Source organism: Paroedura picta, chromosome 3 (assembly GCF_049243985.1).
Source record: "Paroedura picta isolate Pp20150507F chromosome 3, Ppicta_v3.0, whole genome shotgun sequence".
NCBI classification, from domain to species: Eukaryota; Metazoa; Chordata; class Lepidosauria; order Squamata; family Gekkonidae; genus Paroedura; species Paroedura picta.
Genome location: NC_135371.1, coordinates 132,881,491 through 133,025,669, shown reverse-complemented (window position 1 = coordinate 133,025,669; position 144,179 = coordinate 132,881,491). Strand labels below are relative to the sequence as shown.

Sequence of the window (144,179 nt, the reverse complement as noted above, 5' to 3'; positions counted from 1 at the left end):
CACAGACCATACACACGGTGAGGTTTCATCACAAACTGTTTGAAAGCTGGGACCCCAACAGAGAAGTGAAAGCCTTTATATATATATATATATATATATATATATATATATATATATATATATATATATATATATATATATATATATATATATATATATATATATATATATATATATATATATATATTTTGTTGTTGTTATGTGCGAAGTCGTGTCCGACCAATCGCGACCCCATGGACAATGATCCTCCAGGCCTTCCTGTCCTCTACCATTCCCTGGAGTCCATTTAAGTTTGCACCTACTGCTTCAGTGACTCCATCCAGCCACCTCATTCTCTGTCGTCCCCTTCTTCTTTTGCCCTCGATCGCTCCCAGCATTAGGCTCTTCTCCAGGGAGTCCTTCCTTCTCATGAGGTGGCCAAAATATTTGAGTTTCATCTTCAGGATCTGGCCTTCTAAAGAGCAGTCAGGGCTGATCTCCTCTAGGACTGACCGGTTTGTTCGCCTTGCAGTCCAAGGGACTCGCAAGAGTCTTCTCCAGCACCAGAGTTCAAAAGCCTCAATTCTTCGACGCTCGGCCTTCCTTATGGTCCAACTTTCGCAGCCATACATTGCAACTGGGAAGACCATAGCCTTGACTAAACGCACTTTTGTTGGCAGGGTGATGTCTCTGCTTTTTAGGATGCTGTCTAGATTTGCCATAGCTTTCCTCCCCAGGAGCAAGCGTCTTTTAATTTCTTTGCTGCAGTCCCCATCTGCAGTGATCTTGGAGCCCAGGAAAATAAAATCTGTCACTATCTCCATTTCTTCCCCATCTATTTGCCAGGAATTGAGCGGGCCGGATGCCATGATCTTTGTTTTCTTGATGTTGAGTTTCAAGCCAACTTTTGCACTCTCCTCCTTCACCCGCGTCAACAGGCTCTTTAGTTCCTCTTCACTTTCTGCCATTAGAGTGGTATCATCTGCATATCTGAGGTTGTTGATATTTCTCCCTGCAATCTTGATCCCAATTTGTGACTCCTCTAATCCCGCATTTCTCATGATGTGCTCTGCATACAAGTTAAATAGGCAAGGCGACAGTATACAGCCTTGCCGAACTCCTTTCTCAATTTTGAACCAGTCAGTGATTCCATGTTCAGTTCTCACTGTTGCTTCTTGACCTGAATATAAATTTCTCAAGAGACAAATAAGATGCTCTGGTATTCCCATCTCTTTAAGAACTTGCCACAATTTGTTGTGTTCCACACAATCAAAGGCTTTAGCATAGTCAATGAAGCAGAAGTAGACGTTCTTCTGGTACTCCCTAGCTTTCTCCATGATCCAGCGTATGTTGGCAATTTGATCTCTAGTTCCTCTGCCTCTTCGAAATCCTGCCTGTACTTCTGGAAGTTCTCGGTCCACATACTGCTGGAGCCTAGCTTGTAGGATTTTGAGCATAACTTTGCTAGCATGAGAAATTAGTGCAATGGTGCGGTAGTTTGAACATTCTTTGGCATTGCCCTTCTTTGGGATTGGAATGTAAACTGACCTTTTCCAATCCTGTGGCCATTGTTGAGTTTTCCAAATTTGCTGGCATATTGAGTGTAGCACTTTTACTGCATCGTCCTTTAAGATTTTGAATAGTTCAACTGGAATGCTGTCACCACCACTAGCTTTATTGTTACTCAGACTTCCTAAGGCCCATTTGACTTCACATTCCAGGATATCTGGCTCCAGGTCAGTAACTACCCCATTGTGGTCATCAGGGATGTTAAGCTCGCTCTTGTATAGTTCTTCTGTATAATTTTGCCACCTTTGTTTAATCTCTTCTGCTTCTGTGAGGTCCCTACCATTTTGGTCCCTTATCATACCCATCTTTGCATGAAACGTTCTCTTCATATCTCCAATTTTCTTGAAAAGATCTCTGGTCCTCCCGATTCTATTGTTTTCTTCTATTTGTTTGCACTGTTCATTTAAGAAGGCATTCTTATCTCTTCTAGCTTTTCTCTGGAATTCTGCATTCAGTTGGGTGTATCTTTCTCTTTCTCCCTTGCCTTTCACTTCCCTTCTCTCCTTAGCTATTTGTAAAGCTTCCTCAGACAGCCATTTTGATTTCTTGCATTTCTTTTTCTTTGGGATGGTTTTAGTTGCTACCTCTTGTACAATGTTGCGAACCTCCATCCATAGTTCTTCAGGCACTCTGTCTATCAGATCTAATTCCTTAAATCTATTTGTCACCTCCACTGTGTATTCGTCGGGGATATGATTTAGTTCATACCTGAGTGGCCTAGTGCTTTTCCCTACTTTCTTCAATTTAAGCCTAAATTTTGCAACAAGAAGCTCATGATCTGAACCACAATCAGCTCCTGGTCTTGTTTTTATTGACTGGATAGAACTTTTCCATCTTTGGCTGCAGAGCACATAGTCAATCTGATTTCTGTGTTGACCGTCTGGTGATGTCCATGTGTAGAGTCGTCTCTTGGGTTGCTGGAAAAGAGTGTTTGCTATGACCATTGTATTCTCTTGACAAAATTCTACCAGCCTGTGCCCTGCTTCATTTTGTACTCCAAGGCCAAACTTGCCTGTTATCCCGGTTATCTTTTGGCTTCCTACTTTAGCATTCCAATCCCCCATGATGATAAGCACATCATTTTTGGGCGTTGCTTCTAGAAGGTGTTGTAGGGCTTCATAGAACTGATCAACTTCATCCTCTTCAGCAGCAGTGGTTGGGGCGTAGACCTGGATCACTGTGATGTTGAATGGTTTGCCTTGGATTCGCACTGAGATCATTCTGTCATTTTGGGGATTGTATCCCAAGACTGTTTTTCCTACTCTCTTATTGATTATGAAGGCTACTCCATTTCTTCTGCGAGATTCTTGTCCACAGTAGTATACCTGATGGTCATCTGAATTAAATTCACCCATTCCTGTCCATTTTAGTTCACTGATTCCTAAAATGTCGATGTTCAGTTTTGTCATTTCTTGTTTAACCACGTCCAGCTTGCCTTGATTCATGGATCTGACGTTCCAGGTTCCTATGGAATAAAAATCTTTACAGCATCGGACTGTCTTTTCGCCACCAGTTACTTCCACAACTGAGCGTCCTTTCGGCTTTGGCCCAGCCGCTTCATTCATTCTGGCGCTACTCGTACTAGCCGTCTGCTCATCCCCAGTAGCATATTGGACACCTTCCGACCTGAGGGGCTCATCTTCCAGCGTCATATCGTTATGCCTATTGGAACTGTCCATAGAGTTTTCATGGCAAAGATACTGGAGTGGTTTGCCATTTCCTTCTCCAGTGGATCACCTTTTGTCAGAGCTCTCAGCTATGACCTGTCCGTCTTGGGTGGCCCTGCACGGCATAGCTCATAGCTTCACTGAACTACGCAAGCCCCCTTGCCACAACAAGGCAGCGATCCTTGAAGGGGGATATATATATATATATATATATATATATATATATATATATATATATATATATATATATATATATATATATATATATATATATATATATATATATATATATATATATATATATATATATATATATATATATATATATATATATATACACACACACACTAGAAATAGGGTGCTACCTGCCCTCCTAGCAGGGCCGGGGCACCTCCTGCCCCTTCCCCCCACTGCACTCAAGGCTGGCTATCTCCCGGCCTTGAAGGCTTCCCCAAGCCCGCTCACAGTGGCCCTCCTGGCTTCAGGGCCGGGAAAGAGGCAGGGCCGGAGCGTCACTGATGCGCCGGCCCTGGCTGTTTCCCGGCCCCGAAGCCTGGTGGGCAGGTCCTCCCACCCCAGGAGCCGGCTTTGGGGCTGGCGCCTCCCACCCAATGAGGCGGCTTTGGGGGCGGGAAAGAGGCAGGGCTCTGCCTCTTTCCTGGCCCCAAAGGCTCTGTCCACCCGAGGAGGCAGCTTCTGAGCCGGGATAGAGTCGGGGCCGTCGCTCCCCCCCCCCCGCTGCCTCTCTCCCCCCGCATCCCTGCCGAGGCCCACCGCCTAGCTGGTGTGTTGGCAGGCAGGTGGGTAATGGCGGCCGTGGGGCGAAGGCTGGCAACGTTGTGGGGGTGGGCAGGTAAGCAGGCACTTCGCGCCTCCCAGTTCATCAGACTGGGGCCAAGGGACCAATTGCGAGCCGTGCTGCGCCGGACTGCGCTGTGCCACTTCGCGCCTGCCGATTGGGCCCTCCAATTGTCAGTCCTGGGGAAGGGGCCAATGGGCACCCTTCCTCATCCCAGACAGGGCCCACCCTAAGGGCCCTTACTGTTTTATTTTTACCGCTCCCGTGTGATGAGACGGGGTGCAACCTGCTCTTCAACCATATGTAGAGAGCAAGGTATGAAACTAGTGCTGTTCAGGTGTACAGCCTGAGACCCTCCTCCCACTGTGACATGCAGTGTCCAAGCCCCACACCCTATACATGGCAATTCTGTTGCTCCCTGTGGCCTGGTTCCTTTGTTCATTCGTCAGCTGAAGAGGTGGAAGGGCAGCTCTGCACCTGAACAACTTTCATGTAGGATAAGGGACAGAAGGATATATGCTGAGCCAGCTTTCTCTTCCCTGCGTAACCTGTCCTTTTGCCATACGAAGCTGCCAGCCCAGTGGCAGTGACACAGATGGAATGGGGCCAAGGCAGTAGCAGTGAAGGACATACCTGTTGCTTTCCCCAAGGTGTTGTTGTCTGCTAGGAGGCACCCCAAAAACTGAAACCGCTTTGCCTGCTCATATATGGGATGGCTGGCAATCATACAGCTGAAAAGGCCAGAGTAAATACCTGCATTTCTGTTTCAGTCTTGGCTCAGTGCTGTCCCAGGGGATCCAGGAAGTGGCAGTAGAAAACAGCTCAAGTACCCCTGTAAAACTGCATTCCCTATCCATCATGATCTCCATGACTAATTCTGTATTGTAATGCCCATTTTTAATATTCCTCCATAAATATTCATAAACTGTCAGCTATGAAAAAGGATCCAGGCTCTGGTTGCAATTCCCTTTCTGGAAATGAAGGCAAGAGGGATGGGGATAAGGAGAGAGAAGCTCTACTAACCGCAAAAGGAATTAAAGATGTTCTCTAATCAAATCAGTGTCCTTTTGTCCATTTAGATGAGCGGGAGAGAAGGTCACAGTGGTCTAAACCCAGGAAGCCCACCATTCACTGTCTGACCCTAAGCTCTGCATTATATGTGCCTGCCCTCGGAATAGAAAACATCATTCTCTGCTACTAGCCAAGCTACGTGTTGCTCGGAACGAAGAGGTAGGTTACTGGACAAAGCTGTTTGAGGCTGTAGGTGGAGGGATGTATCTGTGAATGCCATCCCAAATACAGCTGTCCGTACATGCAGGAAACTTGGTGGAATTGGTGCAGATGAGATTAGCACAGTTTAACAGGCCTGTCAGGTCAAATGCAAGACTTCCTTTTTTCTACAAGGACAGACTGGTTTTTATGGCCTTTTTTACATTATAGTTTTTTATGTAAATTGTAATGTAAATTTGTTATGTTTTAAATTAGATCTGTTAGCCACCTTGCTGGTACAGAACACCACAGCTTTTTTACTGTCATGAGCTAGGCTGAGTATGCATATTATACCTGTAATCACTCCACTGGTTACAAATTAGTTTCTGGGTTCTGTTAATATTGCCCTCAAAGCCCTTCACGGCTTAGGGCCCACACATCTACAGGATTTCACCAATCAATATACTCTGCAGCAATTGCATGGCACATCTGAGCAAAGTCTTCTGAAGGTTTCGGTATTCAAATGGATGAAATCAACAGTTGCAAATATCCAGCTGCAGCAACTGGGGCAGCGGCTGTGGGGCAGTGGAGGTTCCCAGCACAAGGACCCCCAGTATGGAGATTCCCAGCACAAGGCCCCCCAGCACAAGCTCCCCCCAGTTTCCCCATGGCTAAGGTTGTCGCTGCCCAAGTAATCTCTGTTGTGGCTTCCAGCTAGAACGTGCTGCCTAAGAGAGAAGAACATGACCTGGTTTTTAATACCCTGCATTTCACTACCCAAAGAAGTCCCAAAGTGACTTGCAAACACCTTTCCCTTCCTCTCCCCACAAGCAACATCCTGTGAGGTAGGTGGGGCTGAGAGAGCTCTAAAAGAACACTTCCACAAGAATAGTTCCATAAGAACAGTGACTAGCCCAAGGTCACCCCATGCTGGCTCTCACACCATCTTGGCTCTTACACTATGCTGGAGGTCAGAAATTCTCCCATTCTCTATTGTTCTAAAAATATATATGAAAGGGAAAAGTTAGTATTTTTATAAAGATTAAATGAGTTATGGTTTTTATGTCTGTGGATAGTTTACAAGGTTTTCATTCTATTGTTAATTGTTTCATGCTGTTCTTATTTTATTGGCCTCCAGGTTTGTAATGCAGCTTTACTGTATAGCGTGTGATATATATTGGACTAGTTTTTATTCCCTAATTTTGTAGATGTGCCTTGAGACTCAGCAAGAACAGTAGGCTATAAGTGAAGTAAGTAAGTAAATAAATGAGATTTGTATGGATGAAAAAAGTTGGCTTATAAGATTCCCAAATAAATGACTACGCATGTCAGAGAGACAGCTTTGTTGAACCCTTCTCTGACATACCAGTTTACTATTGGCAGGGTCCAACAACAAGAAATCGGACACCTTCCCACTGGCATTCTGAAGTGATCCAGAAAACAACCCGCTCTTTAACTTGTAGATCAGCTATAACACATCATCAAATACTGCTTTATCCTTTACTGTATTAAACGCAGTTTATATATTTCTGCTTTTTGATGAAAGAATTTAAAAATACCCAAGTGCATTTCTTCTTCCAATTGCTCAGGACAGGTTTCTGTAAAGTGTTGGCTGGATATCAGTCACTGTGTCAATTTACCTTGCCACTCCTCAGCACATCTATATAATAACTAGCTTCATAATGCTATTATGGAGGACTAGCTTCAAAGCCCGTTCCTAAGAACGGGCCTTGAAAGGGTCCCCTCCCCTGGCCCCCGGCCAGGCAGCTTAAAGTGGCTTTAGGCTGCAGCTCGCAGCCGGATCAAGTGGGGCAGGCAGGGCTGGTCAGCTCGTTAGCAGGCCTGGGACAGAGCTCCTTAGCAGGCAGTCAGCAGGCCTAGAGGCCCTCGTGAGCAGGCCCAGCCTAGCAAGCCAAGAGGCCCTCGGCACTGAGGTGCATCTGAGAACTAGGAGGCTACAGTCCAGGGACAGAGGGCAGGAGCTGCAGGGGCAATCAGGGGCAGGACCAATCAGGGTGCAGCCAGCTTTGCTGGCTGCGCCCTGATTGCCCCTATTCCAACTTGGACAGCTGGACACGTGCCACCCTCCAGGCTTTCACAAATATATAGAGGAACCATGGATAAGGATACTAACAAGAAAGCCCATTGCAACCAGGAATGCAATGGGCGCTAGGACCCAGGGGACACCAGCAGGCGCAGATCTCTCTCTCTCTCTCTCTCTCTCTCTCTCTCTCTCTCTCTCTCTCTCTCTCTCTCTCTCCCCCCCCCCTTCGCAACAGGAGCCATAGCAGGTAATCAGGGCTGGTTCATGGTTTGGCAGGGCTCTCTGTGTCTCTGTGTGTTTCTCTCACACTTTGCTGGCCGCACCTTGATTGGCCCTATTCCGTCTCGGACAGCCAGGACACTCTCCACTCCCAGGGCTGTTTCACAAATATTAAGTGGTACAATAGATAAGGATATGTACAGCTTCAGTATACATTTATGCTGAAGGCAAGCATAATCACCTCTCTTTCATGTCCACCAAATGCTAGAGGGCCTGTTATATGCATGCTCCAAGGGCACTCCAATTATTCGTGGAACCCCCAACCAAAAACAAATATATGTAAAGAGAGAATTTTAGTGGTTGTGTTTCAGGGCACTACTGCTTTAAAATTTTCTTAGGCAGGCATTCCCATTTTGGGACAGTTTTCCTGTAACTGCCATTTTCTAAGATGGCAGATATGGTTACTGTGATATTTAAAATTCAAATTGGAAGCTCATCAGTATTTCTGATCCATTTCTGATATAATAGACCAGTTTACATGGGATCCTAGTAAACAATCAGGTGCAAGAAGGCTGGCCTGTATGTCCACCTCATCCATTTGGAGAGACTGCCTTAAGGGTTCTCAGGGTGGAACCAGCCAGCATCATACATAGCTCAGGATCTATCACCCTGCTCCATTCCCAGATAGCATGGGTACCACATAGAGCAGGGGTGGCCAACTATGGCTCTCCAGATGTCCATGGACTACAATTACCATGAGCCCCTGGTAGCATAATGCTGGCAGGGGATCATGGTAACTGTAGTCCATGGACATCTGGAGAGCTACAGTTTGTCCACCGCTGATATAGAGGCTTCTTCCCAGGTGGAATCACAGGACTTGCCACCCCAGATTCCCCAAAGTAAAGAGGCTGGGATAGGGGTTCCATTGGTTGACAGGTAGGTTGCCCCATACCTGGATTCTTGTCCCATGCTGCACCAATGCCCCATTGGCTGTAGCATGGGCTTCCCTCTCCCACTTATAGCTCCCCTTTCCCACCCATAGGACCTCAAATTAGTAGCAGTCCTGAGGAGGGTTATTCTTGCACAGTACCCCATGGAAACTGTACCAATGAGCGTGGCACCAAGTGTGCAGTGACACTATCAGCTATTCAGATGTGGGGGTACTATTACTTCAGTACAAGTCTACCTTGTGTAGCAAAGGTCTGGATGAGGTTTAGGTCAGATTCAAATCTGGAGAAAAATGACGTTTTACTCCTTTAGTTTTACTCCATCAGTTCCTCTCTAACCTTGGGCTAAAAGTAGGCAGCACTATTGCAAAGTTACACTATTACAATTGATCTCCAGACCATAGAGATCAATTCCGTTGGAGACAATGGCAATTTTGGAGAGTGGACTCTATGGCATTATATGTGCTGAGGTCCCTCCCTTCCCTAAACCTTGCCCTTCACAGACTCCACTCCTCCCCCCAGTCTCCAGATAATTCCCAACCAAGAGCTGGCAGCCCTGTCCTCTGATGATGCCTCATCTTTCCACCCTTATCCAGGGCTGCTCATGGCAGAGGGTCATTTAAACTCCTCTCTCCTAACTATTCAATGCTGAACTATGTGAACAATAGCTGGGAGGAGGGAGAAGGACATTTGATACCAATGAAGTATCTCGGTCCCTTACTGGAGGAACTGCTGTCCTTGTGTGGCTCTAAAACTTTCAAATCTAATTCATGCAGATGTAAGAAGACTGGACTACTCTTTCTGCAACAGTCAAACGGACCATAAAAATGTTGCATACCTAATCATTTTTTGTATTAGAATTGTAATTTTTGTTTAGGAATGAGAGTTTAATCAACATATAAGCATGATAAATATTTTTTAAAAGCATTCTAAAAAATTCTGTTATTTAAGGCAGTGGTCCCCAACCTTTTTATCACCGGGGACCGCTCAACGCTTGACAATTTTATTGAGGCCCAGGGGAGGGGGTAGTCTTTTGCCGAGGGACGTTGCTGCCGCCTGAGCCCCTGCTCCGCTTGCTTTCCCGCTGGCACTCCTGTCTTCCCGCCACCCACTTGGGGGCGCTGCCAGCAGCAGCTGTGCAGTGCCATACTGAGGGGGAGCCGCAGCCATGGCGGCCGCTGGAGAGCACCAAAGGTGAGCCAGCAGCAGAGTGGCAGGGCAGCCTCCAAGGCAGCAGCCAGGGAGGAGGACGAGGAGGAGCCACGGCCCAGTACCAACTGATCCACGGACCCGAACCGGTCTCCGGCCCGGGGGTTGGGGACAGCTGATTTAAGGCAATAGAATAATTTTCTGAACTTTTAGAAGCTGTCACCTTAACACTTCTCTTTTCTTCAAAGGGATTAAGCTGTACATCCCTGCCATCTCGCCCCCTGAGGTATTGAAACTGTGCCATGATTCTTGAATGGCAAGGCATTTTGATTTCGTGAAAACCCTCCACCTGGTCCACAAGAACAACTCGTGGCCCTCCCTACACAAAGATGTGGAGAGTTACATCCAGGGCGGTCTCACTAGCCTCTTCATCAAAGGGGAAGGGGGGAAGTCACAGGGTCTCCTGCCGCTGCTAGAGTCCTAGGCTACACCATGGCAAGACATTTCCATGGACTTTATCACAGACCTACCATCCAGCCGGGAGGAAATGGTGCTTTGGGCGGTGGTTGACCTATTTTCCAAGCAAGGCCATTTTGCACCTTGCCCGTCTCTCCCCACAGCCCAGAAGCTCGCCTCCTCCTTCATCCAACATGTATACAGATTGTACAGCCTGCTCCACAAAGCCATGTCTGACAGAGGGACACAATTTGTTTCCAAATTCTAGAGAGAGCTCTTTAAACTGTTGGGGTGGAACAAACTCTGGGCTCAGGCTAGCACTCTGAGTCAAACTGAAAGGGTGAAAAAAGGTTGAGGAGTATGGGGAGGGGAGAGATACTGACATACTTTATATATTTAGTTTCCTTCTTCTGAAAGGCAGGGGACAGTGGCAAGGAGAGCCAGAGCACAGCTGTTCGCCTAATCCCCACACACACACACACACACACCTTCAGTGGCCCATCGATGGCCAGGCACAGGCAGATCAGGAGGAGGCGGCAGTTGGAGGAGAAAGCCGTTGCGGGGTCCAGCCACCTGCTGCCTGTCTAAGGGTCATCTCACTGCCTCTCCTATCACTGCTTGTACTAGCCTGGGCAGGGCCCGTTTTTTTGGGGAGGGGGAGCCATCACAGGGTCTACTCAACTCCTCCTCTGCTGCTGCTTACCTGCTGCAACAGCAGGCACCTAACCAATGCCTCAGAGCAAGGCCCAACTTTGCATGGGAAGTAGTCTTCTTTTCCTTGGTCTTCTGCTTATGTGCGGGGGGGGGGGGAAGCATGGGGCAAGACAACATCACTTCCATCAACTTCCATTGTAGTTCCTCCTCCACCAGGCTGCAGCTATAAATGTTTCCCACATCAATAAATAAAATGATTAATGGATGTGAAATTTTAAAGAACAGATATCTATGCAACAATGGGAATAACTATGGGGCAAGAATACCAAATTTACTGCCAGCCATTAAGAGAAATCTGGATATTGAGAAAGCATGGAAAACCACACACAAAAAATTGCTGGAAATGTCAAGACATGCATGGAATCTTTTTTATATGTGGTGGAGTTGTGAAAAAGCAAAAATATATTGAAAGGAAATATATGGAAAATACAGAACATATTAAAGTTTAAATTCCTCAGGGAAGCTAAGAACATGCTGCTAGGTGCACTGCCTAACAAATTACGAAAATATTTAAAAGAGATATTCAAATACATGGTAACAGCAGTGACAGCAGCTAGAATTAGTCACACAGCAAAATGGAAACTTGACATCTATCCACACTTAGAAGAATGAGCACACACATGCTGATTGGGCGGCTGCAGCCAGGTTTGTAGGGGCCAGGGGTGAGCGGGCCCAGGACCAAGCAGGACCGGGCCAATCAGGATGTACACAGCAAAGCTCACAGGACCAGAAGCAGAGGCCAGACAGGCTCCACCCAGGAGGCCTCTGCACTAATATTAACAGAGCTAAGTGTTAAATATATTTGTCTAATTCCCCCTTGAAGCTCTCTGTGCTTTCAGCTGTCACCACTTCCTGCAGCAGTGAATTCCACTGGCTAACTACTCTTTGGATGAAGAAGTAATTGGAAGGGAGACCATTATTATTGCACACAAATGTTTTATAAGACTGTTCCATGTATTGTTCTTGTGTTATTATGTAAACCGCCCTGAGCCCCCGAGGAGGGCGGTATATAAATAAATAAATAAATAAATAAATAAATAAATAAATAAATAAATAAATAAATAAATAAATAAATAAATAAATAAAATTAAATAAATAAATAAAATTAAATAAATAAATAAAATTAAATAGATAAATAAATAAAATTAAATAAATAAATAAATAAGAGAGAAACCCTGAAAACTTCCCTGCCCATTTCTCACCACCATCAGAACACTTTCCACAGCCCTCTTCCTGAGACTAGAGGGAAAAATCCCTGAAAAAAAGCCAACTGGGGAGGGAAGAGTTCAGCACATACACACATCCTTTGTTCATGCTACACTTTAAAAGGTTCTGTACCCCCTACTTTCCAGGAAACCAGCATGTTCAAGGTCATCTTGTCACCATAGCATCTCCCTTGGCTCTTAATGCACTAAGCAACAAAAGGGAAAAGAATGCATTATATTTGTTGAAGAAAGGTTTGGGTACCATTTCTATACAAAACATATAGCAGACTAGGCAATCTGTTCAACTGAAGTTCCATTAACTATTGAGGGCCCCAGCATCAATAAGCATGGATGTTAAATGGAACCACCGTTTAGAGACCATTTGCTTTTGTATACTGAACACTCAACAATGTCTTATAGTGACCCACCTTTTCCATCTAAAATCCCTCCAGTATATTCTGCAGAATATCCTGCAGAATGATAATTCTCTTAAATAAGCCCTAGGGGCAGACTCGTACAATAAAGCTATGCACATGCATAACATCTATTTAGATGATATTATTCCATTATAGACTTGATACATTATTTTTCATAATTTTCAGAGATCTAATAGCTCACGGCTGAAGAAGTACATTAAAATGGAGAGCAAACATATTTCAGGGTGGGTAGCTCAGCTTGCCAGTAAAGGAGATAACTTTAAGCATTGAGTTGTGGGGGGAGGGTCATCATGATTACTTGTCTCTTCTGATTTGTGTTAAAACTTCTCGTTTGTTGCCACAGTTGAGAATTAATGGGAGGGGGAACCTGGTTGGGGAAGTGTCTCTATCTGTTTTATGAGACCAAGTGTCAGTAGAGAGGTGAAAAATTAGCTTGGAATCTCAACTTGGTCATATGATCAGCTAGACCCAGGTACAGTAAAACTTTAGCGGTGAGAATCTATATGTATTAATCCTAAGTTATTTGTTAGGAACAATAAATATTTGCTGGCTGAGGAGTCTGCTAATATAAACACCTTGCAGAACCAGAACTAGCCATGACAGACAAAAGAAGTAAGGAAATAATAAAAGAATCTATACAACTGAACAGAGATAATGATAGTAATAATTTCATATTATTTCTGTTACCCACAGGTTTTTTCACACACACCCCTGTTGAAAATTGTAAACGTTTGTTAATAATATCTGTGTGCATCTGTACAATTGACCTCTGATGAAGATCTATTAGATCAAAACATCTTAGGTCAAGATCAAACATTTTTGGCACTATTGGTGTATGCACTTAGATGTTTCATGTGTGCCAAATAGATATTATTTGATGGTTTTTAATCATTTGAGCTCCTATAATAAACTGTTTATATTTTTCTAAAATGATTTTATCCTTAACCTTTTTGGTTCTCACCTATATTTCAGGTTGGGTTTTTGTTTCCCTTTATGTTACGTTGAAACTTTAGAGGTGAACAAGGCTTTCTGAGTATGAGCTTTCAAGAATCAAAGTTTCCTTTGTCAGATATAAGTTGTGACATTCCAACTCGTATCTGATGAAGAGACTATAGACAGCTCATACCTGGAAACCTTGTTGGCCACTAAGGTGCTACTGGAGTTCCATCTCATTGTTCTACTGCAGACCAACACGCCTACCCACTGAAGCACCTAAGACAGAATTCCTAACAAGCTCAGAATGTTTCCTCGTATAACCCAGGGACTGTGTCAGACAGCAATCAAGGGCCACATATTTTCCATTTCAATTAGTTGTTTAGAAGGGAAGCAATGGCATCTGCCTATTGATTTGCATCCAGGGTTGGGCTGTCATCAACATGATTATGTGAATCACACAGAGCAAGGATGCAGAGATCCAGACTTATCTGGCACATCTTGAATTGCTGAGATGATTGAAGAAAAGAAAAGTCACAAACTGTTGTCATTGTCTATTTAAGTGAATGAAAATTTCAGTTACGCTTGCTAAGTAGCTCTTTCCTTTCATCCGGCTGTACCTGCTTTCTTTCCCCAAGGGAAGAAATGTCCTGCAGAGCTCATAAGACAGAGCTGTTCCCCCAGATGTTAGCATCTATTGGCCACCTGGCCTGAACCCACCCAGCTACACCATCGATACTACATCACCGTTCACCATCCCTAGAAATAGGAAAAATTTCAGAACAGGCACTGTTTAATTACATTTATTTTATTAGAACTGCTATCTTATTGAAATTCTATATTATTATATGCATATGTATATTGTAAACCCTATGAGCCACCCTCAGATATAGAGGATAGCATATAAATGAAATAAATAAATAATAAGGTAGTATCTGCACTAGCAATGTCATTATTATTATTATTTCTTAAATTTCTAGTCCACCTTCCTCCTTGGACTCAAGGCAAATGACATGGTAAAAAGGTAAAGGTATCCCCAGTGCAAGCACCAGGTCATGTCTGACCCTTGGGGTGATGCCCTCAGACTCAATACAGGGTGGCCTTGCCAGAGCCTTCCCCAGTCATTACCGTTTACCCCCCAGAAAGCTGGGTACTCATTTTACTGACCTCGGAAGGATGGAAGGATGATTCAACCTTGAGCAGGCTGCTGGGATTGAACTCCCAGCCTCATGGGCAGAGATTTCAGACTGCATGTCTGCTGCCTTACCACTCTGCGCCACAAGAGGCCAACAACATGGTAGGCCCCTATAAAACCCCATAAAACTCTCAATCTTAAAACCAAGAACCTCAGATAGTCCAGCATCTCCCAAAAAGAAAAAAAAGGGGGGGCATCTGGGAGATAATCAACCTCTTCCACTCAACTGGAGAATTCCCAGAGGGACTGAAGGAGAGGTGAGGCCTCTGCTGAAGAAACCATCCCTGGATCTGCAGGAGCCCGCGAACTACTGCCCTGTCTCGCACCTAGTGTTTCTAGTGTTTCTAGGGAAGGTAGTGGAAAGAGTTGCCACGGACCAGCTGCCAGCATTCCTGGAAGAAGCTTCAGTGCTAGACCTAGCTCAGTCAGGTTTCTGGCCTGACCATGGGGTTGAGACAGCATTGGTTGCCCTGATGGATGACCTCTGCTGCCAGCTGGATCGAAGCGGGTCAGTGCTGCTAATACTACTCGACCTTTTAGCAGCATTTCACACAGTAGATCACAAGCTACTTAGCTAGCTGCCTCACCAACACTGGGACATGAGGGACAGCCTGAAGGTGGCTGATCTCTTTTCTTCGGGGTCATGGACAGAGGATAGCAATAGAGGAGAACCAATCCAGTTGCTGGCAACTCCCATGTGGGGTGCTGCTAGCAGCAGTTCTCTCCCCAATTCTATTCAATATCTTTATGCACTCTCTTGCCCAGCTAATAGGGAGATTCAGACTAGGTTGCCATCAATATGCTGACAACACTCAGCTTTTCCTCATGATGAACAGCCCCCTTGATGCACCCCCAGACTCATTTGCCCGATGTCTAGAAGCTGGCTCAAGAAGAGCCGTCTGATGGTGAATCGTTCAAAGACAGAGGTCCTGTGGTTTGGTAGGAAAGGTCCAGGTGATGAAGTGCGACTGCCCTACCTGGACTCAGACAAGAACTTGGGCATGATCTTTGACATCTCCCTCTCCATAGAGGGACAAGAGTAGCTCAGTTAGCGTTCTTCCATCTACACCAAGCTAAGCTACTAGCACCTTATCTTGCTACAGAACACCTAACCACAATGATCCAGGTGACGGTCACCTCTAGGATGAATTTTTGCATCTCGCTCTCCATAGGCCTATCCTTAACTCTAATCCAGAAACTTCAACTGGTGCAGAATGCAGCAACCAGGAGGGTCCACATACGATCCATGCCCCAACAGCTGCACTGGCTACCAGATCAACTACAGAATCAGGCTTAAGGTTATGATAATCTCCTTTAAGGCCATATGCATTCTGGGCCCCAAGTACCTGAGAAACCACCTCTCTACCTATGCCCCCAGAGAACACTGAGCTCTGGAAACATCAACAAATCCATGGTCCCTAGTACCAGGGAAGCTCAACTGTCCTCAACAAGGGTCAGAGCTTTCTCAGTCCTGGCCCACACTTGGTGGAACAAGGCCCAGATGACACCAGGGCCCTGCCAGAGCAAAAAAATTCTGCAGGGACTGCAAACTAGAGCTCTTCCACCAGGCTTTCAGTCGAGACAAATGAACAGTTCCACCAACAAGAGCCCAGAGTCCCTCCCATCATCAAACAGCACTCACGGGAAAGAACAGAACCACAGTGCAGAAAAACTGAAGTAAACTGTTCTATTGTTGAATATTCTTTACATAAATAATTTCTATTTTGACAAAAGTTCCTAGTGCTTAAAAGTGTTATACATTTTCAAACCAATACATCTATTATACTCTGCTGTTTTTTAATGAAATTACCTATCTAAACAGCCCTGAGCTGCAAGGGAGAGCGGTATATAAATATAACAAAATGAATGAATGAATGAATGAATGAATGAATGAATGAATGAATGAATGAATGAATGAATGAATGAATGAATGACATAAGTGTAATAAGAATCCTGCTGGATCAGTCCAGTGGTCAGGGCCATAGCTACGAGTGGGCAGACCAGGGCAATGACCATCTAAAAATTTGTCCCACCCACCCTCCAGGACCCTGGAGCCAGTCCACACTTTCAGCATCCTCGCTGCCAAGGATGAGAAAGATAAAGGAAATTGGCAAGGCAGAAGCACCGGAAATAAAGGTGGCTGTGCTGTGCAGGCATAGCCTAAAAAGGTAGAGCCTACAGACCCAACAGGAGCAGGAGTTAGGAAGAGTGCACAAGGACATGCTCTCTGTGCTGTGTTCAGAAGATGTCCTTCCTCCTTGCCTGCTAATACAGTGTGATGCCTTGCTGTTTGCTACTGCTGTTCCTGCCGTCCTTTAATAAGCCCCAACGCTTGACACCCAGCATGAGTTGGACGGACTGTTGTGTTGGTTCCTGGTGCTGCCTGGCATGTGGCCGAAGGCTGCCAGTGGATGACCATGTCGTCTTTATTCCTTGTCTCCTCACCCTGCTTATCCAGCAACCGTGCCATCAAGGCAGATTCTGGAGGCTGCCAGTGCCCCGGAAGAATCAAGATACAAAAAGCACTTGCAGAAACCATGTAAGCCAAAGAATTTAAATCAAGAAATGACAAGAATATTTTTTCAAAACAACAACTGGTTTCAGAGTAATTGGCTTATGATACAAAACTGAATAACGATTCAATACGCCACCGGTTTTAAGCTTGCTTTCAGCTGAAAGCCCTCTTCCAAGAATCATTTAGATGCACAAACCAGGTTGGAGCTCACACTGGCTGCAAATGCTCAAATAGGGCTCCCAAATATAACAAGGAGACAAGTAAGGTGGCTGTTTTCAAAAAATATTCTTGTCACCTCTTGATTTAAATTGTTTGTCTTACACGATTTCTGCAAGTGCTTTTTGTATCTTGATTATTCATTAACTGTGGCTCTGTGTTCACTTTGTATTATTGCCCTAGACGAGGCATCAGAGACATGGGAGGAGCATGGCGTGGTATCAGGGGAGGAAGATGAGCAAGAGATGCCACATGCGTCAATCACACCTGACTCAGGTAGCAAGCATTTACCTGTTGTCACAAGCTAGAAAATATGTTTTGTGCATACCTGTGTCTTAATACATTCACCCATGCACAGCAGCAGGATCCTGCCCACCTCAGGAAGCCCCGGAGGAAACAGAGGAACAGCCTGAGTTGCGGGGCATCACCTTGGACAAGGTACTCCATGCAATAAATGCGCTCCAGGAGCACAGTATGCATGCCCACGAGTTCACGTGCATTATGGCATGCAACATGGAGTGTGGGTTCTAATGGGGGGAGGAATAATGATGCAAAGCTCAGTGGCTGTTTGTAACCTGGATTTCCCCCCACAGTCAACAGACTGAATGAGTGGGTGATGTCCATTGGGCAGCGGCACAGGAAGCTAGAGTGGCAACACCGTGACCTGTCCTCCAGGGTTGTGTCCCTCCAGGAGACCCTGCAGAAGATTTTATTTATTTATTTATTTATATGTTTGTTTATTATATTTATATACCGCCCTCCCCAGAGGCTCAGGGTGGTTTATATAAGAACATAAGAACAGTACATGAAACAGTCTATAACATGTGAATAACCATGAAATAATAACTAATAGTTGTAACCATATAACAATATAACAGTATAAACAATATAAACAATGGAGGAGCAATGAGTGGGGGATGCGGGGAATGTAAATAGGGAATGTAAATAGTTTCTTGTTTTTTGCTGTTTGACTGTTTTCTCAATGAGTTTGTTGTCTTTTCTCAATGAGTTTGTTGTGTTTTCTAAGTGAAGCTGCTGCGTTTACTGGATCAGAAATCCCTCCTCTTCCAGGTAGAGGAAATTCATGCCCTTGTCCTTCCAAATGGTTCTTGCACCACTTCTTACACCCCTCCCCCTGCATGCTTGCAGCCATCAGACCTGGCAACATGGTTCTAATCACGTATGATTTGAAAACTGGAAAAGATAACAGGTGAACAGTTAAAGATGGACATATGAACAACAGACAAAAAGTTGAACAGGAACATTAGGTGCAGCTTATTGTTCAAAATGCTATAAAGACAGTAGGTGAGCCACAAAACATTTCAACTGGGTGTTTAAATGACAGAAAAATTAAAGGAAGCTACCTCATGGCTCAAAGAACTGCCTTGGTTTCCCTTAGCAGGATCATTTTATGGGACTGTCCATCCGCCCTCACCCTTTCCTGCCTTGGTACCAGTGCCCCTTCCCTTTGCTTTCCCCACTGCAGGAAGAACCCCAGATGGGGACAAGGTTCACCTCCCCTGATGCAGCTGGCGGTGTTGTGCCAGTATCTGGCTGTGTGCCCTGTGCTCTGATGTCCTTGAGGACATCCAGCATTTCTCTGAGTGTTTGCACAGCACTCAGCAGTGCCGTGGCGTTCCTCTCCATTGACTTCTGGAAAGCTTCCCTGTCTCTCTGAGCTCATTTGAGAGTGCTCACAATCCATGTGCATCGTAGCTTCCACAAGATTTCTGGACTCCTGCTGGTCTTCTCTTCCCTGCTTCATCAGCCTTTCCCCCACCATGTTGAGGACTGAGACACACTTGAACCTGGTCCTCTCTCTTTGCAGGTGTCCACCCAGGGACACGACTATGTTTGGCTCCTCCTCCCCCTCTTCAGGTTCAGGGACCCCTAGTCAGGGAACAAGTAGAGGCACAATATGGGAGGGTGGAGAAGGCAAGTTTCTGTTCATGGGCTGTGCTACAGAGGCTGTGGCACACTTCTCCAACCAGGTCTTTAGAAGCCGAGTCTGGCTGCAAAGCACGAGATGTGCCAGAGGACAGCATGACCCAATATTACTCCCACCTCTCCTGTGTCCCAGCACCACGCAAACTGCATCATCCACAGGTCAAGAGGAGCCATTCCAGGAGAGATCTGACCCCAGAATCAACGTTTCCCACCAAGATTCATGTCAGCATCAACTGACCTTTCTCACCACCACACTATGTCAAGCATGGCAATTTCAACATACCCCTCGGAGCCTGCTCCACATCCCCCTCATCCTGCTGTTCTTGCAGTGGAGCCGGGTCATCATAGAGATCTGGAGGCATGTCAATACCTGTGTATCAAAGGACACCATGTGTGGTAGCGCCTATTGGAACTTCCTTTTACAGAGAAAGGTGGGTGACATTTTGTTGCCTCTCAGCAGCTGGTCTTGAAGTTTCAGTCTCTGGGCAACCTTCCAACAGGAAAGATGGGTAGAAAGGTTTTGGTTGTATCACTTATACGTGTTCAAAGATGTTCTGGATTACTGAAGTGGAGTGAGAGTAATATTCAAGGTTTTAAGCCTGTTAATATGCAGAAACACCGTTGTCCATGTTTCTATTGCATTGCTCAGTACAAAACACACACAAAGCACACAGGCCAAAATTGGACACTTTTCCTGTACACGGTACAATTTTAGGTTGTATAGTGGGCATGAGAAGTGCTTGGTTCTGGCCTGTGACCTTTGTGGGTTTTTTAACCTCAGAGATGTCTTATAAAAGTTGCACACCATGACTGTTCACATGTTTCTGTCAAATGTGCTCGCGGTCCAGATTCTGGGTCCCAAATATTTTCAGTGGGGCTTCTGGTTTCTTGTTCCACTTAACATTCCTCCCCTCCTTGTTCTTTGCCTAGCCAGGTGAACCTGGAGACAGCCCCCCGGGCATCCACAAGACATATGCACGCTTACCCATATTGATCTGGGTGGACAAAGAATCTGGATCCCCCTGTTGGAGGCGGCCAATAGAGCTGCCAATAGAGAGCAGAAATTGTTCCCTCCACAGCCACTCATCCAAGTTACCTGCAGTGTCTCTTTGCACTGTCCATGGCTCCCACTGCAGGGATTATTCGTCCCAGACAGTGAAAGCCATGCTCAAAACACCCCACAACATGCTTGATCAAAGGGTGTTGTGAGTCACGGAATGCCTCCTGGCACCACATTGCATTGCAAAGATGCAATGCTGACACAGCAAAGGTCAAACTGGAATAGTCTCACCATTCCGCGCGTACATGGCCTCCCTTCCCAATCCCTGTCCCTCCCCAGCCTCAATCACAATGCAGTGTCTTACCACAAACATCAGATGGTATGGAGCACCTCTGAGGATGAATGTCCTCTTCTCTAATGGTTCCAAGGCTGTGACTAAAGAGCTCCTCAGTGAGATCCATCTCCATCACATCATGCTGTGGAGGCAGAGCTGGCCGTGGCTGTTGTGGCTGCTGTTGTGGCTGTGCCTCTCCTCGCTTGACATGCATGACCTTCAAGCTTCGAGCCACATGCCTTGGACAAACGCTGGTGGTGCTTTTTATGATCTAGTCCAGCTCCCAGTGGTAAAGGCAGGTCACCAGTGAAACGCCAGTCCTCTTATTGTGCATCACCACCCTGAAGTACTCCTGGCACAAGCCCTTGGTCTTGGTGTGGCACTCTGTGGCTGAGCATCTGTGGCTGGGAGCCTGCATCTGCCTGGCCATGTCCTCAAAGACATTGATTTTCCTGTGGGAGGCATTTAGTGCCCCCTGGACCCTCTCCTCACCCCAGAGGGTCAGCAGGGCTCAGATTTCATGGTCCTTCCAAGAGGGCCCACTAATTCCAGAGATGGATGCCCCTACCAAAGTGCCTGAGGTGGAAGCCATCACGAGTCTCTTTATTTAGCTGGGAATTACACACCTAAAACTCCACACACAAAATGACCATGCCACCAGCCCAGCACGTTTTAGGCTTCTGGGGTTGCTGTACTCGGCCCACACAGATCTAGGCTTGTGATTGGTAGGGCACCTTGGCTGGCAACGGTGATTGGAAGGTGCCGCTGACATTGGCTGTTTTGGTTCCCCACCACCAACATGTGGCAGCTGCCATTATTGGTGATCTCAAACTCCAATCAATGCAACTCCATGATAAAGCTGCAATCATGTTACTATGTTACAACATGATTTCACACACACACACACACACACACATCATGCAGGAGATGAGTGTAGGCTATGGAGCCCCCCCCCGAAACTGTGCGTGAAAACTGCACTAAACTTTAATGAAGATGTTCTTGTGAAAGAAGTGGTTGCTTAAGCATGTATACTGTCCTCATTCCCACCCCCAGGAAATGTGAGCAAAAGCTGCACTCAACTGCAATAAAGATGTCCTTCTGAAAGCTGTGGTTGATTAACCACACAGACTGTCCCCGTTCTCAGTAAACCCAAGTATAAATTAGAATCCTAAAGAAAAAAGAGAAAGAAGAAAAGGTGCCAGCCAAACATGGTGGTAGGTATGGGGGGGGTGCTATTTCATTCTACGGGAATGGTGTTGCAATGCAATCAGCCATGTTTTTTTTTAATGGCTGGGGAAGGTGGCAAAGATCAATGGTGGGAGTGACACTCAAGGATGGGAGAGTGTAAGGGTTGGGAAAGTACGACTGGGGATGACTCAGTTTTTCCACTTCCACCCAGGCCCAACATACACCCCATTGTAGCCCATGGCCTGTGGGGCAGCTGAGGGCCTGAGTCAGGTCAGGCCTGAGAGTGCTCTGGACCGGGCCTGACTCCATGCTAAAGTGGGAATTAGAACCATGCACAAACAGGCAATGATTGCAACCTAATACATTGTGTGGAAGCCATCAAAGAGAGGCATTCTATTCAAGAAGATAACACCTATACATCCTTAGAATGATGTAGCACCCCCCCACACACACACACACACACCAAGTCTCCAGTCATGCTGAGTTGCTCACTCACACCCTAACAATAGTGATTACAGGGGGCGGGGGGAAAGGAAGGCAAAAGAATGGGGTGGGGGAAGTGAGAGGCAGTCTTATGGATCTAGCTAAGCAAGGAGTGGAGAAGGTGAGGCATCACTGCTCAAAGAGATACAGGGAGTATTACCAGATGGAAGTCAAGTTCTCAGAAGCTTTTCTCCACTATAAAGAGACCTAACATTTCATTGGGCCAGTCATCTAAAGAAGGAGCAATACATTCCATTGCTGCAAGGGAACTAAGGCTGGGAACCAAGGCTGTCCTTGAAATCCATAACATTTGTGTTTGGCAAGTACCCATAGAGATGGTGTATAGTCTAGGATTAGTTTATTAGCTGTCAGGCATAGGCAACTCCTACTGCAGGTTTTTTGACAAGTCAGGTCTCAAGTTTGACTTTGGATCTTATGCTGGCACTCCGTGAGTTTAGTTTCACTCCATTTTTTAAATGAATTCTGTTGTATTTACTGAGCACACACAAAAAAGAAGCCTTTTTTGGGAGGGGGGGGGAGGTTGTCACTTGTAATATTGGTGGGAGGTATCCAATTTTTTTTTCCAAAGTGAACTTGGCAAGTAGGCATGGATTGAACCATTGCACCCAGCTTTCTTTGGGTGTCTGAACACATACACTGAGACTAATTCATTTCTCTGTGTGTATCTGGTATTTGTCTCCAGTAAGTACTGCTTACTTCTGAATAGGCCATACCCGACGGCTGTGCCTGGGCTATAGGGACATCCATCTGCAAGCCCGGGCTCTCCCCCATCCCCCACAAATATGTTAACTCTCCTCCCTACTGCATTGGCCAAAATGGTAGTTTACACTCAAGTAAGCATCCCCTGGGATGGCTCAATGTCACGTTATGGTGAAGCAATGACTTATAGGCATGTAGCTCCAAGGAAGCCTCCACTCCCCAGGCAAATATGTTTGGGCTTGGACTGCTTCACTTTCTCAGAGAGGAAGCTTTTGCTTCTGAGTAGACACCACAGATGTAGAAACTGCTGAGAAGACCACTTTTGGGATTGAAATACCGATAGCATTTTATCTCCAATTTTATACCACTTATTTTTTAAAAAAAACATAGGGAGAAAGGGCACTGACGGGGGGGGGGTGCCCTGGTAGAAGGTAGTTAGGTGGGCAGGATGAGCTTGGGGTAGAGGTGTTGGGATGGGAATAGGTGTCAGGAAGGGAAAGGGAATGGGGGGAAAGAACCAAAGGAATCATTACACTTTTGAAATCACTTTGACTTGGAAGCAGCAGGGGGAAATTCATGGGGAAGGTGCTCTTGGAAACCTTGGGGGAATGGAATGGAATGCGCAGTGAGCCCAAAAGGGAGGACAATCTGTGCATAACAGGGAAATAACCCTGACAGAAATGTCCGCTGAAAGCTCAGGAAACCACCCTTGCATAAATGGCCATAATTTAGTAGATAACACAAGATTAATCTGAAATATAGCATCTTGCCAGAAATGTGCAATTTTGAGATACCACCAGAACATGTGAACCAGATTGGCTCTAGGAGTTTGGTAGCACCAAAAGGCATCATTGTCAGCATGATCATGTTGGCTAAATCTAGCAGGATACTCAAAAATTAGTTTTTTGTTTTGTTTTTGTTTTGGTGAATAAGCCTTAGATGCAGCTCTTTAATGAATTTAAATGCATTTTGCCATTGGTACAGGAGAACGGGAAGATATTTTCCAAGTTCCTCTGGGAATGGGTGAATTCTAGATTATGCTTTCTTTGGCTTCTTTAAAAGTTCTATATAGTGATAATACGAGAGTAAGTTAAAAAGTATTGCTACTAGGGTCCCAGTTCATGTATGCATGGGTTTATTCAACCATCCATGTGAAGAATGATTAGGAAATTGAATTCTTTAGATAGTTACGCTCTAGTTTAATCCCCAGCGGGGGCCCAAAGTGATTTGCAATATTTTTCTCCCCCTCTTCTATTTTATTCTCACCACCACAACCTTGGGCTGACAGGCAGTAGCAGGCCCAAGGTCAGCCAGTGAGCTGCCAGGTTCCAGTGGGAATTCAAACCTGGGTCTCCTAGTTCAACATTCTATAACAGGGGTAGGCAAACTGTGGCCCTCTAGATGTCCATGTACTACAAGTCCCATGAGCCCCTGGAGGGCCACGGTTTGCCCACCCCTGCTCTAGACATTCAGTCTAAGATGTGGAATATCCACGTTCACACCACTACTCTGTCAAATATTGCTGGGTGATCTTGGGCCAATTACTCTCTCACAGCCTAACCTACTTCACAGGGTTGCCATGGCAATAAAACAGAGATGAGATTTGTGTAAACCACTTTGGGCCACCATTGGTGAGAAAGGCAGGGTATAAATGATGCAAATAAAATTAAAATTAAAAATAACCACTTCACCACACTGTCTAATAAAGCATCCCATTAATTACAGATCATATGCAGGAACAAGGCGACAAAACTGAGAACCACACATTATAATGACAATGCTGCAGTAGCAGTTTGAAAATATAACATTATGAGTACTCTGCGTGGGTGTGCCTTAAAATGATTTTGGGGGCTGTGTTTTCCCACAAGCTTATCTATATTTCCAGGCAAGGCATCCCCAGCTGAAGCACTTTCACCCACTGTTGTTCTTTAGCCAGAAATGGAAGCCAATTTATGTATAAATATCTGTCTTTTCTTACTTACAGAAGAAATGCTGAGTGGCAAATGAGCAGGTAACCTAACTCCAGCTTTCCTGAACACCAGGAATATGAATCATATGCTCATGCTAGATGGTCCATGAATGCTCTGGAAACACACAAAAAGTTTCTCATGCCAAAGTGAGTCCCTGAGCAACCCTGGAAAAGAGCTCTTTTGGGGTCCATACTTCACTCACTCACCATTTCTCATTCCAAAATGACAGTTCAACTATTGTTATCACTCATCAGCAGCAACAGTTCTTCAAGGGCACGTCTAGCTAACCGGAGTCAATGGAATAAGCTGATTTTGAGCATCTGGCCATAACCCTCTGCATTTCCACTGGCAACTTTTCTTCAGGATCTAGGTGTCTATTTTGGTCAGTCCTCTGCATTTCGTGATGGCTTTCATCCCTGAACAGGTCTTCATCACTGAAAGGAATTATTTTTCAGAAGAAATTATTCTCTCTATGCTACCATGGGGGTGGGGGTGGGGGTAGGGGTGGCAGACAGTGCATATTTGATCATACAAAAAGGTGGCCAATGTTTACCCTATTTCACCTCTCTGTGGGTGAATTAGGATGGGCTGAAAGATAGCAGAGGATGTATGGAAGGTAGAACAGCTTGCTATTCAAGAAATTAGCCCCTTGACTGGTCTCTCCCTCCACAGGCACCCTTACCTATCACACTAGGTGCAAAGTAGGGCTGCTATTGTCCAGCTGTTACCTGGACCAAGTGCCATCCAGTCTAGCCTCCTACCTTCTCAGGGACTCAAAAATCACACACTCCTGACAGGTGCTCATCCAATCTCCTCAGTTGATTTCCAGATGACCAAGATAAATTCCCCTGAAGAAGATGGCTATGTTGCAGGGTGAACGCTATAGTTATTACACTCTTCTAAAGTCCTTCCCTTCCCCAAACCTTGCTCAGGTCTCCACTCCCGAAGTCCCCAGGTATTTCCCAGCCGAGACCTAGGAACTCTAGTGCAGAGCATTTAGGAAAATGATTTATTTCAGAGGGCATTGGGTGGAGAGTAAACTATTTTGGCAGATTTGGTTGTATATTTAACCCGTGCACTGTCTTTATCTTATTAAAGAAGAATAATTGGTTTTTAAATGCCGCTTTTCTGTATCCTCAGGAGTCTCAAAGTAGCTTATACTTGCCTTCCCTTTCCTCTCCCCACAACAGACAGCCTGTGAGGTGGGTGAGGCTGAGAGAGCCCTGATATTACTGCTCGGTCAGAACAGCTCTATCAGTGCTGTGGGGAGCCCAAGAACACCCAGCTGGCTGCATGTGGGGAGTGCAGCATCGAACACAGCTCGCCTGTCAGCACTCCTAAGCACTATGCCAACATAAGGAACTGTTATGTCGTTTGCTGTTCTTGTAGCTTATTGTTGTGCTGTTAGTTGCCTTGTGTCTAAGGAGATAAGGTGAAATATAAAAATATTTAAAATAAATATGGTAAGTGCCTTGCCCTTCTTTTTCAGTGAAGGCATTGCCAGCTACATAACTCCAATATGGGAATAGCCTCACAGTGACTCCACTCATGATAGTTTTCCCCATGCCAATCATCAGTAACATCACCACAAATTCAGAAGAATTTGAGAGATTATGTGCTCTGTTCCCACAGCAACAAGTGCCAAACTCCTTAATGCCACAAATCCTAAATCAGCCCCATGGGTTTCAAATTGTTATTTACTACTCCACAGAGCTGCTAGTGTATGCCAGCCTCTTCTGCTCTTATGCAGACAACTAAACATTTGTTATCCTCCTCTCTTAGCGGTGAGCGAACATTGGCCTTTATCACACATTCATTGCACAATATGTCTTTTCAAAGCCATTGATTTTGGTCTTATTATTTCACGCCATCCTATTGATCTGATTAACCTCTGTAATTCAAACTAAATTAGCTGTCATTTAGTAGAGGTAATTTGTTACAAGTCACCTTCTGGGTGGCCTACAATTATTAATATGCCTTAATACTGACCATAGGCATTCATAGTCAGCAAGGGAAGGGAAAGAACTGGACCTGCAGTCCTGGCTAGACAGCCAAGTTTCTAGCAAAAACAAACCAAGAATCCCTAAGGCTTGTGCATTCTCTGGGTTCACTGTTGTTGGGAAGTGAGGGTTTTGTCCTGCTTCCCCACAGCATCGTGGTGCATTTGTGCACTTCCTGGGTTTGCCCTGGTGTTTCTCCTGTCTCTTTCCCAAACCTGCTTTGCCGTGAAGTGTTGGAAAGAATTACAGGAATGCCTGGTTGGCTTCCCATGGGCAAGTGTGGATTTCCTTGGTTCTGTATTGACAGCCATAGCAGCAGCAGGGAGACTACACAAGTCTATGCCCACATGGAAAGCACTCTACCTCTTACAGAGCATGGTGCAGAGACTGAAGACTTCCCACTTGGAAATAAACAACAGTTTATCTTGACATCTGGATTGGATGAAATTATCCAGATGGATTCTGGTTTAGAACTGCAGTACAGGGGCAAGAACCCGGTTGCCTTGTCTGATTTTGATGTCTCAACCAACGGTCTTATTCCGAAGAGGGAATTTCAACAGATGCAGCTGGTCATGCAGGGACAAGAACAGTTGCACAACTTCTCAAGATACAGGAAAAGCCCCATTGTTTACATCTGTCTGCCTTGGTTTCCCAAATGAAACTTGCTTCATACGCTATTCTCTCCTCACTAGCTGCCTCTGCCATGGTGAGAATTGGTGGCTCAGGTGGATGGGGAGCACTCTTGTGCACTCAGCATTAATTGCATCAAGGGAGACTGACAAAGCTCAAAACGGTCTAGAGAATTAAAATGTCAGCATCACATCTTGAAAAGAACCGCTTTGTCTCCCACCCCCACTGCCCAAAAGGGTTTTTAGTCAGCCTTTACCTCACATCCATTTTGGGCTTTTGAAAAACACCCATCCATTACCAAACTTGTAGAGCTACAATATAAACCTGAATTTACATTGATCTCTCTCGCTGCTGCACAGCTGCTTTGAAACAGTCACGTGGAAGTTGCTCATCTCAAAGTACTGCGCCCTCAGAAAGTTCTGCACAAAGAACTTGAAAAACACAGCACATCAAACAGGACTCTTCAAGGAAAGAAAGCTGGCCCAGATTCTCTTACTGTAGCTCGCCTGTGCCTTTATGTCAGTTTGATACACCTCTCGTGCTGCCACCCCCAAGGACCTGCTGGGCTGTCTCCCCCCACCCCCTTAATGCTTGGGCACTGCAGGGAAACACAATGCGCTGATATGCAGTATCCGCAGCAGCATTCAGGGGTGTGAGCCAATGTCAAAGGGGTTAAGCCCTCTCCTTTCAGAAGGACAAAAGGCATCCAAAGCAGCAGGTCTTTGGGCTAGATATACGGTAAAGCATTCCCCTCCTCCTCGTGTATTCTTGGCAGCCTCAACACACTCAGAAGCCTTTCAGGTCCTTAAATGAAAAAGAAGGAGCCTTTTCTGTTTTGATTAACAACAGAGTCTTCCTGGGAGACTTTAGTGCCTGCTTCTTCCTGGCGACAAGCTTGTTTAATTTAGCCCCATCATAATAGCCACTAAGATAAAGAAGTCTCCTCCGGCAGCTCAGTCTCCTCCACCCCCCTCTGCACACACCTGAGCACCAGACAATACCAGCAGTTATAGCAAAGGTGGTTTATTGAATTCTCCAGGTTGTGACACCTTGGAATATTGGGCTGTCGGAGGCATTTGTGAAAAACCCCATTCTCTGCTGCTGTTGTCACAGGTAGGGAAAGAATTGGCCTTCAGAGCAATAAGGGACACACCTGCTAGTCCCTTCGTTCGTGGCTTCTTTTTTATCCCTGGCTCCAGGGGAAATGGATTGTGCTGTTCATTGTTACGGACAAAAATACAGACAGCACTGTTCACTGCCTCGGTCTCATACGCCCACGCATGGCTTGACTGACGTATCTCCCTCTGGGGCTGTGAGGGCAGAGGCAGGCGTATAGGATGTTTTGGATCCCACAGGCTTGTTCTCATGAAGCACATCATTTATGTGATGACACTTTTAAGCATCGGGGGTTTAAATATCTGAAATGCAAGTTTACAGCACAGCCGTACGTATGGGTTGCAACTACACATATCCTTCAAAGGCTGGTGATGTACTTTCATGTATTCTGCAAGCTGCAAAACAGTTGAGACTGTGCTGTGGGGAATTCCGTATGGCAGAAGGGTCTGGCTGAGGGTGCAATGGTTAAAATTACAATTTTATCAATGTCATGTCCGTAAGAATGAACAGCTGTGAAAAAATCATGACTCAGCCAGCTGCCTGGTCAATACAGATGTTGGGGACTCCTCAAATGATGTGGATTCAAAAAAAAATCCCCATTATCTCAAGAGGAGTCAGAGGACCCCCAGCTCAAGGACAAAACGTGGAGCATCTCCAGATATCCATCCCATTCAGTTTCTGCCTTGAATTAGAGTAGTGATCACCAACCTGTGGGCCGCAGACCACATGTAGTCCTTCGACTAATTGGAGGTGGGCCCCGAAGGATGCCTTCTCCCCCCCCCGGCCCTTTACTTCATCCCCCCGGCTCTTTACAACACACTTCGGGTGTCATTGTCTCCCATCACTCCCAGATGGGACTATCTTGTTGCAGAGAAACTAACTGAGGGTTCCCATTGATTTGTCATTGTCATGAGTAAAAATTTCCATGAAAATAAAATGTTCCTTATGTTCCTTGTTGTGGCGTGTCTGTATCTTATTTTGAAGGGATGTTTAAACATTACCATAGCGATCAGAGAGCGTTAGGGCAGTGGTTGAGAGTAGAGGAGTAAACTACCCCCCCACTGGGCCTCAGTAAAAGGCGTTGAGTAGTCCCTGGTGAGTGGTCCCCAGCGTTGAGTGGTCCTCAGTGATAAAAAGGTTGGGGACCACTGAATTAGAGGATAGCCACTAAGAGGGCAAACCATGACTGCAGTCAGAGAGAAGAATGGACCCCATCAGAACCTCAAAGGTCTCTCAGTAGAATCTCCAACCCCATCACCTGACAACCCAAACCACTAGGTAACCCTAATCCCTGCTCTGTTCAGAGCTTCTTTCCCATGCCCTTCTAGTTTGTGCTGCTTTAAAATGGAAGGGGTGGGGGAGACCTGGAAAGTATACTTAAAATAATCCTAAAGAGAACAGAAGATTTCTGTTTTCTTCTCTTTCCTCAGTAGGCAGGAAATCATGAGTTGCCAACAGAAGCTGTGTGTTATATATGGAATTGTATTTAGCACATGTTAACATATTGTTAACATTTAACATATTGTAATGTATTTTAATAATTATAATATTTTAATAGCTGTATTTAGCATGTTTTAACATATTGCTTATATGTAACATGTATTTTAATGTATTTTAATAGTTACAATAATAATGGACCTGTTGAAGACAAGAATGTATACCCATATAATCTGACCTCCGTTTCTGAAAAACAATTGATTGGAATCAAGCAAACTAGAATTTAGCAAGTAAAAGTCTGCTTTTGGTTTTAATGCTTCTGGAGTAAAAAAAACTGTAGGAGAAAGACAAAACTCAGGCAAGTCAAAGGAGATATGTATGTATATGTATATGCCAGCCTTTCTCAACTTTTTTTACCATTGAGAACCCCCTGAAACATTCTTGGAGAAACCCCAGAAGTGGCATAATCATACAGAACATGGTCTGATATATGCACACACACATATATAAAATGTTTAGAATCTCAGTTCCTGTGATTGAAAGAAAGACTCTTAAGTTAATTGAAAACTTTCAATTGTTGGGGCTTGGTCCAACTTCCCCCTTTTGTTCTAAAGAGACCCGAGTATAGCCATCAGCCTGAACATGAAACATCCCACCCCACCCCCAAGTTCTATCCACAACACATATCCTTTATGGAGGAAGGCATATAAACATTCTTCATTTTTCCTCTTCTTTTCTCTTCCTAGGTACACTGCCTCCTTGCCACTCTGGCATTCTTTTCACCCATCATTTCTTCTTGCCTTGTTATTTTTCCTCTGCCTGATTATCACCTTGCTAGATGTTGGGCAGACCCTTTGGGCACCTGCTTGTGAATGAATCCTTCCCTGGTCCCAACTTTGCAGCTCTGGGCCTTGGGAAATGTTCTGACTTTGCCTTCTCTAATCTGAGCATTCCTAACCCCTCCTGGTCAGTGCTCAAGCGGAGCCTTCAGAATGCGCATTTAATATGACAGTAAGTCATAATTTCATAAATTTCAGAATTCCTACCATTGTATTACTGCTAGGGTGCCAACTCCAGGTTAGGAAATTCCTCAACATTTGGGAGTAGAGCCTGGAGAGGACATGTTTTGGGATGAGAAGGGCATTTATTGGAGCATAAGGACCATCCTCCAAAGCAGCCATTTTTCCAGGGAAGTTGATCTCTGTGATCTGGAGATCAGTTGTAATTCTGAGAGTTCTCCAGCACTCCCCTGGAGGTCAGCAAGTGGTTGTACCTTTGGTTGAGCCTCCAGAGATGGGGTTAGGGTTCTGAAATGAGGCAGCTAAGTCAAATGGCATGGATTTTGCTCTCCCCTTCAGCTGTTATTACTAAGAACCCCCTCTCTCCCTCTCCCAGCAATAAGATCTGCACAAATCCTACTATCACAAAACTTTGATCTAAGGAATTAATGGTTGCTAGCATGGTTTGGCAACCTGAGCTGGGTTGTGGAAGCTTAGGGAGCTGCATAACTCCAGCCATGCCCCAGGTTCACCCCTTTCTCTGCTGGCACAGCAGCTTGTACCAGTGTTGCTCTGGGCCATCCCCATGCTGGCACCCAGCTGAGGCTCAGCACTGCTGGGATACCTTACCAGCATATCTTGGCATTCCACTGGCAGACTGCCTCACTGGCTCCCTATACACTTTCAGCCCCCTCCTCTGACTAGGGTTAGTAGGTATGTAGTGGCTGAGTGCCTTGTGTATAATCCCGAGTACATGCCTCCATCCTTCTGGGCATCAGTAGCACCCTGCTTTGAGCTTCTGCTATTTTTCCAGCCCTCTGAAACTGGGTTGTCTCTCCCCCCCTCCACTCCCCCTGCTTCCATTCTATGACACAGTTGTTGCATTAGCAGCTTTTCAGATATCATTTTTGTTTCTCCTGAGTCATGGCCAAGGCCAACAGTGCCATAATAAATTCATGAGACCTCTGTGGCGCTTCCCAGTCAGAAGGTACGGGTTATAAAGTTATTAAAAGCATCAACTTCCATTTGAACAACAACCAGCAGCAAAATAACTCTTTTAAAAGGACGGAAGTACGCATGGACTGCTGAAATCCATATTTTGCAGGGGTTGTATTTTTTGTTCCTGCCACCAGCATCAGGTTAGCAATAGAATAATGAGCTCGGCGGGATATTCCTTGCCAACTAACTCCTAGAAAGTCCGTCTTCCCAGAACAGAACATTCTTTGCCACTCAAGCCTTTATGTTGTTTAGCAGCAGTAAAATTTCCTACTGGTTGGAGGCTTGTGCTATTTCTCTAGTCTACAGAAAGAAGGGGGCAGGAGAGAGAGAGAGAGAGAGAGAGAGAGATGTAAGAACAAAAATGAAAAGGAATGGAGAATCTGAGGTAGATAAAAACCTTGATACTCTTAATGTTGTTATTTTGGATGATGATATTCCTGTTATATCTTCCTTGGAAAAATGAAAACGAGCAAGCTGAGAATGTGACAGCTCCCATGGGACAGTCCTTTAATTTGGTCTAGCAGTTATCTCGGTAAATGGGAAAGAAATTGGAAGAGTACTTGGATAGACACTGAAGGAATTTGAAGGTACAAGGAGGAAGGTGTTTGCTAGCAAGAAGGGAGACCTAAAACCATGGAACAGCATGCTTTTAAGTCAATCAAAAATGAATGGCCGTAGAGAGTTTGAGCTTAGGGAAGTTGAAGAGTGAGGTAAGAACGAATTTTAGCAAGGCTGCCTTAATATAAGCAGCTGATTAGGAACATTTGTTTTTGTTCTGGTCTTTCTCCCACAAAATCCCATACATAGATTTGGCTGTTACATGATTTCAGTTTTTAAGTTGAATCATAGAGTTGGAAGGGATCTCCAGGTCATCTAGTCCAACCCCCTGTACAATGCAGAAAACTCACAACTACCTGCCCACCCACAATGACTCCAATTCCATCCCCAGATCATGCTCTCTCTCTATAAGGAATCCCTGGCCAGTCTGGCCAGGAGGAAATTTGTCTCCTGACCCATATTTCCCTGGGAATGCAAGAAAGGGCCACAAGAGCCAAGCACTGACACAACCCTTCCAGCCCTTCCACTCACAGTCTGCCTGAGTTCAAAGAATCAGCATTTCTGTCAAATGACTATTCAGCCTCTGTTTACAAATTTCCAAAGATGGAGAACTCACCACCTCCTGAGGAAGCCTGTTCCACTGAGGGACTGTTCAAACTATCAGGAACTTCTTCTGGATGTTTAGCGAGGAATTATTTTGAATTAATTTCAACTCATTGGGCAATAGAAAGCCACTCTACTCCATCCCATATGACATCCTTTCATGTACTTGAAGATGGCTATCATATCACCTCTTAGTCATCTTCTCTCCAGGTTAAACAGACCAAACTCCCTCAACATGTCCTCATATATCTTGGGTGGGTTATGTATGTAAAGGTTTTCATCGAAGCCAGCACGCTGACCCTTTTAAATCATTTTTTTAAACAGTTGGGTTTTTTTCTAAAAGATTATGCCCTGAAAGGAAAACTTACCATGGCAAATAGTGGAGGGGGGGGGGGAATTCCTCCATTGTGCTAGATGATCATTGGCTGGCCATGGTCATCTGCAATGTCACATGACTGCCACTCTGGCACATACTACTGGCAGGGCTTTAGGTTAATTGTAGTTCATGGACATGGAGATCTCAACAAGAAATTTCCATTGGGGCACACAGCCTTTTGAAAACACTACAACTTTTCCCCCTCAGAGGTATGTTGTTCCTCGTAGAGAGTGAATTGAAATGCTTGCAAATATCTCTGAGGGGATAAATCAGTTAATTTTCTGCTGGTGTAATATCACAGCAGAGGTGGGAGGAAATGAAGAAGCCTCCATTGCTGGACAAGGGAATAGAGGCTGAGCGGTTCCCTCAGTGGTATATGGTGGAACAAGGGAGAAGATCAAAAACATGCTAGCATTTATGCATGCAAAAACAAGCATTTTCATTACCATAGTAAACAAATGATCGTTTTAAAGCTAGTTTTAAATACTGCAATGAAAAGACACAGCAGCTGCTATGAGGGGGGGATGATGTGCATAATCAAAAATACAATGGTGACTTTTCTGTGACAAAACCAGCTCCACATGCAGAAATAAAAACACCATCTTTTGGGGGAGACTTTTTATGAGGTTTTTTGCCATGCATAATACGTCTTGGTCTCCAAGTCCCTCACCATCTTCATTGTCCTTCTCTGGGCTTGCTCCAGTTTGTCTACATCCTTCTTCACTTGTGCCCGAAACTGAACATAGTACTCTAAGTGGAGTCTAACAAGAGAGGAATAAAGCAGTAGCATCGCTTCTCACAATCTGGACACTGCACTTCTTTTGATACATCCCAAAATTCCATTTTCCATTTTAGCCACCAAATCATACTGCTGACTGATGTTCAGTGTATGCTCTACTGAGATGGAGATAAACTATGTCCACAGCATTCCCTGATCCAGCAAGGTAGTAACTTCCTCAAAAAAAAAAGAGATAAGTTTTAGTCTGACATGATGTGTTTTTGAAAACCCATGCTTACTCTTGGTAATCAGCCATCTGCTCTAGCTGCTCAAGGACCAGCTTGATTTACTCTAAAAAAAATTCCAGCTATAGACATCAAGCTGACAGCTCAATAGTTATCAAGAACCTGTCACACCCCCCCCCCCCGAAGATGGAAACAACATTTTCCCACCTCCAATCTTCAGGCACTTCACCTGTTCTCCAAGAATTGTCAAAAATAATGGACAGAGGTTCAGAAATTACATCCCCCCTAAAAAAGAAAAGAAATTACATCCCCAAGTTCTTTTAGTACTCTTGGATGCAATTCATCTGGCCCAGAGGACTTACTTCCATTTAAAGAAACTAGGTGTTTATGGACTACCCCCACAGTGATCCTATAAAGCAGTTCCCATCCCTCATCACATGATATGATTTTGCAACATTAATCACAATTTCCCTTGCAAGAGAAAACTGAGAAGTAGGAACTGAGTAGTTCAGCCATCTCTTCATCACCTGTTATAATTTCACTTACTTGTCCCCACAATTGTCTACCATGTCCTTACTCTTTTTCTCAGCTGGAACATATGTAAAAAACCCTTTTGTGTTGTGTTTAGCATTTCTTGCTAGCCTAAGCTTTAACACTCTAAGCTTTAACACAGTGGTTATTTGCTTATATTCATCCTTGGTTAGAAGGCCCTCTTTCAATTTCCTAAATGAGTCTTTTTTATTACTCAAATCTTTTGAAAGCTGTTTATGAAGCCACCCATTTTTCTTTCTCAAGGGAACTGTTTGTGATTGTGCCTCCAGTATTTCACTTTTAAGAAACTGCCATCCCCTTAAGTTATTCTGACCATGGGATTCTACCCAGCATAACTTCAAGTTTGTTAAAATTCGCTTTCCTAAAGGCCAGCCTACATGTCCGACTACGTACAGCTTTTCTCTTCCCCATGACTGTAAATTCCAAAATCATTACCACCAAGTGTGCCCACTTCTTTCACCTCATCTACCAGTTCTTCCCTATTGGTGAGAATCAAGTCTAAAATTGAGAACTGTCTAGTTGCCCACTCCACTTTCTGGGAAATAAAGTTGTAAGCAAGATAAGTCAATGATTTATTGGACGTTGGTCTTCTAACAGATATCGGGGTAACTGAAATCACCCATGACCACTATGTCCCACCTGTTTGAGTACTTTGTAATCTGGTCTAGGAGGATCTCATCCAAGTCCTCTGCCTGGGCTGGTGGTCTAGAGCAGACCCCCACAATAATACCAGTATTGTTTCTTACTCATTTTGTTTTTACCCAAAGACTCTCAACTGAACATTCATGCTCAGATACATGTATTTCCTCAAAAGTATACACATTCTTAACATATAATGCCACTCCTCCCCCTTCTTTATTTGTCTGTCCCTTTTAAATAAGTTGTACTCCTCATTCCTAATATTCCAGTTGTTAGTGAACCAGTTCTGCGTGAACCCACCAAAGTCTATTAAGTCATAGGTCCCTTCCTCTATTAGGACTTCTTCCTGCTTGCTTCCCGTCCTCTGTGCATTAGTGTAATCTGTTATTTGTGTGTCCCACAGGGCTTTAGTTTCTGCATTTGCCTGTAAGTTAATTGTTTCCTGCATATGTGCCATTCCCTGTAAATCTGCTATATTCCTATCTACAGTTATTGTCCTCAAACTAGATTCTGAATTTATACTCACCCCTCCATTTGTTTTAATTTAAAAACCTCTTTACCAGGCATGTACAGTTCTTTGCAAACACATTTTTTCCTTTCTTTGTTAGGTGCAAACCATCTCCTGATAAAAGAGCCTCATCACAATAGCATAAGCCATGGTACAAAAATCCAAACCTTTCCCAATGACACCAATAATGTAGCCAGTCATTTATTTGCATTTTCTTTTCCTTCCTAAGCCACAGGAAGAACTGGTGAAAACACAACATGTGCTCCCAGGTCCTTCCCCCTTTCCCCCCAGAGCCACATAGTCTCTTTTAATATGCTCCATGATGCACCAGGCAGTATCGTTTGTTCCCACATGAATGAGCAGGAAGGTTTTACAAGCTGTGGTCTTCACAAGCCTTTCCATGACAACATTGATGCATGCACCAGGTAGACAGCATACCTCTGAAGACAAGAAGTCCGGCACCTTGTCCTCTACCCCCCTTAGTAGGGAATCCCCAATTACCAGCACCCTCCTCCTACTACACTGGGGAGGAGAAAAGTTAGTCCTCTCATCCACAGGGACCTGTGGGGGGGGGGAATTTAAGCTTGGGGAGGGGTAGCTCTTACTCCTATAATCCTGAATCAATATCTACACACAAATCCTGGAACCAATTACTGAGCATCAAAGGGGCAGAATACCTCTTTATTTTTCTACACCTACGAGTAACATCCTTCCATATGTTGTCCTTCTGTATTGGGTGCTCGTCTATTTGGTGAAATACTTTTCCTCTCCCCCAGATTGCCCTTCCAATAATGCTTTATGAGTTCTGTCCAAGAACTTTTCACCCTCCTTTATAGAATGCAGTGTGGGCAGTTGTGCCTCTAGCCATGCTTGACATCTGTCTACTGAACCCAGTGACTGGCTCCAAATGGAACTTCTTTATCCCACCATGCCCATGCTCCATGATCTCCAACATCCATTACTGACAGGCCAGTAATGCACCCTCAAAGGCTTTATACACATGGTGTGCTTTGACCCATTTTTGAGGTTGCTGGCCTACAAAGAGTCTGACATGTTTCCCAACATCAAAGGGGATATTGAGTTAAGGTTTTCTTGGGGTGATGGGTTAACAGTAACTTGCCTTATTCAGTGTTTGAAACATTAACCAAATCTGTGATGTCACACTTTGAACATTTTGGTATCAGTTCCCCAGCTGTGCTTTGGGGAGAACAATACTTCTTCTCACCAGGAGTGTGCCTGCTGAAGAAATCTACAGTACGCCTATCTGGAAAGATATAACTCCTAACCTTCTAAAAGATCCTTAGATCTTATCCTCACATATTGGAGAAACAGGTTCCAACAGAGCAAAGTTTTGTAATATCTTCTTACTGTTTAGCCTTTAAAAACGGTGCAATCTCCCATAGGAAGGCAAGTCTCTTCCATCAGGAATACCAGCAAGGGAAAGATCAGCCTGGGCCCACCCAACCATCATAGGCTGAGGGTTCCCATATCCAGGTTTCCCTGCATCTGACCTCTGCTTGCTTAATAATGGCCTAGCCCCAAACAACTTCTCAACAACAGCATTCGAACATTGCCAGGACATATCACTATATAGAGTATAAGCAATTTATACTATTTATTTATTTTAATTTATAGCAATCTATTTTAAGAATCTTAGAGCCCTGAAAATAAAATTAGCTTTATCTCATGTGTGGTTTAGGGCAATTCCACACTTGATAAATATAGTGTAATGCTTACCTTAGGTAGTCATTATATTCTGGATGCTCTGCATCAGTGGTCCCCAACCTTTTTATCACCGGGGACCACTCAACGCCTTTTACTGAGGCCCGGTGGGGGGGGGGTAGTTTACTCCTCTACTCTCAACCACTGCCCTAGCACTCTCTGATCGCTATGGTAATGTTTAAACATCCCTTCAAAATAAGATACAGACACGCCAGAACAATGAAGTGTGTTGTAAAGGGCTGGGGGGGATGAAGTAAAGGGCCGGGGGGGGGGGGGAGAAGGCATCCTTCGGGGCCTACCTCCAATTAGTCGAAGGACCACATGTGGTCCGCAGCCCACAGGTTGGGGATCGCTACTCTGCATGACATTTCCAATATCTAGCGGCCAAGCAGCAAACTGCTTGCTACATCTGCCTTTTTAAAGTGGTAGTTGGGGTATCCTATAATGTTGGGGAATCCCCAGCCTATATACCACAAACTACATAACAGCAACCAGCAGGCCACCAGCCAAAGAAATGTATGGAAGTGAAGAAGCATTATCTCTGCCTCCAATGTCCCAGCCTCACACCCGCTTCCCTCTCCCTTTTCCTGGGGACAGGAGTTTGTTTGTTTTATAAGTGAATTCCCTGGATCAACAAATAGGTGTACAAGGGTACAGGCAAAACCAAAAATAATTTTTTCCCAAAGTTGTCACACAGAACATGCCTCTCTAAAGAAACCCCCCACTCTCACAATAACTAATGAGATTATTTTTCTTAAGTTTCAAGACTGGTAATTCCATAAGGGGTGGCTTTCAAAAAGCACTATGCTTCTATGATTAGATGCATAGGTGTTTCAATGGAGAAGAATTGCATTTTTTAAAAATTACCAGGCATCACAGGCCCTTTAAAACATTGAGAAAGGGGATTGGTTGCCTGGTTTGATTGACAGGCGGAAAAACGTTGCATGTAAAGCGTGTTGCTCTCTCCTGCCATTTCAAGCAGGCATGTGAAGTGTAAGAAGTGCAAAAAGGTAGCATACGAAAGCAAAACAGGAAGAACATGAAGAATGGGTGGAGGTATGATAATTTTTAGCACTATGTTTTTACTCTGGCATAACACTATTTTTTTAGATGTGCGGAAATGCCCTTAATGTTCTCTCTTCTGAATTGTTAATAGGGTTGCCTGCTCTGCGTTGGGAAATACCTAGAGACTTAGGGGAGCCATGAGTGGTATGGGGAGGGACCTCAGTGGAGTATATTACTATGGAGTCTACCTTCCAAAGCAGCCACTATCTCCTGTGGAACTGATCTCTTTAGTTTGGAGATGAGCTGTAATTCCCTAACTATTAAATGATAATTATTAAGAACAGAATTGCCCCTGCAGCTGAAACGATAAAGCATGTTCTTCTAGACTGACCTCTTTATAAAAATATTTGAAATGAGCTGCTTTTTCTTACTGTACAAAAATTCCCAGAAAAATCTCACCTCATTGTCCTCCTAGCAGATAAATGCCATCAAATTATTATGGCTGCTAAATAGCAAAATCTATCTGTGCTTTGTTGTAGAAATAGTCATGTTGTTGTATTTTATTAACCCATATTAATTTTATACGAAGGATTTTTAATATGTATTTACATGTTTTGCTTTTTGCTTTTATTGATTTTTATGGCATCATAATTGATTGTAAAATGGAAATGTGTTAATTGTTTGTTGCTTAACCAAGCAGGTTGCTGAACATAAGAATAAATAAACAAACTCAGGAACTGAACCCTGCAACAAATTTAGTTTTATTATTTATTTAATCATGGATTTGTAAACCGCCACTCCCAGCAAGCTGGCTCATGGTGGTTCACAATAAACATAACATAAAACAATATATCCAATCCATAAAACCACATACAATATATACAACAACAGTCCTAAAACAATTCTCCACAATCTATAACATGGCAGTAAAATACTAAAAAAAACTTCTCTCCTTGCCTCGGAGCTATTAGAGTCGGTCCAGATTACAACATATGATTGATGATGGTGAAAAATCAGGTGGTAGATCATCCAGTAGCTCTGGGCAAGGTCTAACACTGTGCCCAGGAAACCAAGGTGGGGGGACCTGATCTCATACCCTGGGATCACCATCCGGCCTCAACCAAAAACCTGGCAGAAGAGCTCTGTCTTGCAGGTCCTGTGGAACTCAGAGAGTTCCGTCAGTGCTCACAGCTCTTCTGGGAACTCTTTCCACCAGGTAGAGGCCAGGACAGAAAAATCCCTGGCCCTGGTCAAGGCCAAGTGTGTTTCCTGGGCCCCAGGACCATCAGCAAATACTCCTCGCAGAGAGGAGTGCCCTGAAGGGGGCATAAAGAGGTAAGCAGTCCCTGAAGTAAGTAGGGCTGTGTTGCATATAGCCTTAAAGGTCAAAACCTTGAACCTAATCCAGAAGCAAACTGGTAACCCATGTAGCTGCCCCAGCAAAGGCTGAACATGGGCCCTCCAAGATGACTTAGTGTGGACACACACAGCTGTGTTCTGTATCAGCTGCAATTTCTGGGTCAAGGACAAGGGAAGGCCCACATAGAGCCAGTTACAGAAGTCTAACCTGGAAGTGACCATTGCATGGATCACAGTGGCCAGGTGATCTGGGGACAGGTAGGGCTCTAGTAGCCGTGCCTTGCATAGATGGAAAAACACCATTCGCACTACCTTAGTGACCTGAGCCTCCATAGAAAGCCAAGCATCGAAGATCACTCCCAAATCCCTGGCTAGAGGCGCTGATGTCAATTGCACTCCCATGCAGGCAGGGAAGGCACACTTCCTGCTCCTGCCCCTTTTGACCCAACCACCTCTGTTTGACCCAAGACCTCTGTTTTGGAGGGGTCGAGTTTCAGGTGACTATTCCTGATTCATCCAGCTAATGCTTCCAAACAACTGGCAAATGTTTCTGGGCCAACTGTCCATTAGGAAATAAAGCTGGGTGTCATCTGCATACTGATGACATCCCAGCCCATAACTCTGGACCAACTGGGCAAGAGGGCACATGTAGATGTTAAACAAAGTAGGAGAGTGTACTGCCCCCTGTGGCACCCCGCTTGGTAGTGCAAAGGGTTCAGATAACTCATCTCCTACTGCAACCCTGTGCGACCTGTTCTCAAGAAAGGAGGCCAGCCAATTAAGTGCTGTTCCCCCTACCCCTATGTCAGAGAGGCGGTGGACCAAGAGTTCGTGATCAACCACATCAAATGCAACCAACAGATCTAACAGAACGAGAATGGCCAACCCACCTCGATCCAGGTGGCCCACAATCCCCTTCTGCTTTCTATAATGGACAAATTTGTCTCTATGGGAAAACATAAATGGAGTCAAATCTGACATTATCAGTGCGGCCCTTCTAAGCTCACTGATTTCAACTGAGCTAGCAACTTGTTTTATGACTGTACTGTACAAATCACCACGTTTAGCAATCAATGAGTGATTATTTTTACCTTCTGTGGCACATTTTTACCTTCTGCTGATCCAAAAGGCACTTCTCGAACATGGGAACTTCAGACAAAAAATCCAGTGTGAATTGTTGAATCAGAGCTAAGTAACAAGTTTAGGGCCATTTACTCTAGAGTTTCCATAAGCCTGTTGTGGGCAGAGAAACTCCTTGGTCCCTTGCTGCTGCCACTTATCTGGGCAGTATGGGAAAATGTGGTGGAGGGAGGCTGTATTAGAAAATGGAGAGAGAAATGGTGGGTTGATACCAGCATCCCAATGCACTGAGGTCACTTCTGGTGCACCCATCAAGCATCACAGCACTGGGCATGTGCTCTAAGGCCTCAGAGCTCTGACTGTGTTAGTCTAAAAGGCCACAGGACCCTTGTTTAATAGTGCTAGTACAGATTAACTTGGATACCCATCAGGAATTAAGATAATTATGATGACCATTCACACTAGATGGTGGTAACAAGTTAACAGAACTATGTTAAGCGCTTTAAGAGCTGTAGTGTTTAAAGAAGGTGTCTGCTGTGTTTAACCCTTTTTTGGTAAATCAATCCTGTTTAACGCTTTTAATTCATTTTCTCAGGAATCTCCCTTTGAGGGTTTTTCTTTTCTTTTTTTTGCAGAATGCTAATTATCAGGTCACCAGAAGGATACCCTGAGAGGCTGAAATGTTCATCCACAGATAATCTAATGTTGCCAATTGCTATATTAGAACAGAAGAAGAAGAGTTGGTTCTTATATGCCACTATTCTCTACCTGAATGAGGCTCAAAGTGCCTTACAGTCGCCTTCCCTTTCCTCTCCCCACAACAGACACCCTGTGAGGAAGGTGAGGCTGAGAGAGCCCTGATAGTACTGCTCAGGCAGAACAGCTCTATCAGTGCTGTGGCGAGCCCAAGTTCACCCAGGTGCTGCTGGGGGCTTTGGGTGTCTGTGGGTCAGGATTCTGATTCCAAAACCCCTCCACTCAGGCTGGGCAGTGGGACATAGCTGGTGGATGCCTGAACTGAAGGTTCACACATTTACACCCCCCTCCCATGCACCCCATCCCTCTTTTTTGGATCTTCTGACTTTTTCTCTGCTGGGGATTTTTGTCTCTATGGGTCAGGGCTCTGATTCCACCCAACCTTCCTGCTCACACCAAGCAGAGGATCATAGCTGGTAGGCACCTCAGCTGAGGGCTCACACTTGTGCATCTCACCCTTTCTTTTTTGCTCTTCTGTCTCTTTCTCAGGGGTGGGGAGTGGGGAGAATTTGAGTGTATGTGGGGGAGAGCAGGTGGAAGGGGTGGTCATTATGGGGGGAAGAAGCTGTCGTCCTACCATGTGTCAGAGGGCCCTGTCCCTGGCCATCAAACTCACCCCCCCCCCCAGTCCCATGTCATCAGCAGGGGTCCTGAAGCCTCCTTCCTCTGCTCCATCCATGAGTTTCTTCCAGGGCACTTCTAAACAGTCACAGCAGCCTCAGGAGCTCATCATTATACTATTATACAGGTATTCTCAGCCTCATCTACTTCACAGGATGTTTTTAGTAACCTAGTAGCCTATTGCACAACTTGAAATCTGTTTGGCATCATACCATTTAATCGTCTGCATCGCCTGTTTGATTTTACAAATCTTAGTGAGTCAAGTAAAATATAAATAAATTAAACTACATTTCCTACACAGTGAGTCTGTGATTAACTGTGAGGGAGTTTCTCAGTTTCTGCTGGGTTGGCCTTGAAAAAATGCCCCCCCCCCGCCCCCGCAATATCTGGTAATATTATCCACTTTACCACCTCAGGATTGTACCCCCTTAAAATGCTACGTGGGGAGGCGAGACCATTTAGGGTAGTATAGGAAATGACTGGTGGGGAATGGTTTTAGTAGCTTCGTCTGTTTTGGCTGCCTCACTCAAAAGACTCTAAGACCTGGCAGTCTTCATATAGTCCAGGCATCTGTCTCAGTCAAAAGTAACTTCAAGATGCCAATCTTGAAGCACCTTCTTTCTCACTGACAGAGGATAACAGCAGGGCGTTCAGTCTCTTCTTGCCTGCTCTTGTCTCCTGCACGCTGTAGGACAAAATTATGAGCAGAGAAAGCAATCGGCAGAGAAACAATACATGAAGAGGAGTAACTGTTCTTTGCCTGAGAACATTTTAAAGAACAGGGACCATTTCCAGGTGAGGGCCTGGCAATCCTCTCAGCTAAACCCAAAGCAGTGTTTCAAGCTGCTCTAGAATCGATTGGCTTTTGTATGACAGGCTACATCTCCGACTGAATGTGATGCTTGAGTCCCTGCAGGGGCCACAAATACTGTTTGGTTTGTTAACCTTCTCTTCCTCACACCCTGTGCTCGGCTGAGCTGGGAATCTTGTGTGAAATAGGTACGAGAAAAGGCAGCTTGACAATTTGCCAGCTTCAGATTTGCATTTTCCAGCTTTGTCTGCATTTTATCTCTGCCTGGCTGATAATGTTTGCTGCTCTTTCATGTGGCGCATTAGAGAGACAAACCCCCTGTGTCTGTTACTTTCTGCACAGCTGGGCAATTTGATGCAGCGCATGTAAGAAAGGAAGAGCATCCTTGCTTGTCTGTTAATGGTTCCCTTGCTGCTCCGGACCTGAGAGAACTGCCTCCAAATTTGTTACCTTAAGTACGCTGCAGCCTTTTCAGATCTGGAAAGGCTCCTTGAATCCGGAGGAACCAGTTTGAACCAAGACAAAAAGAAGGTTATAAATGTATTAATAAATAAACTGTTCCTTCTAATGAATTTGGGCACCTATATTGTTGCTGCACACCACAGACAATGTTAGGCTGGGTCATACCCTGGCAGGGGCTCATGGGAATTGTAGTCCATGTATATCTGGAGGGCCGCAGTTTGACTACCCCTGCTTTAATTAGTTTAAATGCATTGATTGTTTATTGTGTGCATGCGTATTCCCCAGAAGTACATGAAAAGTACAGAATGCAATATGAGGCACAGAATCTCACCACTTGAGAAAGGTATGCTTGGGAAGACCATCTTTGCCAGTAGTAACCTTTTTGCTGAAAGTTTGGTTTTCCTTGCAAATATATACACTTGGGCATGACCAGAGGGACAAACTAGAGGATTTCTCCTGGCCCAAGCCAGCCACTGAATCCAGAACTGGCCCAAGAGATGGACTGATGTTTTGCTTGTGGGTTTATTTATACTGGGAAGAGGTGTTTTTTTTTTTTACTGCTCTGGGTCCGGTGGAGGGAAATAGTGGGGTACAAGTATTTGAATAACTTCAGTGTGAGGACACTCACGACTGAAATCACTGAAGACGGATGAGTAAGTTTTCCAGTGTTTGGGGTCGTGGGTTCAGTAGTTACATGCGTAGCTCACTACCCTTCTTCATGACCAATGGCATTAGAATACACTGTGCAAAGTAGGGCAAAATGCAATTCACATTTGAATCATTTTAGACTAGTTGTGAAATGTTGTTTTGGCTGAAATGAGCTGAAGCAAAATATTGTTTCCCTAAGCACAGAATTTTGACTTTTGTAATGTCAAGTATGGGCAGCCCTTTCTGATGATGAAGATGATGATGATGATGATTGTGTATCGTGCTTCTCAAGGGCTGACAGGGTGAATGCTGGCATAATAATTCACATGACTAGCTTTGATTATTATTCTTTCTGGTACAGAATAAGCACAACCGCATCACTGTTCTGGCATCTCATGAACAAAAACCACTGTCCTGTTCCAGGGAACACACATCTTCATGCACATTTCAATGTATAATTCAAAGTTCTGGAAAACCCATTAGGTTAAAGGCCCTAATTATACTCTGGAGACGGCACGAGGCATAATATTTTCAATGAACAGAATTATTGAAGGGACTTAACCTCATCTCGTGGCTGAGTGAGTTATTTAACCTTGCCAGTCATTCTCCCCAAAGCAGCCTAGGAGAATAGATTTAAACGGCATGCACAGGGGAAGGATAACAGCTGAGCACCATCCTGACTTGCTTCTAATTTCAGGATTCTCTTCCCTCCTACCATCCAGCAGCCTCCCCTTGCAAATGTGCCCTGGAGAACTAGCCTGGTTAAGTTATGGAATAAACTCAGCAGTACACCTCTGTTCCTTGTGCAGAATTACCATGCCATGTCCCCCAAGGCAGGCAGTTAACCATCCTCTGACGTCTGTCAATTGCTGAAGTCACTCCTGCTTCTTTTTGCTCATTTGGTGAATGAACAAGGGGCAAGAAGATAGCACAGCCCTGAAGGAACTGATCTAAGTACCCTATGTGCGGTCACCACCCTGGAACGTTTCTTGAAGATGCTTTGACTGCTCCCAGCAGTTGGGACCAAGTGACAGCTTACTTTGGATAAAGCTTGCTCCCCCTAGATTGTAACTCAGGCTTCCAGCCATAAATGGAGCCTTCAGCTTGTCACGTGGATCTTCCTTTGAAGACAAAATATACACTGGGTCAAAAGAAAGAGTATGAGGGTGGGGAAAAGGTTCAGGCATACAATGCTGGCAAACCAGGCCAAAGCAACTCTGCCCAAAAGTCCTTTTTTATGTAAACCTGTCTTTTCAAATTCAAATATACAAAACTGAAAGGACATTCAAGCAGTTTAGAGGATAAGATTACAAATTCAAGGTAATCTTGGTAATGAGAATACAAGGGCAAATCAAAAAGCTTTACTACTAGGGTTCCAGTTCATACATTCTAAACAAAATGATTTTCTTGAAGGACAAAGGGTGATCATGAGTGTTTATTATGAAGACATTTTAAGAAAACTGAAACCTTTTTAAGAAGAGTGCTCAAAGAATGTTCCGGTGTAATTGCACAACCCTTGTCCATCATCTTCGGGACCTCTTTAAGGACTGGAGATGCCCCGGAGGACTGGAAGAGAGAAAACGTTATTCCGATCTTCAAAAGGGGAGGAAAGATGACCCGGGAAACTACAGACCAGTGAGTCTGACCTCTGTTGTGGGTAAGAGAATGGAGCAGATATTAAAGGGAGTGATCTGCAAACATCTGGAGGACAATTTGGTGGTCCAAGGAAGTCAGCATGGATTTGTCTCCAACAGGTCCTGTCAGACCAACCTGGTTTCCTTTTTTGACCAAGTAACAGGTGTGCTGGATCGTGGAAATTCGGTTGATGTCGTTTACTTGGATTTTAGTAAAGCTTTTGATAAGGTTCCCCATGATGTTCTGATGGATAAACTGAAGGACTGCAATCTGGATTTTCAGATAGTTAGGTGGATAGGGAATTGGTTAGAGAACCGCACTCAAAGAGTTGTTGTCAATGGTGTTTCATCAGACTGGAGAGAGGTGAGTAGCGGGGTACCTCAGGGCTCGGTGCTCGGTCCAGTACTTTTTAACATATTTATTAATGATCTAGATGAGGAGGTGGAGGGACTACTCATCAAGTTTGCAGATGACACCAAATTGGGAGGACTGGCAAATACTCCGGAAGATAGGGACAGAGTTCAACGAGATTTGAACACAATGGAAAAATGGGCAAATGAGAACAAGATGCAATTTAATAAAGATAAGTGAAAAGTTCTGCATCTGGGTCAGAAAAATGAAAAGCATGCCTACTGGATGGGGGATATGCTTCTAGGTAACACTGTGTGTGAACAAGACCTTGGGGTACTTGTGGATTGTAAACTAAACATGAGCAGGCAGTGTGATGCAGTGGTAAAAAAGGCAAATGCCATTTTGGGCTGTATCAACAGAGGCATCACATCAAAATCAAAAGATATCATAGTCCCATTGTATACGGCACTGGTCTGACCACACCTGGAGTACTGTGTGCAGTTCTTGAGGCCTCACTTCAAGAAGGACGTAGATAAAATAGAAAGGGTTCAGAGGAGAGTGACGAGGATGATCTGGGGCCAAGGGACCAAGCCCTATGAAGATAGGTTGAGGGACTTGGGAATGTTCAGCCTGGAGAAAAGGAGGTTGAGAGGGGACATGATAGCCCTCTTTAAGTATTTGAAAGGTTGTCATTTGGAGGAGGGCAGGATGCTGTTCCCGTTGGCAGCGGGGGAAAGGGCACGCAGTAATGGGTTTAAACTACAAGCACAACGATATAGGGTAGATATCAGGAAAAAAATTTTCACAGTCAGAGTAGTTCAGGAGTGGAATAGGCTGCCTAAGGAGGTGGTGAGCGCCCCCTCACTGGCAGTCTTCAAGCAAAGGTTGGGTACACACTTTTCTTGGATGCTTTAGGATGCTTAGGGCTGATCCTGCGTTGAGCAGGGGGTTGGACTAGATGGCCTGTATGGCCCCTTCCAACTCTATGGGGCTTTACGCACCGGGATCTTTGTTGCAAATTGGTCACTGAATGAAAAATCGCCATTTAAAGTAGTGGAATTCGTCGTTATGCATACCTGCCTTTGTAGTGGAATCCAGTTGCGTTTTGTAGCGTTTCCCACAAGCTTCCGGTCTCGGCAGAAATTGCTAGAAAGGAAGCGCTATTGCCAAGCTCGTCCCACCCCTGGCCGTCAAGCAGCCAATGGGCAGCCGTTAGCATGCTCCCAAACAGCCCCTTTCCCTTTAAGAAAGGTTTTTTTAAAATAAAAAACACACCCATAGCAACGAATCTGGGTAGATTCGTTGCAACGGAGAGACCCATCCAGCTGCCTGGTGTGTTTGAGCTGTCGTTTGATCGTTTGATCGTTGCCACGCTTCCTCCGAGTGAACCCCCCCCCCCTCGCGGGCCCGATTTTCGGCTGAATTAATGTGTAAAAAATAAAGGGACTTTATTTCATCAAACGGGCTTTTCTGTGGTTTGTGCTTAGTGACTAAAGGGGAAGGACTGAAGCCAGGGAAGCCTCTAAACAGAAGAGGCTCGCTGGTGCGTTTATCCCCGCTCGCTCGGAGAAAAAAAATGGCGATCGCTTCGCCAGAAGATCAGAGAAGACAGCCAGGGGGAGGGACTTTGTAGAAACCGCAACAATGTTAACACACAGGTCTTTTTCGCTACTGTTGCAGATTGGTTGCAGGAGTGTATCGCTTTCCGGAGGGTGAATCCACTTTTGGGGATTTCCCTGAAAGTGCTACAAGGAAGCGCTTTTTGCAGATTGGTTTCAGGTGTGTGGCAGATTGTCGGCGATGTCGTGCGTTATGGCAAATCAATAGCGTTTTCAATTAATAACCATTGTGCGATTTTGAAGGCGTGCAAAAAGCCCCTATGATTCTATGATTCTATAAGACAGGAAAAGGCCAGGAAAGTTGTGCTGAGGAATTTTTCCCCCATCAGAACAATGCCCCTGCTCATTCTTTGAGAATAACAAGGATAGTACTACGAGAATTTCATTGGGAAACCTTATTCCATCCATCTACAGGCCTGATCTGCCATTCTAATGTGGTTTAAATTGAAGAGCACAGGAAAGACCAGCCTTTCTCAACTTTTTTACAATTGAGAAACCCCTGAAACATTCTTCAGACTTTGAGAAACCCTAAAAGTGGGACAATCGTGGTGAATATGGTTGGGAATCATAGCTGTGCACACACCTACTATGGGCCCCTCCCATTCCCTTCAGGCTCATCATTGGCCATGGACGGGAGGGTCAGCATGACCATATATGGTCATATCACCTGATAAATGTTTAACACATTTAAAAAACTAATTAACTCCCTCCAATTCATGAAATCCTTCCTGGACCATCAATAAACCCCAGGATTTCATGAAACCCTGGTTGAGAAAACCTGGATTACATAGATGGAACCACCACCATTTGAGGTGTATAGCTTCACATTTTGATATTTTTATTTAATAAAGGTTTCTATGATTCTGTAGCAATACGTTTTGACTTACCCTTGTACAATAACATTCAAAGACAATTTCTAAAGAATTGCACATAGGAAAATGAAACCAAACGGAATGCTACAAGACAAAGAGTTTGGAGTTATAATGGATGATATCTGTATACACATCCATAGTACATCCTATTGTACAAAGCCCAGTTTACTCAAGACTCAGGGAGTGTGGTTATATTAGAATTATTCAGGGGAGCTTTGGTTCCCAATGTAGTTCCATAGTGGTGCTCATTTCTGAGGGGCACAATACAAGAAAGGTGCACTGGGAGGAATTTAGTGGTGGGGAGTTCAAAATAACAGAGTCCTAGAAGGAACTGGTATAGGTAGCCTGGAGGTAGAATTAAATGAAATCTATTAACTAGTTTTAAAATCAGGCAGCCCCCTGGTTCACTGAAAGAGCCTCTTGTGGCGCAGAGTGGTAAGGCAGCAGACATGCAGTCTGAAAGCTCTGCCCATGAGGCTGGGAGTTCAATCCCAGCAGCCGGCTCAAGGTTGACTTAGCCTTCCATCCTTCTGAGGTCGATAAAATGAGTACCCAGCTTGCTGGGGGGTAAATGGTAATGACTGGGGAAGGCACTGGCAAACCACCCCGTATTGAGTCTGCCAAGAAAACGCTAGAGGGCATCACCCCATGGGTCAGACATGACCCGGTGCTTGCACCGGGGATACCTTTACCTTCACCTGGTTCACTGAGAAGCTGTAGACAATAAAATGACAAGGGAGAAGGCTAGAGCAATAGTGGGTGGAAAGACTCTTAATAAATCTGATGAGGAATGGGCCAGAGTTCATTCTACAGCGTACTCCATGACATAATTGCATCTACACAGTGTAGATACGGTTGCCAGTTCTGGGTTAGGAAACATCTGGAGACTTTGGGGTAGAGTCCGGAGTGGATGGGATTTGGGGCTGGTGGAACCTCAGTGTGGTATAATGCTATGGAGCCTGCCCTCCTAAGCAGCTGTTTTCTCCAGGGGGACTGGTCTCTATCACCTGGAGATGAGCTATAATTCCAGGGGATCCCCAGGTCCCACCTGAGGAGATAGCAAATGCCTGGGAGTGGTCACCCTGCCTTGAAGCTGACAGAGGTACACCCACTCCTCAACAAACCTACTCTGGACCAAGAAGAGTGGAAGAATGATAACCTATTCATAAATGTACCATTCCTGAGCAAGGGGATTCTTCAAGGGGTAGCTAGGTAATTCAGGAATTTCTGAATGAAGTAGTTTGTTGGAATCTATTCTGGTTTCAAGTCTGGTTTCAAGTCTGATTATTGGACTGAAATGACGTTTGTTGCTCTGGAGGATGACCTGCACCAAGAAATGGATAAGGAGAATGATAATTCTCCTGGATCTATCTATCCAAAAACCATCTGTCTTGGTACCTTCTGGACTGTCTTTTGGGACTGGGCGGGACCATTTTGTAGTTTGGGTGCTATCTTGATAGTAGGTTTCAGAGTGTGGTACTGAGGGACTGCCAGTGGTACTGTTGGCCTTCTATCTTGTCGCTCAAAGATTTGGGCTAAGTTGCCATCAATATGGAGATGGCACTCAGCTTATCTTCCGACATCTATCAAGGTGCCTAGAGAAGGTTTGGGGATAGATGAGGGCTAACAAACATAAACTTAATCCAGACAAAACAGAGGTGCTACTGGTGAGAGGGAAGGTCTGATCCAGTGCTGGGACACCTTCTGTTGTGGAGGTTGCACTTCCCCTAAAGGTGCAGTTTTGTAACTTGGAGGTACTGATGGACCTAGGCCTTTGTATCGCTAACTGCCCTAGATTTTAAAGGGATTTCTGCACCCTTTAAAAATAGTGAGATACTTACCATTTGTTGTTGTTATATTCCAGCCCCTCCACATGATGTCACCAACATGCAGTGTCTGAGCAGTAAACAGCCAACTACATCCTCCATTTTAAAGTGCTAGTTGGTGAATCCCAAAAAGAGGATTCACCAAGATATGTAGTGCTAACTAATGAAGAGCAACCAGCAGGCCACCAGCAAAAAAAAACAAAACATGTGGAGCTGAAGAAGTGCTATCTCCACCTCCAGTGTCCCACCCTCATACCCACCTCCCTCTCCCTTCTCCCAGGAATAGGAGTTTGTTTGTTTGTTTGTTTTTTAAGTGAACTGCCTGGAGCAATGAATAGGAGTTCAATTGTGCAAGCAAAGGCAAAAAAAAATTTCACCCCAAAAGTTGTAGCACAAAGCTTGTCTCTCTAAGCTTCTGCCCCAACCATGAATGAGATTTATTTTTAAAAGAATCAAGACTTGTGAGTTCATAAGCAATGGCAATAGAATCATAGAATCATAGAATCATAGAATCATAGAGTTGGAAGGGGCCATACAGGCCATCTAGTCCAACCCCCTGCTCAACGCAGGACCAAGAAAAGTGTGTATCCAACCTTTGCTTGAAGACTGCCAGTGAGGGGGAGCTCACCACCTCCTTAGGCAGCCTATTCCACTGCTGAACTACTCTGACTGTGAAAAACTTTTTCCTGATATCTAGCCTATATCGTTGTACTTGAAGTTTAAACCCATTACTGCGTGTCCTCTCCTCTGCAGCCAACAGAAACAGCATCCTGCCCTCCTCCAAGTGACAACCTTTCAAATACTTAAAGAGGGCTATCATGTCCCCTCTCAACCTCCTTTTCTCCAGGCTGAACATTCCCAAGTCCCTCAACCTATCTTCATAGGGCTTGGACCCTTGGCCCCAGATCATCCTCGTCACTCTCCTCTGAACCCTTTCTATTTTATCTACGTCCTTCTTGAAGTGAGGCCTCCAGAACTGCACACAGTACTCCAGGTGTGGTCTGACCAGTGCTGTATACAATGGGACTATGACATCTTGTGATTTTGATGTGATGCCTCTGTTGATACAGCCCAAAATGGCATTTGCCTTTTTTACCGCTGCATCACACTGCCTGCTCATGTTTAGTTTACAATCCACAAGTACTCCAAGGTCTCGTTCACACACAGTGCTACCTAGAAGCGTATCCCCCATCCAGTAGGCATGCTTTTCATTTTTCTGACCCAGATGCAGAACTTTACACTTATCTTTATTAAATTGCATCTTGTTCTCATTTGCCCATTTTTCGATTGTGTTCAGATCTCGGTGAACTCTGTATCTATCTTCCGGAGTATTTGCCAGTCCTCCCAATTTGGTGTCATCTGCAAACTTGATGAGTAGTCCCTCCACCCCCTCATCTAGATCATTAATAAATATGTTAAAAAGTACCGGGCCAAGCACCAAGCCCTGAGATACCCCGCTACTCACCTCTCTCCAGTCTGATGAAACACCATTGACAACAACTCTTTGAGTGTGGTTCTCTAACCAATTCCCTATCCACCTGACTATCTGAAAATCCAGATTGCAGTACTTCAATTTATCCATCAGAACATCATGGGGAACCTTGTCAAAAGCTTTACTAAAATCCAAGTAAATGACATCAACCGAATTTCCCCGATCCAGCAAACCTGTTACTTGGTCAAAAAAGGAAACCAGGTTGGTCTGGCAGGACCTGTTGGAGACAAATCCATGCTGACTTCCTTGGATCACCAAATTGTCCTCCAGATGTTTGCAGATCGCTCCCTTTAATATCTGCTCCATTATCTTCCCCACAACAGAGGTCAGACTCACTGGTCTGTAGTTTCCCGGGTCATCCTTCCTCCCTTTTTTGAAGATCGGAATAACATTTGCTCTCTTCCAGTCCTCCGGGACATCTCCAGTCCTTAAAGAGGTTCCAAAGATGATGGACAAGGGCTGTGCAAGTTCTCAGGAAAGTTCTTTGAGTACTCTCGGGTGCATTTCATCTGGACCAGGGGATTTGAACTCATCCAGTGCAGCTAAATGCCTCTCGACAACCTCTCTATCCATGTTAACCTGCCACCCAGACACTGTCCTTTGGCTATGGCCATCTCTAGATGTGCCTAAACACTTTGACCTGTGGGAAAAAACAGATGTAAAATAGGCACTAAGCCTTTCTGCTTTCTCTGCATCTTCCGTTAGAGTTTGTCCATCCGCACCCAACAGTGGGCCTATTGCCTCCTTTACTTTACGTTTGCTCCTCACATAACTGAAAAATCTTTTCTTGTTACAATGGGCTTCCCTGGCCAATCTTAGCTCACTCTCAGCTTTGGCCTTTCTGATGATTGATCTACAGTGCCTAGTAACCTGTAGGTACTCTTCTTTAGAGCTCTGTCCTTCCCTCCATTTCCTGAACATTTTCCTTTTCTTTCTTAGTTCCTCTTGAAGTTCTCTGTTCATCCAAATAGGCTTCTTAGAGCTCCTGCAGTGTTTTCGTCTTTCTGGGATAGTCATTGATTGAGCATGCAATAGCTCCTATTTGAGTAGCGCCCACCCTTCACATGCTCCCTTCCCTTCCAGCATTCTTGTCCATGGTATGACACTCATCAGGTCTCTGAGTTTATTAAAGTTTGCCCTACGAAAATCCAACATCCGCGTCTGGCTACAAGCTTCCTTGGCTCCCCATCTCAAAAGGAATTCTATGAGGACATGGTCACTTCCCCCTATGGTCCCCACCTCCTTCACCTCATCCACCAACTCTTGCCTGTTGGTCAGTATTAAGTCCAGTATGGCTGAACCTCTTGTGGGTTCATCTACCATTTGATAAATGAAATTGTCAGCCAGGCAGGTCAGAAAGTTGCATGACTGAGGACGCTTCGCAGAGTTTGTTTCCCAGCACACATCTGGGAAATTGAAGTCACCCATGATGACAAGGTCCTGCCGCTTGGATATTTTCTCAAGCTGCTCACAAAGTGCAGCATCCACATCCTCTCGTTGGTCAGGCGGTCGGTAGCAGACACCAACCACCACACTGTTTGTTTTCCCCTCGCTTATTTTCACCCAGATGCTTTTCACTGTAGATATGATCTCCTCCACTAGAATTTCCTGACAGGTAAGCCCTTTCCTCACATACAGTGCCACTCCTCCACCTCTTCGATCTATTCTGTTTTTTCTGAACAGTTCATATCCATCCACCATTACATTCCAGTCATGAGAAGCATTCCACCAAGTTTCTGTGATTCCTACTAGATCATACCTTTCCATCAGCATGAGAAGTTCCAGCTCTTCCTTTTTATTGCCCATGCTTCGGGCGTTAGTATAAAGACATCTGAATCCTTTTACTTTTGGTTCCCTATGAGCTGGCCTTCCCGGTTGGGCTGCCTCCGATCGTTTTCCTTCCATACACTCCCTATGTTGATCGTCTCCTTCCCCCAGTGGCTTTAGTTTAAAGCTCTCCTGATGAATCTCCCCAGGTTCCTGCCAAACACATTCTTCCCCAGTTTCGATAAGTGCAGTCCATCAGGTGCTAGTAGGCCTTCCTCAAGAAAGCCTATCCCATGGTCCCAGAAACCAAATCTCTCCTGCCGGCACCAACTACGCAGCCAGTGATTCACCTCCATTATCTTCCTCTCCCGACGCATTCCTCTTCCCTTGACAGGCAAGATTGAAGAGAATACCACTTGTGCCCCATTTGCTTGAGCTTCCTCCCCAGATCTTGATAGTCTTTTTTAATAGGAGCGATGGTATTCAGGGACATGTCATTCGTTCCCACATGGACCATAAAGAAGCACTATGCATCTATGATTAGATGCATAGGTGTTTCAACTGAGAATATTGATTTTAAAAAAAATTAGCAGGCATTGCAGGCCCTTTAAAACATGGAGAAAGGGGACTGGCTGTGTGGCTTGATTGACACATGGAAGAGAGTAGCGTATAAATTGCGTTGCTCTCTTCCACCATTTCCAGCAGTACTTGTGGAGAGGGAGAAGCGCGAAATGGCGGCAAAGAACAGTGAGACAGCAAAAAAGGTGAGAGGGGGCCAGGACGCATGATTCTATGTAGTGTTATACCACTCTGCTGGCCTAACACTATTTTTAACAATGTGCAGATATGCCCTAAAATTTCCCTGATTACTGTTATGGAATAGTTTGAGTAACAATGCAACGAATCAAAGTGTATGATAAACCCATAAAGAAAAAGCAATCTCCTTAGTATTTGGCACTTTTTACCTTGACGGTGTTTCTTAATGTGCATAACAGTTTACTCACTGAAATTCTCCTTTGCCACTTTTCCCAGAGCTTGTCCTTAACTGCAACTCCTGTTCTGAAACGGAGCCATGTTATGTAGTTGCAATTAGACTCAGAAAACACATGGTCTTTTTATGCTTGTCATGGCTTTGGTACAAATTCCCATGGAAAGTGGAATTGCAACAAGCACCTGCTTTCAAGGAGCATTTAATCACTGAAATGTAATCAGATGACTATTTCTTGAGAAGGACAGGAATGCAGCCAAAGCCATTTCATTTGCAAATCCAATGAGATAGTCAAGGAGGTATTAGTTGTGCAGCATGCATTCAGTTCCAATCATAACCTCAAAGAAATAAGAGCTCAGTCGCACAGGAGTCCAGTCACTCACAGAAATTTAGGACAAGTTGTCAAATTGGCAGGTTGGACAGTTAATGGTTGAAAAAAAAATGCCTGGTATTCCACGTAGAATACAGAAATATAAGGCTGGAATAAATATTAAAGTGATAGACCAAGCTATTACTCTCCACTTCCATCAGCCCACTAGAATAGCCTGTATAAGAAGAAAGAAAACAGCAATAATTGCACCCATCAGAAACCATTATGCAGATCCTGGGCCATTATTGTTTTTTCTTCCCTTCTGATTCACATCCTGGCTGTAAAAAAAATCTCAAAATAAAAAAACAACACCTTAACTTCACAAAGTAAGCAGAGGTCACCTAATTCTCTTCAGACTTTGGTAAGCTTCCTATTAAAGCAGGAAAGAAGCCAAACCTGAGTGAAAGCACAATAATTACTCTGAATTGAGGCTAAAATCTGTTATTTGGGAGTGCAATTCATCAAAGGTCTCTTAAAATGCTAAAAAAAAAAAAAAACCAAACAACTTGATAATACGTGACTGTAGGTATTTTAAAGTTCAGGCAACATGGGGGAGAATTAGACTACCCATTTAAAAACAAGGAAATGGTCTTTTGATGGGGAACAGTTTTAGTAGTAGAAGAGTCTATTTTTATAAAGGAGGAAAACACAGAGCCCCAGTCTTCTAACTATGGCATGGGCAAAACAAAAAGATTAAACTATTTCTTTGGTCTAGTGTTTTTGGAGTTCACATACCTGTGCAATAGTTTAGGCTGTGAAGTTACAAACAAAAAGATTTGGGGTGCTCCAGCTTCAAATCAAAAGCAGTGACTTTAGCTCTGTACTTGCCACTACTGGAAACAAGCCGAGCCTGTAGTGAGAGGCAGCCCAAAAGACAAAAGATACCATTGGCAAAGCAAGTTCCAAGATCAACAAAACCTTGATACCTACTAGGCTATTTCCCATCATCACTGTATTTTAAAAGACAGCTCATGCTTTCAAGCAGCAGGTGACCCAACAATGCTGAACTGATTCCCATGGTCAGGTAGGTAATAACATTCATTTTTCTCGGGAGAGAAAATTGAGTCAAGGGGGGAGGTCTGAGGCAAACTTTATCTCCCAACTACATTTCTTTTCAAATAAGTGAACTCATGGGTACACAAAGCTGCCGCATTCTAAGTCATCCTATCAGTCCATCAAGATCTGTATTGTATACAGTGATGGATAGGGGCTCCCCGGGGATCTCAGGTGGAAGTTTTTTACTTCACCTGTGACCTGATCATTTTAACTGGAGGAAATAGGGAGTGAAGCTGTAACGTTCTCCATGCAAAGCCGATGATCTAATATGGAGGCATGGCCACAAGGAAGAGGCAAGGAAAAACTGATGAAAATAACCGGATGTATCCAACCATCCTTCAAGGATACTTTCTTCAGCTTAAATGGTTGTTCTTCCAATGGAAGAGCCTCTCAAACTGGAGGAATATTTGTTAGGGTGGAGGAAGCCCTCAAACTTGGTTTACTGAAGTGGTAGAACAGGTAGGACCTTCTCCAACAAGATATCTGGATGACAGAAGTCATTGGTCTCATTCAATGAAGCTTTTCTTATGTTCTTAATATTATGCAAACTTTCTGCTCCTTATAGACAGAATCCAGTGGAAAGGCACAAAATATGCTAACCATTCTTTCCTCTCTGTCAAGCAGTTCTATACAATTTCCACATCCTAGTTTGGCAAACAGCCACTGTTTCCTTGGCGCATAATGAAAGGGCAACAACCTTTGTGGGACACTCCAAAATATTCCAGAACAGAGGAGAAGGACTGAACTAACACATCTGAGATACCTCAAATATCTCAATTAGCCACATCTTCATAGAAAACCTGATTTATGTAAACCCCGATATCCTGAAGTAAATATATATTCTGACCTTAGTACTTTCATGCCTCCATAGTCTATTTTAATAGGTTTAGAAAGTTGTGCCTCTATTTAGGATGACGTTGCAGGTCTTGATAGGGTTGCCAACTCCAGATAGGGAACTTTCTGGAGGTTTGGGGATGATACCGGAGGAGTGGAAGGAGCTCAGTGGAGAAGTGATACTATAAAGATCATCCTTTAATGCTACCATTCCATCCAGAGAAACTGATCCTGTGGTCTGGAAAACACCTGTAATGCCAGGAGAACTCCAGGCCCCACCTGGGTTTTTGCAATCCTAGGTCTTGCAGTACACAGAGGCCTATTCCACACTGGCAGCACCACTCCATGCTGCCTCCAGTTCTTTGTGATGGGTCAGTTAGCCCCGCATCTTCCCAGGCCCAGAGAGGGAAGATTTTCCCGGCAGACCCAGTCCACCCCGGATTCATAGAATCATAGAATCGTAGAGTTGGAAGGGGCCATAGAGGCCATCTAGTCCAACCCCCTGCTCAACGCAGGATCAGCCCTAAGCATCCTAAAGCATCCAAGAAAAGTGTGTATCTAACCTTTGCTTGAAGACTGCCAGTGAGGGGGAGCTCACCACCTCCTTAGGCAGCCTATTCCACTGCTATTCTGTGAAAAACTTTTTCCTGATATCTAGCATATATCGTTGTACTTGAAGTTTAAACCCATTACTGCGTGTCCTCTCCTCTGCAGCCAGCAGAAACAGCATCCTGCCCTCCTCCAAGTGACAACCTTTCAAATACTTAAAGAGGGCTATCATGTCCCCTCTCAACCTCCTTTTCTCCAGGCTGAACATTCCCAAGTCCCTCAACCTATCTTCATAGGGCTTGGTCCCTTGGCCCCAGATCATCTTCGTCGCTCTCCTCTGAAACCTTTCTATTTTATCTACGTCCTACTTGAAGTGAGGCCTCCAGAACTGCACACAGTACTCCAAGTGTGGTCAGACCAGTGCCATATACAATGGGACTATGACATCTTTTGATTTTGATGTGATGCCTCTGTTGATACAGCCCAAAATGGCATTTGCCTTTTTTACCGCAGCTTCACACTGCCTGCTCATGTTTAGTTTTCAGTCCACAAGTACTCCAAGGTCTCGTTCACAAACAGTGCTACCTAGAAGCGTATCCCCCATCCAGTAGGCATGCTTTTCATTTTTCTGACCCAGATGCAGAACTTTACACTTATCTTTATTAAATTGCATCTTGTTCTCATTTGCCCATTTTTCCATTGTGTTCAGATCTCGTTGAACTCTGTCTCTATCTTCCGGAGTATTTGCCAGTCCTCCCAATTTGGTGTCATCTGCAAACTTGATGAGTAGTCCCTCCACCCCCTCATCTAGATCATTAATAAATATGTTAAAAAGTACCGGGCTGAGCACCGAGCCCTGAGGTACCCCGCTACTCACCTCTCTCCAGTCTGATGAAACACCATTGACAACAACTCTTTGAGTGCGGTTCTCTAACCAATTCCCTATCCACCTAACTATCTGAAAATCCAGATTGCAGTCCTTCAACTTATCCATCAGAACATCATGGGGAACCTTGTCAAAAGCTTTACTAAAATCCAAGTAAATGGCATCAACTGACTCCACACGGCAGCTGGATCATTCGCTGCACTTCGTGGCAGTGGCGGGGAGGGGATTATTTTCACAAAGGTAGGATTGCGTAACAATGTAATCCCACCTTTGTGGAAAAATTTTAAATGCCCCAATCAGCTCCATGCTGCCACAAAGTTCTGTAGAGCGACCTGGGGCATTTTTTGTCCCTTCCAGGATGCTGTAGGTGAGGGAGGAGGTGGGCCTGGAAGATCCAACTCTTCCCCTTCCACATGGGCCTGGCCTGACCCCATTGACGCGCAGGGTAAAAAGGGAAGGTCGTCATGGCGTAATGGATGGCCTGATAAATGCCAGGTCCGGGTCAGGGCCTGGTCGGCACTGATGTCACGTGGAAGCAGGGATTAGCAGTGCTCCAAAGGAGTGTCGGCCCAGCCTTTAATCCTTGTGCAGAAAAGGTCAAAGAGAAGTATATGGATCTGTGAGCTTTCTCCCCACATTCAGTTTACTGTACATTTACTGTACATACTGTACAAGTGTATTCTTGTGTCATCCCCCCCAAGATGCCCTGGTGCCCCCTCCCTAACCTGTGTTACCTACACTCCAAAAGGCTTTGACCTTCAACTGATAGAGGTGTGTGAAGATAATTCAGTTTGATATTAAAAATGCTTTTTCACTACCAAAGACAATCCTCCCCTTCTATCCAAGAGCAAGCTTATATATCTCTTCCCTTCTTATAGTTTGCCTCCCCAGTTTGTAGACAGTTTTGCTAGTGAAAGGTTTTGTGTTGTATTTATTTGACATTTTCCTGTCTGTAATTTTATTTTTACTCTGCCATACTGCATAAATTAATTTGATTTCTTTTTTGTTTATAAAATAAAAACCCCTTCTGGTTAAGAATATTTCCTTCCTCATTTTTCCCAGTGTTGAGCTGAATCTGGAAGTTGGGAAACACAGGCTACTACTGAAGTTCCCAAAATACTGGTGTTTCTTCCATGCTTGAAAAGGGACATCTTTGTACTTTACAGCCCTGGCACATGTAGACCTATTTGAATAACAGCTCCATGTAAAATGCAGTAAAGAACTCTAACCAAGATGTTACCAGAGCATGTATCACTGTGTACAGGTCACACTTTTTGAGGAATAGCCATAGCTGGCAGATTAGTCAAAGCTAAGATAAAGCAGCGCGTGCCACAGAGGAGGTCTGGGCCTTCAAGTGTAGGCCATGCTCTAGTTGTATCCCCAAACTACAAAACTGTTTTGGCGATTGCAACACCTTCTAAGATAGGCTTATTTATTTGTCTTGAGCAGATTAGTCATTGATCAACAGCACCTTAGTCTTGTCTGGACTCAGCTCCAGTTTATTGACCCTCAAACATCCCATCACTGTATCTGAGTACCTGCTCAGAACTTCCACTGACCAATTTATCTCAGTTGCTAAGATGAAGTAGAGCTGGGTGGTATTTGTATATTGATCACATGTTATTCCCAATCCCATGATGATCTCTCCCAGCTGTTTCATGTAGCTGTTAAACAACATTGGAGGTCCTTTGTGCCATAGACCTTGTGTTCTGGTTTTCCATGCATCCACATATGACTGGTCTTATACAAAGACCAATGCACTTTATTATACATCATAAAGATGGCCTGTTAGCAGCACTAGAAGAAAAATATGCAGGATAATGATGGTGTTATATCACATAGTGGATCCCTTTGCTCATGGTTAGAAGTTTGACCCTTTAGTGCAGGGGTGGCCAAACTGTGACTCTCCAGGTGTCCATAAATATCTGACAGGGCCCTCTTGGTAACTGTAGTCCATGGACATCTGGAGAGTTACAATTTGGCTACCCCTGCTTTAGCAGATCCATAGTTGAACCTTGAAGATTAGATTTAAGATGTTCAGGGGGAAATGGGAAGAGGATAACAAAGAAGATCAGCAGGTTCTATAAGAAGAGAGCTGACAAGAAAATTCCCCAAACCTGCCAGTGTGTCCTGTTTACCAGGAACAAGCTGCAGAACCTGTGCAAGATGATACTGAGGTAGTGGGTGGCTAAGTAGGCTCCAGATTTGTCCATGTACTCATCTACTCGCCCACTACACAAATGGCATAAGAACATTTTATTTTGCCTTGCTGGATCAGACCATCGTCCATTTAGTCCAACATTCTGTTCCAACAGCAGCCAACAAGATGATCCTCAGAGTCTCCCAAGCAGAACACAGTGGTGACAGCTTTCTTCTTGTTTTCTCCAAACATCTGGCATTCAGACATATATTTTCTCTAGCAGCTATCATGGATAATGTATCACAAAATCTACCCTAAATATCCACATACTGTACTATTCTGGATTCCTATTGTAACATACAGCATGAGGACATGTTACAAACTACATAAAAAATCCACAGTGGAAAGGAAGTTAAATGTAGGTTGTCCGCCATCACAGCTAATGATGTTATCCCATTTCTGGTCTTTCTTCCTGTCAGTTCTTAATTGAGAGCCAGTTTGGTATAGTGGTTAGGAGTGCGGACTTCTAATCTGGCATGCCGGGTTCGATTCTGCACTCCCCCACATGCAGCCAGCCACGGCACTGATAAAGCTGTTCTGACCAAGCAGCGTTATCAGCGCTCTCTCAGCCTCACCCACCCCACAGGGTCTGTTGTGGGGAGAGGAATGGGAAGGCGACTGTAAGCCGCTTTGAGCCTCCTTCAGGTAGGGAAAAGCGGCATATAAGAACAACTCTTCTTCTTCTTCTTCTTTTTCTTCTTCTAATTTTACCAACTGAAAAGCAAGGCTGAATGATTCTTTTCTTGTACCAATAAAAATTCCTCCATTGCTGTTTACACCATGACTGATAAAGTGTATATCCTGCTGTGATGAACTGTACTTCTTAAAAAGTGGTGTACAATAGCTAAAGGACTGTAAATGGTTAATTCTTCACAGAAACAGAAAATCTTGAGTGACAGACTTTAGAGCTGAATGCTGAGGAGGACCCCCCCCCCTTTTCCAGCTCATTTCTCACCTCCAGAAAACAGAAACGGGGCTGTGTTTTGCCTGCCTAATCCCAAGAAGGTCATGGACACTTTAAAGATTTTATTTCATCCTGGAAAATGTAGGTTTGCCATCCTGCTGCAACACGGACCGTGCTATTTTAAAAAAGAAAAAAATACTTAAATCAGGAAATGGAGAGGGGAGGGTGGGAGCGAGGGTGGGACAAAGCTGCTGTTTCCCCCTCCATACAGTCTTTTCTTTGGTTGCTCACTGATGGCTCACCAGTGGCTCGCGGGATTTAGGGTGGTAAATCCAGTTTCCTGGATTTACCACCCTAAAGGCAATAGGACAAAAATAATAGGACAAAATGAATAATAGGACAAAATAAATCCAGTTTCCTGGATTTACCGCGTCATGCTTTAAAAATTGTGAAATCTCAAGCCACCTACTGCAGTGGTCCCCAACCTTTTTATCACCGGGGACCAGTCAGCACTCGACAATTTCACTGAGGCCCAGGGGGGGGGTAGTCTTTTGCTGAGGGACGTCGTTGCCGCCTGAGCCCCTACTCTGCTTGCTTTCCCGCCGGGGCCCCTGACTTCCTGCCGCCTGCTGGGGGGCGCTGCCAGCAGCAGCTGTGCAATGCCACACTGACGGGGAGCCTCAGCCATGGTGGCCGCTGAACAGCACCAAAGGTAAGCCAGCGGCAGAGTGGCAGGGCAGCCCCTGAGGCAGCAGCGGGGGAGGGGGACGAGGAGGAGCCGCGGCCCGGTATGAATTGATCCACAGACCTGTACTGGTCCCCGGACCAGGGGTTGGGGACCACTGACCTACTGGACAGCCTCGGGAAGTTGACAACATCATGTGGAGGGGCCTGAATATGCCACCAGCATTCAGAGGCAGCCCAGCTACATTTTGCACGTGTGGAAATGCCCTTTGTGTTGAGCAGGTTCCCAGGTTCAATCGTCGACCTCTCTGGTTAAAAGGATTAGGCAGATTCTGAGAGCTGCTGCCAGTCTTAGTAAACAGAGCTGATGTTGGGAGAACAATGATCTGATTCAGTACAATACGGCTTTGTGTTCACAAAAGTCCATTAAAAGTGCTAGTTAAGGGACCAGCAGTGTAGCAGTGAACCAAGAATACAGGCATGCCCATAAGCCGCTAAATTCAGGTATACTAGGCTGTGGTAAAAGAAAATAACAATATACAAAACTCCTTACTGAAGGCTAACATATAGCTTTTCTTCTTTTACCTATCATGAAAGTTCAGGCCTCAAATGCCAACATTGTGGCCTCATTTGGAATCCTGTGTGCTATTCTGGTCACTGTTATCTCAAAAAACTATGTTGTACAGCTGGGAAAAGTAGAGAAGCAGGCAACCAAGATGATTAAACAGACTGAGCACCTTTCCTATGAGGGACAGCAGAAGAATCTGAGACTTTTCAGTTTAGAAAAAGAGATTATCAGGAGAGGACATTATAGAGGCTTAATAAAATGGTGCACAAGATAGAAATAGTAGACAGAGATTATTTTTCCTCCCAAAATACTAGAACTGAAGTTGATGGGGAGTAGATTCAGGATGGACAAAAGGAAATACTTCTTTACTCAGTGAGTGACTAAAATGTGGAGGTTGCTGCCAGAGGATATAATGATAGTCACAGGCACAGATTCACAGAGGACAGGTCTATCAGCGACTCCTAGCCATGATGGCTAAAACAAACCTCCACATTCAAAGGCAGTAAATCTTTGAATATCAGTGCAAAAAAGCAACATCAGCCTCAGCCTCTGTGCCTCATTGTTGGTTCACCAGCATAATTTGTTGTCTGCTGGTCTGATCCAGTAAAGTTCTTCTTCTGTCTTCATGTTCAGCTCTAAAAGCCAGGCCAGTGAGCTCTGTGTGAGGATGGGGAAAGACTAGACAGTACAGCTGAAAAACAAATGCAGTAAGCACTCATGCATTGGAACTGTGATCAGTACATAAGCACAGAGCACAACAGAAGAGTCAACAGAGAAATCTGCTTTGCTACAGCCCAACTTCCTGCCTTGCCAGCTCTCACAGGCGGCTCTTGAGACTCACTCCGTTCTATTTTCCGTTGCATGGCAATGACAGCCACTCGGGGAGGGAGAAGGCAAAAGGAGAGCTCATTAAAGGATGGGCTTCCTTCCACAGATACAATATTTCACTTCTGCTTCATGGCATCAGGTCTGTGCTTCCCTGCTTCCCCCATCCCACACTCCTTCTGAAGGCAAGGACTGATCACTCTTGGATGCTGTGTGTTTCACACACTTTACACAGGGAGACCAAAGCACAGGGACACCAGCTGTTGTGTGTTCCCTTGAGCAGGGGGGCATGGTTGTTTTGCAATGAGTAGGTGCTGTGATGAGCAAGGTGTGCTTTAATGCCAGGGATGAGGAGCCTGGGAGTAAACAAACCCAGAAAGCTCAGGCAAACACAACAAGGAGGCACCAGATCCCCAGGGCTATCATCCATCTCATCTGTAAGGTAATACGTTTCTGGGCCCTAGCATGATGATTGGACTGAGCTCTTGCTCAAACTGAGATGCTGCCCGCAGGTGAGGTCTAAGTAAACCACCTACAAAATCTCCTTGGGGATTTTTCCTACCTTTGTCTGCCTTCTGTGAAAATCTGATGCTTCAGGGGAATTTTAGAAAAAGCAAAGGCCTTCCTGAACCAAGACAGACATTACTGAAACCTCAGTATTAAAATGCACATTAAAATAATACTAATTACATAAGTAGAAGACAATGAATAATACTTACAGGGAGCACATAATACATACTAAAGCAGGATTTCTTACACTCAGATGTCCAGTACTCTCACCACTGTGACAGACTGTCTGTCGGTTTGCAAAGGCATTTCGAGTCAGCTGCCATATCTTGCTGGCAATTGATGGCCTGGAATATAAATACAACAACAGATTCAGCTGCTTGCATTAATTGTGGCTCCAGTCCCTGACAGTACCCTGGGATAGAATTAGCTTGGCAACACGAATCTAAAGGGTTCAACTTCTATGAGACCTTTGGTGATCTGGAATGAGTTAGAGCTGATTTGAAGAACTGTTCTCTCTGTTGCATTCAGATACCATAATAACTCACTGAGAATCGACAGTAAATCACCTGCATAATATTTTACCGTGTCAGGCATTTTTGTCACAGCAATCACTGGTAATAAGATATTGTGCTGCTTTGTTGTTGAGACTTTATCCATAATTCTAAATATATTGGATTCTTCATGCACACTTTTACAGGGAGCAGATGTCCTCCTACTGTACATGTGACACAGATGCCCTATTTTCCAGGAAATATTAAACAGAGTATTAGAGACAAAGCTTAAGTAGTGCAAACATCCAGGGCCACAGGCATGTCAATATGCAGATGCAATCTACCCCCCCACCCCCCGTTTTCCTCGTTAGAGGGAAGAGTTGTATGAATCAGGCTTACGTACATAAAACTCATAGTCTGCAAACCAGATCATCCCACAGTATCTCTTCTAGGTTCATGAATTGGCAGTCATGAGCCATGCTGCGGAGGGTGGCCACAAAGACGGCGATGGACTCCCCATCTTGCTGAACACATTGGTAGAATGCGTGGTGGCTGGTGATATCTCCAGACTGGGGATTGAAGTGTTCCCTAAGACACTGGAGAATCACATCTAGATTGGCTGTGTCTGTGGCATCTGGCACAAAGAGGTTTTGGGTGAGGTTGTAGGTGGCTGGTCCACAGATGCTCAGGAACACAATCCTCTCACCATCAGTGATGGTATTCGCTGTGAGGTAGTGGTGAATGCACCGCTCATAGGATGCCCATCTCAATGAACAACAGTAGCGCTCAAGAGGAACTGCTCACTTTGTTAAAGAGGTCAGCATCATGGTGTCGGAACATTTCCACTCCATTACTGATGTGTTTTCCCTGGCATTTATGTTGATGTTCCCACTAGTCTGCTCCCATGCTTATTGTGTTTTTCCCCTCCTGCTTTGTTAGCTGTCCCTTGCAGCTTGCACGTCAAAAACAGATTTCAAAGCCCCCATCTCCTATTGATGTAACATCAATGCAAGCCAAGATAAAAAGCCAAGATTCCCAGAACCAGCTGCTGATCAGACGGTGGTAGTTTTTCTATGGAATATTAATTGGCATATTAGAGGCAAGGTTTCATTAATGCAAGCAACTAGAAAAACAAGACAATATCAGAGTCCCCATTCCCAAGTAGCCCTTTTCTCTGGGGAGACTGATCTCTGTTGCCTGGAAATGACCTGCAATTCCAGCAAATCCCCAGGTCCCAACTGGAGATTGGCATCCTGCAACCTCTCTGGGGCACAGGGACACAGTGTTCCCCCCTCTCAAGCAAGCCCTTTCACCTCCAGAAGTCTGGAGATGAACTGTCATTGCAGAGTCTCCCCTCCAAAGCAGCCATTTTCCCTTGTGATGCTGATCTCTATAGTCTGCAGATGACCACCAATTCCAGGAGATTTCCAGGCTGCACCAGAAAGTTGGTGACCCCTAGGTCAGGAATGTCCTTTGAAGTTTGGAAACAGGGCCTCAAGATTTCAGGGTTGGGCAGAAGCTTTTGCCACGTGGCCAACCCCCAGGAAGGCCACAATGCAGGTGTGCATCCTAGCACCCATTATTTCCCTGGGTGCCACGGGCTTTGCCTCTAATCCGCAAATAATTTGGGTAATGTGAGTGATATTGTAGCTATCCAGCTGATATCTAAAATTGAAGAAATCCAGGCTCCTAAGTTATTTTAGCTTGAGTATTTTTATTTGGTTACTTTTTGCTGTGAATTCATAGCTGACTGATGGAAACCCCATAAGGTTTTCAAGGTAAGAGACAACCATAGGTTGTTTTCTATTGCCAGTCTCTATGCAGTGACCCTGGCATCCCTTGCTTGACTTCCATCTGAATACTAACCAGAGCCCACCCTGCTTAGCTTTTGAGATCTGGCGAGGTTGGGACAGGTTGTGTAATAGGCAATGTTAACTGGGTGCTAGTTGGATCTTTCCAGCCTAACTTTCACTAAGTCCCACAAACGGAAAAGAACATTAAGAAAAGCTAAATTTGTGGCATGAAGGCCATTTCTATAGGTTCCAAACTGTCAGTTTTACGATAAAACCTACATGAGCAGTATGGGAAGTCTAGAAATATCTGATTTTGCCAGACCTATGGAGTCTGGTCCAGAATGCCTCTAAGTCTCTGGACTGCCAAAATCTCTAGAACGGCACTAGCAGAAAAGCAAGTTGTCACATTTCTATTCTGGGCAAGGAGACTCATTGGTGGGATTAAAGCTACAGACATGGGACATGGCCCTAGGAGTGTAAAGAGAAAGAAAGGTTGAAGGGATAGAGGAAGAGTTAATTGGACGTAGGTGGGACCCTGGAGCACTGGAGTAATGAGGAATGCTAACAGTGATGTAGCATTGGGAAGGTTATTAAAATAATGGGAGCAGAGGATTAGAGAGTACAAAATGTAATTACTTGGCTGAAAGAATAGGAATTATTTCCGACACTGGTTAAGGCAAATGATTGCAACAGGGCTGGTCAACAGGATTCTCAAGCAGATAAGGAGGCTCTGCTAAGGTGATCGTTTTGTGAATTAGCCAGGTCCAGTGGCCCAGTTTTTTTTCTGGTGCTCATGTTATTAAATAGTTGGGAATTACCAAACTGAAACTCCCCCCCAAATCCAAAATATATTACTGAAGGAAATATTATTTGCCCCTTATTTTGGTATTGAATTTTTAAATTATGCAGACTCCCCCGCCCCCCACATCTACATCAGTGGTCGCTGAGCAAACACGCTCTGTCCATACGTGGCTCAGCCTGGCTTCTGTCCTGCACAAAAGCCTCCCTTTTCCTGGCAGCCTACAGGCCTTCCTTACTCTGGGCTGGGCACTCGGACGCTGCAGCCACATCTCCCATGAGGAGGAACCAGAGGCCCGGTAAACATAGAACCCAATCAGCAAGTGAGTCACCAAGCAGAAACTTTTCACATCACTGCATCTTGTCATGTCCGTGCAGCGTGGTTGTCAACAAAACTTTAATTTAATTGTGCAGACAAGCAAGGGGTGGAAAACAACAGTTTCAGCAAATCAACGTAATTTGCAGGGAAATTGGTGAGTTACTGGCAGGAAATGTAACGAGGGCACAGGAGCTTTAATAGCTTATAACTTCCTTGCTTCTCAGGTCAGGGCTCTCTGGGGGACATCATCACAGTCACTCATGCCACTAATTCAGGACCTGACAGGGATGTTTGACAACAGGACAGTTTGACACCTTCTACTAAGCTGCTAGCAAGATCAGCAGCTGCCAAACTAAGCCCAGGCAATAGCCCTTCTGCTTCCAGTTCCCCCATCCTGAGCGCTCTAATAACACGAGCTTCCCAATAATACACACTACGAGCTGAACGTCTTTGGCACCGCATCGTACAACACCCTGGACTGGTGCAGCGTTGCAGCTTCTTCAGCAGAAGAACCCAGAAGAGGGCCCTGGGGAAGCCACACTCCCTTTAGCACCAGGATCGTCTCTCAGCTTCCCTTGACAGCATGACTTTGGAAACTGCTGCCGTGGGATCTGACTCCCAGGTTAATGTTGCTGTTGCTGGCACGGATGTCTTTACTGCTGTTTGGAAGAGGGGGGTGGGGCGAGGGGAAGCAACCAAGCATGTTATACAATTGAGTTACAGCAAGGTGTTCTATCCCCAGGGGCTAAAGCAGATTAATTCCTTCCTTTGGTGATTTTGTAGCTAGGCCATCCATTTCCTACGCTGGATAAATTTCCTTAGTTCGACTGCCACCCTTGTAGATCCTGCACTATGCAGCTTTTGCTCTGTCAAATAGAGGTTTTCCTCCATTGCAAGGAGCGAGTAAAAGAGACAGACAGACCTGGGATCTGTCTGTCATCACCTACATCCCTTTCCTTTTCAATCTGCAAAGGCAATTAAAATTCAAGTGGAAGCCTCTGCACTGCAGTAGGGGGGATTGGGGAGGGGGGAGCAGAAGGGATCCAAACGTTAAAACATTTGCTCCATAATTCACTGGCTGAGCCCAGAGGTGAAAACGTTCTCCATTCCTGAGACATAGCTTTAGACTACCACTTTGCAAATCTCTCAAAGGACAGTGGAGGCACATGGTACGGCTGAAATTTTGGATTTGATGGGCCAGCCATTTGCCCTAAAAGCCCTAAAAGCCCTTGCCCAAGGGTCATTAGAAAACAGCCAGCGGAGCACAGGGGTCAGGCTGGCATGCAAGAAGATCCATTCCACTTTATTTGTTAAGCAAGGGGCGTGTAACAGGCCAAGGGAAGTGACAAGGATCACTCAATGCCTGGATAGAATTTTTGCCAGGAACTGGGAAAACAGCATGGGGAATTCTGCCCAGGCTAGCACGGGGCTAGTCCGCACTTCCAGATGACATTGGGGCCAGCCCAAGGTCAGCCTGACTCAGGCCCTCGGTTGCCCTACAGCAAGGGAACACGGATTCTTCCCAAGATCAATTCCTTGCCGCAGGTGCCATCGGGGGCTACGTCAGGCCAGGCCTGTCTGGCGGTTCAGGCCTGGCTCCTCCCCCAACCGACAGCATCCTGAAAGGGACAAAAAATGCCTCAGTCAGCTTCGTGGTGCTGAGCAGTGCTGCAGAGCCGACTGGGGGATTTTTTTTTTCATTTTTAAGAAGATGTAACATAATTCCACATTCTTAGAAATGGAAACAAATGCCCCTTGCTACCATGGAGCACGGCGGAATCTCTCCACCCTGGCTACCTCATCCGGAGGCAGAAATCCAGGGTAGGCGGGGTGCGCCAGTTACAACAGTCCCCTGTGAGGATGCCGGAAGTGGCAGGGCAAACTGCCGCATTGTAAGCCCAGCGTGGCACCACCAATGCAGAAAAGGTTTGTGTGGTGCTTGGAGGTTTGGATGGGTATGCAGTCACCAAACTAACATTTTCCTTCAGAAAATTATGTTTGGAGGTTCCAAATTGTCCCTTACCAGATCATGTTTTGCTTTGTCATCGGAGGGAGGGATTTTATTCACATATCCCTACGTTCTTTAAATCCACCAAGACAGACATTCCTGCCCTTAGCGAATTAATGGTTTGAGGTTGTTGCCTGCATGAGATTTGTCCCATATCAATTTCTGGGGTAATAGAAAGCCTTGCACTGAAAAGTCAACAGTAATCCTGCCATCTGCCTGTTTCATGGGAGCATCATGAGGACAAACTATACTTGTGCTTGTCATCACTACAGTGTGAAAAATCATGATTTTTTAATTGTGATGAACTGCAGACATAATCGGTTAAACACACATATGCCTGGAGACCTGGCTGAAAATAAGAAGCTTCCAAAGTGGCTCATCATACATCCAAATGCCATGCCAACCACCAGATTCAGAAGTGGTCAGGGTATGTATGTCAGTGAACACAGGTGAGTGCCATGGTGACATCAGTCATACAGGAAATGAAAACCCTACAGCTGAAGAAGGAGGGGAAGCCAGGTAGAGTCATCACTGTGTTGTTTTGCATATGTAAAACTACTGAACTATCTATGCATAAGGGCTCTTTAAGAGTAGTCAAATGTGATGTTTGAACTCATATTTAAATATGGGTCTATAGAATTCCCCCCCTTTTTTTGGAACCTCACAACAAGGAGATTGTGCACCATGTTAATTGATAATCATGCCCCTCCTTACGCATTTCATACTTCTAGAAGATTCTTTTAAACGTGCTGAAGGTTTAATACGAAGACATGTTTTGGATGATAGCACAAGAGAATTTCATATATGGTAACAAATTTTTGCCATGTTGTAATATGCAAACACAAAGCTCTTTTAATAACGATGTAATTTTCTCATTATTATTGTCTATTCATTTTATCATTTTAAAATTATTATTAATAATTTATGCCTCATTGTTATAATCTCTGTATGTACTGTGGTACTTACTTTGTTTGTTAGAATTCACTGGGCAATGGACCATAAATAAAAGGATGATGATTGTGCGCCTTATTTCCTTCTGAATTACATCCATGTTTCTTATACATTGACCTGGGCAGAGTAGAGGCTGGATTTACCAAACATTTCAAATTCTAAGAGATAAATGTATAAAGATCAATGAGTAAACGGATGTACACAATCTGTCTGCAAACTCTTGAGAACCAGCTCTGAGAATAAGCTGCAGAGTCTTACAAGGACATAAGCACCACCAACCCCTTTATTTCTTTATCAAAGAATTTTTCACCCCAGCTCAATTCAATTAAAACTGACAGCTTGTTTACGGTGGCACTGCAAGGAAGTACTGAGTACAAGAGGACCAAAAATAAAAAAGAGCAGAAAATACCATAGCTCATAAGACTAGAGGAAACTCCATTTCGAAAGAAATCTAAATACATCTTGCTCCGAGACCACCAGTTTAGCACCTGGTCTTGCATGCCTACGGAGGGAAGGTGGCATGCAATCTAGTCCAATCTTGGAAGTTAAACAGGGTTAGTACTTGGATGGGAGACCACCAAGGAAGACTAGAGGAAGACACGGACAAACCACTTCTGCTTCTCAGTTGTCTTGAAAGCCCCTGGGGCTGGGGTCATCATAAGTGGGTTGACAATGGCACATACATATTGCATTCCTGATTCTATCAACACTGCTATCAAGCTATTAGGAACTTTCAGATACTCTCAGATCTTCATAAAATTGTTCTTATTGAACATAATAACTGTTTCCAGTGCCTGGAAAGCTGCTGCCAGGAAGAGTAGAGAATACTGAGCTTGCTAGACCAATGGCTTGACTCAGTATAAGGCAGATCCAGGTGGTCAGGTGCTTGCCATTCAGCAGTAATTAGTATTTCCTGAGCTCTAACATTTCCTTCACAAGTCTTTTAGATGCCATTTTCACCATAGGTTTTCTTTGCCCTTTCACTTCCTCCCTTCTTGAGATTATCCTTATTTGCAAGTACCAGCTCTTGAATTCCTACATAATTTCAGCAATCTGTAAGGGCTTCTAAAGGCCTGGTCATGGAAAAGCTCAGATAGTCCTCATCCTGCAATGAGCCACTGGGCTCTGATTCCTGACAGGGAAGATACAATTGATGGGGAGGGCACAAACAATTACAATTCTTGCCATTTTGTGGATATTTGGTTAATATAGCAGAGTTTTGCCGAGCCACAGAAGCCTAATATTGTGTGCAGTAAATATCTCTCCCAAAAAATATATTGCAAAAAAGGAAAATTTACATTTATTCAAGTAGATTCAGTTCACATTCAGGTTGCTGTCAAAAGAAGAGAATGAATCCTAATCTAAAGAGTACTTTCTCTGTCACAAATGGACAGCTTGCCTGGCATCAAGGTCTGGGAGTATGTTGCCATTGTCCCTACAGGAGAGACCTCTGGACGGCCATGTAAAGAGAGAGAAAAAGGGTCAGAGAGCAGCTCCAAGGTTAAGACAAAGAGCCATTCTGCACAATGGCAGTCGCACCAGGACACCACCAGTGTGTTTTGGCAGCAGCATGCTCCACCGCTTCTTGTGTCCCAAGGGGGGACACATTTCAGCAGTGGAGTGGTCCAGTGCTTTCTGTGTCCCTGCAGGGGATGCATTTCGGCAGCAAAGCTAGTCTGCCACTAAAATGTGCCCCCACAGCCGAGGCGAACCTTTCGGAGGGTGGGGGGTAAGGAAGGTGGTTTTGCTCCATTGCAAGGAGCGAGTAAGAAAGACAGACAGACAGACCTGGGAAAGGCCCCATTCGGCACCACAGCACCTCAAAGCACTGTAGAGATGAATGGGGCATTTTTGACCTCTCTGGGCCTCCATAGGATGGGGAGGAGCTGGGTCCTCTGTCAAGCTAGACCCAATTGGCTCCCGGACCACTCAAGGGAAAACAGGAAATATCTGTGTTCCCTTAAAGTGGGGCAACAGTGGCCTAACGCACACCAGGACTGGGAGGGGGCCAGCCCGGCAGTGATGTCATGTGGAAATTGGGGGTCATTCCGCACTGGGATCCATGTAGCAAATTGTTTGCTGAACGAAAAATCGCCATTTTAAATAGTGGAATTCGTCGTTATGCATACCTGCCTTTGTAGTGGAATCCAGTTGCGTTTCTATCGTTTCCCACAGGGTTCCGGTCTCTGCAAAAATCGCTAGAAAGGAAGCGCTATTGCTGAGCTGTGTCCCGCCCCTGGCCGTCAAGCAGCCAATGCGCGGCCGTTAGCATGCTCCCAAACAGCCCCTTTCCCTTTAAGAAAGGTTTTTTTTAAAAAAAAACACCCGTTGCGTTGAAATATGCGTTGATTCGTTGCAACAGAGAGACACATCCAGCTAGCAGGTGATGTTTGAGCTGCTGTTTCATCATTGCCACGCTCCCCCCGAGTGAAAAAAAAAATCCCCCCCCTCACGGGCACGGTTTTCAGCCGAAAACAGTGTGAAAAATAAAGTGAAAATAAACCAGCAAACAGGCCTCTATGATGCTTGTGCTTGGTGACTTTAAACAGAGGGACTGCAGCCGGGGAAGCCTCACTGGGTAAACGAAGGCTTGCCGGTGCGTTTATCTTCGCTCACTTGGAGAAAAAAAAAATGGCAATCGCTTCGCCGGAAGATCAGAGGAGAGAGCCAGGGGGAGGGACTTTGCAGAAACCACAACAATGGTAACGCACAGAACTTTCCCGCTAGTGTTGCAGATTGGTTGCAGGAGTGTAGCACTTTCCGGAGGGTGAATCCACTTTTTGGGATTTCCCTGAAAGTGCTACAACGAAGCGCATTTTGAAGATCGGTTTCAGGAGTGTTGCAGATTGTCAACGACGTTGTGCATAACGGCAAAACTGTAGCGATTTCAATTAGTAACCATTGTGCTATTTTGGACGAATGCGGAACGGCCCTGGGATTAGCTCTGCTTCCATATGGGTACCCTCTCAGCCTTTTCTGCCCGTGCAAAATCAGCTAAAGAGAAGCCTACGCACACTTAGACCATTTACATATTAGGAGACATACCTTCTTTTAACCTTGCTGTTATGTATGACAGGACCCTGCTGTATAGACTGGCATATTGTCCCCAACAACCAATGGCACACCTCAATAGTCTAGGCTTTTGCCAAAGCCAGACACTGTTAAAGTCTGCCAAGGCCCAAGAGGGCCAGATCCCATCTTCCCTCCCAGCTTGCTCTTAGCTTGAGTCTTGCCTTCCTCTTTCCCCCTCCCCATTGTATTGCTGATCAAGTAGCCAGAAGAGTCATATTTTCCTAGAGGCTTCTAGGCAATCTCCTTTGTCTCTCACCTCTAACTCACTCTAAGCCAATCTGCCAGGAGAAATCACTGCCCCAACCCAACAGATAGACCCACTGAGACATGATGATTCCCTTTCTCTGAGTTCATCAGCACCCATCTCCAGACCTAGCCAGGACATTTCCCAACTTCTCACCCATGCAAAATTTCATCATGCACTCACTTTGCTCCTATCACGCCCTCATCATGAGCTCAGCATGACCCCTTCTCCCAAAAACATATATAAACTCTGGCTTTGCCAAGCCAAAACATACTTCTCATTTAGATCCATTCAGAACACCCTACGCACTGGTTGTGTTGCTCTCTGACTCTACCCTCTCCAGGACTGGTAAATAGATTGAAGAAATGTTTGAAGGTTTTTTTTTTAGTAATGCCTCTTTGAGTGGCCTGGGGAAGGCACACTGGGTCAGTGAATGACTTATGAGGGACATCAACAACATATTTCTGTGGTCTTTACATGGTTTTAGCAACCAGGATGGACAGTGGTCCTGAGCACAAGAAGTAGCCTTCACAAATGCCAAGAGCCTGTTAACATCTGAAAACTGGGTCAAAATAGACAGGCCATATGGTAGATTGGCTTTTCATCTGTCTGAGTCGTTTTACAGCCAGCATCCAAATCAGAATGTATTTGAAAGATTTTATCAGCAAAAAGATTTGCAAGAATGTCATATCTCGTTTCCTGTTCCTGGGACAATAAAGGCTGAGATTTGGGAGCAGTAGATGCCATAGCCCGCATTTTGCAAGACCTGAGCTAGGTAATGGGAGATTTGGGAGGTGATTCATTCATAGGGTTGCAGTAAGTCAGAAGCAGCTTGACGGCACTTAACGCACACACACGTAATTGATGACAGGGAAGAAACATTTAGTCCCCAGTGTCAGGAGCCTCTTTTGACACTTGTTTTAAAGTACTTGTATTAGAATGTTTTTAAAAAACTGAACACATGATGCCTGATAAATGGGGGGGGGGCTTTATAATCAAATGTTTTGAATTGATTAATCACCACAATAAAGTAGCCCTAATAATATAATGTTTATATAGCACTTTTTTGGAAGTACAAAGCAGTCACATACATTTTCGCCCAACCCTGTACATGGGGCCAATAGCATGATAGTCACAAGTATTGAAAAGGAAACCGAAGGAAACTTCATTCCTTACAACCTATTCAGTCTGACAACAATATATGTATCCCCAAAGCTTTTTATAACAAAATCCATATAAACAACACATTTTTTAAAAATCCCTCAACAATGTTTTTTAAAAAGAAACAAACTCCCAACTGAGGTAAGATTTGAATTTGAGGGTTTCTTGCCAGGAATCACCATGCTACCCTCAGCCCTGCCAGGCCCTGTAGTTCTTTGGTGGTGGAGCTCTTTTCTAGGCCAAGCCACCAGCAGAATTCAATGTACACATATTTTGCTGTAAAAGACTTAAAATGGTAAAAGTTCTTTTAATTTGGGCTACAGTAACCCTTCTCCATTTCCCTGCAAACAGCTCTGGTTGCTAGTGATCTCTCTCACTCAAATAAAGGAATTGGGTCGCTGCTCAAAATGCTAAGTCTCAAGTGAAGTGCTTTTCGAGTGCATTAAGGGAAAGCAAAGAATCCAAGATGGGAAATGAGATTCTCTAGCTAATCCCTTTCTGAACAACAGGTGCCAAAGTTCCTTTTTGATAAACTACCTTGTCGTTTCAAATACCTTAGAGTCTGAAATTCTGAAAAAGGCAGTATGTTTTGTCTCAAAGGATAGGGTTTTTTTTTCCAAAGGGGGGAGAAGTGAGGAGAGAGAAGCCTTCTCTTTTCCTTGGGAGCCCATAAGATATTCAGAAAGATGAGGTGCAAAATTCCACTCTGACTTCAAAGACATTTCTCCTGGCTGCATCTCCTTGATTCCTGGAATATCCCCTCAGAAAGCCCTGAACCCAGCCAGCTGGCAACCTGCACCGCAAAATGCTCACTTCTCCCTTCAGCACTCACTTCCAGATTGCAGCAGACACTTTTTCGGGCTGGGGATGGTGTGTTTGGCATGGATAGCATCGCCTGCTTCAAAGTGGAGCCTCAGAATATCCGAGAGATAACAATGCATCAGAAAGGTTTGCAGAGGACAGAGGAGATATTTATTCTCTGTCAATGGACCATTTCTGCTGTTGGGGATACTTTCTCACTGTCATTCAGATTGAGAGGAAGCTGTATGAAATGAAGCCGCTTCCTAATCTTTCTGCAGTAAAAATGGCTTGCATGTCAATGCAGCAAGATTGCCAACTCTCTTGTTGTCATGAGAGAAAGCTGCTCTTTTCATGGACTGTCCTACTGGGAAACATAATTTTGTTGAGTGATCTCACTACCCCCAAGTTATGAGTCAGATTCTGAGGCTTAAACTGTAAGACTGATGTTGTTGTTGTTATGTGCGAAGTCGTGTCCGACCAATCGCGACCCCATGGACAATGATCCTCCAGGCCTTCCTGTCCTCTACCATTCCCTGGAGTCCATTTAAGTTTGCACCTACTGCTTCAGTGACTCCATCCAGCCACCTCATTCTCTGTCGTCCCCTTCTTCTTTTGCCCTCGATTGCTCCCAGCATTAGGCTCTTCTCCAGGGAGTCCTTCCTTCTCATGAGGTGGCCAAAATATTTGAGTTTCATCTTCAGGATCTGGCCTTCTAAAGAGCAGTCAGGGCTGATCTCCTCTAGGACTGACCGGTTTGTTCGCCTTGCAGTCCAAGGGACTCGCAAGAGTCTTCTCCAGCACCAGAGTTCAAAAGCCTCAATTCTTTGACGCTTCCTTATGGTCCAACTTTCGCAGCCATACATTGCAACTGGGAAGACCATAGCCTTGACTAAACGCACTTTTGTTGGCAGGGTGATGTCTCTGCTTTTTAGGATGCTGTCTAGATTTGCCATAGCTTTCCTCCCCAGGAGCAAGCGTCTTTTAATTTCTTTGCTGCAGTCCCCATCTGCAGTGATCTTGGAGCCCAGGAAAATAAAATCTGTCACTATCTCCATTTCTTCCCCTTCTATTTGCCAGGAATTGAGAGGGCCGGATGCCATGATCTTTGTTTTCTTGATGTTGAGTTTCAAGCCAACTTTTGCACTCTCCTCCTTCACCTGCATCAACAGGCTCTTTAGTTCCTCTTCACTTTCTGCCATTAGAGTGGTATCATCTGCATATCTGAGGTTGTTGATATTTCTCCCTGCAATCTTGATCCCAATTTGTGACTCCTCTAATCCCGCATTTCTCATGATGTGCTCTGCATACAAGTTAAAAAGGCAAGGCGACAGTATACAGCCTTGCCGAACTCCTTTCTCAATTTTGAACCAGTCAGTGATTCCATGTTCAGTTCTCACTGTTGCTTCTTGACCTGCATATAAATTTCTCAAGAGACAAATAAGATGCTCTGGTATTCCCATCTCTTTAAGAACTTGCCACAATTTGTTGTGTTCCACACAATCAAAGGCTTTAGCATAGTCAATGAAGCAGAAGTAGACGTTCTTCTGGTACTCCCTAGCTTTCTCCATGATCCAGCGTATGTTGGCAATTTGATCTCTAGTTCCTCTGCCTCTTCGAAATCCTGCCTGTACTTCTGGAAGTTCTCGGTCCACATATTGCTGGAGCCTAGCTTGTAGGATTTTGAGCATAACTTTGCTAGCATGAGAAATTAGTGCAATGGTGCGGTAGTTTGAACATTCTTTGGCATTGCCCTTCTTTGGAATTGGAATGTAAACTGACCTTTTCCAATCCTGTGGCCATTGTTGAGTTTTCCAAATTTGCTGGCATATTGAGTATAGCACTTTTACTGCATCATCCTTTAAGATTTTGAATAGTTCAACTGGAATGCTGTCACCACCACTAGCTTTATTGTTACTCAGACTTCCTAAGGCCCATTTGACTTCACATTCCAGGATGTCTGGCTCCAGGTCAGTCACTACCCCATTGTGATTATCAGGGATGTTAAGCTCGCTCTTGTATAGTTCTTCTGTATAATTTTGCCACCTTTGTTTAATCTCTTCTGCTTCTGTGAGGTCCCTACCATTTTGGTCCCTTATCATACCCATCTTTGCATGAAACGTTCTCTTCATATCTCCAATTTTCTTGAAAAGATCTCTGGTCCTCCCGATTCTATTGTTTTCTTCTATTTGTTTGCACTGTTCATTTAAGAAGGCATTCTTATCTCTTCTAGCTTTTCTCTGGAATTCTGCATTCAGTTGGGTGTATCTTTCTCTTTCTCCCTTGCCTTTCACTTCCCTTCTCTCCTTAGCTATTTGTAAAGCTTCCTCAGACAGCCATTTTGATTTCTTGCATTTCTTTTTCTTTGGGATGGTTTTAGTTGCTACCTCTTGTACAATGTTGCGAACCTCCATCCATAGTTCTTCAGGCACTCTGTCTATCAGATCTAATTCCTTAAATCTATTTGTCACCTCCACTGTGTATTCGTCGGGGATATGATTTAGTTCATACCTGAGTGGCCTAGTGCTTTTCCCTACTTTCTTCAATTTAAGCCTAAATTTTGCAACAAGAAGCTCATGATCTGAACCACAATCAGCTCCTGGTCTTGTTTTTATTGACTGGATAGAACTTTTCCATCTTTGGCTGCAGAGCACATAGTCAATCTGATTTCTGTGTTGACCGTCTGGTGATGTCCATGTGTAGAGTCGTCTCTTGGGTTGCTGGAAAAGAGTGTTTGCTATGACCATTGTATTCTCTTGACAAAATTCTACCAGCCTGTGCCCTGCTTCATTTTGTACTCCAAGGCCAAACTTGCCTGTTATCCCGGTTATCTTTTGGCTTCCTACTTTAGCATTCCAATCCCCCATGATGATAAGCACATCATTTTTGGGCGTTGCTTCTAGAAGGTGTTGTAGGGCTTCATAGAACTGATCAACTTCATCCTCTTCAGCAGCAGTGGTTGGGGTGTAGACCTGGATCACTGTGATGTTGAATGGTTTGCCTTGGATTCGAACTGAGATCATTCTGTCATTTTGGGGATTGTATCCCAAGACTGCTTTTCCTACTCGCTTATTGATTATGAAGGCTACTCCATTTCTTCTGAGAGATTCTTGTCCACAGTAGTATACCTGATGGTCATCTGAATTAAATTCACCCATTCCTGTCCATTTTAGTTCACTGATTCCTAAAATGTCGATGTTCAGTCTTGTCATTTCTTGTTTAACCACGTCCAGCTTGCCTTGATTCATGGATCTGACGTTACAGGTTCCTATGGAATAAAAATCTTTACAGCATCGGACTGTCTTTTCGCCACCAGTTACTTCCACAACTGAGCGTCCTTTCGGCTTTGGCCCAGCCGCTTCATTCATTCTGGTGCTACTCGTACTAGCCGTCTGCTCATCCCCAGTAGCATATTGGACACCTTCCGACCTGAGGGGCTCATCTTCCAGCGTCATATCGTTATGCCTATTGGAACTGTCCATAGAGTTTTCATGGCAAAGATACTGGAGTGGTTTGCCATTTCTTTCTCCAGTGGATCACCTTTTGTCAGAGCTCTCAGCTATGACCTGTCCGTCTTGGGTGGCCCTGCACGGCATAGCTCATAGCTTCACTGAACTACGCAAGCCCCCTTGCCACAACAAGGCAGCGATCCTTGAAGGGGGAAGACTGATGTAGAAAACCATGAATCCTAAAGTGTGAATATTTATGAGGCCTTAGATATACAGATGCACTTTATTTCTCTATTAATCTTTTGTGGTATGGAAGCATGATTATATCCAGAAAGCCCACATCAGTTCTCAGTTGCATCATCATGTTCTTATTTGGGACTGTACAATCCTTTTGCTAAAGCAAGGAAAAGTGGCTGTGTGTTCATATGTGCGTGTGCATTGTGCATGCACACGCACACATGAACTTGCCTTATACTGACTCAGACCACCAGTTGGTCAGTACAGTCTGCTCCAGCCTTCCTCAGCCTTTTTTCCACTTAGAAATCCCTGAAACATTCTTCAAGCTTAAAAAAAAAAAAACCCTGGAAATGATGTCAGCAGACCATAGCTTCCTGCCACGCCCCCAGAAGTCACATGTCATGAATTTGGGTTGGTTCGTGGTTCACAAAATTAGATTCATAGAATCATAGAGTTAGAAGGGGCCATACAGGCCATCTAGTCCAACCCCCTGCTCAACGCAGGATCAGCCCTAAGCATTCTAAAGCATCCAAGAAAAGTGTGCATCCAACCTTTGCTTGAAGACTGCCAGTGAGGGGGAGCTCACCACCTCCTTAGGCAGCCTATTCCACTGCTGAACTACTCTGACTGTGAAAAATTTTTCCTGATATCTAGCCTATATCGTTGTACTCGAAGTTTAAACCCATTACTGCGTGTCCTCTCCTCTGCAGCCAACAGAAACAGCATCCTGCCCTCCTCCAAGTGACAACCTTTCAAATACTTAAAGAGGGCTATCATGTCCCCTCTCAACCTCCTTTTCTCCAGGCTGAACATTCCCAAGTCCCTCAACCTATCTTCATAGGGCTTGGTCCCTTGGCCCCAGATCATCTTCGTCGCTCTCCTCTGAAACCTTTCAATTTTATCTACGTCCTTCTTGAAGTGAGGCCTCCAGAACTACACACAGTACTCCAAGTGTGGTCTGACCAGTGCCGTATACAATGGGACTATGACATCTTGTGATTTTGACGTGATGCCCCTGTTGATACAGCCCAAAATGGCATTTGCCTTTTTTACCGCTGCATCACACTGCCTGCTCATGTTTAGTTTACAATCCACAAGTACCCCAAGGTCTCGTTCACACACAGTGTTACCTAGAAGCGTATCCCCCATCCAATAGGCTTGCTTTGCATTTTTCTGACCCAGATGCAGAACTTTACACTTATCTTTATTAAACTGAATCTTGTTCTCATTTGCCCATTTTTCCATTGTGTTTAGATCTCGTTGAACTCTGTCTCTATCTTCCGGAGTTCATGAAAATTATGTTCATGAAAGGCTGAACAGCACCAACATTTTACAAACTTCTGTGGTGATTTGTGAAGGGATACATTTTCAGTTAGACTGTGTCCACTCAAATTATTTACAAGACTATGAGGCAACAGATGGAATTCTCCAGCCTTGGAAACACCAATACAAGGCCTCCAAAGCTTAACAGTTAGTATATTCAGGGCCTTGAGCTATCAAGCCTCTCTGCTCATGACAAGCAGAGTAATTTATACAATGGATTGTGAACTCCTCCTTTGAGCCACCGTGTCCCTCTTCTCATGCTGAATGCACTGACTGAGGACCCACATTTTATATCCACACATTATACAGTTTCTCTCCCCTACTGAGCCTACTGGAGGGCAATTAGCGGAGAGTACAAGTTTGTTGTCTTTAGCATATGGGGGAGGCATTCTACCACACTGTAAACCAAACCAGTTCATTTAGCCCTTAAAAGTTTTCGATGGTCCATAGTTCATAAACCACACATACCACGAACCACAAACCAAACCACATTTTCCCAGTTTGTGCCCATCCCTATTTATGTGCCACAGCCAGATTTCTGTTTGGAGAGCTTGGAGACCTGTTCACTGAGTTGTTCTTTGAAACCAACGTGTAAGCGACTAAATGTATGGCATTCATATACAACTCCTGCCTCTGTGATCTCCGTGTTCAACTCCTTCATCACAGAACTTACCTCAGGGCAGCAAACCCCAAAACCTTAACACTTGATACCCTAAGAACAACTGGTAACTGAGGTGAAGGTTTACAGATTAAAACAAACCTGTTTCCTCAAACTCATAGGGGGCTGTGTGGGTTCCCTCCATTGGTGGAAAAGGCCTGTCACAGTTGGTTGCAAGTTGATGGCACTTTCTACGACCATACATATATTAGAACTGAGTCACTTCAGTGAGAGTTCCTTGATGAATTTTCCATATTAGATTGGTAAGTACCCGTAGAATTACCAATAGGCATTTGTTAGTAGAAGTTCCCCAGAGTTTCTCATTGCTTCCTGCTGAACAAGTAACGTTCCTCAGCCAAGGCCAGTAGGTTAAAAATCTGCAATAACTTTCAAGCAGCAGGCAGTATTAGAAATCATTTCCCCTGAATCCCTGTCTGCTGTATAGCCTTTTAACCTGGAAAGTAGGTCAGTGAAGTATATGGTTCTTCATGCAATAATATATAATGCAGAGCAGGGTGCATAAACAGGCTGTGGCCATCTTGCTCCCAGCCATCGTGCCTACAAAGATTTTTATCACTCCCTGCTGTTGCCCACGCTGACACACTTCTGGGTTCTACCTTTGATCTCATAGAGGTTTGTACAACATAAAAATCCCACTGTCTACCATAAGATCCTAATAGGGAGAAAGATTATTTCTTGAGTGTTTAAATACTGTAGGTACTTCTACAATCAAGAGAAAACCTGGAACACAAAACCATTGATTCACAATAATTTGTGAAAGGGTAAGGAAATGGAAATGGGAAAGGCTAGAAGCAATGGCAAGCAACATTTTTTTTTACTCTGACTTGTAGGACCCAGACTAACTTGGGCTGAATCTGCATGGAGCTTTTATTCCAACCCCAGTTCGAATGAATCCCTGCCATCTACACTGAATGTGATTTCCATTTGGATTTTGGGCAACTTAAATTTTCCCTCTGCAACAAGCATGATTGATTTGGAGTGACCTTATGACAATGATGATAATGAAACCAGCCTGTGCATGGTCAGTGCCTGGAGAGAATACCTCCTGGGAAACTCTGCATATGCCTCCATGACTGAAGATTTAACAATAACAAATGCATTCTGTATTAATTAGTTACATATTCTCTTCATGGGACCAGCATATCTGCAAAACCTGATCTGCTACAACCAAATTGCTTTATGCCAAACAAAATGATCTCCTGGTCTTCTGTGATTGTGCCAACAGCCCCACATTGGTGTCTGCTAGCAGGCCTGTAGAGCAAAACCAAGGGCTGTCAGAATGCTCTCCAGAGAATGGAGGTTTCCTTCTGAGCACCCCAGTCAAGGAGAAGGCTAAACAGCTTTTGGTAAGCTGTCTTTTCTCCTCATAGCCCTCACATTTGCTTTGCTCCCTTTCCATCTCCATGGATTTCTGCCAACAGAATTGCATGAGCCCCCAAATACTCCTTCCCTCACGTCACCGTGACCCAATCCAAACACTGTAGAGGCAAACTCATGATTTTCTGTGCTCCATGAATCCCTAGAGCCCACTGGCATTTTGGTCTCCATTTTCAGCTTTTTGTATGCCCTGCTTTCCCCCTACTGCAGGCAAAAGAAGAGAACAATTAAAGGGGCTAGGGAAAGAAAAGAAGGGACCAAGTATAACGGAAGTTGCAGATCGCAATTGGCATCCAAGCCAGCTTAATGTTTCCATGAGAATGTGGGGGTGTTTTTATGGGCATTGGGCAATGTAGCATAATGCAGCCACAAAGCAACATTAAAAACCTTAGAGCCATATCTTTTTTTTCTTTATGAACCTGGCCATGCAAAACCATCCTGGTATAATGGTTCTGCTCAGACTGCACAAGCTCGCATTTCTTTTAATGGGCCACAATTGCTTATTTCATCATAAAGATTGCACATTCCTGATTTGCTCTTGGGAAAATGTGATATTTCACAATTAAAGCTCATAATCGTTATTAAGGCAGCAGAAGGGAAAGCACCATGACTATCAGTGCATTGTGTGCTTTCCAATGATGAACATTGAATAAAGCTGCCTCAGCAATGAAGACACTTTAGGATTGGGATTAAAATTTGGGGGGGGGGGGTTCAAGCTTTTTTAAAATAAATGGTAGAAGGGCATATTAGTGACTCCCAAATAACTGGACTGAGCTTCAGAGGGGAAACAAGCCAGTTTCTAACCAGTTTGGGAATCTCCTGTCATGTTCTTGCTTGAAGTTCTTGCTTGAATCTGAAGTTCAAAGCAGCAGAACCAGAGGAGCCAAATCAAAAGAAATGGAAGCAAGATGACCAAAATGAACACATGAACACATTCAGCCTTATGCTGAATCAGGCCTTATGTCCTTATGCAGGCCTAAGGACACTGAGCAGACTTCAGTAGGAATCTTAGTAGATTTGTCTAAGATTGCTCTCCTGGCCTATCAAGAGAGGTGTTGTCTGCTCCATTGTCTCATGTGGAGGTTGTTCACATCAGTTACCACCCAATGCTTTTATCTGGCAGTGCCAAGGATAAGCCCTGGGACTTTGACCGATCATGTACAGGAGGGATACGCCAGGGCGGTGCTTGCATGGCAGCGAGTCAAATTCCCAGTGATGCACAACATTGCCTGGCCCCCTCCTGGCCCTGGCCCTGGCCCGATTAATGGCCTCCAATGCCCTGTGGTAAGGGAATGCTGATTTCTCAACATTCCCTTTCCTAGTGCAGGCACCATAGCCACCTATCTCGGGGTAAGCCCATGGATACAATGAAGAACCAGGCCTGGAAAGTCTGTCTCCTCCCCACCTGCAGTGTCCCAGCAAGGACATGAAATGCCTCCACGGCCGAATGAGCCATCATCCCCTCTCCCCAATGATGGGATAGCCGCTGTCCCACCATTGTGTAGGGAACCCCCTGTCCCCTACTGCTGCCGCTGCTGCTGCAGTGAGGCATGGCAGAACCTTTCTGTTCTTGAGTTGTGCATGCGCACGCAAAACTTCTGGGCATACTGTGTTCGCCGGCGGAATTCTTCCCCCGTTAGTACACAGGAAGTGGTGGGGCATGCTGCCCCACCACTGGAAACCGGCAGCAGTCCAGTCCAGTCACTGCCGTGCATAATCAGTCCTTCTGAATCACTAAGCCATAGCCTTTCCTTTATGGATGGCAGTGACCAAGTTCTCTAGGGCTGTGATGCTCTAATAAAGAACATGTGAGCATTCTTTATGGTTGTGATATCTTAGATTAAGAAAAAATCCATTAAAATACATCCCAACATTTCCAGAAAGAATAATCACAGGTGTACTTATAAGTGAGCTGAGTGAATTCTGCAAAAGGGCCAGTGATCCATTACATTTCTGCCCACATCCTCTCTCTGTACAAACACAAAGTTCCATTGGTGGATTATCTACCATATAAAGCTGTTGTATACTGAGCCAGGCGATTACTGTTTGGCCGTCTGTTGTCTGCCGTGTTAGGAAGGGGTTCACTAAAGTCCCAGCAGAGCTCTTTTCCTCCCCTAATGCCTAAGATCTGGTAACTGGGGAGGCCGGTGCTTGGACCTGTGCCTTCAGACCTTGCAGTCTGCCACAAAGCGAAGGGCTTTCTCCTAACTAGGCACTCAATTATGCATTCTGCAGAGAGCATGCCTTGGGAGTTTCCGCTAGCATTCTGGCCTAATGATGTCGCTTTTTGACCCTCTCAATCTGCATTAGCCAACTGGTGACGAAGATTGCATAACAAGTCCATAATCCGCTAACTGTTTAATAAGCCTGCAAGAACAAGACTAATAATTCATTTCTAACCATGCTTAGGCAAAATCACAGGATGGATGCAGATCAGGCTAGAAGCACAGAAGTCAGTTCAGTCTGAAAAATAAAGCACATTTCCATAGTTCTCTGGCTTTCAGACCAACCACACACACCAAAGCAGTATAACCCACTCCCCCAAAAAAAGGTCAAGAGGCTAACAGAGGAATCCTAAATAGAGTAATACCCCTCAAAGTCCATTGATGTCAGTAGGCTGAGAAAGCTGTAACTCTGTTTAGGGTTGCACTATTAGATGGGCATAACTCTGTTTAGGATTTTACTATGCTTGAACTTACTTCTGAGTAAACCCACACTTACCTGCAGTACTCTGCTCTTTCCAAGATTCCTATTACTACATCCATGCTTCTCTCACTTGCTTTACACATTCAAGCCGGAAGCCGTGTTGGTCTGAAGCAGCAGAACAAATTTAGCGTTCAATGGCATCCTTAAGACCCACAAAGTTTTATTAAAGGTGTGAGCTTTTGTGTTCACGCACACTTCCAGTTCCTTGGATACAATGTCATGGAATGGAAGTGATCAGTTCATCATACTTATAGGCAAAGGGTAAGAGGAAATTTACATACAGCATCATGAAAACGGGAAACAAATTCCAGAGATAAATAGGGGGGAAAACAGCAATTCGGATTTGCTTGTATTCACTTGAAACAAAATGTTTCCCATGCAATTAAATCTCAACTGCATGCAAACAATTCCAGTTTGCTGGGTTTTCCTATTTATTCCTGTAATTTGTTACCCATTTTTACTATGCTGTATGTAAATTTACTTTGCCTGCAAGTATGATGAACTGATGACTTCCATCCCATGACATTGTATCCAAGGAAGTGTGCATGAACACAAAAGCTCACACCTTGAATAAAACTTTGTGGGTCTTAAGGATGCCACTGGACTCTAAATTCACTTTACACATGTTTCCCTTTCCACTTTGTCTACTGACCATTCACAAGAGGCTGTTATAAAGAGCCTATGGAAGACAGTAGACCCATAACTGCTACTGATCCCTCTGTTTGCCTATATAAAAACTTTGATAAATAATCTGAACCTGTTGCACAAGGATTACCCTTGAACTATCCTTGCAAACAGTGCAGCTACCACAGAAGCAAGAGAATGCTGAGTTTCTTTATTCAAGAGCCATGCCCCCAGCTTTGCTGATGAAACAGACTGGCACTTCCCATGCTGGCACTTTGTTAAGCCCCGGGAAGGAATGAGGCAGATCTCTGCTGTGGTTGGATCCTCTTGTTGCAAAGCAAAACTAACAAGTACTGCCCAGAGAACAAGGCTGTTCCTTCCAGGTCTGGAACGGCCATTATCTAATTTACTGCTGGGAACAGCAGAAGGGTCAGGAGACCCCATAACTAAATCTATCCATCACTGTCACAGCACAGCCAGCATTTCTGCTGCACAGAATCATACCTGCCTTGTTCCCAGGGACCTTTCTCTTCCGTGCAAGAGCTTCTCAGGTACTGCACTGGCTACAAGCCCAGTACCTGCTGATACTGGCTGACTTCAAAGTGCTGGCAGGATTACAAGGTGGCAATGCCCCAGCTGGACAACCACCTCAGATACTACACCAAAACCAAATTGTAGCTGCCTCACCCTACATTTCTAATGTATTGGATGGCAGGCCTGCTCTCTTTCACTAGATAAAACTGAAATGTTGTATCTAAGTTGACTTCCTGGGATCAACTTGAACCTGGGGGGTTTTGGGCAGCAGTTCTACAGCAACTACCAACAGTCCAGGCCTTAATAGCATTGGGTCCTTCATTTCAGAAGGGGTAAAACAACTCTGTGCTTGCTTAGAACAAGGTGTTTTCCCCTATGTCCTAGCACTCAACAACATTTGCATCCTTCCTTCAGTCTAAGGAGACTTCCTACAACTTCCGTGGCTCCGAGAGCAATCCTCAATAGGTTTACTTGGGAGTAGGTGAAATAGGGCTTCTCTCCAAAAAGTGTCCTTATGAGCACAGTCTCTTCCTACGCAAGTTGGAAGGATGTTCCTTAGGCTGGAGAGGAACCTTCTCTGGACCAAGGCCACTGTCTGAGAGTTGTTACCCAAAGAGGCCATCTCCATTTATTTTGGGGGGATTAGCAGGTGAGACTGTGCGAGAGGGGGCAACCAGAACTGAAAACCCAACTTTTATGGAGAATGTCCCTGTGAGAATTTTGAAATAAACAGGTGATTTGTTCAAATTAAAGACTTTTTATTAGCAAAGAAAATGAAGAAAATGTTCATTCAGCAAAGCTCATAACATTCAAGAGCTAACTGGAAAGACAAGGAGGAGTGGGAAATAGCATTTTAGGGATCAGGTGATATTCACCAGTCCTTGAGAGGTCTGCAGAAGCAGCAGATCTGGAGAGAAATGACTAGCATTTCATTCCATGAAGAAAAAGGGGAACCCACAAGTGGGAGTGTATGTGGTATGTGCACCAAGAACATGCATCAGAATGAGTGGGTTTTTGGGGACGATCCTTAAAGGAAAATTGTAACCTGAGGATGTGGAAAGGCATATGTCCTTTCTGGTGGGACACTTTTAGAGAGCAATTGTTATGATTGTTTTATTGGGGGGGGGGGTGAAACAAGGGATGGGCCATGGCTTGATTGCTGCTACTGGCCCTGTTGATGACCCAGGAAAACTTGACTGGACAGGTGACACTGAAATAAAATGATTAAATTGCACTTAGGTAATAATGAAGAGGAAAAAGTGATCTTACGTATACAAAAGAGGGTTTGAGAGCAATTGCTTGCTTGAGTTGCTTATGAAGCCTTCCAGAGATGTTGTGCATAAGTCCTGAGTAATCTATTTGATCAAGTGATGATCAAGTGATGGGGGGGAGACATCTGTTCTGACCACGTCCTGATCTAATCAAAGTATCTTTCTCTTGCTTTCCCAGGGAGATGTGCAACTGGCATCCATGTCTGAACAGTGCCCTGATCTGCCCAGGCCCTGGTAGTGCTCTGAGCTTGAGGAGAGGTCGGGCTGCTCACACGGTAACCCAGAGGACATCAGAGCTAAGTCTGATAACAAAACAATGTGGATTGAAATTAGCCTTGTTTATCTCTTGCTGTGGTCAGTACGATGTTTACTATCTAGGGCAGTTATTTTGCCCCAAGGACAGAGCAGTGAGCAGGTGGGCCTTGCTACCTAAGTAGCTACAGCTTGTTATTCAAAGAGAAAATGCTCTAAGTGGAGGTAAGCAGCTTACATAAGTTTCTTGTTTACAGTGGTAGTTAAGACGAGCCACTTTGGCAAGGCTGGAAAATAGCCTCCCTTCTACTACTGAATTTGACATTCAGGGGTCCCCCTTTCCCCCTGGATCCTTTCACTTGGCAGAGGCAGAGAGAGACTGACTCTTGGCAACTCCCCTATACCTGACATAAGAAAATTAAACGAAGCAGGAGCGCTCTACTGAAGGGCAGATCCCGCTCGACAGTGGAAAGTGAGAGTATTGAATAATTCAGCTTGTGCCGCCCTGACCCGGCAATGGGGAGTGGTGAGGGAAAGCGGCACTTGCTGCTCGGCTCAAGAGCAAAGCATCTTGGCTTTGCAACGTGGCCTGTTCTGGGTTTCGGGTTGAAATGGCTCCCTTGCAAACATTGGGGAGCTGGCAGCTCGTGTGGGTCTCAAAAGCACTTAAGAGAATTGCTTGTCCAAATGCGAAACAACTTGGCTTTTCATTTCAGTGAATTATCGTGTTGCTCTGAAAATGCCCTCACCAGTCCTGACCATACATTGAGAGATTTAAACTGATGAAAGGAAGTAGAGGGGTTCAGTTTCCACTTAATGGTGTTATTTGCAGTGCCAGCAGAGTTGCACCCTCTTAAGGGCCCATCTAGAAGTGACACATGTCCTCTGGTTCACCCTGGGGATATGCCATTGTTTGTAAAATGAATATCCAGCAAGAAACTCCTTTAAACTTTGTCATCCTTGGCACAGAAGGAGGAGTCTTCCTGAAACAGCACAAGGGGGCATTATTTGTTTCCAACTGGGAGCATTTGGGGGATGGACATTTAGAAAACAATGTTATATAATGCTGTGACAGAATTTCCCCCTCCCAGTTTGGCTTCTTCTGCTCCACTGAGCAAAGGCAGGTGCAGGTGAGGAGTTGGCCACCTTTTGACCTCAATGGACTTAGAAGGGTATAACTCTATTTCCAACTGAACTAGAGGGGAACTTCATGGTTCCCATGCTTGGGGTGCTGGTACTATACAGCAGCTAGAACCTTGTAGTTCCAGCACCCACATCCTAAGGAGGAATGTGGTCTTTAAGAAGGTTAGGCTTCCCCTAGTGCCTGCCTGAGATCGTGGGGTTCAGCTCCCCTTCAGGGGACACCAGATAGGTGGTGGGGAGGGGTGTCATCATCCAAGTCTTCCCCCTTGTCTGCTACAGCTGGCTTCCAGTCACGTTTCCTTCATCTCCAGTTTAGGACTGTGCCCAACTGCTACTGCCTCTCTCTGTTGCTTCTCCTCTCCTCCGCTCCATCTCTCTCTCCTCGCCTTCCTCTCCAACTTGACTGCTCCACTCCTACAGGTGATCCACCCTCTTCTCCTCTTGCATTTGACCCTGTTCTGTCCCTCCATCTCCCTTCTATTCTCCCTGTGCTCCCAGCACTCCCTGGTTTGTGCCCTTCTCCCTGCTGTCTTCTTCCTTGGCCCCACCTTCCCTCAAGCATGGCATCCTTGGGGTCCAAGCATACCCTGGCAAGCCGGTGGCCCAGTTCAGGGCACGGGAATCTCTGATCAGCTGCACTCACTGCACCTCACCACTGCACCCTGTTCAGCTCCATTAGCAGGCAGGTGATGTGTTTGCACCTTTAACTTAACATGTCTGGTCTTGAGGCCCAGCAGGGATGAAGCTGTGCCCGGCCCAATGAGTTTGTGCCTTGGTGGAGCGCAGAGAGGTGAGGGCAAATCTTACCTCCCAAGTGGGAACCTGGGTGTGGCCAGGCAGGATTTTTGACACATTCTTGACATTGTGGGATTTATGGACAATTTATGGACAATGGTTGAAAGGCATGACATGCATGTGGGACCATTGGAGTGAGGAGGCAGTGCTGTGTCTAGCTAACAGAAGCAGTGCATACACACAAGCTAAAAATGTGTTCATTTATTAAAATCTGGAAGCAGAGAATCTCAGGATTTTGTCTTGCCTGGTTGGATATGCTGCTTACTATATGTTTTGCAGTAGTTTAAACGGCTAGATGTATTCCACCTGGGGGGACGATGACGACAGCATAGCCTACTAAGATCATGAGCTGTGACTTGGAAACTTGCTAGCTCAAATCATGAGCCATTCCCACCAAGCAAAATGTGTAGTGATGGCCTCAGGAATAAACCGTTCTAAAAGGGGATTGCATAGTTTCATGGAAGATCGGTCTTCTAGCCATGGTGACTGAGGGGAGCCTCCCCATTCAGAGGCACTAAAACTCTGAGCCACAGAGCCAGGAGGCAACATCAGAGGGTGGGCTTGGCCTCTGTGCCCTGCTGTTGGACAGCCTGAAGAACTGGCTGGCCACTGCGTGAGACAGGATCCTGGACTAGTTGGATCACTTATGTGATCCAGCAGCACTTCTTTTGCTCTTATGTACGTCTTATGTTCTTATGTACTACAAGGGGTAGTAGTACTACTAAGAGGTCGACATATTGAAAATGTGTCTACTGCAGCTTGAGACAAGGATAGGAGCAATGGGTCCAAATTATGGTAAATTTAAATATTATAATGCATTTTTTTGAAGGTGAGGGCTGTTCACAGATGGGATATGCTGCCTCGGAGGGTGGTGGGAGTCCCCTATGTGGGAAGTTTTGAGGAAGAGATTGAATGAGCACCTGTCAGGAGTGTGTGATTTTTAAGTCCCCAAGAAGGAATGGGGGCTGGATGGCCCTTTGTGGTCTCTTCCAGCTCCATGTGATTCTGATACCCTATTTGCAAGAAGGTAATTATAATGGCCCATGTTACAGAGCTGTTATATCAGTTCTTTAAACACAATGAAAACATTATTATTATTATTATTATTATTATTATTATTATTATTATTATTATTATTATTATTATTATTAAACATCCCTTGAGTTTTGGTTTTCTCATTCATTGGTCAAATATATCTTATGCCAGTGGCTACCACCTCTTCTGATGACCTTCAGGGAGGAATGTTTCAAACATAACTTATACAGATATGAACAGTACAAGAGCAATATGGGTCAGTTTTGCATGTTCTGAAAAGATAAGGAATACAAGAGGTGCCTTGTTGGCTCAGACTAGTCCAGCATCCTATATCACACAGCACCCAAATAGTTGCCCTGGAGGTCCAATCAGTCAAGGCCTTCCTCTCAAATTACCTTCCCCCCAGCACTGATATTCCAAGGTGTGTTGCCTCTGGAGGTGGAGATTCACTTTCGTCACCATGGCCACTAAGCATTCATGAGCCTCTCCCAAATTAATTTGTTCTTAGGAAGACAAGAAGTCATCTCAGCTCTCTGTTTCATGCAAGAGACTACCCAGACCCCTCTGGAAACCTCACAAGTAGAGAACAGTGGAGACATTACTTTCTGTTGTTTCTCCCTTTCACCTGGTAATGAAAAGTATACAACTTCTGAATAAGGATGGTCTAGTTTTAGCTGTTACAATTAAAATCCACAGACTTAAAAAACATGCCATCAATATAGTAAGGCAAACAGGAAAGTAATAGGTGGAGAACTAGAAGAGATAAAGAATTCCACAATACTATTCTTGGTCATGGGCTGGTCATAGAAATGGTTCTATTAAAGGACTATACCCACATGAACCAGCCTGGGATATGAATTTAGTAGGAGACCTCACTACAGAAGTCTGCTGTATTTGAGATATGGCAGGTAAAGACTCTGAGGAGGACCTTCTCAGCTGCCATCCCTACCTGCAGAACTTGGTCATCCCAGAAAATACAATAGATGAATAGAACACCATTGTTTCATAAACTGAAAAATTATTTTTTTATAATATCTTTGAAAGAATATAGTAGGGTGGCACCTGGAGAGTTTAATACTGTGTTATTTGTGGTTTTAATTTTTATGGGCATGTATTTTACAGTTTATTGATTCTTAGCCACACTGGACATTTATTGAACAGAGCAGCATATAAATAAATTAAAATACTTTCAGGCATGGAACCAAGACAAAGAGCCGGACAGGAAATAGCAGAAGGCCAGGTTCTATTTCCTAGACAAGCCTAAAATAAACCCTGAAGGATCTTAAGAACCAAGAAAAAATGGAAATATGTCCCCTTGGCCCAAGTGACTAGAAAAGTAGTGTGTGTGTGTGGGGGGGGGGGGATGCCTAAATCCCATGATTTCTGCAAAATGAAAGAATGACTCTCCCTGTTGCCAGAAGCAGAGCAAGAGTAGTAGAATGTCAGTAATTATTCATGCAGACAGAACCAACATGACGCACAGGCCATCTTTCTGAGTTAGATCTCAATGAAAATTTCAATGCTGGGCTCTAGATCTGACTTTGGCTGCCAATGGCCACTCCTCTGGAAGCAATCATTTGTCCCCAAATGCAAATAAGCTTGAGAACGACAAAGTGTACACCTTCCCAGAGAAAAGGATGAGGCCGCTAGACCAAAGAAACAGCAGTAATTGTGCCAGCTAAACAGCAACGAGGTAGGGTGAAAAACTCGCAAGATGAAGTGGCTTTATTGTGCGGTCCAAGTAGCAAGTGCAGTTTTGTTAAATGTTTGGCTCTTCTCGTGTCCACTGAAACTCAAGAGCCATGGCCGGGAGGGAATATGGATGTCAGTTCAGGGCAGCAGCATGTGACGCAGCTCTTGGCTGGAGGTGATGGGCAATGAGCATGTGAAGTTTTCACAGAGATATGCTGTGGCTTTTCCATCTTTCTGCTCCAGAGAAGAGAGAAAGGGAAGGTGACGGTACAGGAATCCTGTGCTGTTGCCAGCCGCAAGAATCAGCACCTGGAACAGAGAGACAACAAAAGAAAGAACAGGTCACAGGCCAGGGAGATCCAAGCGGCTCCCTCCTCAAACTACGATAAATCTGACTGTGGTGTCCACGTTAGTCTTGCAGACACACGGCCAAGCCAGCGGCTGATTTGTGGCCTCCCACTTTCCCCTGCTGTCTGTGGCATGAATTACTTCCTTGGACCATCTGGGATAACTCTCCGAAGTATTTTCTCTTATCCCACTGAGCACTTCTGAAATGGCACCTTGTGATCTCCTCGTGGCACACGGTAAGCACATCAATCACCCTGTTAGGGATGTTTGGGACTGAAGGACTGCACCCCTGCGCAGTCTTTTGAACCAGACAATTTTCAGATTCTTTGCACTTCTTCAGTCCCAAAAACACATGAAAAGAGATTCTTGGAACGACCAGCCATCCCTCCCCCCTCTCTGCTGTCAGCACAGGGGAACTCTCAATGTAAGCAGTACAACAGTCTCTATCAGCATGCCGGGCTGATCACATTGGGGCTGCATGTCTCGTTTCTCACACAGAAAATCCAATGTGTCACTTGTCCCGTGCCTAAGGTCCTCGAGGTCCTCCAGGGCTATCAAGCCCAGATCCAAGGTGACACCCTTGATACATGCAACAGAACCCGAGGGGAGAGGCTGCTATTCGGGAGGACAAAGTGGAAATAACAGCCTCCAGAACAACCTAGCAGCCCTGGTAGTGTAAACAAGCCCACGGTGTCCCCCTCGTCCAACATTCGCAGAGGGGAAGTTCTGAGTATGAGGAGGGGAGCAGGCTATGACTCATTCAAGCAAAAACTCTTTGCGTCAAATCTGTGCCACGCAGGATCTGGAACTGAATGCTGTGAACCAATTTTGGGGACGGGAGTCCTTCCCCCCATCTTACCTCCCCCCTCCCCTGCAGACCCATCTGTGCCACAACTAAGCTGTGATCAACAGAATCATGCTGTTGCTACCCCCGCTTGCCCAGCAGGCTTCAAGCACACTGCTCTAATTGAACTCAAGCTGCATTAATCACTTTTACAGCACGGCAGCTTCCTGTGTGCCGGACTCAAGAGCCGGAGCCCAGACAAGCCCCAACTTCTAGCCAGCACTGATGTCAGATGGCCACAGGATCACGCCATGTGCTGGAGGTCAGGGGTAAATGCACAGCAGCTATCTTGAAGCGGCCTTCCTCAGACAGCAGACCAATCTGAGGAGCGGTTTTTCTCTCTCCTGCTGCAGACACACAGTCTCCCAAGGAGAGGACAGCTTCCCAGTGCAGAGGGAACGGAGGCGGCACAAAACAAGGGGCACGGGAGCCAACCAGAGACTGTCCACCTAGGGGATTCTCCAGAGGGAAACAAAATCAGTCATGTTCTTTCTCTCCTCCACCTCTATGGAATGTCTGGGCACAAGACTTTCTCCATGAGATTTTTCTCATTCACTCAAAAGGCCTTTTGTGACTTCTTGCACTGCTTTGTCTGCAGAAGCAAATAGTAGCAAAGTATCAGTGGATGTGCCTGCAGACAGTCAAGGGCCAGGCAGACACTATGCACCGCTAAGACACTATGCACCGCTGGACACAGGAAATGACCAACAGGGACTTAAACACACTGTTCGTGTTACAAGCTGCTCATGCATTTCTTTAAAGCACCCAGACTGACAGATGTCAGAGAGAGAATAGCAAGCTGACTAGCTCAGCAAAGCTAGGAAGAACATAAGGCAACTCCCTGTTGAATTAGACCAATAAAGCAACTAGTCCAGCATGGGCTGTTTAATAATACAAAATTTATATCCTGCCTTTCTGCCCTCACAGGGGCCACCAAGGCAGCTAACAAATTAAAATATACATTCTAAAATCCTATTGTAAAACCATTACAATAACATATGCCCCAAACACGCACATATACATCATTGAAACAATTAAAAACAGACCTAAAGTACATACAAAGATATAAAATATCAATTAAAATATTGCGTCAGGAAGGAGGGATTGCTGAAAGAATGCTGAACAAAACCTGCTGTGGATGACAACAACATAAGGTGACAGGAGACTCTCTCTGGGAAGTTTTGGTGCCAAGATCAAGAAGGCCGTCTCCCAGGGTGCCAACTGCCCAGTCTCAGAAGGCACAAGCACCACACCAGGGCCCCTGAAGTGCTTGGACAGGTTCATCTTGTTTCCAAAAGTGGTCAGCCAGAAAATCTCTCTCAGAAACCCACAAGCAGGGCAGAAGGCAAAAAGCCACCCTCCCCTGATGTGCTCAGCAACTCCTACTCAAACATGTGCTGCCTTTGAACTTCAAAATTCCACTTATTTATCTAAGCTAAAAGAACTTATTCCCCAGCAACAAAAGTTTTTGCATAGGTGACACTCAAAAATGCATGGTCTCACTCTCAGGGTTTTGTCCTTCTTACCATGCCATCTCTCCCAACCTCTCCAAAATTCTCTTGATATTCCATGGCAGAAATCCAATGGAGATACTGGGGATAACCAAGAGCAGCAGCCTGTTTCCACTGGTATATGGCAAATGCCTTTCTGCATGCGCTGTGGTGCGGCAGCCCTTTCCCAATATTTATGGCCATGTGGGTACACCACTACCTTACACAGATGGTTTTCAATGAGCTCTGATGTGAATCTAACCTGGAGGTCTTCACTGAACCACATCTAGCCTACCACAAACCTAGAAAGGAAAGGCGGAAGCTTTCAGGATTTGTGTATGCCAAGGTAGTTCCATACCTCGCCATTACTGTATAAATAAGAGCAAAATTCTATCATCGTTTTGCTCCTTGACGGGCAAAAAAAGAACAAGTCCTCAGAAACAGTATCCTACCTTGCTTTTGGAATGGAGCTGGTCAGCACCCCTGCTGAACACTCAATTCCATCTGCCATCCACGTGCTTCAGTAATCAGCGATCCATCTGTTCCCTCTTATGAATCCTGCCCCCACACATATTCCCAGTCTGCTCAAGTCTTGCCTGTTTCTCTATCAGTACCCATCACTTTAAATGATGCCATATTCACTATCCCCTTAATCTACACGCACTGAAATTGAGCTACGTCTCACGACACTGCTAAATATCCTTTATCTTGTGCAAACCTATCCACTGCTTTTTGCTATGTTAACAGACTCACCCCATCTAGAGAAAGATCTGATGCCCTGCTCCCCAATCCCCACCCACCACCCCACTCCACACACCGTCCCTTTCAGGGCCTCCGAAACGTTTTCCAGGGCAGACCAAAAGGTGCAGTGGCTTCTACCGTAGAGTCACCGTAGAGTCACTGCTCTAATCAGGCCTGATAAATGAGTGGCTGCAGCACTAATTAATGTGCACAATGCAGCGATTATTATTAGCTCCCCTGGGTCCTGGGCATTAGTGGAGAGACCACTGGGAGGAAGCTTGTCAAAACTGCGGATCATCTACCTTCATTCAAGGTGTAAAACAGAACAGGCCAAACTGACATCAAAGCAAAGGGAGATACAAGTACTCCTGTCAGCAAAGACACTGGCTGATTTACAGGGATAGAAGGAAAGGGAATAAGAACTGACAGCACCATCCTACTGGTGATGTCCCTCCCCCCCCCCAAAAAAAAACCCATTCCGTAAAAGATGTGTGCATAAGAGAAATGTCTCTTACACAGCTGGGCAACATATTAAAGAAACAGAGACACATCATAAAATGACATAGCCATCCTTCCTTCCTTCCTTCCTTCCTTCCTTCCTTCCTTCCTTCCTTCCTTCCTTCCTTCCTTCGCTGGCTTACAGGGATAGAGGGAATGGGGACCAGAACTGACAGCACTATCCTACTTCCTTCCTTCCACTATCTGGAAAAGAGCCGACAGGTCAGGTCTTTGAGTACTACCAAGCTTCAACTTGGACACCTGTGAATCAGCCACTGGATCCCTGTACTACTGATACCACTGGTCAGGGGATCATATTCCAGTGGCAGCATTCATACCACAAGCCATGACCTTTCTTCCGGGAAGTCAGGTGGTACCAGAGGACTAATCCCATTTTACTGGCTAGTGATGAACCTTCCAGAGCAGCAACCTTCATTCTGTCTAGGAGAACCTCTTGAAGAAGGAAGCAGCCCATGCTACTTTTAATCTGACTCCTGTCTCTAGTCCCACTGCTGCTCAAGGCACACAGCTTGAGACCCTCACCATTTCCAGATGTCATTTTGCATCACATAGGGCAGGGGCAGTCAACCTATGGTCCTCCAGATGTCTATGGACTACAATTCCCATGATCCCCTGCCAGCATTTGCTGGCAGGGGATCATGGGAATTGTAGTCCATGGGCATCTGGAGGACCACAGGTTGACTACCCCTCACATAGGGCATTTTAAAAAGCACAACTGCATTTATCAAATGGTACCTCCAAAACAGTGCCGCTGGCCACACACGAAGCACATACCTGGACACAGTTACAATTTTCCCATCAAGCACCAAACGGTACACACAAAGCTTATACAGGAGAGGAATGAAGCAATGCAACCCATTGCAAACGCAAACACACACCTGCCCCAGAGCCACCAGACTCAAGACTCGCCAATGCAGGCAACCACAATGATATTCACAAACACACTTGTGTAGATGCAACTCTGTCATGCAAGCCATGTCAGCTGAACAGCCCATCTGACCATACAAAGCCCCTTAACCAGAAATGCCGCATAACACACTCATCTTTTCACAAGAACACCATTTTTTATTCCCCCATATCAACCACTGCCCACAGAGACAAGCAGCTTTCCCTATATCCTAGCAAACAGCAACTGCAGCGATAATTTTTACTCAACATTTAATGCGCAGCTGAATAAAGTTGTGGAGGAAAACAAAAATTAGCCGATGTAACCCCATCACTCGTCAATGACATACCTTGAAAATGTGCTGCAAACCCTTCCTCTTTTGCTAATTTCTATTACTTCCCTCCCCAAAAAGCCCCTTCCCCACATACATCCATGCCATCCTAAGCAGAGTTAGTCAGAATGGTTCATTCTGCCATGCAGCTCTCTATGCTCTGGGTCTTTTGACAAGCATTCCTTTGACATTTCCTAGCCCTGGTTCATTACACCCAGCCCTTTGGTCATTTATTGCCCCTATTCCTGCCATGCCTCTGCCTTTTCTGTTCTGCCTGATACCACCCACCCACCCCCATTTGTTTCCTTAGGTGTTACTTGGCAGACATCTCTGCATCCTTGATGCTGTTCTGTTTCAGCAGTTTTATGATATATATATATATATATATATATATATATATATATATATATATATATATATATATTTTTTTTTTTTTTTTTTTTTTTTTTTTTTTAAACTCAGCCCATTCCCACCGAATGGGTCCAAGGCTTTTTAGGATAAGCTGTCAACTTCCAGGTGGCTCATGGAGCTCTTCAAGAACTACAGCTGGCCTCCAAACTACAGAGAAGACAGCTCCTTTGAGACTAGAATCTATGGCATTATACCAGATTGCCCTGCCCTCCTCAAGTATCCAGACATTTCTAATGCAGAGCTGGCAACCCTATATGTATGTGGCCTCATTAGTGCATTTACAACACCTTCAAGACAGATAACAGGTCCCCTGTCTATACTTCCATCCTCCCCCACCCCCTGGCTTTGTTTTCTGTCATCTTCTCTCATTGGTTTTATCTGGAATTCCAGGAGTGATTAATTACCAAGTCATGTCCAAACTGAACTTCATTAATTCATTTTTTGCAGTCTCCCTGAGGTCCTCTTGGTCAAGCCAAATAAAGGAAAGCCAGAGCATTAACACTCCATGGACAAAGGAGATAATGAAATCCTTCACAATCACCCTGAGGCTATTAGCAGGGCAAGGAATAATAAAGCAAGCTCTCCTTCTACCAGGGCCAGAAGCTACCTTCCTTCTCCAGCTCAGGGAACCCCTCAAGTTTGCAATAGAGTTGGAAAAGAATGGGAAGGGGAAACCTCCAGCTAAGATGATCAGCCCAGAACCAATAGATTGCACCAACAGACTGAAATTAAATCAAGAGTCTTTGCCTAAACAAAAAGAAGAACTTCCAGACAGAGCAATCCCCCAGGGGAACAGGCTTCTTCCCGGGGTGGTGGTCTCTTTTCTCCGAAGGTTTTTAAGTAAGAGGCTAAATGGCCCTCTGACAACAATGCTGATTCCATAAACTTAGGCAGATTATGAGAGGGGGGGGAGGAAGGTTGGGTCAGTATTTGAGTCTTATAGCCCTTCCTTATATGTTCAGGGTAATGTCAATGGCTACTATAAAAGGAATTTTCCTTCAGGTCACAATAGCCCAGGGATTTTAAGAGGATTTTTGCCTTCTTCTTGGCATACAGCGGAGGTCACAGGTGGAGTGGGGGAGGAGGAAGCTGTGAATTTCCTGCAATGTACAGGATCCTGGCCTAGATAACCCTTGAAATCCCTTCCAGCTCAATGTTCCTGTGTTTCTAAGTGTCCCCCACCACTCACCACTTCACTGCTACAAATCATACTATCCCACCAGACTGTGCAGAGAAGCAGCAGCTGTCTTCTGAAGACATGAGGATGAGTCCAAGATGGCAGCAAGTTTGCAAATGAATATACTTAATATAAAATGGGAGGGAATCTAACCCCTTACTAACAACCAATGGCTGCCTTTCCCTTGATCATATAATTTTGGCAACATGAAGTCAACTGTGAAGAGGCCAAACATGGGGTGGGTTTGTGAAGTGTGAACATAACCTGGAAACCCATTCTGAGGCAAGCCTTTACTTAGAACTAGTTTGCTCTTTTCCAAAAGGAATCTGTGGCCTAGTTCTAGCCTTCCCTGTGCTATTACTTAGTGCTGGCTTCCCTGACACTGACACCAAGTGACTTGCACAGACTAGAAAATGGAGTTCATGGTCTCTGTAGTTTCCAAGGTCATCTTCTGCTTCTGATGAGAGCTGAGGGCATGCAACTGGGGAGACTACTTGCATCCTGTTCTGTTAGCAGCCTTCTCAAGTGTTCTTTGCCTCTTTAGACATTATTATATTCTTTTTCAGGTCATGGTGATGGACAATAGAGTGAAGAGATTTACCGTGCAGTTTTGTAGAAAGGTGGATGTTTCTTATCTCAAGCCACCAGTTTGGCACCCACCACCAGGTCCAAAACCTCTATCTACAGAGGTCTCTAGTTTGAATGCAGGACCTTTCCTGGAGGTAATATAAAATGCATAGAATCATAGAGTTGGAAGGGACCTTCTGGGTCATCTAGACCCTGCACTATGCAGGACACTCACAACCCTATCGCTCATCCACTGTAACCTGCCACCCCCTTAAGCCTTCACAGAATCAGCCTCTCTGTCAGATGGTTATCCAGCCTCTGTTTAAAAATGTCTACAGATGGAGAACCCACCACCTCCCGAGGAAGCCGTTCCACTGAGAAACCGCTCTAGCTGTCAGGAACTTCTTTCGGATCTTTAGACGGAATTTCTTTTGGATTAATTTCATCCCTTTAGTTCTGGTCCATCCCTCCATGCACCTCATGTAGATGCCTTCCTGTAGCCTTCTTTGCCCTCAGTCTCTTTAGCTACAAAAGTCTAACCATCCACTGATTAGGACTACTAGTTTAGGATCTAAACTAGTCAGAGGTACTTGCATGACAAAGAGCAACCAAGTGGCTTTCCTGGCTAGCACACTTGCACCGTGTAGACCAGGGGTAGTCAAACTGCGGCCCTCCAGATGTCCATGGACTACAATTCCCATGAGCCCCTGCCAGCATTTGCTAGGAGAAGCTTCTTTTGCAGAAAAAGAACTGTGTAAGCTAATTGTCATAGTCCACATTTCAAGAGCTGATCACATCCCATGTGCAATCGCGATTTATGTCGGTGCACTTCAGTGCCATGTGTAATTTGATGGCTCATTGAGGATCCAGGTAACAACGTGAATTCGCTGATTGAAGCTTTTGCTTTGTCTTCCCTTTCCTGAGGGGAGGGGAGAGGAGAGGAGGGACAAATCCCTTATGCAAACACTCTGAGATATGTTGGGGGTGTGGGTGGGTTACTGCTCCTCTAAATATCCAGCAGGTGGAATCAATATGTCATGGTGCATTCAGCCAGAGGAAGAGTTGATGCCAGTGGCAAATCATACTTCAAAAAGTCCCAGGAGGCAAGGAAGACCCTTTAGAGCAGGGGTAGTCAACCTGTGGCCCTCCAGATGTTCATGGACTACAATTCTCATCAGCCCCTGCGAGCAAATGCTGGCAGGGGCTCATGGAAATTGTAGTCCATGAACATCTGGAGGACCACAGGTTGACTACCCCTTCTTTAGAGCAGCAGTCCCCAACCTTTTCCTGGTTGAGGACTGCTTCCGGGGGTGAGGGAGAACCGGCGGCCCAGGCGCCGTGCATGCGCGGCAACGCCACGCAAACGCGCCTGTATGGAGCTTCTGCGCATGTACGGAGCTTCCGCACATGTATGGAGCTGCCGTGCATGCACGGAGCTGCCGTGCATGCGTGTTTGTGCCCGCCAGCAGGGTGCAAATGTGCGTACGAAGGTGCCACGCATGTGTGGCAGTGCCCTGCCGGAGGGCGCAAACACGCACGCTTCTCGCTATGTGTGTGTGTGGGGGGGGGGGGAAGAAGCAGGCCCGGTACCAAGGCTGCGGACCGGGGGTGACAACTCCCGCTTTAGAGGACCTGACATTTCGTTCCCTCTCCTTCTTCCTTTTTGTGTTCCATGGACAAGGAGTTGCCATCACCTGCCCAACATCAGCACCTTCTCCCCTCCTGAATTCCCAACCATGCCTAGGATGCGTCAGTGAACGCCTCTCTCTTTTTCAAAAACCAAACATTCACTGTTTTTCCTCCCAAAGCTCTTTGCTGCAGTTAGAAGAAATTGAATTAAACTGTGAGAATAGAATTTAATTTCCATGCTGTTTGATTTGATCATGCTCTCTTCTCCATGCCTTCTCTGCTGGTTCATCATCTATTTGGGGCCCCTCCCAGAACACAGAGAAGTTGTAAAGAACAAAAGCTGATACAGCTGTTGGGAAGAGAGTAATTTATTAACACTGGCACCAGCAGGCTCGGCTCCCTGCTGCCAACCAACCGGGCTGCAAAGTGGGTCACTGCCTTTAATCCTTCCACGAGAAGGCAAAGAGATGGAGATAGAGCAGAGTGAGGAAGGACTGTTCACTGAGCTACAGCTACAAAACAGGGCAATGAGGGACAAAACATGGGAGACATCCGATGATCAAACTCCTTAAAACAAATGGAGGTTTATAAGCCTGAGATTCACTCCAGGGAGCAGCTGCTCCAGCCCCTGCTTTTCTTACAGCTGAGCTCCTGAGGACTGGTTGATATTGCTCTCTGAGGGCCACCTCAATTCTCTCTCCCTCGTTTTCCTATCTTGCTCTTTGTGTGCAGAGCTCAGGGCGAGGCGAATAGCGGACTCTCCCGCTTAATGCTCTCAACAGCCTTGTGAGGGAAATTAGGCTGAAGCAGAGAAGAAAAAAATGTACAACTGGACAACAACATCCTTAGAAGCAGCCTGGTCCACATCTCTCAAGAGGGATTGATTTGGCCTGTCTGCAGTCTCCCTGGGCCTGAAGGACAAAATGTCGAGCAATGGAGCATGTTTCCAAGATCTGAGCCTCAAGGCAGCCATCACGTTCCCCTCAACACACTTTGGAAAGAAGTTAAAAGCCCTTGGCACAGCGCAGGAGCCTGTACAGGAGTACCAAGATGCTGAGATGTTAAGCCAAAGAGCCAGCTATGCTATGAGAAGACCTCTGCGTATTGCTTTGGTTGAGAATAAGAATATCTGATAGTGCCTTTCAAGATATGTTCATTTTTAAAATGTGGGTAGGTCAGGCATCCCCCTGACTAGAATGAACCAGTTTGGTGTAGTGGTTAAGAGCGGTGGCCTCTAATCTGGAGAATCAGGGTTGATTCCCACCATGGCTGGGTGAGCTTGAGCCAGTCACAATTCTCTCAAAGGTCTCTCAGCCTCACAGGGTACCTGTTGCGGGGAGAAGAAGGGTAGACGACTGTAAGCTGCTTTGAAACTTCTTTGGGTAGTAAAAAGCAGGGTACAAAAAGCCAGCTCTTCTTCTTCTAGAGTATAAGGCTCCTCGTATTTTGGTGGAAAGTTGCTCTTGTCAGAGAGGACACAGTCCAGAGGGCCACAACTGTCTCTCTCGCTCCCCTTCCCTGATTTGTTTTGTCACCATCTCAAGCAAGCAAGCGTCAATCACAGGGAAGTTGGAGGCTGCCTAATAAATGTGACAGCTGCCAAGAGAGCCGGCTGCCACCTTGTTAGCAAGAGGGAGGGGGCCATTGTGCCTGGGTACCCTGCTCAGATGGCCCCTGCCTCTCCACCCACATGGCAGAGATGCCAGAGGACCAAATCTGTTCTTTCCCCCGGCTCCACCCACCACAGGGTGTGTGGCACTCTGCTGCCAGCAAAAGCTGGAAACCTTGACAGCAGCAGCATCAAGTCCCCACAAACAGGACAAAAAAAACGGGGAGGGGAGGAATTTCTGGCCTCCTTTGCGCAGACAGCAACCAGAACTGACCAAACAGTCAAACTCTAGGGATTATATTCAAGGAGGCAGGAAAGAGCTCCAAGCTCCTAAGGTGCACGCTCACTGAAGATACCAGAGTGGCCCCAGGGAGAATCATACCCACAGGACCCCCCAGTATGGAGGATTCAGTAGCACTTACTGTTGAGTTAACTATTCCTGTTTAGCAGCTGCCACTGCTAATGACACCTTGAAAACAGCAGTAATTTCTAAAAACAAACTAAAAAACGGCAGGAAACATCCAATCCAATCAGCCAAGCCAATGTATAGCAGGAACAAGAGAAGGGGGGTGGGGGAGGAGACAATCCACCTTGGGCAGGTTTCCGGAGAGACAGCGTATAAATTTCCCAACTCAAAAGAGAAACAGATCAGCCGGACAGATGCAATTCTGCACAGTCAGTGTTGAATATCCAAAAGGGAAGCGCAAGGAGAGGATGAAGGACTTCCGTTTCCATCACTACCGTGCAGGCGGGTGTCGGCCCACAGATTGCCCCCGACTTGCCCGGTCCCACAAAGCCAGGCCCTCCTTCTGAGTTGCCAGTATGAAGCTTTCTTCAAAAGAATTTGAATCTCTGGGGAGGGGGGGGGGGGTTGCATTTTATTTTTATTTTTTGGGACACAGGAAATTAGCATGCTAGTAAAATTGAAGCACAGAGAGAGAAACTGACAAATCAGGAGACACTCAAACTGATATCAGATGGAAGAGCCTATAAGCTCCTACGGCTTGTAAACCACAGCTCTCACCCACTCAGTCTCACGAGGAGTTAAATATACTTTACAGTCCACATTCTTCCTGCTGTCATCTAATCCATTCACACAGAAAGGGAGACAAGACATTTCCACACAGAGCCTGGGTCAATTTATGCATCCAGCCTCACATGCAACTGAAGGAGGACAGCTGGGCAAAGTATCCGCAACTACCACAATTGGCTGCCCCCAGGGAGGGTGTGCCGGGAGCCCAGGGTTGAAACATGCGTGTTCCACAGTGGCAACTGGCGAAGCAATGTGTCTCCCAGGAAAAGGGCCAGGGAAAATCAGCTGTTGTTAGCATTGCCATAAGCAGAGCCTCACCCAATAAGATCTGCATTTTTCACTTTCTCTTCCTGTGAAATAGGTGAGGCTGAGAAAACGGGGACTGGTCCAAGGTCACCCAGCTGGCAGCAGGGAGAGGAGTGGGGAATCAAACTCAGTTCTCTAGATTAGAGACCACCACACTTAACCGCTGCACCAAGCACGGCACCGCAAGTAAGAACTGTAACAGGGTAAGTCTACTTCAAGACAGGGTGCTTGTTTGGATGGGAATACAAATCAAAGTAAGCTAATGAATGCCATAGACTAGGTGCTCATGAGTCTATTTGACTTGCCTCCTGTCTCCCTCCTGTTAGGTTTAAGTTACTGTGAGCCATTAGATAAATCCATTTTGCTCCTCCCCAGTTCAAAGTGAGGGGAAGTAGAACTTAAGAGTTAAATGGCTATCAGACATTTACCCATTCCTGGGCAATCCCCATCCCCAGGAAGGGGGATCCAAACTGGCCAGTTTAGTTGGGGGAACTTCCAGCTTGGTTCAGGAGCCACCCCTAACTGGACACCATTTCATAGCCTGCCAGAAATCCAAAAGAAAACTAAATTCCACAGCAAACAAATTCTCCCAGTACTAGTACATCAAAGTCACTCTGTGAAACCGCTAATTCTGTACAATATAGCATGGTCACATTCTCTAGCCTTCCTTGCTGAAGAATATCAAATGTTGGTGCAGGTTTTTACCAAAGTACTTGATCAAGGCAGCTGCTCTAAACCAGCTCTGTCGGCAACCAAGATTAAATAAGTACGCCATAGCAATGAAGAGACTCCCTCTCTCAGGAGAGGTTTTGCATCTCACGCATGCATTTGCAAGTGCACAGACCGGGAGTGTTTCTGAGAAGCCATCTTCAACATAACATCTGGTTGCTCACTCTCCTGCTAGTCTTGAGCCCAAAAAGTGTAACATTCATAGAACTGGTCATCAATAATGACTCTAAATGTGTCTGCCTTGCTGTGGTCTTCTTTAAATGGCTAGCTGTGTCTACTAACCCTCAATCTCTGGGCTCTGTTTCCTGTTTCCAGCCTCCCCTGTCCTCTTGCTTTACCCTGCTCTGTATGCTATACAGCCTCCCCCAACCCCCAGCTCTTTGGGAAATGATCCGTGAGCAAAACTCCACATCTTGACTTCTGCCTGTTTCCTGCGATGAATCCTTCTGGACTGCCTGGCAATTAATTAATTAATGGCTTTTTATACTGTCCTCCCATACGGCTCAGTGTGGTTTACATATAATATCGTGGGATAGTACATGGAACGACCTAAGCATATAACATAGTCAGAAATAACAAATACCAATGACTCTACACCACCTGCTCCTCAGCAGAAATCAACCCTTGGTGCCTTTTTGCTCATCAGCCCTGGACTAGGTAGGATGGGCCTGCTGTTTGATGGGCCTGGCCCTTCTGGGCCTCTCCTTTAGCAGACCCTGACTTTGTGAGGAGGAGGAGGAGGAGGAGGAGGAGGCAGCTGTTCAGTGGTGGTTCTTACCCGGTTTGGAGTATAGGTAGTGTAAACACAGCGCAGCAAATCTCTAGTGTCTTCTCTGGATGGATCACCACAAATAACAATCTGTCCAGAAGGGGACAAAACAGAGTAAGGATGTGCTTTGAATCTTTCCTAAAAAGCAAAATGTGCTGAGAAAAATCCTCAACTGAGACATTTCAGCAAAATGCACCATCTTGGATCCTCAAGCAGTGAAGCAAAAATCCATTCCACATTCTTTCCACCAAGAAAGGACTCTCAATATAAAATTGTAAATAGAACTTAAAAATAAATAAATTATATCACAGCTATTAAAATAAGACTTAAACACACTTCCCACTCTTCCTATCATGGGAAAAGGAAGGGAGGATCATTGATTTTGTTGGTGGAAGGCCAACGGATGAGATGGAAGGTCAATGGATGAGATGCTTTTGGGCTTCAACCAAAGGGCTGGCAGAATAGTTCTGTCTTACAAGCCCTGTGGAACTGCCTGAGGTCTCACACAGCTCTGATCTCGGTTGGCAGAGCGTTCCACCAAACCAGGCCTAGCTGGTTGAGGCCAACCTGATCTCTTTAAGGCCAGGGATTCTGAGCAAGGTCTGCTGACTAGATCTTAATGCTCTCTGGAGGACATAGTGGGAAAGGTGGTCCCATGGATATATGGAGGCTTAAGGGCCCTGCAACATTTCTGGGATGCACTTTTCAACTGATGGAACAAAATATTTGAGGGATCCCATGCACTCTTGTTAGGAAGAGCCAGACATAAGGCCAAGGTACTGCTTTCTTCCTTCCCTTCTCCATCACATTATACCCTCTGTAGTAGAGAAATCACTGCACTACTCTTATGCAGATGTAAATTATAGGCAACCTCCTCCTGCCAGTCTTTACAACTGATGGCGGTTCTGCAGCTGGGTAAGAAAGGTCCAAGTGAGGAAACGTGCTTGCCCTGTCCGGATGAGGTGCAACCGTCAGTTGCACACTCAGCCAGAAATATGGGTGTGATCTTTGACGCCTCCCTATCTATGGAGCAGAAGATCACAAAAGTAGCATGGCAAGTGTTTTTTCACCTCCGCCAAGCCAAACTCCTAGCGCCCTGCTTGACGCTGGCTCACCTAGCCACAGTTAACCATGCGACAGTCACCTTCAGTCTGGACTTCTGTAACTCGCTCTAAGGACCTACCCTTATCCTTGTTCCAGAAATGGCAACTGGTCTTGAATCCAGTGCCCAGAGTCCTCACAGGAGCATCATGAAGGGCCAATATCCAGCTGCACTTAGGCAACTGTACTGGCATCCAGTTGAATTCTGGATCAAGTTTCCATTTGCAGTCCTGGCCCCGCATATCTGAGAGACCGACTCTCTGTCTATACCCACTCCAAGAGCACTTCACTCTGTTAATTCCAACCCATTGGTGGTCACTAGCCCCAAGGAAGTATGCCTGGCCTCAACCAGAGCCAGGACATATCTGTTCTGGCTCCCACTTGGTGAAATGAGCTCTTAGAACAAATCTGGACCCTGACAGAGCTGGCACATTTCCACAGGGCCTGTAAGACAGAGCTCTTCTGCCAGGCTTTTGGTTAGGGCCACTGGGCCCCCCTATCATCAGAGATGCACCTAACTGGAGACTAGTCTGGGAGAGCAAAATAGCAATTCATCCTGGGAATGTTGAGATCTGATGCAGCGATCTGATTTGTTTAAATTGCTGACTGTTTTTTAAAAAATATTTTAATCATCATTATTTCATTTTAACTAAACTTCATTGTTCTACTCTACGTTTAAAATGATGTACACCTCCCTGAGCTGGCTCGCTGGAATGGGCAGTATATAAATTACGTCAATAATGCATTTTTAAAAGTCACAGTAAACAATAAAACAGCTATCAAAGACATGCCTAATGTTCTCCACTGACAACAGATTAGGCACAAAGTATATCCTGGAGAAACAAAGAAATGCTTTCTAGCCAATGCAAAGAAATGTTTTCTATCTGCCCATCTTTTTTTTTTCTTTCATGCTGCTGCCAAACTGTGAGCTGCCACTGGCATTTAGACAGGGGGAGTACTGAGGGCAGAGAACAGGCTCCCTAATTAGATTTTGGAGCAGAAAGCTGAGGATGAAGGGCTCTTGGCAATCCCACTTGCTGCTAGGCAGGCAGGAACTCCCATGGTTTTCCACCGGCTCTGCTTGGAACAGGGTACAGAACCTTGGCAGCCCAGGCTAGGCGAAGCTGAATCCTCAGGCTGCAGAAGATGGTCAAGGAACCCTAGCTCTGAAAACTGCTTTGGGGAGCCACAGGAGGCTGCAGTGGTAAGTGTACGGATGGCCCTTAATTTCAGGCCATTAAGAAGTGGCCTCCAGTGCCCCAAGACCAGTCAAGACCAGGTGGTGCTCCAAGGCAGGATCTGTGTATCAGGATGCTTATCCTGGACTGCCTGTACCAGGGCCACCCTCACACAAAGGAGTGACAAAAAACACAAAATGCTTCAAGAAATTAATCCAGTGGAGGGAATTGTGGGACCCTAAAGCTTGCAAAGCACCCATGTTGAGCCCTTGCAACAGAGAACCGTACTAAGTTCTAGCAAATTAGACACTAGGAGCAGTCTTAAACTGACCAAGTGCTTTAACCTTCTGCACTATCTGGCACCAGCTCAAGAGAGTCTTCAGTAGAGGAACCTACCACCTGATCCTTTTAACTAGAGTTGTAGAGGCCTGAACTTGGGTTGTGCCTTAGCACTGCGCACCTTATTTCAATGTGGAAGGTCCCAGGCTCAGTCCCCAGCAATTAAAAGGCATTATGAGTCACTGCCAGTCAGAACAGACAATACAGCTTCTTGTGTTCACACAACCTTCTGCACGCAAAGCAGATGATCTACCACTGAGCCATGGCCCCTCCCCTCAGTTCATATAATACCGATTCTTCAGAAGCTACATTAGCTCCCAGCAGAATTCTGGATTAGGTTAAAGGTGCTGGTATTGATTTTTAAGGTCATCCATGGTCTGGGTCCAGGGTATCTAAGGGCCCCCCTATCTGAGTACGCCGCCCAACAAGCATGACACTTGGCCAATGCAAACAGGATGGTGGTCCCTGGCCTCAAAGAGATAAAATGAGCCCCCAAGTGAGATGAACTCCAGCAGTTCCGCAGGGCCTGTAAAATGGAGTTCTTCCACCAAGCCAGAGCCAGGCAGTTATTACTGGGCCTTTCTCTACATATACTTACTGTGTCTACACTGAATCACACGTACAGATGTAACAGTGTGCATTGTCCCCTCTATTCTGGGGTAAGAATTTTTCATCCCCCCCCCCCCCCCCACCTCCGAGTTGTGCAATTTGCCATGCTGGGACCAATGGAGTGGAGATGGCTGCTGTTTTCATGGAGAAGCTGCACAGATATTTTACCCTATTTTACCCTATTCAAATTTTACCTATTTTATTCTACTTTAGGTTTACCATAAACCAGCCACCCCAAGACTCTGTGAGGGACGAATACAAACCCAATAATAAATAAAATGAAGGCTGAAAGAAACAAGCAGAAAACAGGAGGATCCACCCAAGTGTGCCTTGCTAGTGATGCTCACAAGATGGCAAAGAGATTTAAGAAACTAAACCTCTGCTGATCTACTAGTGCTTAACCGCCTAGGGATGCTGGCCTCCAGTGGAGAGCTCACATGCCTTTCCCGCCCCAAATACCTGTTTGAGAGTCAGATGGGTGGCTGCAGTGGCTCGGGCCATCTCCGGGAGGACCACGGGGATCTTCAGGAGCCTCTCTGAGAAGGCAGCCAAGATCTGCCCCGCTTTCTTCACCCATTCCTTGTGGCCTGTGTAACTGGCTGCCCGGAGCAAGTTGGTGACCGCAACAGAGTTGGGGCTGGGCTCTGCACCATCTTGGTCTATAAGGAGAGGGAAATGACAGTTCAGCAGCTACCCAAGAAGCACTGCTTCATCTCAGCCAGTTCTTGTTAACTCAACCATTAAGCATCCTCCGCCTGCAGCCAATGGCTTTCTAGCTAAATGCTCTGAAACCTTCCAACTGGATTTATATCCAGATTGTGCCTATTAAGAGCATTTGGGCGACATTTCACCTGACCTAACTAAAAATGAGAAATGGTGCTCAAGGAGCTTGGGTTTCAAATGGTAATCTCTCCCATACTCCACCACTCTCCGCCATTTGCCCCTTGGATGGCCTGCCCCTATGACATCAGAGCACCTCAGCTGCCATCTGATTTTGGCAGGTCCACGGGTCCACTGCCAGCATGTAGAATGTGAATATGACGACATCATGTAGAAGGGAGGCCATCTCACAAATGTGCAAGTAAAGGCTGAACAATGAGGCACACATGCACCCAAAGACTGGCACACTCATACACTCAGCCAAAAGAGGTGCTCATCTGATTCATGCCTCTGTGCCTTGACATCTAAAGACTGGAATCTGGAAAATGAGTTGGGACTGTAGATTCAGCAAATATCCCCTTGAGGAGAGGCACATGGTAGAAGTCTCAGGAGATAGCCATGAAGCAATATCAAGTACAGAAAGGCCCTGGGAATACTGTGAAAGGGCAGGCTGACATTTCCATACTGGTACCAATCTTGTCCACACTATATATACACACACCTTATCAATGCTAAGCATGAGCTTGTGCCCAACAATCAAGATAGTTACAGGGAAAGTCACACTCCCCATCAGTCTATAAAAGAATCATAGAATCATAGAGTTGGAAGGGGCCATACAGGCCATCTAGTCCAACCCCCTGCTCAACGCAGGATTAGCCCTAAGCATCCTAAAGCAAAAGGATGCATGAAGTTCTCCCTCTCATCACACTTTGCATGGATCTACTTTTTCCAACTAGAATTTGACTTCTTTCACAAATGGCTCAACACATATTCAAATCCCAGATGCTGGGCAGTAATAAAAGGCCAAAGGAGCAAAATTTGGGAGGTTTACTCAGCAGTAAGCCTCATTACATGGAGCTCCATGAGCACCATTTTATTCTGTGTAGCTTATTCCCATGGCAGTTTTTTTAGGATTGCTGTTCAAGGCTATCAAATTGAGGCCAGCCCTTAATTTGGTCAAACAGTTCTAAACAGTAGCAAAGATATGGAAATCTTCCACATGGCTGAGAAAGGTGGGTGACTGCCCTTCACTGGGTGAATCCATTTACAAATGCTTTTGTTTTGATTACTTTCCTCCATGAAATCAGGAGGAAAATCCTATTCATGGCATTTTTTTCTAGCAGCCCCTTGTAGATTTACCAAGTATGAAACTGCAGAAAAATTCAGATGAGACAGAATAAAAGAATTGCCACTTGCAAATGAACCAGCAAGTTGAAAGGAAAGATGGACACTTGGACCCAGGTCTGGAAAGAAGACTGGTGCGGAAACAGCAGCAGCATCTTGAGCATCCCCCCACCCTGCTTCCCTTCTTTCCTGATGTTTTCCCATCTTATAGCCAAGCCAGAACATCTGCCTTTCCACACCTCACTCTTAAGGCTGATAATCTCTGCACAGATTGTTGTGAACACTGACATTTCAAAATTAAGGTAAAGGCAAATTCGGAAACAAGATGCTACTGCACTGGGGTGTATCCAACAAGCGACAGACTTCATCGAGCATAACTTTCCCAACTTCTGCCTCATGCTGCAGCTCACTGAACTGACCCAAATTCTGTTCCGGCTGGTCAGTGGACTGTCAGGAACAGCAGAGTGGGGTAAGTAGGGGTTTGCGAACCATCAGTCAAAGTCACTGGCAGGTCTTCCTGGCATTCCCTTTCTCTCAGTAGTCATTTCCAGTCCTGGAAAAATGTATCCCTGGGGCCACATAACAGGGGAGGCTACAAGGAGGTGGTGGAAGAGGGCCGAGTCATTCCGCTCCGTTTCTTAAGTGGAGCTCTGACAGAAGGAGGGGGTGATTTGGCCCCTTCCCCTGTCACCTCCCCACCCACACTGCCACTACTCCACGTGAGTCTTGGCTGGCCACAGGCTAGTATGTTCAGTAGGCACGTATTCCCTGACTGCAACAAACAGTGGTTACAGAACCAAGGTCCCTGCTCCAAAAAGGTAGTCCACTACTGCAGGACTAGACGTGTGAATCCTTGCTTGCAAGCCTTGCACAACCTGAAAAACCATTTCCAGCTGGTTCCCCGTTCAAATCATTGCTTAGAGGAACAGGCCCTCAGGTAGAAGGTCACGGACAGACACTTACCATCCTTTATGCGGAGGAGCAAGGAAGGGTCAGCGGCCTCGGTAGAGAAGTAAGCGAAGCCCTTTGGATCCCAGAAAAGTTCATCTTGCTTCTGCTGGAGCTGCACAGCCCACTCCAGCCACCTGGGGTCCAGGGAGGCCTCATACAGGTCGAAGAATGCTTGGATAACAAAGACATAGTCTTCCAGAAACCCATAGATGGGGACAGAACTGCAGAGGAGCACAGAGGAGCAAAATCACACAGAAAGGCGGTCACAGTCCAGAGCTTTGGATGCTAGTCAATATGATCGATTGATTGATCATCAGTATGATTGGCACTGCAGATGGATGAAGCCACTCCTGCACTATTTCCCCTGGCGTAGAACTGAAGGGGAGGAAGGGAGAAGGTAGTATTGGCAAAGTAATTATTTGGTACTTTTGCTTTTGTCCACTGTGAGAATGGGGTGAGAATGGGATACCAGAACAAGGATGTGTTCGCACTTGCAGGGGATTGCCAGTTCACACTAGAAACTACTGCTGAATGCCCAGGAGTCTGATGTTAAATTAAAACTGGGCCTTGCAGCAGTATTTTACTGCTGTTTCCCCTGGGAGGCCCAGAAGAGACAGCCTGGGCACTTCAGGAAAAACAGTATCAGGTCTTCTGCCTTCCAGCTGGAGAACAAATCCCTATCTGTTCCCTGAGTCTAAGCAAACAAATGGCTGAGAAACAATCTATTCTTCCCTGCATTGGGGGAGGGGGACACACTAAAGAAAAACAACAGTGTTTCATGCCCTACGGAAGTTGCCACCCTCATGTCACAGAGGAGAAGTCTTCTACTCATGGAGTTAAACCAGGGAAAGGCTGCTGCTGCTGCTTGGAAAGTAAACCAAGTTTTAAAATTAAACACCCATCTCCATTCTCATTTGTGCTCTCCCCCCAGCTTTTCACTGCCCCCCTCCATGAGCCAGGCCTCACACAAGGGGAGAGAAAAGAGAGACATCTCTTACAGGGTCACCCACTTCACTACATATTCAGGATACAATCCACAGCCAGTAACATTATGGGGAAGGAGGGAGGAGTTTTGCCGTGGAGCGAGGAAGGCTGCCCCAGCCAGAATCTATTAACCATGCACCATAAAGCTCTCAGATCATTGTCTCTCAGTGCTTTTTCTGAAATCAATTACATATGTTATGCAAAAGTTGTCGAGATTGATTTTGGGGGATTCTTATTGTTCAAATTGCAGCATTTGGAATTTTAAGGTAGGAGGTGGGTGAGAAATGAGGGCAGAGCCCAAGAGGCTGGTGGAATGGGCCACAGTAAGCTAGAAGTGAATGTTGTTGCCCAAAGGACACATTCGCTGTCTCCACTGTCTCCTGAATCTTTGCTAGGTGCCACTTGGAGGGCAAAAGAATGCTCCTGGTTTCCCCCATCCATTTATCGCCTTCTTGCACAAATATATCAACTCAAAGAGTGGCATCACAGTGGGACAACCACCATCACTCACCTCTGGTCCACTGAGTTGTCTGATCCCTGGTAGCAGCTCCTGAGAAGCTTTCCAGAGCTGGTATTGAACATGTGGCTCCGCAAGAAGTTAGCGGCAGAAGCCGCACGGTCAACATACTCCTTCTTGCCCAAGATGGTTCCACTCTGAGCAAAGCCAGAAATCATCAGCCCTGGGAGGGGGGAAAGGGCACACGGTCACATTCTAAGAATGGCACCAGCCAGCGCTCAGTTTGACACCCTTAAGTGTTCTATGAGAAACTCATTTCTCCTGACATTTCAGCACAGTCAGAAAACAGGTCAGAAGCCATTCACAGCTTCCGACAGAGTTGGAATGATGCCCAGCCAATTCTCATTAAAATGGCTGCTTATGAAAGATTAATACAGACCACCATTTACCAAGCAACAACTTACCACAAAGAAAAGTTGCCAACTCTGGCTTGGGAAATTCCTGTATTTGAGGAGGGAGCTCTGTGGGTATGCGATTCCATAAGTCTACCCTCCACCACTGCCATTTTGTCCAGGGGAAATGACCTCTGTGGTCTAGAGATGGGCTGTAATTCTGGGAGAACTCTAGCCCCCTTTCCCCCCCCCCCCAAGGCACATGGAATCATTTGATTAGCCTATTATCTGGGCCATAGTACTCTGCCGTGAGAAGAATTCTGCCATACTTTCAGGGCTGTCCAGGAGAGTTCTAAAATGTTTCTCTTCACTTGTCAGAACAATGCAGACCAAATGGGTACATGGTGTGGAAGCTGCCCCTTGGCAACTGTCAGCATTTAGCCATAACAAAACAGACTTTATAGCTTTAATCATTACACTTGTGAGCCACACTCATTTCTAAAAGAAAACCCCATGAATTCTGGAATGATTTTCTGAACACAGGCATTCTCTCAGGAGACAGGCATGTGTCGACAGTTTCTCCCATTATATTTTCATATAACTTCATTCTATAAAGGACTTTAGTGCCCTCATGTGCTGAAATAATGTGAAAAAACCACAGTAACATAACAGTAGCAGTTAAGGAAGACACTCCCAAGTCCTCTGCAAGGAAAATAAGAGAAAGATTCTGCTGCCCCCTGCTGATAAACAAGAGAATATTTTCAGAAAATTGTAATTTTGTAAGCTTGGAGAAAGGCAAGATGGGGAGAGAGACATCAACCATTAGACTATTTTGGTTGCATCAAAGGTTGTTCCTCCACAATTAGAAATGATTCCTCACTGCTTTATTACCTGGACAACACTTAAAGGTAAAGGTATCCCCTGTGCAAGCACCGAGTCATGTCTGACCCTTGGGGTGACGCCCTCCAGCGTTTTCATGGCAGACTCAATACAGGGTGGTTTGCCAGTGCCTTCCCCAGTCATTACCGTTTACCCCCCAGACAACACTTACCTCAAGACAGAAAGAGAAAACATGGATTTGATAAGATGCTACTGACTGATTGCCTACTAGTTATTGCTTCACTCGTTATGGGGGAAACCTACTAGAATACCATCTTCCCAAAGAAACAATATTGAATAAATCTTTGTTGGTATTAAAGGTGCTGCTGGACTCTGATTTTATTGTGCTACTTCAGACCAACACGGCTTACTCATTTGAATCTTCCCAGAGAGTTACAGGTTATACTTTCATATACTTTCATATACAGATTATACTTTCATATGCTTTCACACAGATGCATCAAGTTCAATGGCACTTTTAAGACAAAGTTTTTGGTCTTAAAGGGGCCACTGGACTCAAACTTTGTTCTGCTGCTTCAGACCCAATGCAGCCACCCACCTGCATCAAGCTGCATTAGGCCTCATTGAGCACAGTGCAAAAATACCGACAGAGAATGCTTACCATTCCAGGACGCAAGCATCTTGGTGTCCAGATGAGGCCGTGGCCGCTGCCCACGTGCCATATAGAGCTTGTCCCTGCTCTCAGCAAGCAATGCCTTCAGCTGTGCCAATTCCAGTCCAAACCTAGCAGCTGTAAGTTCCAGGGAATACTGAACTATGAGGACATTTTTTCCTTTCAGTTCATTGTGAGGGTCCTAAAACAAATACTCAACATCAGCAAACAAGATTGGAAAGAATACTCATCCAGGCTCACATCCCCACTTCCCTAGGAGCCTACGACAAGGATTGTAGTAAATCTAGATCAGCCTTTCTCAACTTTTTTAACCACTGAAACCCTGAAACCATCTTCAGGCTTCAAGAAACCCCAGAAGTGGCACGATTGTGCAGAACATATTTGAGAGGCATAGCTGTGTAGATGCCCACCTGGGAACCCCCCCCCCTTCCCAGCCATTCAAGGCCATAATTGGCCATTTGGGGGAGGGGGGACAGTTTGACAGGATCACATATGGTCATATCACTCAATAAATATTTAACAAATTTAAAAATACATTAAAACATTAATTTCCTCCCATTTGGGGAAACCCCTTAAGGGCCATCAAGGGCCAGGTAGGTTGCATGAGGAAACAGCTGCTTCAAAATCTCCATCACCACACTGCTGTGAGATCATTACTGGAGAACTCTCCTGTCATGGCCCTATGTTCCCTCTGCAACCCCAAGCCCTTGTGAAGGCTACCTCAGTCTGATCAAAGTATTTTCTCCAGTTAGTTCTGAAGTCCAGTCTCCATTAGTTTTCCTCAGCAGACATTTCTTTCCACTAACTGGGGGCCTCAGCGGGAAACTCTTAGCTTTGTCAAAGAACCTCTCTTTTTCTGAAAACCTTCCATTTTGGTACAACAAATGTGCAGATGTGACTCACAGACTCCAGGAATCTTCCCTGAAAGGACTGCTTGTGTCGAGGGGAGACTGCATGGGCCCGACTCTCAAAATTGTTCCTCTGGCAACTGAGGGTTTTGAAAGTATAACTAGACTTGGATTCTTTTGGGCACACATCTTTCCCAATTCTTGTAATAATCCTTACATAACACTTTCCGTATTCAAATTGCGCCTTGTTCATGACTTTGTAATCATACCCACAGACATGTGAGGTAGGCCAGGACTGCAGATGGCAGCTGAGGGAAAGAACAGCTTGTCTAAAGCTATGTAGCATAGGGGTCAGAAGGCTAATTTCCTTCAGACCATACTGACCAGGGATTCTGGTTTGTGGGGGGGCATCATCTGGACATGAAACTGGGGTCACGGTGGTAGGCAGGTAGTTAGAATCATAGAATCATAGAATCATAGAATCATAGAGTTGGAAGGGGCCATACAGGCCATCTAGTCCAACCCCCTGCTCAACGCAGGATCAGCCCTAAGCATCCTAAAGCATCCAAGAAAAGTATGTATCCAACCTTTGCTTGAAGACTGCCAGTGAGGGGGAGCTCACCACCTCCTTAGGCAGCCTATTCCACTGCTGAACTACTGACTGTGAAAATTTTTTTCCTGATATCTAGCCTATATCGTTGTACTTGAAGTTTAAACCCATTACTGCGTGTCCTCTCCTCTGCAGCCAACAGAAACAGCATCCTGCCCTCCTCCAAGTGACAACCTTTCAAATACTTAAAGAGGGCTATCATGTCCCTTCTCAACCTCCTTTTCTCCAGGCTGAACATTCCCAAGTCCCTCAACCTATCTTCATAGGGCTTGGTCCCTTGGCCCCAGATCATCCTCGTCGCTCTCCTCTGAACCTTTTCAATTTTATCTACGTCCTTCTTGAAGTGAGGCCTCCAGTTGTGAGTTTCCTGCGTTTTGCAGGGGGCTGGATTAGATGGCCCTGAAGGTCGCTCCCATTTTTATGATTCTACTAGCAAGAAAGCCCATTGCAACCAGGAATGCAATGGGCGCTAGGACCCAGGGGACACCAGGAGGTGTTTTTTTTTCTGCTGCGTGGAGCTGTGAAAGGCTCCGACAGGGTTTTTTTGTTTTCTGCTGCTTGGAGCTGGGAAAGGCTCCTACAGGGTTTTGTTTTCTGTTGCTTGGATCTGCGAAAGGCTCCTTCCGGGGTTTTTTTTCTGCTGCTTGGATCTGTGAAAGGCTCCTGCAGGGTTTTTTTTTTCTGCTAGCTCTCGTGGGCGTGCCGGCTTGGAGCTCCTACAGGGAGCTGCTGCTTGGAGCTGGGAAAGGCTCCTTCAGGGTTTTGTTTTCTGCTGCTTGGATCTGCGAAAGGCTCCTACAGGGTTTTTTGTTCTGCTGCTTGGATCTGCGAAAGGCTCCTACAGGGTTTTTTTTTCTGCTGCTTGGAGCTGTGAAAGGCTCCTTCCGGGGTTTTTTTTCTGCTGCTTGGAGCTGTGAAAGGCTCCTGCAGGGTTTTTTTTTTCTGCTAGCTCTCGTCGGCGCGGCGGCTTGGAGCTCCTACAGGGTTTTTTTTTTCTGCTGCCTCTCGTCGGCGCGGCGGCTTGGAGCTCCTACAGGGTTTTTTTTTTCTGCTGCCTCTCGTCGCGCTAGCAGCGAAAGGCTCCTCCGGGGGTGTTTTTTTTTTTTCTGCAGCTTCTCGGCGGCTGGAGTCTTGTGTTGTGTTTGCGGCGGGGGCTTCCTTGGGGCCGGCCTGACGCGGTGAGAGACGCTTCGCGCCTCTCACCACGTCAGGCCGGGAGCAAGTTGCTGGGGCTGGGAATCGGAGGGACCAATCGGCAGGCGCTTCGCGCCTGCCGTTTGGTCCCTCCGGTTGTCTGTCATGAGGAAGGGTCCAATCCGGACCCTTCCTCATCCCGGACACATCCCGCCCCAGAACCCCTTACTGTTTTATTTAGTCCGTGGCGCCCGCGGCGCCACGGGCGGTGTACAGATGGTTCTAGGGGCAAACTAGGATGAGGTTTGCTTAGCAGAATTGGGGTTATCCAAACTGCCTGCATAACTTTGTTGTACCTACTTGGCTACAGATTTCATACATTTCCTTTCTGTAACTCTGCCCTATGATAAATATATAGCAGAATTGGGGGCAAACTAAGGACAAACTGGCAGAAAACAAGCAAGCAGGATGGGCAGGAGTCAGGAAGAACAGAGGCAGAGAAGCCAAAGGATCCAGCTGCAGGTTCTCTGCACAGCCAAGGAGCTTGAAGTGTCAGCTGTCTCCTGGCAGAGGACCTGGCAGCTGGATCCAGCAGCCCCCTCTTGCTTCCATATATCAAACTGTGGGAGCACAGGAGCCAAAGAAACCAGGCATGTTCCAGGGGCCTCAAGTGAGATCAAATGCAGGGGCAGGGCAGGGCTGAGGAGGACCAGTTCCTGACATCATGTGTCCTTATGGATTGCTGTGATTAGTCACTGAAAACATCAGGATTACCTGATAGACTGGAAGAATATGGGATGGAGAGCTGAAGAGGGGGAAATTACTGGAACTGGATAAAACCAATATATTTTAACACTGAAAACCTCTGCTATTGCATGCACAAAAATAGTTTTGTTTTAGTCCATGAAGGAAGGGGAATTGGTCTGGAATTGGCATCTCACAAACATGCATTATGTAGCAGTAAGGGCACATTGTTTTCTCAGCAGTGGGGCTATTATTAACACCTATTGGTTAGCACCTGTGACATCACTAGCCATGTGACACAATTCCCATATTCCAGTTACCCTTTTCCTCCCATTTCACCTTCATTGGATTCACATTGCCATCCTCTTTAACCCCATAGTGATGCATAAAGACATCTGCTTTTGTCTTTGTCTCCAGGATTCCTTCAACAGGATCTGGTAGAAGCCTCCGGATTTCCTCAGCTGTCCACACACAAAAGGCCCCTTCTTGCTTCTCTTTTGAGTGGGCTGTGGGGTAGGAATCAGCATCTTCCGCACTGTAGAACCCTCCTGACTGAAAACAAATCAACAGAATTAGCACGCACTTTGCACAAAGTAGCCCAAGCGCTGAAGGCACATTGACAAAGGAGCAAGAGTCCAGCTAAGGAACTCTAAGTCATATACATCAGTGGTCCCCAACCTGCGGGCCGCGGCCCGGTGACGGGCCGCGAAGGCCATGGCGCCGGGCCGTGGCTCCCTCTCCCCGCCCCCCCCCCGCAGTAAAAAACTTCCCAGGCCGCAAGCTTGCGGCCCGGGAAGCTTCTTACTGCGGGAGGGCGGAGAGAGGGAATCAGGGCCGGGCCGCGCAGCCGTGCGGGTGCGGCCCACGGGCGCGGCCCCGATGGCGGGCGTGGCCCGTGCGGGCGCGGCCCGCGGGTGCGGCCCGATGCGCGGCCGCGGCCCGCGGATGCAGCCCGATGCGCGGGTGCGGTCCGCGCGGGCGCGGCCCGATGCCCTGCCGGTCCCCAGCCTCAGAAAGGTTGGGGACCACTGATATACATGGTCATGACCAAGCCACACAATGTGGAAGCTGGCCTTGTAGTTCACAAGCCAAATTTATGATTTATAGAACTGCAGCTGTAATTTTTTTTAAATGCCTCATCCAGATCTCACAGTTTCTGAGCCAAGATTGAAATGGTTTGCTACTGCCTACTAAAGATACAGCAAGCCAAGGAAAAGAGAAGAAGGATCCCCAGAGGCAGGAAAGGGGTTGTATTCTAGATACACTCACCAAATTCCCTTCCCTGAAATTGGGAGGGGCCAAAAGGCATCTAACCCAACCCTCTCCAAGACAGAACCATTCAACCCACTTCAGTAGACACAGTCAGGCCTCTGCATACACAATACACTGCCTGAAGCAGCTGCCCAGAAAACAACGCTCACCTCAAGTTTTGCTGTCTTCCAGAAGAGCCTGGAAAGCAGGGCCTCCCTGATGGGATAACAGCCATTTTATGCTTTCTTTTTAAGCTTAAACATTTTGTTTTAGTTGAAAAGCAACTGATAAATGCATTAAATAATGTATTAAATCAACCAGATTACATGTATTCTTGGTCACCCGACTCCCCTGGATCAATCTCATTCCTCTCCTAGTTACCACTTATTTTATCTTTTTCCTTTCTTTTTTGAGACCACCGGGAAAAAATCTCTAAAGAACTCTAGAACAGGGGTACTCAACCTGCGGTCCTCCAGATGTCCATGGACTACAATTCCCACGAGTTCCTAATTACTAATCTTCTGAAATAATTTTAAAGTTCTTTTAAAAGTTATTTTGTGGTAGAACAGACCTACACAATATGCGACTGACCCAAACATTGCCGTCAGATAGGCCCCATTTCCCAAGGTTCAGGCAGGCAGCAATACCAGGGATGTTCAAGTGAGTAGAGCAGCAGTTCTCAACCGGGGGGTCCCGACCCCCAAGGAGGTCAATCCACCCTTTCAGGGGGGTTGCTGAGGATGCTGCCGTGGCAACCCAAAGGGGAAGAGGTTGAGAACCGCTGACAAAGGCGGCAACCCAAAGTGCACGTTCAGTGGCAATAATGGAAGGCCGAGGCAGCCAGCAAAGGGGAGGGGCATTGGCTGGCACAACGGCACCACCCCTCCCCTCCCGCCTCGGCCTTCCATGATCGCAAGCACACACGCAGCCCTACGACCCTCTTTGGGTTGCTGCTGCTGCTGCCACTGCCACTGCAACCCCCCTGCCGCAACTCCTGCCTCAGCAGCAATGGTGGGGGTCGCAGCGGTGGGAGGGTTGAGAATCGCTGGAGTAGAGAGTGGACGACAGCCACTTACAACTGGCAGACTGTATTCAGCCTGGTTGGTCACAAGTAGAAAGATTAAGGGATCAGGAACACCTGTGAATGTTTCAAGTGTTTCAAAATGGCCAGCCTTACAAGAGGAAATGGTGCCATGGTGAGAGGCTGGTTCTGGAGAGGTGCAAAAATGTTGCACACTGTTCCCCTATTACACCTATAGAAGTTGGCTCTGGATCAGAAAAGTTTATGCCACAATGTATTTGACAGCCCAGATGCTAAAGGACCACGTGAGTTTTCTCTGCAATATGCTAACATGGCTGCCTCTGGAATCCCTGTTAGGGCAGGACAATTACTAAGCAAAAAGATCATTTACTATGATGGATATGTGTTATTTCATACATTTGAAACAGAAGAAGTGAAAAAATGCAAGATTATACGGATACAAAATTTTAGAGCGCAAATACCTATGTCACAATGGAAAAAGTTATGGAAAAAAAAGTTCACAGGAAGTCAGATGTTAAGAGAAAGCTGGTATAAGATGTTTTTAGATGGTACATGGCTCCTAAGAATATTGAAAAAATGGATAAAAACTATAACGGAAAATGTTGGAAATGGCAAAGATTTTAATGGGACTAAAGAGTTTCTTAGGGAAATTACAGATGCGTCCATAGTCCAAGTAACAATTACAAAGGGCATCCTGTGTTAGCTTGAAACTGGAAAGAGACTCTTTCTCAGCTGTAATACTGGAACCCTCAGGGACAACACAGGACTGAACTAGCTGTAGCTGTACCAGTTCCCCATGGATGCTGGAGACTCAAATACAAACCTGGCACCTGCTAGCCAACCCCCAATGGGTGCCTTACCTTGTCACTCAGATCCCGGGAGACGTAAAGCAGAATGTCTGCAGCAACATCTGCGAAGAATCCTTCACCAGAAATCTGTTTCAAGATACAAAATAGATTTAATTCCACTTATAATGAGATTGCATATGAGGAAGGAACTATATTTGGAGCTCATCATTTTAAAAGGGGATGCAAGGTATGGGGAGGTTGTTCGATCTACAGTGAGAACTAAGGGAGCATCATTTCTACTCCAGAAAGGGAGTGGGGGGCTATAAATATAATAATAATAATAATAATAATAATAATAATAATAATAATAATAATAATAATAATAAATAATAATCACCAAATAACACACTACAACAAGCAACAGAAACATATATATATCAGCAAACTACTTGAACACTCAAAAACCTTTGTGTAGCATATAGGTTGATTGTTGGGTAAGATCACCGCCTGGTCCACTGCAGTCTACTGCTCAACCTAATTCTTATTATTTATTTAATTTATGTACCGCCCTCCCTAAGAGCCTCTTGTGGCGCAGAGTGGTAAGGCAGCGATATGCTGTCTGGAGCTGTCTGCCCATGAGGCTGGGAGTTCGATCCCAGCAGCCGGCTCAAGGTTGACTCAGCCTTCCATCCTTCCGAGGTCGGTAAAATGAGTACCCAGCTTGCTGGGGGGTAAACGGTAATGACTGGGGAAGGCACTGGCAAACCACCCTGTATTGAGTCTGCCATGAAAACGCTAGAGGGCGTCACCCCAAGGGTCAGACATGACTCGGTGCTTGCACAGGGGATACCTTTACCTTTACCTTTACCGCCCTCCCTTACAGCCCATGGCAATGTAAATTACAGAATTGGGACTCAAGGTACTCTAGTCCAGATCTTGATTCTGCAATGGTCAGGGAAAGTTCTTTCCTAATTCAGAAATAAACAGCAAGTGAGTATGGCTGAGGTTGCTGCAAGCAGCTCGCCTTTCCATTTCTCCGTACTGACTGCCCCACCTATTGCTGATCTTATATAGCTTCTGCCCCCAACTGCCCTCCTTGATCTTCTCCTCCACCCCACCATGTGCCAAACATTTTTCCCAGCAACCAAAATCTGAGCTTCAACTCGGAACATCATTCAAACTTAACCCGAGTTCTCTGATGTGCAACTGTTTGTTCTCATGGGACATAAATTTGCTGGCTGAGGAAAAAATCTGAGTGTAGAGCATGGATAAATGACATGTATACTTATCTTAACACTGTCTGAGAAGGATAACAAGCTGTGACCATCATGGGGCTAACAGCAGGGTATGAAATTGCGACAACTGGGATCATCACATGATAGGGAGGGGGCCGCCACAGGCAGCAGGCGGCTTGGGTTCTTGGCTTCCATATCTAATACTCAGAGCTGAACTGCATCTGGACAGCCAGGTAAGGGGCAATTAAAATTAGTCTGAAGGAGGATAGTTGCACATTTTAAAGCTCTCGCCTCCTGCTGTGGCCAGCAGCACCTCTTGCTGAGAAGCCAGTGTGCTGTCCATGCCACTTTTACTAACCGGACTCTATCCATACCACAGTCTTTCTTCAAAATATTTTTACCCCCTGCTTTTGACGAAGGCACCAAGGGGCTTTCCAAATCATCATTTAAAGAAAGGGATGGGCAGACTGCATGCCTATGGATCTACCCCATCTGCTGGAGCTTCAGCATCAACCAGCCTATGCCAGTTACAAAACAGTTCCCTGCCGCCCACAGGAGACAGATTACACTAAGCTTTTTATCCCTCTTAATCATCTTAACATTTTCTAATTATTGATAATATTCACCTTTTCAACACTACCATATATATTTTTACCTATGTGCTGCTACTCTGCCATAATTTCTATTCCTGTGTAGGACTTCTTAGAATGGCTCTAGCCAGTCAGGGATCATACGGAAAACCTGACGTCACATGCTACATTTAGAAGCACTGGGTGCAGTGTTCTGCTTCCCACACTAGCCAACCCAATGCTTCTAAGACGCTCAGCAGCAAGCATCGGGCCTCCTCCTATAAGCACTTTTTACAGGCCTATGGCCAAGCTAATGTGGCCAAAACCCAGTAAAGATCAGTCCAATCTCTTGTTAAAGAAACCTAGAATAGCTTTCTTCAAGAACATCTTCTAGTAGCTAATTTCAGAAATGAAATGCTCAGCAGAGAGGACAGAGCAGATGATGGTGGTGGAGAAGCCCAACAGACACTTACCAGGATCCCCCAAGAGTCTAAGAAAAAGAGCTGGATATGCCACAGACATGATGAGGAAGCAGAGCGGCATCATTTAATTCTGCATCAGGCTACCCTCAGATAATATTCTTCCCACCTTTGTCAAGTGTTCACTTGCTGAACAACAGCGGGAGGCGGTTGGATGTTCTTATGGAATTGGGAAACTGTCTAGAGTGGGACAACAGGAGACAAATGGTACGAGCTGCCCACGTCCAACATTTCCCGGGACCAAAAGCTGTGGCTGACGTCCCAAGCAAGTGCATTCTGCCTCAGAGCATGCTGCAGTAATACTCCTTGCTCCACTGGACCATTTCTTCTTTCTCTCTCCTCTCTGAACAATGCAGCACACTCAACAATGAACGAACTGACAGCCTACATGGTGCTCTAAGCTTTCATTACACTCCCAAAGTGCCATATTACTGCCAAGAATAATTTCTAGACAAAAGAAGACACACCTCCCCATGCATCTTGTTGCCGTTTCTTGTCATAGTTAGCCTGACAGAACAAGAAGCCAAGAAACTAAACTTTTCCTTTTCTTCTCCTTTACACTGGATTAATCTGAGAACTGGGTTCAAGAATCTTAATTTCTATATATATTTGTGCCTTCTCGCCTAACATCCATCATCACCTCAAAGTGGCATCTTAAACTTGCCATAATGCGGTGGTCCCCAATCACTGGGCCACAGCCCGGTGCTGGGCCGTGAAGGCCCTGGCACCGGGCCGCGGCTCCCTGCCTCCGCAGGGCCACACCGGGCTGCACATGCACATTTGCGCCATGCGTGGCCGCAAACACGCATGCGCGGCACTCCTGTAATGATGAGTAGGGAAGAGTGAGGTTGAAGAGCCCTCAAATACTTCTCCCAGATGACTGCCAACTGTGAAGTCTGCCTCAAGTTGTAGCTTACTGAATCTCAGTACAGGATTCGAGTAATGGAAGACATAATACACCTTCCAAATAAGTCAGCCTTGTTTTCTTCTTCTGGCCTGGAAATGCTGTTGTGGTGACTGGTTAAGTTCCCAGTATCACCCCCATACAAACCTGAATGGGGTCATGGAATAAACAACATGAATGCAGAAAAGCTTAAAAGGAGAGTCATAATACTGTTCGGAGGACTGCAGGATTCCCTTTCCTTCTGACATAACTGTGATAGAAACCAGCAAAGACAAGTCACCCTTCAGAGAACCATATAGAACTCCACTGTGGAGAAAATGCACCTAGCTTCTCCTTTCTTCACAAGGTAGGTAGGTCTGCATAATAATCTGCTTTTGTGCATTATATGAGGTGCTGTCCAAATCACCACTATGCATCTAGCCATGCATTTCCTCTGACAACTCTATTTCTAGTTATGAAGGGCAAGTCAGTTCCCGTTAACTCTCTCTTCCCCTGTAGATGTCACCTTTGTTCCCTCTGTCATTCCTGAGGAATAAAATTTTGGAAGGCTCAGTGAACTGCAGTAGGAGAGGAATGCAGGGAAGTCCTGCTGTGCAAAGTTCACAGATGGCCAGATACGCACTGCCAGTTCTTTCTGGCCCTCTTCTAGAAAGCCCTGCTTACTGCTTAGCCTGGAGCATCTGTGAAGGAATACCTGAAATGCTTTGGCATAGGCTGCTGCCAGTTGTCCCTGATCGTACAGCATCTTCTCAAAGTGAGGGACATGCCAACGCTGGTCAGTGGAATAACGATGGAATCCCTACAAGAAAGTGAGTGGAAACAGCTGTGTTATCATTTTTCCCTACTGTGGTGGAACATTCTTTGCAACTTTTACAAAAGGAAAACCCTGAGGGCCTAACTGCGTGTTATGTTATCTCCAGGGATGTTCCTGAATCTCGTGGAAAGGTGTGTTCTGAGGTTCTGTATGGCATTCAGTGAGAGGTTTAGACCTCCCTCTCATGCCTTTTTACTTGAAACAACACTAAGGAGTGCTATTTTCTCGTATGTAGACACATAAGCACATGTCAGATAGAGATTTGATCTGTGGGTATCCAAGGCTCTGGGTAGGGGCTGTTTTCTGAGGCAGAGGGACCAAATTTAGCTGCTGGTGCCCCTCTTCTCTCTCATACACATCCAAACCTCAAAAAGACTGGATCAGGGGATTCAATTTTATGGATCACTGAAGAAAATGCCCCCATCCTTCATTGTTTCCAATGGAGGAAAAATCCCAAATATTTTCAGGATTTTTCAGGCTGGGACACTTTTAATAGCCAAAACTAACTGAATTAATACCAGTAAGGTATTTGGGGGGGGGGGGTTGGCTCGTATTAGCTGAATGAACACCCCTATGTGCAGCCCCAGCAAACAATACCCTCTCAAGATTGTTTTAAGCTAGAAGTATGGAATGAAGGGAAATCTAACATGCAGTTAGGCCCTCAGAATATGCAGACAGATCCACCTAACACAGTGATTCCGAAGCTACCAGCAGCCACTAGAGGGGACATGAGCACCCTATAGATGCCAAGTCTAAAGGTGAAGTGACTGATGCAAATGAGAAACCTGCAATAGTGTAATGCTTCTGCACAAGAGAGCTGCTGTAATGCCAACCAGCAAAAATGGGAATAGAATTACAGAAGCACAGCTTTGGGGAGGAGATCCCACATACCACAGACTGCTTTCTGCAGGGATAGGAGAGGAGACTATATGCAGTATGATTTGTTGCTGCCATTCTCTTTGGGAGATCCCAAGCAAAACAACGGTGCTATCCTAAATACAGGTATAACCTTTTAACATTCTAACTCTTGCTAAAGACTGTATTATTAGTAAACTTCCCCTCCTCTGCCCATTTTATTGAGCAGCCAGAATGCAATCTTTTTGGAGAATCTGGCCCAAAGATAGGCTATATGAACATGGCTTAGCACATGGGGCTGGCAACCAAGTCCTTTTCAGGATTGCCTCAAGACCTTTGGAAAAGGGTGTCTGTGAACATCCTGTCCCACATGACAGATGAAATTATCTTGAATTGAACCATCTGGTCCAGTAAACAACTTGGGTGTCTTTTCGTCAGGTATAATCCCTGGCTGTTCTTTTAAACAACTACAGTTTTTATTTTTCTATGAGGCTATGCTTATTGGCTTTATTTTTATCTATTTCTTGAGCTTCCCCAGAGTGGTAGATTTGAAAGCTCAAACTGGTATGGATGGGAGGTGGAGTAAAAGCTACTAGGTCTTGAAATACTTGTGGATCCTTTAGTGAAGTTTGCGAACCACTATGTTAATTTTCTCCTCCCCCTTACCTTGGCAATATGATCATGAATCCCACCATATGCCATCATCTTGAGCGTGTGAAGTGCCATCTGCAGTGCCCGTGCCCCTTCAGAGCTTGACCGATGAAGAGCCCAGTAAGAAAACAGGAAATTCAAGTTGACTGAAATGCAAGAAAGCAAAGAATCTGGAACAGCTGCTTATGCCACGCTACTCTCTCCTTCTTGTTGGAAAAGAAGATCTTGAACTGACCTGGAGTAGGAAATTTGGGAGACTCTGAGAATCCACCATATTCTTCATCATAGGACTCTAGCAGCTGCTGGAAACATCTATTCATCACTTCTTGTGAGGACGGGGGCACTTCCTCACCTCGCGCACCCACATCAGTCCTGGCTAAGAGTGCAGACATAATTTTCTGGCTGTTTTCCAAAAGGGTAGATTTGTTCCGTTTCCACTGGTGGGATGGGAAAGAAACAATTTTAAGGTATAGCTTTTATAGTAATTACTTATGACCTCTACTTCATCCTACTATCCCTCTGCTCAGAAAAATTGTAATCCTTTTCTGCCCAGGTATCAAGACAAACCATGTGTGAATATTCCACAAAGGTCATTGAGTTTGCCATCCAGGATGTCATTCACACATACGAATTCAGAAAGGATGTTGCGTTCTACAGAGATGCTGGGTGAGTGGTTGCCTGGCAACGAGACAAGGAAAAGAAAAAGGTGAGCTTCAAGGTGGAGATGCAGCCAGAAAAGGAGCTGAGGCGTGTTTTCTCCTGAGATGTGGAGAATTTCTAAAGAAGTTCCTGAGGAGAAAAGCCTGTGGAAACAGACAAAGGCAGTTGGTGGAAGAGTGGCCTTTTTCCAGCATGAGGGCTAGAGAGACTTCTGTGTGACTGTGAGGAGAAATGGCAACGGAACCTGTCCGCAGTTTGTGAGTTAGAGCGGGGGTTGTCAACCCCGGTCGGCGGCCCGCTACCAGGCTGCGAAGGCCATGGTACCGGGCCACCGGCAGCCGTGCCTGCATCCCCCCCCCCCGCCACAGCAAGAAGCTAGCCAGGCTGCAAGCAAAGCGGCCGCTTCACTTGTGGCCTGGCTAGCTTCTCGCTGCGAGAGGGAGGGGAAGAGGCAGGTGCGGCCACCGGTTTTTTGCCACCTGGATGGTTTTCATAGAATGTAATCATAGAATAAAAGAGTTGGAAGGGACCTCATGGGTCATCTAATCCAACCCCCTGCACTATGCAGGATACTCACATCCCAATCGCTCATCTACTTTAACCTGCCACCCCTTTGCCTTTATGGTATTGTTATGCATTTTATGTGGGTTTTAAATGTTATTGTAAACTGCCACAAGCCAGTAGGGTCCAGGAGTGGCGGTCAATAAATATAAATATAAAATAAAAAATAAAATAAAAATAAGTGCTGTTCAGGATTTAAACAGGGCATCCACAATCCTATGACCACTAACCTTGTACTTTTAAGATGAAACTGGTTACATACATACATACATACATACATACATACATACATACATACATACATACATACATACATACATACATACATACGTATATATATATACAAAAAAAACAGTTTGTGAAACCAAGGTTTGGATTACAAAGTCATTCAAATCCTGATTTGCCTCAACAAATGTTGATATAATTGCCTTTATTCTTGCTCCCACCTGCCATTAATGCAAAACTAATTCAACATATTAAAAACGTAATCATCATAATTTAAAAACATCATATTTCTAACTGCACATGAAATAGACCAACATAGAATGGACCAAATGCATTTTGATCCTGAGGGGTCTTCCTCAGTGGTCAAATGATTGTGAGGAATGCACTCATGTATAAAATCAAAAGGCTTGCTGGGTGGCAAAGAAAAATCTGTTAGGTGCTGCTCCAGCTAGTCTTTTTAGTGTAAAGGTATCTGATTTGGAGCCCACCTTCTAAAATATGCATTTCCAGGGGCCACTACTCTCTGCTTTTGCCCAGTTCTCAATCATCAGTGCATTCCCAAATGTGTCATAGAATCATAGAATCATAGAGTTGGAAGGGGCCATACAGGCCATCTAGTCCAACCCCCTGCTCAACGCAGGATTAGCCCTAAGCATTCTAAAGCATCCAAGAAAAGTGTGTATCCAACCTTTGCTTGAAGACTGCCAGTGAGGGGGAGCTCACCACCTCCTTAGGCAGCCTATTCCACTGCTGAACTACTCTGACTGTGAAAAACTTTTTCCTGATATCTAGCCTATATTGTTGTACTTGAAAAAGCTTTGTCATAGTCACAGCGATAGGGCAAAATGGGGCCATTTTTTATCCCTTTTAGTTTTAGTTGGCTGCATGCAGCTTAAGCAAGCTAAATTCTGAAGACTGAAACCATTGTACTGTGTTAGACAGGACATGCTCAAGGCTGCATAGACAAAACTGTAGCCATCTCAAATAACAATGCCCAATTTGAATAGACTGTAAGACAGGTTGTATCAGAACACTGTTGATAAAGAGGTAGAGGAGAATTGTAAATAAGGCATTGTGCAGCAATAGGCTGGATGACTTTGCATTATCTATTCATTTAGCAGAATGCTAAACTTCTTGCATTATTTGGGCAAATTAATCCTTAACCCAGGCTATCTCAACAAAGGGTTCGTGAAACCCTGGGGTTTCTTGATGACCCCAGAAGAGTTAATTATATATATAAAGGTAAAGGTATCCCCTGTGCAAGCACTGAGTCATGTCTGACCCTTGGGGTGACGCCCTCTAGCGTTTTCATGGGAGACTCAATACGGGTGGTTTGCCAGTGCCTTCCCCAGTCATTACCGTTTACCCCCCAGCAAGCTGGGTACTCATTTTACCGACCTCGGAAGGGTGGAAGGCTGAGTCAACCTTGAGCCGGCTGCTGGGATTGAACTCCCAGCCTCATGGGCAAAGCTTTCAGACAGCTGCCTTACCACTCTGCGCCACAAGAGGCTCTAATTATATATATATATATATATATATATTTAAATTATTATTGAGTGATATGACTACATATGATTATGTTAACCCCTCCTCCTAAAAATGGCCAATGATGGGCCTGAAGGGGATGGAAAGGAAAGAGGCCCAGTCATAAAAATCCTTGCAGGCCAAGGTTCATTGCAGCTGGTGTCAATGGAGTCCAGAGAGGTAAGTACTCTCATTTTAACTTAACTATGTTGGGGGATGGGGGGTGGCAGTGTGGAGGATGCCTACCCCAGCCCTGTTCCCAGCCCAGTGGAGGTCACTGGGTTGCTTCTGGCATTGGGGCGGGGGGACACGATGGAGAATGATGTCACATCTGGTGGGAGTGTCTGGGTGATGTCACTTTTGGTGACATGTGACTTCCAGGGGGGGTAGAGAGGTGTGGCCTGCTGACCTCACTTCTGGGGTTTCTCAAAGCTTGAAAACTGTTTTGGTTTCTCAATGGTAAAAAGGTTGGGAAAGGTTGGGAAAGGTTGCCTTAACCTATATTCTGTTTTCTTAACATAGTGACCAATTATTTTTACTATAGTTGTAATGTGATGGGCTCATGCCCAGACCTAACAAGGTATATGGCAATGCGTGTTTTAGCAGATATATCCTACCTACAGCTGACGTGTAGAGGGATATAACCCAAAGCACATGCTTGAAAGTGGTTTATTACAGATTATGAAAGCTAACACCATGATGACTTGGGTGGATCCCCAGGCTGTTTCACCGGGATCACCTTTATTGTAATAAAGTTTCACTATGCATGTGTGGAATCCCTCCTGTTGTTTTTACTGGTGTAAGGCACACCAGGCAACAGCTCCATTTGGTCTACAAGAGTAACCACCATTAATTTAATGACATCATCGTTTCACAGAGCCAGTGAACTTCTCCCAGGTATTATAGCTGCAGCTGCAACAACAATCACATGAAAGCATTTTCAGCAGGTTTCACACAGCAACTATAAAATCAAAATCAGTCCCAAGATATAATATAATTAAATGAAACACCAGACTTTGGGAAGTTTCAGGACTGTATACCAAGATGTAATAAGTAAGAAGATAAAGTGGTGATTCATTCATCCAATAGTAATTTTGGGAGAAACTCATCACTCCCAAATGCTTTGCCCACTAAAACTAACCAATTATGATACATTTATTTTTCACATTAGCCTTTCAAAGAGTAAACTAGCACCAGTAACTATTAAATTTGGTCTCCACTGTACTATTCAAATTTGAATATCAACCTATTGCAGAAGTCTGAACTTTGTACCTGTTCTAGGATGCGGAGCAAAACTGTCCGAAAGCCAACCTGGTAAATGCCGTCCTCAGGAGGAAAGTAGGTCCCTCCTACAAGAGGTTTGAGATCCGGTGTCAACCATACACTCATTGGCCAACCCCCTCCACTGCTGGTTGCCTGAGAAAAATCATACAGGATGTGTTAGGTTCTTCTCCACCACATCTGAAAAGAGGCTTTCCAACTGGTTGTGCGAGGGTCTCAAGTTTCAACTCCCACCTGCACGAAGGTCATGTAAACTTTATCCACATCTGGCCTCTCTTCCCGATCGACTTTAATGCACACAAAGTTCTCATTCAGAATCTGACCAATTTCGACATTCCGGAAGGATTCTTGTTCCATGACATGGCACCAATGACAGGTTGAATAACCAACTGAAAATAAAAACTGTCAATTAAAAAGTTTCAGTGATGAACAAAGCAATGAAGAACTGGAATTAAGAGATAAAAACAATTGGTTGAGAAGAAGAAGAGAAAATAGCATTTGACATTTGCAAATATATAATTTAAAGGGTTTAGAACAAATGAGGAGGGAACTGGATGAAAGAGGAACAACATGCAACAGGAAAGAAGCTCCAACCACAAGAAGGCTTCTAAGTAAAGTATTGGAATGGTTTCCTAAGAACCATTCAGGGATCAAAATGTAATAGCATAGTTTTGAAAGGGAAGAAATGTGACCATAAACTGTTTCTACAGTAAAATATCGATCAGGTTATAAAAACTGTTTAAAGCATTATTTTAAATGACCCCTTTCACAGGGGTCGCAGCCCTTCTCTCCAAGGGGGTCCCCAAAGTGGCTGACATCACTCCTCTTCCATTTCATCCACACAACAGCCTTGTGGGGTAGACTGAGATAGAGTATTCATCTGTCTGGAACTGCGAAAAAGAGCAAGATCGGCATGGTGGGACAAGAGGCAGAACTGAACTGAGAAACCCCGGGGAAAAAAACAATTTATATACAATCATGAACAATGGATCTTCATGCCATTGGTCAGTTTCGATTTAATTTCTGTGAAAGAATACTTGCATAATTTTATGGTTGGGGATCACCACAACATGAGGAAGTGTATTAAAGGGTCGCAGCATTAGGAAGGTTGAAAACCACTGCCATAGAGGCTAGAAACCTTTTAGTGGTAATTTCTTACTGTTCTCTAAAGCAGGGGTAGTCAACCTGTGGTCCTCCAGATGTCCATGGACTACAACTCCCATGAGCCCCTGCCAGTATTTGCTGGCAGGGTCTCATGGGAATTGTAGTCTATGAACATCTGGAGGACCACAGGTTGACTACCCCTGCTCTAAAGTATCCAAGGATTCTACAAATATCTTTATCTTCCTATGAATTGCTACTTGCTTGAAACCAGCAAGTTAATAGCTCTTCCCAGACAAGAGGTCTGCTACTGATGACAGGTTGGATCTTCCTCCACCAGCTAATCTACTTGTGATCCTCATTTGTTTACTCATAAATACTCCTCGCAGCATTCTTTGCTGATGCCAACTGTACACTCAGAAAAAAACAACACAAGGACATTCCAAAAGGAAGTGGGGTGGATTGCCAGAAAACAGCTAGATGGAAATAGGGAAGAAAAATCCACTGCAGAAGGACCTAATTAGAACCATTTGTAGTCTCCAAGCATAAATTTATCTTCTCAAAAGATTTAAGCAACCATAAACCAAATCAGCAGGATAGCTTGTGTGGCATGGTTTTGAAATCTTATATATGCAGCCATAAACATGTACATAAAAGTCACATAAAATAAAGCCATTCCTTTGTTACCTGATAGGAATATCAACTTATCCTCCCTCTTTGCCTTGTCAAATGCCTCCTGACCCCATGGATACCTGAGATGGGGGGAAGGAGGGAGACAAGATAGTGAGATTCATCAACTAAATATGCCTAAACCAGAGAGCAGAGTTTAAACAGACACATTTCTCCAATCACTGACACTTCTAATTGATCATGATTACAACTGAGACACTGTCAAGTAGTACAACATCTATAAAAGATACGCAGGCAGAGCCACAATAGTCTGTGCCCAGCTTTGGAGCAGGCAGTAAGGCACACAACTGACAGGCATCATCAACATAGCTTCAGCCTCCATATACTGCTCAGGGCTCACAGCCATAAGAGCGTTGCCATGAATGAGCTGCCTGAAGGCGCTAAAGGACACTTAACAAGAATCAGGAGCTGTTCTGAAATGTCTCATCTGACTGATCCACCAGCCTGAGCATCTGGTTTATTCTTAGTCACTAAGAACAGGCCATGAATGAATGAATTTATTATTTATTATTTACTTAGATATTTATATCTTGATTGTCTCCAGAGTGGTAATGCAAAATGGCTTACAACATTCCCTCTTCCTCCTCCATTTTGTCCTCATGTCGGCCCTGTGAGGTAGGTTAAACTGAGAATGCATAACTGGCCCAAGGTTACCCAGCAAGCTTCCATGGTATAGTGAGGATTTGATGCAAAACCAAAACAGGAACACAACCCAACCTTAACAGGTAGAAACTCAGGTTGTTGAGCTGTACAATAAAATAATGTAAAACTTGTGAATTATTTATTATAGTGTACAATTAAAAACAGAATAAAAACTATACAGAACTAACAGCACATAAGACCAAACGCGTTTCGACCCTACTGGGTCTTCCTCAGTGGTCAGAACTGTGATAATACACTCTATATAAAGAATATCTATATTAAACTCTTTATAAAGTCTAGCTGAGTGGTTGAATGGGAAAGCTTTATTTCTGACGCACATGAGATACACGCTTAGCACAGAATTATATAATAGCAAAGAGTGGTGAGCCTAGGCACATATCATAGGAGGTGGTCTCCAAAAAGGATAAAATTTACATATATTGGTTGGAGCCATAATTTACAGATCCCATTCAACCACTCCGCTAGACTTTAAAGAGTTTAATATAGATATTTTTCTGTTCTGACCACAGTTCTGACCACTGAGGAAGACCCAGTAGGGTCGAAACACGTTTGGTCTTATGTGCTGTTAGTTCTGTATCGTTTTAATGAAGTTTTTATTCTATTTTTAATTGTGCACTATATTAAATAATTAACAAGTTTTACATTATTTTATTGTACAGCTCAACTTCCATAGTGAGGATTTGAACCTGCGTCTCCCACATCCTAGTCTAATGCTCTAATCACTGCAGCACTGCTGGTGCGTGATTATATACATAATTAAATTAGATGGGGGAACACATATGGTGTGAATCCCTACAGTCCAGCAGAAATTTGAATTCTTTCTCCCTCTGGTTTGAACAGTAATAAGAAGCATGGCAATTCATTCTATAGCACTGAATTGCAGTGATGGGTTGCAAAAATATAGGCATTTTGTTTAGATGGTCAAAATGAGAGAGTCAAGCTTTTAAGTAAAATCATAGAAATTGATAACAGCCCCAATGATGTTCTTTAGTTTTACAATAAACTTCTGTCCTCAGCTTATGACCAGGGGTGAGAGATGTGACTAAGTAAATGCTGCAAGGTATTTTTATTATATTGTTGTTGTTGTTGTTAAATTTATTACCCTCTCGTGGCGGGTTACAAAATGTCCAGCTAAAAAAACCCATTAAAATGGACAGAAAAGTACCAGTACCATAAAGCCAACATTTGCCTCATGAATTTCCCCTTTAAATAAAGCCATCATTGTACAGAATTTCGGAATATGTTTTTTGTCTTTTTGTTTGAGAATAATTTTTGCATTCACTGTGTAAACCACTTCTCAGATGCGGGAGAAAAGTAGGGCTATACATGCTTTAATATATAAAGTTGCCTTCGCTTTTAAATGGTCCCTGCTTCAAGGAGTTACAATAAAGGCACATACAAATGGCAGAGAAGAAGGATGAAAAGAAAGGTAGAGGGAAGATTTGCAAGAATGATGCATATGTTGTTAGACATTCTTAGGCTTTATTTTCAGCTGGGGATGAAAAAGAGGAAGGAAGAGGCTTCATAGGAAAGTTGGGTTTTGGAGAGGGATTAGAAAGAGAAGTGTTCATTTTGTTTGAAACACAGGTATTCTGGGAAGGAGTTGCAGATATAGGAGGCAGTTTGGAAGAGGGAGTGGAGGCACTGAAGAGAACAAGAAACAGGAGACTCTGGACAATAGTAAAAGAAATGAGTGTCCCCTAAAAAGAATGTCTACAATATTCCAAAGCTATTTTCCACTAAAATCATTTGTCTCTCCTACTCCTGTGACTTCTGAAGGAAAACTGCTCTTACCAGTCCACGGGATTATGGGCATGTTGAAGGAGGTAAGGAGACTTCTCATGAATCAGACGGTTAGTGTACTGAGAGGTGCCAGAATGGCTGCCTTTCCCTCCTGTGGCCATGGCCAAGGCTCTTCTTGAAAATACAGTTCTGCGACAAGAAACACAGATGGAGGGCTTTTAGTCTGGCTAATCTCCAAAACCCTAGGAGCCAGATTAATTCCCATGCCAGGCCTCTGCTGAGAGCTACACACCTCCTGGTGAGATCAGCATCTGGACAGGTTCAGTCTGTATTATCAGGAAATGCTACTGGCTTGTTTCATGAAAGAAAGACATCTGCAATAGACCATTTATGCACTGGGAACTTCACTGCCCCAGCTCACATGCATGGGGAGTACAAATAGGGGGTGGATGAGATGCACCAGGCCAAATGCTCCCTCATGTGGGTGCATGAAGAGATGGGACAACCTGCCATAACTAAAACTCCAGCCTGCATCCTGGCATGAAACCTCCAGTGCATAAACAGTCATAGAGAGCAGTTAAATTGCAGTCCTGGGTTAGCCATGGGAGGGTAGATCTATAGAAAACCAATGACTCCTGCTGGTTTCAGACACAAAGGCTTCCTTTGGGTGGCACTCACTTGGCTGGCCAATTGAAATGAATCGCATTGTCATTTCACCAAAGTCCCAGTTGCGAGAAGAGTGGCTCTCCCAACCCAAGCAATCAGCTGCCCAATGCAGACTGCCCCTTAGTTGGGTGCTTATTGAATCATGGAAGGGACCTCCAGGGTCAGCTGGTCGGACCCCCTGCACAATGCAGGAAATTCACAACTATATCTTGAATATAACTTTGTTGGCCTTAAAGGTGCCATGGGATTCAAATTTTGTTCCAAATTAAATACTAGAAGATGTGCTCTGAGAGATCCAATTGCTGAGCAAAAATTTAAAACCTAGATCTATGAAGTCCAGTGTTAGCATTTTATCTAACCACACTACCTCACTGGCTGTCCTGGCCACATGTTCTTAAGATTCACAGAGTACAAAACTCAGATAATTTTTGCTACTGAATATTTATAGCTGCTTCCACAGGAAGCTTTTTCTTTGCATAGGCAGCAGGAAACCCCAATACTATTTGGGAGCATCCAGATGATGTCGTTCCCACATGGACATAACTTGTATAGCTTCTGTGTTTCCCTTTTGAGCCAGAATAAAAATAAACCTATTTTAACTCTGCCCATAGGTGCAATAGAGAGACAGACCACCTGGTAGCAAAGAGTAGCAACAAGCCAGAAGGCCTCTTCAGGTGTGGCAACTGCTCTTTGGCATACCTTGCCCAGGAGAGGCACACCTGGCTCCCTTCCACCCTCTGCTTCAAAGGCTGGTTAAGGCCTTCCTTTTAAGAAAGGCTTTATGTCTGGACGGCTCTGGCAATCCATACTGTTGTTCTATTATTCCAGTCCATTATTTTACCCTGTTTATTATAAGTCATTTATTTAAGGGACTAAGAATTTTGTAATCTTCTATGATGCAGCATCTAACTAAACTACAACCCGCCTCCCACTGACATATTTCTTAATTTATACCGCCATCCACAAATCCTCCAAACCACCTAATTCTTCCTTTACTAAAAGTCCCAATCCTTCCAGTAACGTACATTTTCCTGTTGTTACCGCCAAAAAAAATTACAAATGATGTAGATCTGTTCCCACAATTTGACCCTCACGCTCTTTGTAATCACCTCACTCTGTCCAGCCATTTTTAAACAGCATTCAGCCTTCAAGATAAAAGAAAGTCCCAAGACTTTATTAAGATTGTCACAACAAAAAATGCCTAAGAGAAACAGGTGATAACTTTCACTGGATTTTCCAGTTTTACAGACAAATCCACTATATCTGAACATCACCTTTCCTTAATGTAATCCTCTTATCCCAGAACGACCACAACATCACTGAACACAGCTAAACAGAAAATACCTCGTAATTCTGCAATGCTGCTTCTATTTCAAATGTTGAGGCAGCGGCCTCTCTCACCTCTTTAGAGCACCTGTACGGTTCCTGTCAACCCAACAAAACTACGTCAGAGCTGTGAATTTTCAAAATGGTGTCAACTCCACCCCCATTCCAGAATGTGATTTGTATCTGGCCAATCAGAATGTACATTTCTAACGGACAGTTGAGTCAGCACTACTGCTTGTAAGCATGTCAGGCTAGGATGTGGGAGGCTGGAGCTGGAAGCAACAAAGATGTTTTGCTCTAATTTTGTCTCTAAACTGGAGTGGGGAGGGTATCTACATGACAATGTCCCCTCACTGCCTGCTTGTGGTGCCCCTCTTCTCACTTGGCTGCAACACTTCCTACACCTGGTTTGACAGGACCTTTCCAAGAGACTGTGATCAGCGTCTTCTTGGATGCTGTGTGGATAAAATGTGCATGTTTGCAGGTTCAGTGCACAAGAGCACCACTTCCCTTGCAGCAGTCCTCGCTATTGCTTTGGTAAATGACATATCAGTATAGCTTAACCCTATCACTATATATCAATTACTATATTTTAAAGCAGTGGTCCCCAACTTTTTTATCACTGGGGACCGGTCAACGCTTAACAATTTTACTGAGGCCCAGGAGAGGGGGGGTAGCCTTTTGCCGATGGATGTCGCCGCTGCTGCCTGAGCCCCTGCTACACTTGCTTTCCCACTGACGCCTCTGACTTCCTGCTGCCCACTGGGAAGTGCTGCCAGCAACAGCTGCATAGTGCCATGCCGAGGGGGAGCCGCAGCCATGGCGGCCACTGGAGAGCACCAAAGGTGAGCCGGTGGCAGAGTGGCAGGGCAGCCCCCGAGGCAGCAGCCAGGGAGGAGGACAAGGAGGAGCCGCGGCCTGATCTATGGACCGGTACCGGTTCCCGGACCGGGGGTTGGGGACCACTGTTTTAAAGCACAAAAGACCTCTGAGGGGAAGTGCAGGAGAGACGACTATGTAAATGCTTCACTTCTGCTAGACACACTTTTCCACACACAGCAGCAAGAACATGAAAAGAAGAATATGGATGTAGCCCTGGGTTCAAATCCCTACTCTGACACAATGCTTGGTAGGTGATCATGGTCAAGTCACTCTTTCTTAGCATAATCTACATTATATGGTTGCCATGAGGATTATTTGTGCAAACCTTGACGTGAACTTCCCTGGGCCATCAGGAAAGGGCAGGATACATGTATTAAAATAAAATAAATAAATAAAATGATGGAAGAAGAACCATGTACATTGCTTTCCAAGAACAGCCTTGGAAAACTTCTCCTGAACACCTCTGTAGTAATGTAATGAGGTAAATACAAGAATGCATTAACATACCTTGGGCATGTTGCAGTACACAGTATTTCAAAACCAGTATCTTAAGACTGCTACACATCACACATTTTAAATGTGGGTATTTGTATGCAAAATTGGGGTTTATGCACTTGACTTATAGCATGCTTCCAACTGAATGTATGGTCAGAAGTCAGGAATGGTCAGTAGCTTCCTGCCATGTCCATTAAAAAACAACAACTGTCTCCCCTAAGATAAGAATATGAAGGAGGCATACTGTTAATTTTATTACATGCATCACATTCCTCCAGGATCGCGGACAGAGGGTAGCACTAGGAGAGAGCCATCACCAACTGGCATCTGGAGTCCCTCAAGGGGCAGTTCTCTCTCCAATTCTATTCAATATCTTTATGCGCCCTCTTGCTCAACTGATGCGGAGGTTTGGGCTGGGTTGCCACCAATATGCGGATGACACCCAGCTCTTCCTCCTGATGGATGGCCACTCTGACTCTCCCCAAAACATTAGCCAGCTGCCTGGAAGCAGTGATGAGATGGCTCAAGCAGAGTCGTCTGAAGCTGAACCCTTCAAAGACAGAGGTCCTGTGGCTGGGTAGGAAGGGCCCAAGGGAGGAAGCCCGCTTACCCATCCTGGAGTGCAGCTACCAGTGGGCCACTCCACCAGGAACCTGGGCATGATTCTTGATACTCCCCTCTCAATGAAGGCTCAGGTCATGATGGTAGCACAGCTGGCATTCTACCACCTTTGCCAAGCCAAACTACCTGGCTTCGGAACACCTAGCCACAGTGATCCACGCGACAGTCACCTCTAGGCTGGACTTCTGCTACTCGCTCTACACAGGCCTGCCCTTGACTTTGATCCTGAAACAACTAGTCCAGAACACAGCCGCAAGGGTCCTCACAGCAACACCTCAGAGGTTCCACATTCAGCACATCCTTCAGCAGCTGCTCTGGCTTCCAGTTGAATTCTGGATCAGACCTAAGGTTCTGGTTATCACCTTCAAGGCCATACACAGTCTGGGCCCAGTATGCCTGAGGGATTGCCTCTCTGCTTACAATCCACAAAGAGCCTTACCCTCTAGCACTTCAAACTTACTGGTGATCCTTGGCCCCAGGGAGGCTTGCTTGGCCTCAACCAGGGCCAGACCTTTCTCCATCCTGGCAGAACAAGTTCCCAGATATGATCAGGGCCCTGACTGAACTTGAACAGTTCCACTGGGCCTGCAAAGGGGAGCTCTTTCACCAGGCATTTGGTTGAGATCGATCTGAACCACCACTTCCCAACGGCCCTCTTGAACCCCCTCCTATGGCACCCACCATAGTTCCACCAAATCCAGTATGAATTAATTTAATGTTTCCCACATTCTTCTACTGCCCCATGTTGTTTGTTGTTTCAGTTCGTTCATTATTGTTAATCTAAGTTATCTGTATTGTTTCTGTTCTGTTTTATGTGAACTGCCCTGAGCCTTTGGGGAGTGTGATATATAAATAAATTAATTAAATTAAATGAAACAAATAAATTAAACATTTGTCATCCATCACAACTTTTTGGGAGACAGGGTTTTTTTTTAAATCTCAATATATTGTGATTTGAATGGGAAATCTCCTAGAACAATAATGATGCCCCCATATTCCCTTTCTCTAGAGAAGGCCTCCAATTTTTGTGGTATCTGATTTCATTGGCATATAACCATACAATGTAGATTATGCTGAGAAAGAGTGACTTACCCGAGGTCACCTAGCAAGCATTGTGTCTGGGTGGGGATTTGAGCCCAGGGCTCCATCCACAATTCAATCATTTTCCGTGTTCCTTCTGTTGCTGCTGTGTGTGCAAAAGTGTAAGGGATTATGGGCAACATCCTCTACCTTAAGAAGTCTTCCTTCAAGTGGCTCTTATGTTGGAGGAAGAGCCATTTAATTTGGAGGAAGTCTCCTTAGGCAGAGGGAAGGCCTCATGCTAAGCTTTTCCCACCAATACTAGGTCAGCATTGTTTTTATTATTATTATTATTATTATTATTATTATTATTATTATTATTATTATTATTGGATTTATTACCCGCCACTCCCTTGCAGCTCGTGGCGGGTTACAACAGTATAAAACCCCATAAAATACATTAAAATCCCATTGACACATCTACAATTAAAGCTGCCTGGCAAGAGCGGCTAATCGACTACCCATTCCCCCACTAGCGGGTGGAGAGGGGATACTGATGGTACCCGTCTCTTTAATCCCAATCCTCAGGTCCGGGGGGACATAGATGTTAAGCCTGGTCTCAACTGTAAACCTGGCAGAAGAGCTCCGTCTTGCAAGCCCTGCGGAACGATGGAAGGTCCCGCAGGGCCCGCAGCTCTCCCGGGAGCTCATTCCACCAGACGGGGGCCAGGACCGAAAAGGTCCTGGCCCTGGTCGAGGCCAGGCATGCTTCCCTAGGGCCGGGAACGACCAACAGATTTTCTCCCGCAGAACGTAAAGCTCTGCGGGGGGCATAGGGCGATAAGCGGTCCAGGTTTGAGAAATTGCTGACACAGATGTTTTGGTTTTTACCAGGTTTGAGAAATTGCTGACACAGATGTTTTGGTTTCAATTCTCCAAAGCAAAATAACTTTGTACTGCAGATAGATTCAAGCGGTTAGCCATGTTGGTCTGAAGCAAGACAACAAACTTTGAACCCAAAGGCACCTTTAAGACCAGGAAAGCTTTATTCCAGGCATGAGCTTTCACGTGCATGCACACTTCTGCAGACATTCCTCAGAATTTGGCACAGAAGGCATAAAAGACGACACAAAATATGGACATGGATACAGCACCCACTGAGGACCACTAAAGCAGTCCATACTTACTGTGGTGTAAATCCATCAGAATAAAAGGGGGCGGGCCTAGAACACAATCCTGCACTAGATGATGCTTTGCAGTCTAGTATAAGTCCTGAGATCACAGGAACCTTAAGCAACAAAACTCTAGGAGAAACGGCGGGGGGGGGAGGGGAGAATGCCAACCAAATGCTGTTCTGATAATAATACCCATGAAAAGTCATCAGCAACAGCGGCGGAACAACAGACGATTTCTCCAGTTCTGAAGGCGCCTGCATTCCAGCACAACAAATCGCGAGCCTGGGAGGAAATCAGTAGCGAAGCTAACAGGAAAAATGCAAAAGGGTGATTTTCTTTTAAGTTTTGACCGACATTATGGCCCACCAGAGAGCTCAGTGCAAGGGGAGGCGGGCCACAGTCGCCCGTACAGAGGACGGATCAGAAAAGGGCAACCCGCTCGGTTTCCACTAGGAAGGCGAAATTCAAGACCAGATGGAATTCGGAGTCTGGCACCGAAGCAAACCCGGCGGGGTTCGCTCACGTAGGGGCGGCCGCCCGTCCTCGCTTCCTCGCTGGGCTGTTTATCTGCATGTAAACAGCGGCACGTGACCCATCCGGGAGCCCCGCGGGCCGACGGGCAGGAGGGAGGGCGACGCGGTACCTGCAAGCCCAGGACAGTCGCTTCGGCCCGAGCCGGGGCAGCAGCGGGCGGCGGTTAGAGCGGCACAGCAGCAGGGCCGCGGCGGAGATCATCGCCCGCAATGCCGCCAGCGGCACAGGGCGGAGCTAAGCCCCCACCCCCCACCCCCGGCCCGGCGACTTTGGGAGACTGAGGAGGAAGAGCCTCGTTCTCTCCCGGGGCAGGGGCGGGGAGGGACTCCGCTGGGCTGCGGTTCAGCCGTCAAGGGGTGTGACTCCGATTCGAAGGCGTAGGGAGGAAGCGGTTCGAAGGGGAGGAGGGGCACGCCTGGGAAGGCGCCCCAGGGAATCGGCCTTAGAGGCGAGCCCGCTTTTCGTGCAGCGCTGCAGAGCTCGCACGCCCGTGTTATGTCTGCGGAGCGTAGTAAATACAAGAAAGTATTTCATGACATTTTAATTGTTCTCAGTAAAATAAGTTTCCCATATAGAATATTAAAACGTTTAAGCTACAGGTGGCACCCGTCTGGTAAATTGATTAATTCCAGCACACTCCGGATGTTCTCTGGGCATCTCTGATGGGGAGTTGCGACTGAGACCAGTAGACTGGCCAAATGTACTTCCTTGGGGCCAGGGATCACTAGCCCATAGAAGGGGGCGG

General features: G+C 45.3%; 1 protein-coding gene and 1 long non-coding RNA gene across 7 annotated transcripts; one reads left to right on the top strand and one right to left on the bottom strand.

Moving 5' to 3' along the window:
- Window positions 1-5,154: 5,154 nt before the first annotated feature.
- Window positions 5,155-6,699, top strand: LOC143831327 (uncharacterized). The gene is made up of 3 exons (XR_013228825.1): window positions 5,155-5,244; window positions 6,432-6,473; window positions 6,607-6,699. It is a non-coding gene; the product is annotated as an uncharacterized LOC143831327 (long non-coding RNA).
- An 86,745-nt stretch (window positions 6,700-93,444) lies between these two features.
- Window positions 93,445-143,790, bottom strand: SPATA20 (spermatogenesis associated 20). Of its 6 annotated transcripts, none has more exons than XM_077327950.1 (16): window positions 143,544-143,790; window positions 136,767-136,904; window positions 134,307-134,371; window positions 132,753-132,907; window positions 132,549-132,653; window positions 128,503-128,704; window positions 128,283-128,413; window positions 126,642-126,746; window positions 122,833-122,907; window positions 120,019-120,231; window positions 116,332-116,524; window positions 114,493-114,661; window positions 113,010-113,218; window positions 110,502-110,701; window positions 106,825-106,905; window positions 93,445-93,735 (listed from the first exon to the last, which is right to left on the bottom strand). In XM_077327950.1, exons 1-16 carry the CDS (start codon window positions 143,633-143,635, stop codon window positions 93,565-93,567), a joined length of 2,304 nt encoding a protein of 767 aa, XP_077184065.1. In that variant the 5' UTR covers window positions 143,636-143,790; the 3' UTR covers window positions 93,445-93,564. The 6 variants fall into 6 exon arrangements, with proteins under 6 accessions (XP_077184065.1, XP_077184063.1, XP_077184068.1 ...); XM_077327948.1 differs by having other exon boundaries at window positions 132,510-132,653; window positions 143,544-143,788; XM_077327953.1 differs by lacking the exon at window positions 143,544-143,790 and adding an exon at window positions 143,267-143,504 and having other exon boundaries at window positions 132,510-132,653.
- Window positions 143,791-144,179: the final 389 nt, after the last annotated feature.

Bases quoted from the DNA above. Each gene is read 5' to 3' on its own strand.
- SPATA20 (XM_077327948.1), bottom strand. From the start codon at position 143,635: ATGATCTCCGCCGCGGCCCTGCTGCTGTGCCGCTCTAACCGCCGCCCG. The intron at 136,905-143,543 runs GTACCGCGTCGC...TTCTTGTCGCAG, and splicing joins CGACTGTCCTGGGCTTGCAG to AACTGTATTTTCAAGAAGAG. The intron at 116,525-120,018 runs GTGAAATGGGAG...TATTTGTTTTAG, and splicing joins GCAATGTGAATCCAATGAAG to GACCCTCACAATGAACTGAA.